A 144,179-nucleotide genomic window follows, 5' to 3' on the forward strand; every position below is an offset into this window, starting at 1 on the left:
GACTGACCAAGAATTCTCAAGCTTGCAAACTCTTGTCAATTTTGGTTAGTCATTATAAAATTTTTCCTTAATCCTTACAGACATCGATTTTAACATTCTTATATTCCATATTTTCTCCCAGTACTTAATTTCTTCCCTCATGTTAATTTGGAGATGGTATTTAACTCCCATGAAATTAAATTTAATAAAAACAAATTACCTTAAGTTGTGTTGAAGATGTCAGAAAATTGGTACCTATTTCCATATGTGGTGGGAATGTGAAAATGTACTGAAATTTAGGCAATGGATTTTTAAGGAAATAAAGGAAATAACTAATCAAAATTTAGAAGTATGCCCTAAAATAGCATTTTTATCAATATTTGATAAGGAGCAATATAATTGGTCAACTAGAGAATGTATTTCAAATTTATTAACAGCAGCAGGATTGATGATAGCTAAGAACTGGAAAATAAAGTATGATTTTTCAATTAAACGAATGGTACAAAGAAGTATGGAATATAGCTGCTAAAGATAAGCTAAGTGTGATATAAAAGTAAAGAAGGGATAGTGAGTGAATATTCTGCACTCCCCAAGGCTGTTTGCAGCCCCCTGGCTGCCCCCCATGTTTAAAAAACACTGTAAAAGAAAGGAAGAAAAAAAGGTACCGTAATTTCCTGATCCCATGGTGGTTACAGTAAAATGCACGTTCATACACATGAAAGTAAGAAAAGCAAAATTATTTTCCAACAGCATGTGATTTTGATTTTTCATCTCTTTGCTCATTTGGGGAAATGCAGCACTCCCTGATGAGTCTCTGGAGTTGCCTATACATGCTTCACACCAAGGAACTATCACAAAGAGGTTCCTTCCATAGTTACCTCCATCTTGTCTGGACTGTAGAGCAAACTGCAAAAATATTAGGTGCCTCCCATCCCAGAAGATATTGCATGCCCCATAAATTCTGTGTGCACGTTATCTCTTCTACACTCAACGTTTACTGACACCAAAATGGCAATCTGGTGTGGTGATGAGAATTCTGTTAGAAATGCATAGCTTCCTCTCACCCACTAGAATAGTGTTTGAAAACCATGCCATGTCTTCTCTGGGTATAATATGAATCAGGCCAACAAGGAAGAGGCCAGTCTCTGGGAACCAGAATGGCTGGCTGTTCTAACTTGGGGTGGGTTAGTAATGGAGATCAGCTGAATAAGGAAAAAGTAATTTTGACCCACTAAATAATACAGTCTCACACAAACACATTCCTTTGTAGGGGGTTCAGAATTAAACCTTTACTGAGGCAGTAGAAAGACAGCTGGGCCAAGTTCGCATTTCTCAAAAGACAGCTGCTTACCAGCTGAAGATGTTTAAGTACGTTGGAATGGGAGCACAAGGGAGATTAGGCACACTGCACTTTTTCCAACTGGCCTCCTGTAGTTTTGCATGCTATGCAGATGGATGCAGTTTGTATGATGCAGGAGCTGGAAGGCTTATTTCAGATATGCAGAAATAAAACGCAAGGGCAAACACTTTTATTTATTGACATTAGGGAGCAGTTCTTCAGTGCTATTACCTTTAACTTTATGAACTGTCAGTTTTACTGAGCAGCTGCAAATCCTGCCCCTGTGTAGCTGGCTACAGAGTATCTGAAGCAGCTTCTTGCAGCTGTTACAAACAGACTACAAAGGTCAGTAATTTCTGTGTCTAATACTGTACTGGAAAACTGCTGTTGGACATTGAATGCATTTCATGAAGACAGCATCAAAAAAAATGCAAAACTACTCCCATAAACTGAAATTCACAGCACTCATCATGATAAAAGGAAAAAGTCCATGAGATAGAAGGCACTTGTATGACTGCTTCAACACAAAGTTGAAGGACTGATTGCTTACGTTCTAAGAATATAAAAGAAGTTGCTGTATACCTAAAGAATTCTGTGATAAATTCAATTTCAGTCCCAACTGGAATTGTTCCACTGATACAATTAGTATTGACTAACAAGTCTCATTAATTTCACTGGGTATATGCCTGTTTCTCCTGAACTTCCCTCCAATCTCCTTAGCCCCCATATTAGGAACTAAAATTAGATAAAGCCCTCTGAATGTTGTAAACACAAGATCCAAAACAAAGTAGGAAGGCAAGTATCTTTGGAAGGCAAGTATCACTATAAGAAAAAAGTGTGTTTATGCTCCTAACAGAGGCCAACACCAATTAACTGAGCTCAGGAAACATCAATTCATGCTGCATGTGTTGAAATTTATTTTCTCCATCATGCACAGTACTGATATTGGAAGAAATAAGCGAAAATCTTCACCACACATGACTTTAAACAAGCTGTAAATACTTGGTTAACTTAATACAAAGACTGAAACACCTGATGATTGAAATACCTACTTAATGCTAGTTGCAAGGTCAAATGTATGACATTTTAAAAATGACTTTGGAGCTTTATAGCCTTTTTTTGGTAGTCCATGATCATTACACTCTGAGGAAACGGCTTACTGTATCATGGCACCAGTGATCACCGAAAGGGCCCTGCTCTACAGATTTTGAAACTTTGGGGCCTGCCTCCTTTGTTCTCTTATTCACCCAACTATGCATAGGACTTTAAACATCCTGGCTTTTATGCCATTACAATTCTACATTTTATTCCGAACAAATGTAACTTAGTTTCCCCAAAGGTCTTGATGGACCAGCTATCATCGCCAGAGAATAGAGATTAATTTGTTATCCCACTAAAAATAACCAAAATACAGAATGCAAGAAAATCTTCCACTCACAAATCCATTGCCTACAGAATAGCAGATATGTTGTTCATTTGCAGAAAGCCACTCACTTGACTACGATAATTATTCTGTTTATTAGGTTATGCAGTTTTTTCCTTATGTAACTAGAAAAATGTGTTATCTTTTTCATCTATAGAAGTTTAGCAGTTCTATCACCTAAATTGATTCCAGCAATTTCCAAAGTTTAAAAGTTTTTGGGTGGCATGCAGCAGAGATCTGCCTATGTATGCTGATCCCACCCTGAAGTCTCAGCTCATGAAACTTCCCTTTGAACCCATGGCCACCATTTCCTTAGTACAGTAGAACCTCTACTTACGAAATTAATCCGTATTGGAACGGTGTTCATAACTAGAAATGTTCGTTAGAAGCACCATTTCCCATAGTAATGAACTGAAAACCGATTAATCCATTCCGGCCGAAGGAAAAAAATCACAAAAAATAATAATAAACAGAGCAAGTCCCACACTGGGACTGCAAATAAATAAATAAATAAATAAATTTTTTAAATCCAAAAACAAACATTGGAGCAAGTCCCACGCTGGGACTGCAAAAAAAAAAAAAAAAAAAAAAAAATCACCAAAAAACAAAACAACACAGAAACATACCCCCCCAGCCCAAGCCTACCCTCCAAAACTCACCCAGAAGAATGTTTTAAATAAAAGGAAAAAGCAGCACCTTACCAGTAAAAAGCCTCTGCGAAGGCTTTCCAGGCTTCCAAAGCCGCCCCGACCGCCACACCGGGTGCCAGCTTCCCGGGCTTCCAAAGCACGACACCTGGCCACTTCTTCCTCCTCCTGCGCCACTGCTGCACGCTCCGTCCATGGCCTTTGGCGGCGCTTACTCACAAGTAGACCCATGCTTCAGTGGTGCTTACTTGTGTGTAGACCCGTGCTTTTGGCAGTGCTTACTCACAAGCAGACCCTTGATTCAACTACCTTTACTCACATGTACAGCCGTGCCCTCGGCAGCTTACTAATGAGTAAGTAAAGGCTGAGCCTCCCTTTTCCTAACCATTGGGGTGAAAGAGCTACAAAGAAGCAGCCTCTTCGCCACCAATGGTTAGCAAATTTTCCCCTGCTTTTTTTCGTTGGTATGTTGAAGCTCCGGCCACAAGTAGAGGCAAAATTTTGCGGCCAGAGCTGTTCGTATCTTGAAATGTTCATACCTAGGGATGTTTGTAAGTAGAGGTTCCACTGTACTACCCACTGTTAAGACAGCTTTCTTGGTGGCTGTTGAATATGCACATAGAGTGGGGCAGGTTGTGTTCTAGAAGCAGGCTTATCTACTTCACTGGTATCCAGAAAAAGTGGTGGTCAGAGCAGTTAATTTTCCTGCCCAAGGCGCTATCTGATTATGTTAGGATAGCATACTTTCTGCCTTTTCTACCCCCATTAACACTTGTGGAAAAAGCTTTCCATAGCCTGGATGTAAGGAGGACATTAGCTTCTCAGTTCCAGGGAACAGTTTCATTCAGGCAGTCCCCTCAACAGTTTTTTTAAAGGTCTAGAAGAGCATACTGAAAAAAGCCTGAGTGAAGGGCAGGGCACTTTTGCTCAGAGATTTCCTAAGTGAATTGTGGATCAATCACATTAGCTTACCAGATGGCCAAGAGACCAACCTCTGTGTAATATCACTAACAGCCATCACACCAGGGCAACAGCTACCTCTAGGGGATTCCTTATCCGAATTGTGATGATGTGCAACCTAATCTCAACAGTCCACTTCTATAGAGCATTATTTTCTTGACACCTGTTCCTGGGCAGTACCCTTCCTCCAAATAATTTTTATTTTTTCTGTGCTACAGTGAGTGTAGCTGCCTACATTTCTGCCTCTACTGTTTAGTTTAAACTTGGTAGTCTACAACCCATTTAAAATTGGTTACTTTTTGTAATGCTTGTTCTTCAGGGGTCAGCAATGCCTCATCATGATCTTTCCTTCCTTCTCTGTCATTAGCTGTCAACCAAATTTTTGCCATTATGTCACCCAGATTAATAAAACTGAGGAGTTATATAGCAAAATATGCACTGTGAATGGGAGGGGATGGGCTATTGCGAAAGCTCTCCCTCACATCTAGATGGTTCTGAAAGGGTGCCTCTGCATACAGTATGTGGTGACCCATTCGTGTGAATATGTAGACAAACACTCAGAGAACAGACATTGCAAAAAGCAATCTAGTTTTTCTACATTTGAGGATGTGCAAGAAGGCCCACAGTTCAGTGTTAGAGGACATAGTTTGCATGCAAAATATGCCTGGTTCAATCAATAGCATTTCCTGGTGAAGTTAAGATTAGAGCAAAGCTTCTGTCTAAGACCATGGAGAGTTGCTGCCATTCACATGTTTCCATGTTGCCTCTCCCTATGGGTAGCAGAATATATTCTGCAGAATGAGCAAAACATGGTTATTTTCCATGGTTTGTTCAAACGACATTTTAATCAAGGAAAATATGGATGTTCAGTTTTACTATCTTGATATGATAATAAGGTCAGATGTGGGGGTTCATGAAGCATAGTTTTGCAAACCCCAATACACACAGCCACAAAATTGCATCTGAATTCAGTGTTTTATTAAATGTGATCACTTAATTTCATTTATTTCCAATATAGCTTCCTGTAGAAATTTGACACCTACATCATAATTTAAAAACAACCTAACATTATACAGTATTTGTGATATTCTTGGCACTTGAAGATAACCTTTTTTTTAGTAAGCCAGAGATTAAAAACAATAAAATGCTCATATGCTTTATTGCTTGTTAAATTAAGCTTCCCTTGAGTGAGGCCCTTAAAACAGTGACCCGAAAATTAATAAATGCAGTCCATACTTTGAAGCTGCCAAATAAATATTGCTGACCACCCCAAATCCTCTACTTACAAGTACATCCTTCCCTCTACATTTCCAGGAAAACCTCTTTTCTAGGAGGGAAGAATACTCTTTTACTAGAAAAGAAACACACACTTCCCCAATTTCATTTGCTTGGCTTTTCCAATGTTTTTTTTAAACATACAGAAAAAAGTGCTGCCTTTGGAATAAATAATCCCCCAAGTGTTTAACAAACATCAGTGATCTAGCACTTGCTTGTACAGTCTAATTTCCCCATGAAGGCAAACAAGTAAACCCGAAGCACCATCTCTGGTCCCGGTTATTCAGTATGCCTGTGCCACAGTTTGTGTCATGACCTATAAAAGCAACCAATCCCAAACTGGCAACTTAGTAAAATCAGCACAATTGAAAACCTTCTGAATGGCCAGATCAATGATTCTTTTGAAATAAGAATGTTCTGTGAAATTGCTCTTCTGAAGGAAGGCCGAGGGCGCCACCTTGTGTTTGTCCATGACAACACCCAGATACACATTTCTATGTGTCTCCAAGGAAAACAGGCTCTTCAGCATAAGAGAAGCGGAGCATATTTTCATCAATTGCAGAGTTCTCTGACATGGTACCATAGCCCTGCTGGTCAAAATGAGCCAGAACTGTCCTCTCAGTAGGACTACGTTGCAGAACGTAAGGGACAAACACCTGGAATGTCAAACACACAAGTAGAATCTTGAATTTTTAAAAACCTTTTAAAATACTGGGCAATGTATTACTATTTCAGAGTCCCAGGGCAGTCCTGCTTTTCCTCCTACCACCTGTTTTGCACAGACAAATCCCTCAAACCATTCCAACCAATTTCCAGATGTGTCAATTTAGGTATATCAGATTAAATTATTTATTTGCCATAGGTCTCTTAAAACAGAAGTAAATGTTTGACTGCTGAAATATTTATGAGGAGTCATATTTATTACATACAGAACAGTTACTATCTCTATAGGTAAGTTTAGAGTTACTATCTCCGTAGGAGAGTTACTCTAAATATGCCTCAGCTAGATTTTGTGTCTGCAGGGAAGATATTTTGACAACAGTTATGTATGTTAGGTCAGCAAGTACGAACTCAACATGTTTTGTCACTATAAAACTCCTGATCATGCAAACTCTATCCTTGCAAGAAATGTGTTTTCCCCTTTAAAACTAAGTAATTTTTCTTGAAAAATACTTACAGAGGATTTGGGTGCTGCTGGTAGATCAGACTCATCTGTGGTTTCACTGGAAACACTGCTTTTTACCTGCAGGTATGATTGGAAGAGAGCCATGTTAATAAAATAAAAAACTTCAAAATATATGCAAAAGGAGAGTCACATTAATAGAACAAACACTTCAAAATGTACAAAGTGTTATACATAAAACTACATATCTACTGTCCACCATGTACTCCAGATTTATTACTTTAGTATCAATAATATATATTTACTTAGAGAACGTCCTCTTTTCATATTAAATATTTAAACAGATCTCTAATAAGGCAGAGGCTATTATTTAGCACCACTCAAAGACAGTTTAGCTTACTTTGTAATTCAAGGGACTCAGGTACTTGAGGCAGCCAAAGCAGGTATAACCCAAGCAAATAACAATTGCTATACCTAAAACCAGAAATGTAAATAAAGTTGTAGGCGCTTTGAAACCTAAAAAAGGAGAGAGAGACAAAATGATCAATACAGAGTAAACCATAAGTTGGATGGTGTGTAGAAGATTCATAATAATTTCACACACAGGAGGAAAAGAAGTCTTATCACACATAGATCTAAATATGCGTCATCCTGAAAGAGTACTCTTTGCCAAGTATATTAAAACACGTGAGGAACTGTGGCCTTCCTGATTGTTTTGACATACAGTGGTCTAATATGTCCAGATAGGCGGGACAGAAATAAAATAAAATAAAATAAAATAAATAAATAAATACATACAACTCCCATAGTCAGCACAGCTCACAATGACATATTATGGGAGTTGCAATCTGAAAATATCTCAAAGGCCCCATGTTTCCCAATCCTCCATTAAAATATCTACTTTTGCTTTGGTGTCAACATAGGATACTGTCACTTCCTAAAGCCACATTTTTGTCCTAATCCTTTCATCTATATACTGCTGAAATTCTGCTCCTTATTTTATTTTTTATTTATTTATTTTATTTATATCCCACCTATCTAGCCAACTCAGGACCACTCTAGGCGGCTTAGTAAGGCACAAATACAACAGGCCCACAACATAAGAGCAGGAATTCATAAAAGCAATGACAAATCTAAGCCCCACTGAATCAATTTGCCTACTCTAGTTTCAGCTTACTACATCAGGATTTCAGATACTGTACAGTGTAATTCAGACATCCATGCCCCACAACAAAGGTCACTCCTTATGTGCTTCACAACACACTGCTATTTTTATAAGGTCACCTGAGTTTACCTAGTCTCAAAAAGGAGAAAAAATACAGCCAAAAGAGGCAGAGAATTGGAGCTGCGAGAGCCTGGTTCACAGCTGCAAAATGGATCTGCTTCTCTAGCTTTGCAGGCAGGAATGCATAGTAGAGATTGTGGCGGTCAACTGTATGCTTCAGCAGCATATAAATTAACCCTGAAAATAGGAAACAAATGCCAAAGTTACTCAAAGAAATGATAATAAAATACATTTCTGCCCTATTTTCTCAAAACATAATCGTAATGATTTCCAGTGTACAATAATATAGGATCATTGTATTCAGACTCTATAAGCAGGGAGGAATTATAACACAAGATGCACAATGGTCTCTCATACAAGGTGTTTGATATTAATTTTGAATAAAAGATGTACACTTATTTTATAAGGCAAGACCAGATGATTTTTTTCTCATTCATGAAATGGTACAACATGGGATGAGGAAACGTGCATGAGCTCTTGCCATTCTTGGTTTAATTGGTCCAGCAGTTAGGTCTGAAATCCCAGCAAAAGTAAGTTTGCTTTTTAAAGTTTATTCTGTGATGCTATAAAGAACATCTTTGCTTAGCTGTGGATATGTATTCCCATAAATATTTTGCTTGAAGATTTCATAGAGGTTCTGATTGTTTAATATTTTTAAATGAACATTTGCACTTTGGGTGATATACAGAGATTGAAAGAGTATCCATTCATCTGAGTTTCTCTTTGGAACAAAAGCCAAGAGTGCTTCCCTGGGATTAGCTGTTTCTGCTGACAATGCCGTGCATGGCCATTAGATAAACACAAGTCAGCAGTCAGAAAGTATTTTCCCCAGTAAAAAAGCATCCCACCACACATTTTGAGACAAACAATACAATTCTTTGCATGTCAACTCAAAAGCAAATGCCACAGATTTCAGTGGCGTTATTTTTAGGTAAGAGCACAGAATTGGAAAGTAAGTTTATACAAAAATGTTAAACATAATACGATTAAGCATATCAATAAGAACTCTTAGCTATTGACAGGAAGCAAGATTTAATGCAAAAAAGCAAGCAGTCTTAACCAAAATCCAGAATCTATTTGCCTATCTGTCTAGAAATTCAGCTAAGAAAACAAAAAGAGGAACCCAGTCAAACTGAAAAATATTAGATAACTTTCTAAATATGGCTACAGCCCACCAGCAGTTTTTGAGGTTTTCTTTTGCTTTCAGTAATCTAAAAAGCATTGGGATCTCTGACATCTTTACAGTGATTTTTTTATTCTACAAAGTTCTTCTGTATTACAGAAGAGTATTACAGAAAAGTGTAATTCCAAACATAAAATTTATACAATGATAACACCAGAGTAAAATCTAAAAATCCAAAAGTAAAATTCGATGAATCATAGAATAATGGAGCTGGAAGGGATCTATGAGGCCATCAAGTCCAACCCCCTGCTCAATGAAGAAGTCCAAAACAAAGTATATTTGACAGATAGTTGTCTAATTTTCTCTTGAATGCCTTGAGTACTGGAGCACTCACCTTGAGTACTGGAGCACCAGGGTTAATTCGTTCCATTGTTGTACTGCTCTAACAAAGTTATTTCCTGATAGTCGACTGAAATCTGGCTTCCTATAACTTGAGCCCATTATTATATGTTTTACACTTCGGGATAACAGAGAACAGATCCTGCTTCTCCTCCGTATGACAGCCTTTCAAGTATTTGAAAAGCGCTATTATATCTCCCCTCAGTCTTCTTCTCTCAAGGTTAAAAATGTCCTGTTTTCTCAGTCTTTCCTCACAGGGCTTGGTTTCCAGTCCCCTAGTCATCCTTGTTGCCCTACTCTGAACTTGCTCCACTTTGTTGGCACTTTTCTTAAAGTGTGGTGTCCAGAGCCACCTAGAGTGGTCTGGTAGTCCAGATAGGCGGGGTATAAATCAAATAAATAAATAAATAAATAAAATAAACTGGACATAATACTCTAGATAAGGCATAACCAGTGTGAAATAGAGGGGAATTAGTACTTCACAGAATTTGGAGACTATGCTTATGTTAATGCAGCCTAAGATAGTGTTTGCCTTTTTTGCAGCTGCATTGCACTGTTCGATCCTATTACTGAGCCAAGTGCCCCACCTCTTTGTAATTGTGCATTTGGTTTCTTTTTCCTAGGTGTAGAATTTTGCATTTATCCCTGTTGAATTATATTCTGTTGTTTTTAGTCCAGTGCTCAAACCTATCAAGATATTTTTGAATTTTATTTTTGTCTTCCAGGTTATTAGCTATTTCACCCAATTTTGGGTCGCATGTAAATACGATAAGCAGCACTTGCCCCAGGACCAAGCCTTTTGATGCCCCACCTGTTACTGCCTCCCAGCTTGAGAAGGAGCCACTGATAATCACTCTCCAAGTATAATTCTGTAACTAACTGTGGATCTACCTGAAATTTGTGCTATCTGGCCCACACATAATTATCTTGCTAAGCAGAATATCATGGGGCACTTTGTCAAATGTTTTGCTAAAGTTAAGATATATTATGTCTACAGCATTCCCACCATCTACTAGGGAGGTCACCCCATGAAAAAAAAGATTAATATGGTAGGATCTGTTCTTGACAAATCCATGTTGGCTTCTGGTTATTATTGCGTTGTTTTCAAGGTGCTTGCAGTGACTGTAATCTGCTCAAGATTATAAAGATTGATGGCAGGTTTAGTGGGCTTAGTGTAGTTTCCAAGTTCCTCCTTTTTGCCCTTTTTGAAGACAGAGACAACATTTGTCCTCCTCCAATGATATGGCACTTCACCTATCCTCCATGATTTCAAGAAAATAATTGACAGTAGTTCTGAGACCTTTTCAGCTGTTCTTTCAATATTCTTGGATGCAGTTCATTGGGCAGTGGAGATCTGAACTCATTCAAAGTAATACAGGTATTCCTTTGATTATTTGTTTATCAGTCTCATGCTGCAATCCTGTCTCTTCTACTTACATTTCACATTTGCCTGGTAGGTCACAGACTGTCTTTTGTGGAAATATATATTTAAATAAAAATTTGAAATCAATAGTGGACTTCTCTCTGTGTCTCAAGATGGTGCTGCCATGCAAGAATAGAAAAGGGACTAGAGAACATTCATATTTTGGTCTTCATCTATATCATACTTACCATTAAATTGGTTGCTACTGTTCTTTGAAAAAAATAATACTTTGGGCAGTATGAACTATATCTGGCACTAAAGATAGCTTTGCTCCTTTAATCTGCAGGTTACTGGCAATATTCATTATTTCTATCATACAGTTTCTGCAGCCTGTAACAGCCTCTGGCCCTCTTGTTTCAGTCCTTCCTGAAGACTGCAAAATTCATAGTCAAGTCTCCTTATTCCCAAGGAGCACTGAATGCAGAAATACTAATGATACACAAGACGAGAACAAGAAGTCTAGAAAGAACTTTTGATAAACTGAATCTAACTTTGTTTTAAAAACATTGTATGTAGACCAACTCCTTTAATTTCTTTACTAAATGCACACATTAAATTCAGCTTAATAATAACACAATGATATAGATTATCACCCTTTCCCCATTTTCCTATGTGACCACATCATCTAGCAGTAAAATGAAGATAATGCAAATATACCTTGACCTCTATATAATTTTCAAGCTCTTCCTTAAAAGGGTTTTTACTTTTCCAATTACCATCTCAACTCACTTGTCAACTTACCAAATGGGACAATAATAGGACAAGTGATGCTGTAAGCCATGATGACTGTAAAAACACACAGTGTCTCTGCATACATCGCTCCAAACTCGAACTGAAATGCTTGTTGCTATAGCAGAATAAAATATTCACATTAACTGCTGTAAACACATACACACAAATTGCTGCATGTTGTCTCAACTACATTGATGTTATTATGAATGATGTGTTATTATGAAAGTGATCCATGCCAAGTTTCCCATATAAGAAGTTGAACTTTGCAGACATGCACCAATAAAGGAGGCAATCAATAGTATACTTAAGAATTTGCTGAGACCTAAGTGACAAGCAAGGGAGGCTCCATTGATTTGCTTAATTCAGAATATAGAGTCAACTACATGGTTAAACAGAAAAACTAGGTAGGTGATTAAATAATCTCACATTTTAAGGGGTGTGAGTGGAAGGATCTAGTTTACTTCATCACACATAATCATAGTTGTGTCTTTGATATGCAGTTTTCAGTACTGAGGATTGTGTTAATTAATCTCATTTCCTAAAATAACCAAACTTTGCATTATGTGAACTGTAGGGTAATGTCTGATCCTAATGAAAACTGCAGTGTACTGTGGTATATAAAGAGTGTTTATAGATCACAAAGGAGTGTTTGGGTATGCAGAACATCAAATACCGTATTTTTCGCTCCATAAGACGCACCTCTCCATAAGACGCACCAAATTTTTAGGAGAAGAAAACAGGAAAAAAAATCTGTTTTCTTCTCCTAAAAATTGGTGAGCCTTATGGAGAGGTCTGTCTTATGGAAGACACCCTAGGACCCTTTGGAGGCTCACCCAGACCCCCTGAAGGCCAGAGGGGGCAAAATCACCACCTTCTGGGGCTCTTTTGAGATTTGGAAAGCTTCAGAAGAGCCCCAGAAGGTGGCAATTTCGCCCCCTCTAGCCTGGTGGGGGGCCAGGGTGAGCCTCCAAAGGGTCCTAGAGTGTGTTCCAGGACCCTTTAGAGACTCACCCTGCCCCCCCGGGGGTCAGAGGGGGCAAAATCGCCACCTTCTGGGCTCTTTTAAGGCTTGGGAAGCTTCAAAAGAGCCCCAGAAGGTGGCAATTTTGCCCCCCCTGGACCCATGGGGTGTGGGGGTAGCGTGGCAAGGGTCCGAGGGGGCCTTCCAGATGCTTGCCACGCTACCCCCCCCCATGGGGCCAGCATGGGTGAAATAGCGACCTTCCAGGACCTTTTGAGAAGCTTTCCAGCCTCTCAAAAGATCCTGGGAGCTGGCGATTTCGCCTGCGCTGGCCCCGTGGGGGGGGTGTAGTGTGGCAAGAGTCTGAGGGGGCCTTCCAGACCCTTGCCATGCTACTCCCACCCCCACCCCCATGGGGCCAGCATGGGCGAAATAGCGACCTTCCAGGACCTTTTGAGAAGCTTTCCAGCCTCTCAAAAGGTCCTGGGAGCTGGCGATTTCGCCAGGGCTGGCCCCGTGGGGAGGTGGGGGCAGCCTGGCAAGGGTCCTGGGAGGCTCCCTTGGACCCTTGCCACCTTCCCCCCACCCCCCATGGGGCCAGGGGGGGTAAAATCACCAGCTTCTGGGAGTGTTTGGAGGCTCCCCAAGCCTCCAAACACTCCCAGAACCTGGCGATTTCGCCAGGGCTGGCCCCGTGGGGAGGTGGGGACAGCCTGGCAAGGGTCCTGGGAGGCTCCCTTGGACCCTTGCCACCTTCCCCCCACCCCCCCACGGGGCCAGGGGGGGTAAAATCACCAGCTTCTGGGAGTGTTTGGAGGCTCCCCAAGCCTCCAAACACTCCCAGAACCTGGCGATTTCGCCAGGGCTGGCCCCGTGGGGAGGTGGGGGCAGCCTGGCAAGGGTCCTGGGAGGCTCCCTTGGACCCTTGCCACGCTACCCCCACCCCCCCACGGGGCCAGGGGGGTAAAATCGCCAGCTTCTGGGAGTGTTTTGAGGCTTGGGAAGCCTCAAAACACTCCCAGAAACTGGCGATTTTGCCGGTGGGAGGAGCGTTGCAAGGGTCTGAGTGAGCTTCCAGGACCCTTGCGACGTTCCCCCCACCTGGAAGCTGGCGATTTCGCCTGCGCTGGCCCCGTGGGGGGGTGGGGGAGCATTGCAAGGGTCCTGGAAGGCTCCCTCGGACCCTTGCCACCTTCCCCCCACCCCCCATAGGGCCGGGGGGGGTAAAATCACCAGCTTCTGGGAGTGTTTGGAGGCTCCCCAAGCCTCCAAACACTCCCAGAACCTGGCGATTTCGCCAGGGCTGGCCCCGTGGGGAGGTGGGGGCAGCCTGGCAAGGCTCCTGGGAGGCTCCCTTGGACCCTTGCCACCTTCCCCCCACCCCCCCACGGGGCCAGGGGGGGTAAAATCACCAGCTTCTGGGAGTGTTTGGAGGCTCCCCCAGCCTCCAAACACTCCCAGAACCTGGCGATTTCGCCAGGGCTGGCCCCGTGGGGAGGTGGGGGCAGCCTGGCAAGGGTCCTGGGAGGCTCCCTTGGACCCTTGCCACGCTACCCCCCCCCCACGGGGCCAGGGGGGTAAAATCGCCAGCTTCTGGGAGTGTTTTGAGGCTTGGGAAGCCTCAAAACACTCCCAGAAACTGGCGATTTTGCCGGTGGGAGGAGCGTTGCAAGGGTCTGAGTGAGCTTCCAGGACCCTTGCGACGTTCCCCCCACCTGGAAGCTGGCGATTTCGCCTGCGCTGGCCCCGTGGGGGGGTGGGGGAGCATTGCAAGGGTCCTGGAAGGCTCCCTCGGACCCTTGCGACGCTCCCCCCCACAGGGCCAGTGGGGGCAAAGTCACCACCTTTGCACCATAAGACGCCCAGACTTTCTACCCCCCTTTTGGAGGGGGGAAAAGTGCGTCTTATGGTGCAAAAAATACGGTATGTTCTATCCAAACAAACAGAGAGAGAATACACAAAGAGGAACAAAAGTAAAATAGAAATAGATAATATATACACTTCTTAAATTGTAGGGAATTTCCTGACCCCAATGAACTCCAGTATCCCTCTCCCTGAAAAACAGTATCAATTTCTCCCAGCCAGTCTACTAAAAACCAGAGTCTACACTTCATTCCATCATGATTTACTGAGAAACATCATTGGAGCATATCTCAAAAACATTACTTTTCACTGTTTTCTTTGGATGGTACAAGAAAGCATCCTAATGGCAAAGATCAAAGCATTTGTTGGGACATTATTTTGTTCCACTCTTTTGTTTCTGAGTGGACATACAATTGTAGCTAGCAAGTTTCTTGAATCTAGGAACTTTACTTAGAACTGTGTAGGCAGCAATACCATAAAATGCATACATTCTATGTGGAATCTGTAGCAAAACATGACTTTGAGGAACCAACATTTTGTATGAGGCTTATAATAAACTACCCATGTTCCATTAAAAACCTACCAATCAAAAAGAGCATAGACTTAAAATATCGTTGCACACTGTTGCCTGTAGTATAAAATGTATAAATGAAACAAAAAGTTTTTATACCTGCTTAATGTTTTTCCTCTCAGCAGCAGATTTCGCCAGAATCATGCGAATAGTGTACAACATAAGACCTGGCAAACGGAGTAATTCCATCCCATTGCCAATAAAGGAGGATGCAATCACATAATTCACAAAGAAAGCTCCCTGATCAGGGAGAAAGACACATCTGAAGGAAGTTTAAAACAAAAACAAATAAACAAGGCAGGCAGGCAACAATCTAAAGACCTTCCACTCATTTTCTCACCAATATTCCACATTATCTTCCCCACTGTTAAGAGCAGCCTTCCTCTGTCCTTCCCCTTTAAAACCGTGTGTCTCAGAAAGCAACATGTCAGAATCCTTAGATTTGCTAGTCAGGTCGTTTTGCAGCTGTAACACACATTGTGAGATTAGAGTGACCCAAAGTTATGCACTGGTTTTGTCTGCCACCTAAATATAGAGACCCGTACATTTTTCAGTGATTTTTAAGAATAACTTTGGAAGCAAAAATTGCATCATCTAGACCAGGTTTTATAGTTGGTCTATGTTGGGGTTATGTGCCTTGCCACTTCTGCAGGCCTGGCTGCAAGGTACACAGCCCCAGAACACCACCTGAAGGAGGAGGGACTTCTTTAACCATTTTCTGAAAACTTTACACCTCAAAAAACCCTGGAAGGTTTGCCACAATTCAGAACTGATTTAATGACAAAAAAGCTAGGTTCATTTTCCAATTTAATTTTTTAAACTTATTAAAGTAACCATACTGGAAGTTTTGTTCTGGAGATTTATTTCTACTAGCGAAGCAAAATGCCACTGGGATGGGGACAAACTGGACAAAAAGAATCTTTAAAATACTTACTCTAATCTAACTCTAGATTCAGATTCTTCATCAAACACCCAACGAAAGAAGAAATCAAGACTGGAAGAAATATTTGCTATTAATCTGTGCAATCCACTAAAGCAGAAAACATGATACACAAAATGCCAATTCTAAAGTGCATCATCAAAAGAGACATGGCTCAGAAAATCTGAGGAAGAAATCTCCAAGGCTTTTACAATTAAAAACAAACACATTTTACTTAAAAAGCAATTAGCAGTGGCTCACATTTTGAATGGAGCAATATTGCTGGAGTAGGCAGTGTTAGAACACTTTTGACCCAATACAATTTTGCATCCCACAGTTGTCCCTTGATGAACCCCAATGACTTATAAAGATAACTGCATCATGTGAGGAGGAGGGGTGGCATGGCGGAGCTGCCCCCATCCCAATGGCCTATAAACAATACAGGCCAGATCTTCGGTACCACCCGTCCTGACTTTATTTACATCCCCACGAATTATGGCCTTACATCCCAGTTAATTCACTGTGAGTTAGGTCTTATCCAGATAGACACCTATTTTCAAAAGGACTTGACTGATCTGTGAAATCCCCAGGTTCCCCCAGATGGAACTGACTAGTAAATTTCCTGGATCTTTTTTCCTTCCCAAACTATTGGGACCTTTTAGCTCCACTTTGTTGTATTTCACTTCCAAATACAACAGTCCCTTTTTTTTCTCTTTTCTTTTTCATTCTAGAAACAACCAAGTGCCTTAAACCTACAGCTATGGCATATCCCTAACTTACATAGAAAGGGTTTTTTTTAAGTAAACATCCAATGCATTAGAGGCAGTGGAACTGAAAGAGATGTCAGAGAAGGTGGCAGTGCAGAGACTCTTTTCTTCCAAATGAAGCTAGGAAGGAATGGTTTAGAATCATGGCAAGGGAGCAGAGACAAGGAGTGACCAATGTCAGCACGTGCTGCAGCAGCAGCAGGAAAGAAAACAGCCAGAAAAAGGAGGTGTTTTAACACTAACTACACTTGATAGGACATGAATCTTAAAAGTTATTCAGATAAATGAAGCAGAGAATACAGGTAATTAGAGGAAGAAACACCTCACTGGCAAGACCTTTTAGTTGCCACTGCAATCTTAAGAAAGCTATACGAAAGCTAAACAGAGTTTAAGCAAGCCATAAATGGGAAGGGGGAAAGTTCTGCAGCTTAGGCATACAGTCATGGAAAGAGTGGTAGCTCATTCTACTCTTCCTACATAAAATCATCACATTTCTTCAGCATTTGTACTGCTATATGTAAAATAAAAGCAGCAACCTATGAAGCAAACACAAGTAATTTACTAATTAATTTCTTATTACACCAGGAACACATTGAGTGACTTATATGGCACTGAACTATATGAAGTTTTAACAATGGTACATATGTATATATTTTTACTCCTCAACTACAGTGAGAAAGTTGGGATTTTAATAAGATCTTTACCTGGTCAAACCCAGTGAAGGCAGAATTAGCACCATGCAGATCATAAATGCATAAACTTTATGCATCATTATTCTGTTTTCACCAGACCTATAAAAAGGAGAAAATTATAGTCACACAAGGTCCTTTTGTGTTCTTTCTACCACATCAGTTCTCCATGGAAAATAAAAATAAAACTGCTTTTGTTTTTGCTACACTTGTTGCTCTCTCAAGTACCATAAAGAAGTTGAGATTCATTCCAATTACTTACTCAATTTGCATTAAACATGGCACCTAGATACTGAGATACATAAACTTAAATCTGATTGCTAGAGCAAGCTCTTGAACCTGTTGTTGGATGAAAAATCAATACTTATGTAATTACTACTGTTTCAATGGGTTTACTATAGTTGGAATTACCTACTGGATTAAAGATATTCAATATGGTATAGTGGATAGAGTAACAGACTAAGACTCTGGAGACCAGGGTTTGAAACTCACTGGGGAGTTGACCCGGTAAAACTGCTGCTTCGATGTCTCACTTACCTTGAACATCCTATTAGGGTCACTATAAGTCAGTTCCAACTTGATGGCACATAACTCACTATCTATTGGGATTAAGGCCACAATGCCATAAGCAATCTATAGTTAATATTTAATCAATCACTTAATCACTTAATTACGTTAACATCAAGTTCACCTTAAAAACATGCTGTTCTTCTGTGCATGCTTCTATCAGTCAAACCACAGACTTATTTAGTATCTTAACCAACCAAAGAAAAACTACATATTAGACTGCTTAAGAACACAGAAATATCCTTACAATATAGGGTGATGATTTATTCAATTAACATGCAATGTCCTAAATAATATAGCTACTGCCTTTTGGGTATATTTAAAGTTAAAACTACTGTCTAGAGAATAAACTGAGGAATAGGAACTGCTATGATTTATAATTCTATTTTCCATAAAAAAAAAATCTCTCTCCCTCCTATCCTCTCTTCACCAAAATAATTTTGAAAAATTTAATGTGAAAGATGAGGAGACATATATTCTTACTTTGTCCAATGTGATTCAAACAGTGTGGAGTAATAGACGATAGTTGGCAGCAAAGCTGAAAAGGACCACAGAAGGACTGTTGGGAAGAACTGGCTAACAACAGGGTTCTGGTGGGGAGGGAAAAACGGGAGAAATGTAACCAAGTTCTATATAGCAACAATGAAGGCAACTGAAGTGAATGCATGTTTAGGTTAGTGTTCTAAAAGGCATAACCCACTAAAATACAATTTGTTTTGTGGGAAGAATCTATAGCAGCTCAGATTTGACAAGAAGTCAAAGTTTACCCAGTAAATAAACACTAAGTCACAGATTTTAGGAAAATAATTTGTCACATACCTATGCTACTTTCAGACCATCTACATTAGAAAATATAAAATTTTAAAAATATAAAATTAAATTTTTAAAAAATATATAAAACTAGAATGAAAATTAATTAATTAAAAATACATAATCCTAAGGATGCAGCTACATATTTGTACAGAGGCATACAGAACAATAGATTATAAAATTCAGATACTCACATTAAGATAATGAATAGGCTTTGTTACATTAAACTTGTCCATTGTTGAGATAATGATCGAAGGAGTTGTCAGGAAAAAGAGCACAACAAAAAGTAGCAAATTGATGCAAAGCCACCTAAACCACCATTTCAGCCCTTGAACTGAAAGATTATTCCTGCCAGACAAGAAAACACAACAAAAAAGTACTCCTATTTTGCAATCTCATAATATTAGTAGATCATCTGCTATGTTTGGAACAAGTAGATACAGCAGTCAAGGACAGCAGCAGAGGCATGTTCAGAGAAGAGAAATAAGAAATCAGTGGTTTGGGGGAAAATGCTTAGACCTTTCCCTGGCTTGACACTTTTCTGCCAGAATCCCTCTTTCCACCACCAAAGCAGCAAATAAGTATTTAGAATCTTGGTTGTGAAGAAATCACAAGACAAAATTTTTGGAGAAATTCTGTTCTGAACAGTAGGCTTATTAAGAAGAGTAAATTTTTATCAAGAAACAGGAGTGTCCCCATCACATTTTGAAGGAGCTGAGAGTAGGACATGCTTTTAAATAAAGTTAGTTTTCTGGAAACTAACTCTGGGACTGCTTTAATCCTGCTTCCCCCATCATATAGAAAGAGGATGGATCGCTTTGATCCAACTTTGATCCTTTCCCTCCTCTTCCTATGCCCATGCAAGAGGAAGGAAGCCTATCAAAGTGATCCCCCAACCATATAAAAAGCAGGATCGCTTTGATCCTTTCCCTTCCTATGCCCCCATGGGGTCGTAGGAGGCAAATGGAAGGGGGACCCAAGCAATCCCCCACCCCCACTGTCTTTGCAGAGGCAAGAGGGATGGGGGATCACTTCTGATAGGCTTCCTTCCTCTTCCTATCCCTGCCCGGGCATAGGAGGAGAAGGAAAGGGAGACCCAAGTGATCTTCCACCCCAACTGTATTTGCAAAGACAGCGGGGATGGGGGACCACTTAGGTCAGGCTACACTCATCTTCCAATCCCTACCGGAGCTTAGGAAGAGGAGTGAAGGGGGACCCAACCGATCCCCCACCCCTCCTGCCTTTGCAAAGACAGCAGAGATGGCAGATTGCTTCTGACAGACTTTCCTTCTCTTCTTATCCCTGCCAGTTCATAGGAAAAGGAGAGAGGGGAACCCAAGTGATTCCCACACCCTTGCTGTGTTTGGAAAGACAGCACGGGTGGGAGACTTTTTGGGTCCCTCTTCACTCCTCTTCTTATGCCCTAGCTTCGTCCCCATCTCTAATAATTACTTTAAGACTATTCCGAGATTTCAAGCTTCCTAATTCTCTCTCTCTCTCTCTCTCTCTCTCTCTCTCTCTCACACACACACACACACACACACACACACACACACACACACACACACACACACAGAGAGAGAGAGAGAGAGAGAGAGAGAGAGAGAGAGAGAGAGAAATCCTGTTGTTTAGTGTAAGCCAAATCACAACTTTCGGTTTGTTCCTTCTCTCTAAACAAAGTGCCTTTCACAGCTGTAGTTTTAGAGGAGGTAGCCATGTTCGTCTGCGATAGTAAATCAGGCCAAAAAGAAAGAAAGAAAAAAAGAAAGAAAGAGAGAGAGAGAGAGAGAGAGAGAGAGAGAGAGAGAAGACAAAATTTTGTGACATCTTAAAGACTAGCTGCTATATTTTAATGTGAGCTTTCCTGAACAAGACCACTTCCCCAGACTTGTCCACAAAAGCTCACATTAAAATATAGCAGTTGGTCTTTCAGGTGCCAGATTTTTGTCTTCTTTATTTAAATTTACTTTCATTTTTGGCCCAATATTCTTGCTATATCCCCATTGTTAATTCTCCAGAGTGCACATACCAAGCTAGCAGGTGTATGGGTCCCTAAGAATTGCAGCTGGGATGCTTTATTTACCGGGGGGGGGGGGGGGGTGGACCAAAAGTTATGATTTGGCTGACGCTAAGCAACAGGCCACTGTATCAAATGTTAGATGTTTGCATAAAAGAAAACAGTGTTGGCAGGGCATAATCTCTTCTCCATGCATCCCAATAACTTACCCTAGAGGGCTGGAAAATCCTCTGAAGCAGTGGTTCTGAACTTTCATGTCTTACCTACCACTTTTTACACTGTCAAAAGTAATGTGAGGGGGGGAGGGCCTTTGACATGCGCAAAAGGGGCAATCTGTCTTCTTTTCCTTTCAGAATAAAGCTCTAGAACATTCCGACGTTCCAGCGCAGGCGCTGAAATTACCCACATGTGTGATTCACAGAGTTCACTGAGAAGAAGTAATGTTGGAAAAATACACCAAACCCAGCATCTCACTTTCACCCTTTTCAAACATGAACTTAAAAAAATATCAGAAAGGTTACCAGCAAATGTCTTCTGGATAGGTAGCATATGCAACATTCCACTTTGAGACACATAGTTCTTTGCTGTAGGTTGATGGCTGGGGTTCTCCTTTACATTTATATCCTTGACACTTACAGGCATTGAAATCTTTAAGAATACTGCAGTAAAATAAAAAAGAGCTTAGCGTTTATGCCTGGAAATGCTCAACAATACGAAAAAAGATACTGAACTAAGACAGCTATACCTGATCAAAGCAATCTCCATGTATTTCAAAGCAATCTTTCAATGTATTTTGGCCAGGCTTTTCAGAGCACACAGAGACAAATGACATACTACAAAAATAACTTTATCATGCTGCACAAAAGATATTTTATTAGGATTTTCTGTTAAATATAATAGATCCATTGCTAGATGAACTCAAGCCAGTTAAAATTAGTTAAACGTGAACAGAAATTGATAGAAAAGCTTCAGATGAATAGAAAATTACTACAGTAGTTGTTTTTCTGGCTACTTGCAGGATTAACAAGTGCTCTGAGGTAAAAATAAGGATGGATTTGTGTTTCATACTGCCTGAAATATTTCTATGTTGTTTCAGATAATGAATTAAAGAACAGACACTTACTGTGTTGCCATGGCTTTCTCTTGGAATGTTACAAAAGCTATTCCCAGTGGCTTATTATAAATATTTTTTTCCTCTTTCATATATTCTTCCATATATTTTTCTGTAACCCCTGTGTAGTAATCTATAGCATCTTCCTGTTGGAGAACAGGCTCGTTAAATATCAGTGCTGAAATCCTCATACAGCTACTTAATGTGCCTTCATACATTTTTGACAGTATCAAGCTGCTAGAGGTATCCAAAAGACCTCTTTTAAAGTTTCAGTTGCAAATAAATAGATTTGAATTCCAAATGACTTCCAAGAGAAACAGAATTTCCTATTGTCACATTCTGAAAATATAGTTTAACAAAAAAACTAGCAGAGTAATTTTTTGTGAGATTACTGTTTTAAGTCTTTTGAGCAAGGAAAGGGATGAGGTAGAAATTAAGCCTTTATAGCACTTTCAAAGTAACAAATTTATTTGAGCAATCTTGAATCAGAGGAAACAGACTATAATTTCATATGCCACAAAACTTGTCAGGTACACGCGGAATCTCATAAAGTTAACAAAGGCAAAACAATTTTTTTTTAAAAAAAATCTATGGTTATAGTATAAATGGAAGGACTTTAATGGCTGCAATCCGGTAATGTAAATTTACATTGTTTGATGATGTAATCAGATGCCGCTGGTTTTTGTTAATTCAAAGTTTCCCCTCTGCCCCCAAAGGGTTCCTTGAATCTTTTAGTATCCCTTTCATGGTAGTACAATGGAGGCAGGATGTCTTAAATGTTTGAAAGTTGCCTCTGCTGATCGTGACAGCTGTGGCAGGACCAGAGGCAGCGATTTTCAGACATTTAAGACTCCTCTGCTATTTCACTGTCTCTAACGGCTTCCCATGGACCAAAGGGATCCTAAGGAAACTTTTCATTTCCAAAATATGGCCACAGCTGATGAGATCATCAGACTTAAAGTATGCTGCTTATATACCACCCAATAGTCCTTAAAGCAGTCTCTGGGCAGTTTACAATGTAATTATGTAGGCTACACATTGCTCCCCTCCAGGGAGCTGAGTGCTCAATTTACTGACCTTTGTAGTTAAGCAGAGACCCCAGAAAGATGGAAGGTTGAGTAAGCTTCAGGCCAGCTACTAGGACTGAATCCTGGTCTTGAGCAGAGACTTGGCTGCAGCACTGTAGTTTAACCACTGCACCATAAGAGTCCACTTTATGTGGCATAACTTTGTGTTACTGGATTCACGGAACTTAAGAATATTTTTCTTTCTTTTGAAAGGATTAAAAAGGGCTCTTTCTTAGATACAATTTACTATTGTTTTACAACAAACAAAACTTTGTAACTGTGTTGTTTTTACATAGAGGAAACTATCCACAAAGGATAAAATCCTACTGAAATTTTACATCAGCACAAGCAAAATTGTTTAAGTCCTGGTGACTAAAGGTAAAGGTAAAGGTTCCCCTTGACATTTTTAGTCCAGTCATGTCCGACTCTAGGGGGCGGTGCTCATCCCGTTTTTCAAGCCATAGAGCCAGCACTTGTCCAAAGACAGTTTCTGTTGTCACGTGGCCAGCATGACTAGGGAGCGCCATTTTACCTTCCCACCGAGGTGGTACCTATTTATCTACTCACATTTACATGCTTTCGAATTGCTAGGTTGGCAAGGAGCTGGGACAAAGTGACGGGAGGTCACTGGTGACTAATTGAAGCTAACTAATGTAGTGCTGGTTATCTGCCTGGTCACGTGCTGGCCAATACAACCAGTAAAGGCAGCTTGTTTAATTATCTTCAGTTACCCACCATTACTTATGCAATTTGGCTTGAACTCATAAAACCCCAATTTTGGCCCTCAACAGAAAATGCTGATGCTCTAAAAACTCTGATGTTCTAAAAAAAATATAATCACTTAAAGACTGAATTTACGGGAACAGCAAATTACTACAGATTTCCTTAACCTAGACAGAAGTGGCCAATGTGCTGTTGCCCAGATGTTATGAGACTGCAACTCCCAACTATATTTTCCCAGCATTCTTCATCCTACACTGATTAGGGCTGTTGGGAGCTACGGTCCAGCAACAACTGGACGACTGCACTTTGCCAAACCTTGACCATTCATTTAAAAAGAAGTAGAATAAACTCTTGATAACATAGTAGTTACATGTCAGTTTTTGAAGTTGTAAAAAAGAGGGAGAGATGCAGCAGACAACTGAATCAACATATGTTGAGACGTGAGCAGAGTAACCAGTGGTTCAGATTTGCTAATTATTTTTTTCAAGCAGCTTTGTTCTGGGGAGTAGTAAGATATCCTCTTTCATGTATGAGACTGCTTCTATTTTAAACAGTTACTGAAACCAACATTTTATAGTTTTACACTGTAATTTTATAACAGTTCAGCCAAGTGATGCAACACAACACCTTACCTTTTCACAACCTCTGACATCACAGCAGCAAAACTGGCCGCATGGTTTTGTGTTTATGAGGCTTCGCTTACCAAGTCTCCGATTCATTTGTGTATAGTATTCTACACTCTTCTCTGCCTTTTTTCTATGCACAAATACAGAGATTATTGTGAAGCAATAATAGATTCATTGCCAAAACTGGATGTGTGTTAAATATATATATTTCCAAGCAGGAGTCACAAAATAGCCTATATATATTCTATCTTAGGTAGAAACACTTCTATGTATATATATATTTCCAAGCGGGAGTCACAAAACAGCCTAAGGTTCTATGTGCTTCACCAGACAGACAATAAGCCTAAATTGTCCCAAATTAGACCAGGACTGATCAGGTTTTGTATTTATCCCGCATGGCAATAACTATGTCTTTGAAAAATGCTTTACTAGGGGGATAATACCTTATGCCCACTCCCTTGTTGCAGATTTGCTTCTGGAACATTTTTTTAAAATTTTAAAATCTAATTTTAAGGCCTAAAGAACATGTACATAAAGGCTTCATTGGGGTCTCTAATATGTAAATGAAATCTCCAAAGGAAGCACCACACCACTAAACTGCCTCTCCATGAATCCCACAACAACAACAAAAAAGCCTCTCAGAAAGAATAAACAAACATGCAAAGGCAGTGAACACCAATCATACTGAAGCAGGCCTAACACCATACGGAGAACAGAAAAAATACTAAAATGACAGTACTGAACTAGCTATTTTCATCAGAACTCTACTCCAACTGGACAAGCCTTAAGACATTCTCATGTTATGTTTGCTGAGTCATGCAGATAAAAATCTATATAAACTTCCCTTCTAAACCCTGTGGCCGATTAATTATTAAACAATATTTTAAAAAACTAATTGGGAAAATCCACAGATGCATAACTTCAAAATGGTTTGGACAGATAACTACTTTTATTATATTTTAAAGAAGACCTTTATCCTAATCCTTTCCCCAGGCTTCACACATTCTATCTTCATTAGTGATAGCAAGATTATATCTGAAAAGCAAGGAGGAAGCTGTCAATATACTTCCTCCCTTGGTGCTTCTCACAACATTTGGCTGTAGCGACAATGCATCTGGAACAAAAATACTCAGGGACCTACTGGCATGACTGTCCTCATTTTTATTTTTTTTTTAAAAAAAACCTTAAAATTCCTCTTGTGCCCTCCCACCAAAATCTACCCGTATCACCTGATCGAGTCAGGAGGAGAGGAACCTGACGCCGAAGGAAGCCCGGAAGGAAAGGACAAGAAACCGGGCCTTCTCAGCGGTAGCTCCTCGCCTCTGGAATAACCTTCCTCCAGAGATTCCTGCAGCCCCTTCGCTGGGAACTTTTAAAAACCAACTGAAAACTTGGATGTTTGTGCAGGCCTTCCCTCCAGCTAATGCCTGATTTATTTTTCTTCTTTTTTTCTTTTTCTTTTATATCTTTTCTTTCTTTCTTTCTTTCATCTTGAATAACTTTTTTATTGATTGTAAAAAATTTGTTGTATTTTTATAAAAGGTTTATGTTGGCAGCCGCCTAGAGTGGTTGTTTGACCAGATAGGCTGGGTGTAAATACAATCAATCAATCAATCAATCAATCAATCAATTCTGTCATGTTCTGACAACCCTCATCAAACTCCCAAATTTTTTTAAACGATTTCACCACAAGAGGATTTTATCAATGAAAACATTATTTTTGTAAGAAGAAAGCTAGGTGTGGGTATTTTGGGAGTAGGCACAGCCCTCCAGGGATGGGCAATTGGCCATCTCTTGATAATATCTAGCCAGTACTGCAACCATTCATATCAAATTTGTCATGAGTCAGATTCGGAACAAAATGGAATTTCCAAGACCTAGTGCAAAATGTGTACTAATTTTTACTTAATAAATCACATATTTTGCTCTAATTAAAAAGTGTAGTAAGTTACCCTGGGAACTCTGAAAAGGGTGAAATAACATGCTCTGGACAAAAATCAGTAATTAAAATAAATGAAATAGGCTAAGAGATAGTGAGTGGATCATCTTGTTAGATTTGTAGTTAAGCAGAGATCCAATGACAGAGATCCACATCTAATTTATCCATTACACCATGTATAGTTTTTTCTACAGGTACACTAAATTGTGACTTACATCAGGAACCAAGAGTCATGGTATGGTCAAAACAGATGAGATGCTCATATGTTTGGGGCATGTAGTATATAATGATGCCATTAATGAAGTTATTCTACTATGAAAATTACTGCAGGCATTCTTTTCCTTACTACAATTTTCTTTATCATAATTATTTTTCCAGATGCAAAATGCATTAGCATCCTATTAGTTATTCTATATGTCTGAAATCATTTTAGACAGTAACATAAATCTGATATTATCTTCTCCTGCATATGAAACATTTTGCTGCTGGCATATGTTCAAACAGAGTTAACATGGTTTCACTATACAGGTACCTCTCTCCAAACAGATAGATAAGGTTGGCTACATCATAACATAACTGGATCTCTTGAACGTGGCAGGTTGGATATGCTGTACTGGAAAGAACAAGATATATACAGTATAAAAGACCATTGCAAGACAGAGGTAACACTGAAGTTCAAAATACAAAGTAAGACATTTCAGCTCTACAAACATTATAAACTGAATTAAATGGCCTCTCTAGTACAGACATAGTTTTAGAATAAACATGGTTGTAGTCAACTTGCTCCTTTAATACCTTACTTGGTTGCAAGAGCAGCATAGATGACCGGCAATTGAACCTTCTACTTTACCTTGAACAACATTGCTTCAAAAAGCTGTCATCTATGACACATCCTCAGAAATGTCATTCCTCTGGCTATTGGTGTCCCTCATAAAAGCTGAGGGATGCCAATACACTTTTTTTGGGCTATTGGCTCCTGCAGTTGCAGAAGTCCATGACATCATGAAGGTCATCTGAATTTTTATGAAAGTGGGAGGGAGAAATTGTGGTTGGTCTCTTTTATGCTCCTGATTAAATTAGCAGGAATAAAATGGAACTGAACTCCAGAATCAACTCAGAATTGCCTATTCTGTGAGGATTTGCTGGAAAGCTTTTTTTGCTCAATGGTTAAACTCAATATCTAATTTAACAGAGCTTGCAATGTATGCTCAGCTCTGCAAACCTACAATCTATTTTTAAAATGTATAATACTCTTTTTAACACACTTAGTTAACATATCTACTTAAGAAAGTTTAAGCACCCAGAATCCTTTATTAAAAAAAAAAATCAAGTTCTACCATTCTTGAAAACTTACTTTAAGTGATTTTGTATGCTTGTTTTCTCAGCACTTTTGGGAAGACCTGTTATGAACAATGTACGTTTTACCTAGAAAGCAAAAATACCACATTTTGAGATGTATTGAAGCCAGACAGAAAAACAGATGTTATGTATTTCTATTTAGTTCCTTTCTCTTCATACACATATATACTCACAATCTATGGATAACATTGTACTTATCTTGATTACTTAACTTTATTATTATGTCTGTAGACACATAAAGTAGCCACAAAACTGAAAACAAACACTGCAGCAAGCAATCACCATGCAAAACAACAGCAGATCAATACCATGGCTATGTTTTTAAAGACATAATTTAAAGTTGACTGGCTTGTGTATATTCTCCTAATCAAGCTCCTTGCAGGCAAAAAGATATAGTGAAGTCAAATCAGTCTGAAGGCAGGAAACTTTTGACAGGGCTTCCCTTTTGACAGGGCTTCTGCTGATACTAAAAGGTAAAGGTAAAGGTTCTCCTTGACAATTAGTCCAGTCGTGTCTGAGTCTAGAGCGCAGTGCTCATCCCCATTTCCAAGCCGTAGAGCCAGTGTTTGTCCGAAGACAGTTTCCGTGGTCACATGGCCAGTTCAACTAGACATGGAACGCCGTTAACTTCCCACCGTGGTGGTACCTATTTATCTACTTGCATTTACATGCTTTCGAACTGTTAAGTTGGCAGGAGCTGAGACAAGTGATGGGGGCTCATTCCATTGCATGGATTCGATCTTACCATTGCTGGTCTTCTGACCTTGCAGCACAGAGGCTTCTGCGGTTTAACCCGCAGCACCACCACGTCCCTCCTGATACTACAAAGTAGAACATCATTCAATCAAATCTACGTACAGGCAATGTTTTCAGCACTTAATCTGAATTCTAGAATTGTTTTTGTTCTATCTGGCAGCCCAAAACAGCAAAACATTGCTTTTCAGAGAAGCACCGTGCCTTTGGTTCAGCCCAACACTGAATATGCAAAATTTTAATTTAAAATACATTTTAATTAAATAAACTTACTATGCTTTCTTCATTGTATCTGATGCTTCTGGCATGTTGTCTCATAAACAAAACTGTTAAAATCAGATAAATAACAGCAAAAATTGTGTGTAGCCAGAGAAGATCATTGCTGTGGAATATTAAAAGTGAATTATTAGACGCTTCACTAGAGTAAAATAATTGAAGCATAGCAGTTGCCTAGATTACTATACAATTTAGATTCATAAAAACAAAAGAGTAGGAAAAGCAAATGGATTTACTATTTTACCTTTTAGATCTTCCAGTCTAATCACAGTGGACCCAGGAATTTTGAGTATGTAAAAGCAACAGTCTTACTCCCATTGAGAATTGTGATTGGGATCAAAATTTTAAAATAATTTACTGTATTTCTAAATTTTGGTAAACATGTACAGTAATTGGACATGTGGTGTACCCACAGATGCTTGTTCAGCAGTGCCTACCAGTGGCCAGAATTTCCCAGTTTATTCACAAGCATAAGGGAAATCACAGTAGCATTCCACCCCCTTGCACTATCAGGCACACAACCATTTGTGCAACCAATCACATGAAGAGAAACAAGCAGGAGGGAAAGAAATCATTCTGGCATTGCCCTTATTAGTGTGGTTTTTCTCCAACTGGATTTTCACCAATATTGCTTTCTTCTATGACTGGGAATTGAAGATCCCCAAATGTTAAAAAGAAGGAATATTAATGTAAGAAACACTATATATACAGTAATATAGTATAACATATTGAAGATTGCTTACCCTGTTTGCAGGTTTGCTATAGTCGTTCTTCCAAAACTGTAAGGGTCTTTATCTGAGACACAGAAGAATATGGTATAGCCATTCTGAATATATTCATTCATAAGAACAAAATGCTTCCATACAAATGAACTATGTTTTCAGATATTTGTGATTTGTGCTTAAATATTAACTCTGATTCAGAGGATGCCATTGGCGGCTAAGATAAGACTAGTTACTCTATCACAGGTTAAGACCACTTCTAACCATGCAGAAAACTAGGAAGTGGGATAGGTCGGGTCCAATTCTCCCATCCTGTCAAGCAATCTGATAGGTAATGCGTGTGTATTACATATCATGAAGCTATGAATTCTGACAGACAACACTGGCATACATATGCTAGATGCCATTGAGAAGATCGTTTGCAGACAGTAACATCCATCTGAACTTCTGTTTTTACGCTCCCCATATGGTTGGAAAAGCTGAGAATATTAAAATATTCTATTATCAGCCTCTGCATCAAATAACTAAGTTTGCATCAGCTAAGTCCTCCTGCACTTTTCCTCTACACATTAAAGGAGGGAATCAGACCATCAAACCTGAAGAGACTAGCAAAACCCATGCCATTTGGAAACTGCAAATCAAATGAACGTGGAGTAGGGAGAGACAGGAGGCTCTTCCTCTGCTTCCCCAAAAGTGAGAGATAATCATAATCATTCACTGATTTTCCAGAAGTACTGTGTGGGGAAGGGAACTCTTGCCTCTGCCTGCTGAATTATCATGTCCCCTTGCTTTAGTTTTAAAATACAGTGGTATTCTGTAAACACTCCAGCCCTGTGACATTGCCATCTCAGTAATCAAACAAATAAGAAAAAAGAATGTGTGTTCCTTTAGAAAAAATGTTTGAATTTAAGATATGTTGCTAACAAAACTGCCTTATTACTTTTACTGATTTCTTACCTATAACCTCCATCATCTTAAGCATTGCATGAAAAGAGAAACAAACTTTTGAGTATACATTCAATGGAACAAAAAGTGGTATTGTAGATTTTAAATAAGGAGTATATAAATAATCTTTCTGTGTACTTAATAACTCTTTAGTTTTCACATCTGCTTTTATAATCAGGGGTTACACACAGATAACTGTGAATTCAAAGTGATGGAGGGAGAGTAGATCAAAATAAAATTGATTTAAATCACAATTTAAATTTTAAAAACCATTTTTATTTAAATTGTCAACAAATCTGATTTTTTAAATTTAGATAATCATTTAAATCAAATCCATCCTGTGGGACTTTGGCTGAAACTCACTTTTTACATAATCCTTATGTTCACCTCATTTCACAGTCATTAGCTTTGAGAAACAAAGACTATATGTTCATATGCTTTCTATTTCCAGCATGGTGGACACATAGTTTAGGACTTAATTCTTCCAAGCAAGGTTACTGGATGAAGAAAACTACCCTGAATTAAGTATTTCAGCAGAATGAATGAGATGCATTATGACAATCTGAGTAAGCAAAGCACATTCTAGTCACAGAACTAGACCTGTATTGTACTGAAGCATACATGTCCCCATGCCCCACTGTATAGTGGACCATCCTGATAAAAAGGCTTTTTTAACCAAAATTAATTAACAGAGGTTTTACTAGCTGTCCAAATGCTTTCAGAAAAGAATGAAAAGAGTATAATTTCTCAGCTGCCAAAGTAAACTAGAGAATAAGTGTTTTGATCCCTAGAGCTATAGCTTCTGCCAGTGAACCCCTTGCCTAAGTACCGAATGAGTTGATAAGCTTTGATCCTCAACAAAGAACACTCTCAACATTACAAGGGTTTCTTACCAAGTAAGTCACCTGATAGATTTACAGGCAGTATGACACACAAAGACAGCATGCTGATAACAATCAACAAGCAGATGAGATGGCGCTGAAAACCGAGATATGTAATGGCATCATTCCCACACTTGGCATGAATCTCTTCATCACTGCACCGCAAGTAAACAAACAGGACAGTCACCAAGCTTTACAGGACTGAATTCTTTACAGAATTTACTGCTTTACAGGACTGAATCAATAGATTGGAAGATGAAGGATTCTAACATATAGAGGTAGACTTTGCCCCATGCTCACTGTACTATTCAAAAGGATGGTTATTACAAACAATTATCTGTAGATAGCAAAATTACCAATTATTATACAGTACTTGTTTTCAGACACAATTCAAAGCAGTACAAGGTCACAAGGTGTGTTAGTCGTAGGATACCTTAGGAACCACATTCTTCCATATGATCCTGCTCTTTCCCCAGGAAGAGGGAACTCTATGTCCCAATTCAAGAGAAATAAGAAAAAACCCTGTTCAAGTGTCTGTACCCAAATCATGGGATGTTCTGCAAAGTGAAACTCAGTTGTACCCCTCCCTGTTTTTCATAGTTAACACTGGAATTGCCTGAACTTGTTTTTTGGCTGGCATCAAGGCTTGCACGGATAGAAAAAAGGAAGTTCTTTTTTATTAATACTGCAGTGACAGTATGATGTTGGCTCTAATCCCTGTTCTGATTTTTGAAAACATCTTAAAGACAGTATTTACAATAATTTTCTTGACAATTTTATACAATGAATTTTATAGTAATCACGTTTATCCCCAAAATTAATTATCTGCAGCCTGGTCATTATATGGTAAAATATCAAAGCAGCTTATAAGCTGGTTTTGTTTACTAAAAGACACCACCAAGTAATAAAAGCATCTAAGCATTTGTCCAACCTTTATTCAAAGTTGTGGGCATAGGCTAATAAACTTTATCTGGAATTATCATATTCAATTTCTTGTTACGTTAATTTATAACATTTATATCCATCTTTAAATTTTATTTATTTATTTATTTATTTGTCTTATTTACTGTATAGGCTGCCTTTCTGTGATAAGGGGACTCAAAGTGGCTCATAATATTAAAAAGAAAAGAATAATAAACATAATTGGTTATACATTAAAAACAATTAACCACAAAACTGATTAAAATGCATTATTAAAAATATGTAGAATGTTAAAAACTGTTTAAACTAAAAAATGGCATTCTGCAGCTCACTCATGATTGTTAAAAGTCTACTTGAAAAGGTGGGTCTTCAGCTAGCAGCAGAAGGATAAAAGGGAGGGTGCAACTTATATTTTATTGTAAATCACTCAGATTAGTGCTTTAATGGGAGTGGTATATAAATTAACTAACTAACTAAGCAAGCAAGCAAAATGTTGGGCAAATTATTCACAAGCAGATGAAAAATTTTCTGCATACTCACTGCATTCGAAAGGCAGATACCATCCAAGAACAGAAACCCTAGAAATAAATTGTAACATTCTGTAAACGAAGGTTGGGATCTAGGGAATCACTAGCTGGGTCCTAGTTGCAAAACACATCCAACCCTGAAAAGCACCACTTTGGTTTAGATCTGTCGTAACAGCATAAGGGGTTCAAAATCTGGTCCTGAGGAGTAGGAGATAGTCCAGGATGTCATGGGATGCTAGATAGAAAACTACAAAATGGTGAGAACTGGCACAAGCCAGAAGCCATTCCACTTCTATAAGGAGAAATGCCTTTTGCTCCTGAAAGGGACAGAATAAGACGATAATTTTAGACTTAGATTAGCAATTTATTCTCCCTGAAAAGTAGCACTTTGGTTTGGATATAAAAGTTCTAATACATTCATAACACCATGTTTCCAAATTCTAAAACAATTTGTCAAGACGTACTAATAAATTCATAACACCATGTTTCCAAATGGTACAACAAGCATTTAGTATACTTTGGATGTAATCTAAAAAAAATAGCCATGACCAGTTTAGAAATATCATTCTCTCTAACATTCTCAGAAAATGTTAAAAGGTGTAGGCAACTTATTTCAAATCCTCTGCTCCAGAGGCAAACAGTACTGTTCATTTGGCGCAATCAGGATCGCTCCAAATAAGCCATTTTTTAAGACTTTGTGATCACCCAGATTGCTCCAATGTGGGGCTGGGATGTGTTCTTTCTAGACTCAGTGGTGACATGTATAAGAAGGTATGGTCTGAGTGTGATCATGGATGGTACCCTCTGCCCTATTTTTAAGAGGAAAAAGCAATTTTAAAAATTAAAAATGTTTCCACTTTTCTGCTTCATCACTTGAGCACTGTAGAAGTATAGGGCTGAAGACAATTATCCTGGCTTTCAAAGGGTCATTGTGAATTTTTCAGTGATAAAACAATGGAGCACTATGCTACTTGCCCCAAATAAAAGCAAGCAAACAAACAACTGAGAAAAGAAGAAACATGGGACCCCCCAACTCCCCCTTCCGTGAAAAAAAGACCAAAAACAAAAAAAAACAGCATAATTGCCCACCTGCAAGCAAAAAGAAGCAGCCCATTTTCCAACAGACTGACAGTGCAAAAGAGAATCCAAAGGTGGGAAGAGAGAAGGGGAAAGGCACAATGGGGCCAAATGGAAATAGAGCCATGTACACCACCAAGAGTTTGAGTAGATTGTGACCACCATGGGCTGAAGAAATTATTCCTGTGTGAATAAGAGGGCTTGATTAGATTGCTCTAATCAAGGCCAGTTGTTCTAAAGCATTCCAAAGTGGCTCAGACTAGCCTGCTCGTTAATACAATGACAGCCTAAGTTGAACAGGTTTTGTGATCTGGTGGAGCAATGTTTTCCAACAGGGATGGGATTCAACCCTCGATCACTCAGAATCACAGCCACAGACCCATCATGCCTGCCTCATTATAAAGTTAACTTCCCAGATAAATTCGTTAGATTGAGAGCCATATGAATTTCAAAGTTTCCCAAACCAAAACGTCTCCTTGAGATAGAAAGTTGGGGAGAGCTAAGGGTGCCCCAGAGACATCACTTTCTTTAAAATAAGTGGATGATACACAGTTCCCATATCAGACCCCGGTTGGGGGCACTCTATACAATCTCCCTTACAAGCCAAGCTATGACAACATGATCACAATTAATCTCATAATTCAGTAAACACACATTCTCTATGTGAAAGTTGTTCTCAAGGAGAACAATGGCTAGCTAAAAACCATCATTCCCTATATTGAACTTTGCTGCATCATATACAACAGAGGTCGTCAACCCCTGGTCCACGGCCCGTTGCTGGTCCATGGCCTGAGCAGGACCAGGCCGCAGAGACAGACCTTCCCTCACGTATACACGCACTCCCCTCCCCACAGCTGCTTTGTACACACATGCATGTGCCAGGACCAGCATGAGCGTTCCCCCACCCCTTCACACATGTGCCTGAGTGCCTGTGTGAAGGGTTGGGCGTGCATGTGGGCAGGCATGCAGGTGCTCTTGCGCATGCATGAAGGGGTGGGGGAGTGCTCATGCTGGCACTGGCACGCGCACGCTCCCCACTGCTTTGTGCATGCGCCCAATATATGCGCCCACGCAATTACGGAGTGCTGCCCCATCTTCCTCAAAGGCTCAGCCAGTCCACGGTCTCAAAAAGGTTGGGGACCGCTTATATAAAACATTCAGTGGAACTAAAGCAGAGACAATATGATGAAGCACTAATCAGAATGTGATTCTTAATGCAGGTTATCTGTAGTCATTCAACAGGTCACTGAAGAGTTCTATTCCATTACTGCAAAAACCTTATCTAAATGATGGCATTTCAGCGATGGAGCATTTCATTATTATAAATTTTGTTTAGTACTTGTAAAGATAAAAGGCATGTATGCTACAGCATGTTCCACAATGAAAAAAATACATTATTTTCTTCACACCCAGTTACAACTGATCAGTCTACGAAGGACTGAAAAACAAAAGCCATTGTAAGCAAAGAATTCTGTATGACTACATATTTGAGAATATATTATTGCTTTAAACCTAGAACCATTTTACATACATGAACTAAAATGTGAATTTAAACCCAATACTACCAACCTCATTAGGGTCCAGTTCATCAGGAATAGAAGAAGTCGATAATCTATAATATTTGGAGTCACTAGAAGATAAAAGGAAGATTCAGATTATAGTCCGATATTATTAAAACTTGGTAATTTCTCAAAGTCTTGTTTGAGAAGCTTTTAAAACATGAAAGTAGACATTTTAAAAAAGGAAACAGATGGAGGGTATGGCCTTCCATGAAGCAGTATAAATAATGTGGCTAATAAAAGCTTTTTTATGACTTAAATGGAAAGGATGTAGCAAGTTAGGATGTGCATACAATATAATAATAGGAAAGCACAAACAACATGTTAAGATAGAAATTCTAAAACAATCTGTCAAGATGTACAATTTTTGCTTATAGAGTGTTAAATTAAGTGGGGTTCAAAAATACAATCTTGAAAACATACATTCTGCTTTTAAAATGGGGTTTGAATAGAAGTTGACTAAAAGTTATTGTGAAATAGCCAACTGTCCAGCCAAGTCTGGAACAGAGGTCAATGTACAATAATATTGCCTTGCAAGACAATTTCTTTCACACTGAACATGTAAACTAAAGATAAGAAATACAAATGATTGAGAAAAAAAACCTTCTAGAGTCTAAAGTGCAGATACAGTAAACTGGTACCTGACCAACTTAGTCCAGCAAATTTATGCCCATGGAATTTTGCATACCTGGTAAAATTAGTATAAAAGTAACTTACTATTCCTGCAAGTGCAGGGAGCCATTTAGCCAAAATAACAGCTATCATCTGCTATAGTGGCAACTTGCCAGCCTTGTAAGTTTAGAGAGTCATATTTTGCAACCCTGGGGAAAAACACTGAAAAAATTCTAAACATTTATAAATATCAGTAGCTTACTACACCTGCTAAATGCAGTCGTTTACAGTTGAAGGGAAATGAAAGTAAAATACAGGAATGCGAAAAGACACCTACACATGACATGACACCCACCCCAGATACCAACAACACTGATACTGGGCACCAGACATCAAAGGACAACAACATGCAGCAACACAACCTGTAGCAGCATCTTGGACAGGAACAACATGATTTTTTCTCCATAGATTCAAACTGGCTTGGCTGGGTGAGCACATATTTTTCATGTGTGTCCAGAACTATGCTTAAAAGCTAAATAAGTTATAAAGCTTTTTACATTTTAATGATGTATTTTAGAGTTGCATTCTCTGCTTTCTAATGTGCCTTTCCTGCCTACAATTTAAGCTGTGTTTTTGAATGTACTTTTGTTTACAGTTTCTCAAAGTTGTAAGAATTTTGAACGGCAATCAGACCAGTAGATTTCAGAACTTCATGGATGGATTCCTTTTTAAGCGTTTGTGCTGACGGTTTTTTCATAGCTATAAGCTATAACAACTTTGAAGATTTTTGTGCAATGCAGAAGCCAGGTGGATAAATAAGGTTTGTAGAAACAGGCAAGCTGATGTTGCCTGGAATCATTGCAACAACAAAGCAATTTTTACCTTGATACTCAGACAAATTTTGATATGGTTGGGAATGGTTATCTGATTTCATTCTGGAGTTAACTGTAAATGGGATAAATACCAGCTGTGATGAAGGCAGGCTTCTGATTTTTTCCTTAGAGGTCTGTAAAGTTCTGTACAGCTCTTAGGGGGATGTTCCAGTGTCTGACTCTCTAAGATGACAAATTCATTTTGAGAATCTAACCATAGAAATTCACAAGGTTCTTTTACATTTTGATTCTAAGAGCCTCAAACAGTTGATTTTCTAAGTTACACAATTCTCCGATTAGAAGAATCCAAGGTTCTTTCTGAATATTATAATGCTTTCCCTACTGCACAAGCAAACATCACACCATTCATACAGAAATACTGTACTATCCAACATGAACTTTTTTGTAAAATAAAGAAAAAAGGGGAATAAGGAAAGGAAAAATTAATGAAAAAGAAACTGAATGGAAGGATAGAAAAATAAAGAAGGGAAGGGAAGAAAAGGAATATTGGGGATATGAAAAAGAAATAAAAAGGGAACAAGGAAAATGATAGTGGTTTGAAAAGAATGGAGAGGCAAATATATATTTTTCCCACTCAAATATTATTTGAGTGTGCAGTTATCTGCCTAACCTACAGCTGGATATTGAGATTCCTGCTTTCCTGAAAAATACACATATACCTGCACACGCACAGACACCTGTACCCATTTGGTTGCCTAGAATTTACTATCAGTGGCAAAAAGGGTTATTTTCCCTGTGAAATATTGTGAAGGAGAGAAGGCCAGTGTGCCGTCCTCTACCGAGCAGAAGGCAGAAGAGAGTCAAGGCTGCATAGAAGGCATATTGGTGGAGATAGACCAGGAGAGTGGGGAATGGAAAGGGTCAATGGAGGTGTGTCTGGCTGAGGAGAAGGGAGAGGAGTTGGACCTAATTGTCTGGGAGGAGGATATAAAAGGAGGAGGGAGCACACGCAAATTCAGAATTGTAACAGGTGTGGAGCCACCGGATAAGAAAGACCGTGCTGTCCAGACTGAGCTGAGCTATGGACCGGGAGAACTGCATGGACTGCTGAAGGACTTTCCTAACCTCCAACTGGGAGCAGGTTTGTTGCTGGATCCTAAGGATTATCACGCGCGAGGAGATTTGGAACCTATAGAATGGACAATGGTGGTGTACCCACGCAATCAGCATGGGGGGAGGAGAGTGACCCATCCCAGTCCCTCTTTACCCCACCAACCGCGCAAGGGGGACTGGGCGAGACACCCCTGTTGTGGGACAGCTTGTGCCGTCAGGAGCACCCCACTGAGGCCAATGACGGATCGAAAGCAGTTTGTCCCTCTATAAGGAGCGACTTGAGAACACCTGAGGTTAAAGCGAAGAGTTACAGAATTTTGCCAGAGTTGAGTTTAATGGATCCATTTGAAAGTGTTGAATTGAATTTGTTTAACAATAAAAGAAAATGTTCAAACTTCCGAGCCGCCTCTGACCATCTTTCCCGCAGAAACTCAGGGGCCGCTCTCAGCAGAAGCTGAGCCCAATCACAAATATGTTTATTTTTAATGTTATAGTATGTGAGATGTTACTAGACATTCTGCACAAAATAGCTGGCCATATACTGTATAACGGCTGCCTATAATAAGTAGGCCTTGTGCCTCTTTTACCTACTTAGTTCAGTCTGTAAAGCTCTGCAATCTGCTTTGCATAGCTAAGGATTTGTCTTCAGGAATGATATTGCCTTCTACCCTAAACCTATATTAAAGTGAACATGCAAAAAATCTAGACATGTGATTTGAATCTTCAAGAATTAGTTATCCAAGATAAATGCAAAAACAAACTAATACTGTCAAATAGCAACAAAGTCAAGGAATCCTGGGAACTGGAGAAAGTCAGAACAAAGCCACTCTCCTATCCTACAGCTGCTCCTAAAACTGAGAGAAGACGGGCTTGAAAAGAAGGATAAGGAAACTGTACCAAGAATTCGGCACAAAGAACTAGGTGCTGACTTGTTGCTCTGTTTAGTGATTGGTCAAGCTACTTGCTAAAATGGCTGGCTGACAGGACTGTTATCCAAGTATCACAAACTCTGCTCAAATGCTAAAAAGGCCTAAGAGGTTACTAAAGGTCTACAGGCTGTCAGACCTGTCTGTACTAAATTGTACCATTGTCTCTCTGGAAAGGAGTTCATTGCTAGCTGCTGCTGCTCCTTGTTGCTGTGTGTTAACCCAACACACTTCCTAATCATGATTGCCTTATGAATTAGTGACCTCCAAAATGTCCTATCATTCACAGCTCTGCTCAGGACTCACAAATCCAAGGTTGTAACTCCCTTTATTGATTCAATCCAACTCATATTCAGTCAACCTTCTTCTCCTGCTGCCTTCTTTTCTTAGCTTTACCAATAAGCCTTAGCCTTTCTTAACATGTTCAAAGTGCAATAGTCTGAGTTTAGTCACTGTAGGTCAGTGATGGCGAACCTATAGCATGAGTGCCACAGCTGGCATGCACAGACCTTTCTGTAGGCACGTAAGCTATAAGTAGCCAGATTGCTACTCCCCCCCCCCACAGCCAAACCTCAGGTGCCGGCTGCAGCTGCAGTATTGGCGTTTCAACAGGCGGCAGGCCACTATCCAGAGCAGCTGGCACTGGTGCCAGATCTGGAGTGGGGTCTTGAGGCACCTCTGTGCCTGGGATTCCCACTTCCGCTGCTACTTCCAGTTTGGCACACCACCCACTGGGTTCCCCCACCACCACGAGTTTGGGCACTCGGGCCGAAAAAGGTTTACCGCCAATGTTGTATGTTCTAGGAAGATGCTGTTATCTATGTCTGTCTATGTTCTGCAAGATCCACTGTGATGCAGGGCATCAACGTAAGAAACTCAAGTTCTAGATATCTTTACCTGTTAGCTTCTGCTACCAGTGCAATGCGACCGTAATCCCAGAATCTTCTTCTTATAATGGAAAATATCAGCATTAACAACTAAAAAAGAGTGTGCAAGAAATACTCATTAAGTTTTGCTATCCTATCCCATCATAACATTTTACTACTTCATATTAAACTGGCTTCAGACTTGACAACATCAAATAGAGACTGAAACCCAATTTATACTTGGCATGAACTTATGGATTTCTGTAGACCACAATTAGGAAGTTGTCCAGATCTCTGATGTGGGCCATGATCTTTCCTTTCCCATAAAGGGCAAAAAATCATTAGATGATATCAGTATTAATTTTTAAAAACAGGGCACAAACAGATACTGATTCTCAAATGAAGCTTTAACTTTAGTTCTGCAGACTCCACAACTGATATTCCCATCTTCATAAGTGTTTAAAAGGGATATTCCATATAATCACTTCATGTCATATTACCAAAGGGCTACAAACATACTTTGTCTATATTCTCCTACAATATGCTCTGGTCACAACATAGTGGGCCTTACATAACAGAATGTCTGCAGGGCATAAAGGGACTGGTGCTGAAGGCTTTCTGCACAAAAGTTTTCTTACAGCACAATAGAAATTGATTAATGCTTGTAAACTGCCATGGGGGAGAGGAAGATTCTTGAAGGGAGGGAAAACTCCCAACAATTAGAATGTCCATAAAATGAGCGTACCAAAAAGCAAGTTACATCAAGCAGCAGAACAGTAGGCACTCCACCGAAGGTCACTCCTTGAAGCACAGTGCTTCCCTGGGCAGTACTGTAGCAGTAGGTCCCATTTGAAGAGTTAGCAGCTCTAGCCCTATCCGACAGGTAACTTAGACGTGAATGTGAAACATCCAGGGATACAAATGGAATCATGTTGTCTCACTTAGAAAAGGAAGTATTACAGGCCAGTTACTGTAGGGGGGGGAAAGTAAGCATATAGAACACACAGGAAATGTCAGCAAAATTACATCAGCAAAAGCAATATTATTTAATCACAACAATTCTCAAAGAAATTTTACAAAAATCCCAAAATATCAAAATAACCCTTTTACCCACTTTTTTCCTGTATTGTTATGTGCCATCCAGTCCCTTTTGTATTAGGAAGTGGACTGATCTTTTTTAGCACTTGGATGTAAACAAGATTAGTTACACATGCATGAAAAACCATCCAGATGAAACTGTCCATGTGTAGGGCAATTACTGTACCTACAGAAAGTTTCTACAGATAAAATGTTACCAGCCACACTAGGAGGTGTAGTCCAACATCCAAGGAATCAAGTTAGGTAAACACTAATTTAAAATATGACATTTTTTCATGTCATGGACTCATGCCAATATGTTAAATGTTTAAACTGAGATTATTTACATCATCTTCACTATTTCAAGAGCATAAACCATAAAGCCGTAATCCATGAAGGAAATTTTACTTTCAGTTATCACTTAACAACTCCACAACACAGAAAACGCAGTATAACAACGACTTTCTCGTTTGCCCTCAAAAGCAATGTCAGGAAATGTATTCTCGAAGGCTTCGGTTTTTCAAGTTGTTTGGCCGACAGCATGAAAAATCTACAACAACCCATGTCAGGAAAGGTTTGGTCCTGCAGAGGGCAGAAGAGAGCCAGATTCCTTTCCTCGATTATGCATGATCTTTGCGGCTATTACCCATCGTTCCTCCAAAAAAAAAAAAAGTACAGTAGTAGTAAAATAAGAAACTGAAAGTTGGCGCAGCTAAAACCACGGTTTTCCTAATGTTCAGACTGGACAAAAGATCGCAGGCCAAAATGAACTATTCTGATGCATTAATAAACTATTTTTCCTGGTGTACCAAGTAGAACAGCAAACAGAAAGGTTCTCTTAAAAAGCAACAGAAATTAAGGGCCTCAGGATTGCGTCCTCAACTCCAAACTCACTGGGTTTCTAACATGCAACAATTAAATTTAGTCAGTTTCCCCATCCCTGCATGTTAGTCCTAACAGGAGAGCGGCTAAATCCCAGGCACTTCGCGCAGCTGTTAAGAACAGTGCCTCTCGCTGGGAGCTCGATGGGAAAGCGGGAAGAGGAACGAGAAGCTTTTTTCAAGGTGGCGAGATAAGGAAAGAGCCAGGCCAGATGACAAGGAATACAGACCAACCAAACGAAGGGACCAAACACGCCACAGAGACGCTTCGCCTTGAACCCTCCTGACGAGAAACAGCACATTCCCCCGAAGGCTATCATAGAAAATGGAGGCAGGCAGACATAAAGGAGGGCTTGCCCGAAGTCAACCGGTCCTGGGGGGGTTTGCGGTGAAGAATTTTCGGAGGAAGCTCAAAAGGCCGCCGGGACGACACCCCCACCCCCACACACCCACACCCGCTTCCCGTCCCTCTCCTCTCTCGGAAAGCAGGAAGTCTCTGGGGACAGATGGTGGGGAGAAGCGCTGTGGGGGGGGGAGGAGGAAGCGCCACCCTTCCTGCGGCGAGCCGTGGGGCCGAGGGTGTGTGTCTCTCCGCCCCTCCCGCTCAGGTGAGACAGAGAGAGAGAGAGAGAGAGAGAGAGCTCCTGTCGGGCTGCTGCTGCTGCTGCTGCTGCTGCTGGCTCGGTCCGGCGGCAGTGACTGAGTGACAGACAGCTCGGGGCGGAGATGTTTTCCGAGCGCCCCACACCCCAGAGAGAAGCCGCCCGGGCTCCGTGGCTTGAGCCGCCGGCCGGTCTTGGTGATCCTTAAAAGCCACCGAGAAAACGAGCGGTCTCTCTTGCGCCTCATATAAAGTCAAAAAACAACAACAGGTGATTGCCGAAGCCGCGCATGCGCTGGCGTGATAGCGTCCAGGCTGAAACCCGTGTCGCTCTCGCTCCCGGAGGTTACCTTATATTCCTGGACCTGCGACCCGGAGGTGGTTCTGTGCCTGTAACTTCCCGAAGGCTACGCGTTACGAGCACATGCCGCCTCACGCTCAGGACGGATGAGACTCCTTTGTTAAATTTTTCGTAGGGATGTAACAGGAGACAAGTTGCAGCTTTCTTGGTATCTCGTGGCTAGGGTACTCTGCCAGTGTAATTTTCAAAACTACGTGCTTTTCCAGTACAGTATTGTGTATGAATATTCGAGGGTGGCGCGCATACATTTCTTGGGACCCCAGTTCTAACATGGCCAGGCTGTGGTGTTCAAACTGGTTGTTCTAATTTCCCTTGCCATTAGGTCAGACGTTGCTACCAAGTGGAGGAACAAAGTCATTCTGCGTAGGCTTCAAGACACAGGCCGAAATCCTGTTGTGTGACCTACACCACGAACTTGGATGATGTCGGCAGCAGCCATGGTGCCACCATTTGGGGTTAATTAAAAGCTTCCTAATCTTCCCTTTGTCCAGGATCCTTAGGAATTCCTTTTGACCTGGGAGGCCTTTAGGAGCCATGGAATGGGGTAGGGAGCCCCCAAATTGCCACTGCTGGACCAAGCAGTGCTGATTTTCCAGCTTTAAATAGTTCTTGATTCTGTTCTGTAGTTAGTGAAGGTTTCCCTGGAAGGAAGGAGATCCATAGAGCACCAAGACCTGAGGGGAAGAAGATGAAAGTTTTTAGGGGGCCCCCAATGGCTGTGATACAAATGCAGCTGATGATGTCATCCAAGTTGTGTTGTGTAGCTCTGTCAATAGGATTTCAGTATATAAATACTGTACTGTTCTGGTATTTGTATATTTTATGACTGGCTTAAATTAAGCTCAGGCAGTAGTTTTCTGTTTTAAATTTAAAAATCAGAACAGTTCGATGTTAATGAGGTAAGGTATTATACAGATTGGGGGAAATGCACCAGCAGGGTTCTGATATATGAAACCCTTTTATTTGTTTGTTTGTTTGTTTGTTTGAAATATTTTACCCCACCTTTCTCCTTAAAAAGGACCCAGGTTAGCTTACATCATTGAAAGATAATATTTAAAACTGAAAAAAGGAAATATAAAAAAGGAGCAACTTAAATTCAATGTTCAGAACGTGAAAGTTGCCTTACTGGTAGTAATTCTGTGATAATACAGTCAGTTAATGAACTTATTTTGACTAAATGGGTCCTTACACTTCCAGGAACAGTAAGTTACTTGGGTACCATTTTACCAGGTGGGCAAAAGTGCTAGTGGACAAATTTGATCAGGTACCAATTTGTTCTGCCCATACTTTAGGACTCTAGGAGTCTTTTTCCTCCTCAACAGTTTTGTATTATAATTTGTTTACATTTTCAGCTCTCAGCCATGAAAGAAATTGGCTTGCAAGGCAATGTTATTGTATGTTGACCTTGGTTCCAGACTTGGCTGAAGAACTGGCTGAGTATTTCACAATGACTTTTAGTAAACTGCTGTTCAAGCCTCATTTCAAAGTACAATATACATTTTCAGGGTTGCATTTTTCTACGTCCCTCTTTATTATTTTAATAAACATAATATCTCACACCTTGGAGATATTTAATTTTTATTTGCCCCTTTTTATCAAGGAGATTTAATTTTTTTTAATATTTATTTATTTATTTATAACTATAACAAAAACAAATCATATACATAAAACATATACACTTACAACACAATAACAGTGTTCCCCACCACCATATACGGGACCTCTTGCCATATTCTTCTTTTTCTTCTTCTTCTCATTCTTCTTCTATTGTCCTCCTCTCCAGAACTGCATAGATTCTTGATTTGGAGCTCTCCCTTTTCCCCTTATTAACACATATTCCAAAAATTTGCCCCATATTACATAAAAATTGTTCTTTTTCAACTCTCCTTTCTTCATCTTTAAATTACAAGTTAATTTATCATTTAATGCTATATTCCATATTTCTTTATACCATTCTTCAATTTGTAATTCAGTCTTTAATTTCCACTGTCTAGCAATAATCAATCTAGCTGCTGTTATTAGATTAGTTATCAATTCTTTAATCATTTTGTCATATTCCACGTTCTCATATATTGATAACAAAGCAATCTCAGCCTTACATTCTATATCTTTTCCACAGATACAACTTAATTCTTTGAAAATTTGTTTCCAAAAACTTTGTACCTTTTCACATTCCCACCACATATGAAAGTATGTACCAACTTCTTTCTCACATTTCCAACAGACATTCGGATGACTGGTGTTAATTTTGTTTAATTTTACCGGTGTTAAATACCATCTTAAACTAAGTTTAAAAATTTTTTCCTTTATTCTTACTGACATCAATCTTAAAATCCTCATTTTCCATATCCTCCTCCATTCTTCTTCATTTATTCTTTTCCCAATATCTTGTTCCCACACCAGTTTCAATCCTTCTTTCTCACTTTCTTCTTCCTCTAAATTAAGAAGTGAATAAATTTTACTCACTGTACCTTTTACTGTGTCAGTCATCTGAATGTCCTCATATGAGAATAGAAATTGCTCAAATTTTGTGTGTTCTCTACCTTTATTATATTTATTTGCCCATTCCTTAGTCCATCTTTCCAGTTGTACATAGTTCAACCATTAAATAGTCTTGTTTTGAAATACTTGTTTCATTTGGTCTATCGATCTCATTTTATACAGCCAATCTTTCAGTCTAATCACTTTTTCTTCTTTAAATAAATCCATATACACCTTCATATTGGTAGGAAAATCTTCTATTTCTGTCACTAATCCAAATGGAGAATATGATGAACATAAATTCTTTTTATACTTATACCATATATTTAACAGTGTCTTTAAAAAAGGATTATTAACTTGACTTATTTTGTCTTTCTTACCTTTAGCAAATAAATATTTTTCTATATTTCCTTGTAATTCTGATGATTCCATTTCCCACCAAATTAACCTTTCCGGATTATATATAATTTCACCAATAAACCTCAGTTGGTTAGCTAAATAATAGTTTCTTATATTTGGTAAACCTATACCACCTTTTTTTGTTGTTTTATACCAATACTTTTTATTTATTCTAGATTTCTTCCCTTCATTACAATATTTGTTAACTATTCCTTGCCAATATTTCAACTCATCCTCTGTTAACTGCATTGGTAACATTCTGAATAGAAAATTAATTTTTGGTAAAATTTTCATTTTTACCAATGCAATCTTTCCAAACCAAGATAATTTGAACTTATCATATTCTTGTAGTTTCTTATTAATTACTTCCTTTAGTTTGTTATAATTATAATCCTTTATCTTTTGAATATTTTTCGCTAAATCTATTCCTAAGTATTTAATTGTTTTACATATTTGAAAATCATGTTTTTCAGTAAACTTTTCTTGTTCTATTCTACTATAATTAAACAACATTAAGTCAGATTTTTAAAGGAGATTTAATTTTTATTTGCCCCTTTTTATCAAGGATGAATGTTGCATTTTTCTTAAGTGAAAAAAAAAGATCCTGATAATTGTAATTGCAGCATTTGAATGTTGAATTTATAAAGGTAATAACACTCTTATATGCTTTCATTTTTGGTACAATTACAAGTATCATGGGCCAAAGTGTTATTTTGAATGTGCTTAACTGGTATAGGTCACAAAACAACTTTTTACAATACTGCAGCCACAATATAGAATCTATGAAAGTATTCTTTAGCTCTCTCTGTGTGTTATATGCCATCAAGTTGATTCAAAGTTATAACACCTCAGTGCAGGGGCTATTTGGCTACTGAGTTTATTTTCTAGACATTGAAAAGCTTTAATTGAAACACATAAATGAATATCGTATTATACAGCAAAATACTGCATGAACTATAAGGTTATATACAGGAGACCATCATTCTTTTAAAAAAATTTGAAACTCAAAAGTTTGGAAGATGTGAGAGTAATCTTACTATTCTAACCTACTATTCCTGTAACAGATGTTATTCAGTAATTTTAGTAGTGTGCTAGATTAGTTTAGATGAGAAGTACCATTACTTGAGAGACAGTGTGGTGTAATAGATAAAGACTAGAACTCAGGAAACCTGGGTTCATATCTCTGCTTGGCTGTGGAAACTCACTGTGTCATGTGTTCTTTCTGTCTTTTTTTTTAATATGGAGGAGGTATCTACAAGATGATTCTTAAATATCTCACATCCCTTTAAATCCCATTACATTCACCATAAATTGAAAGTGATTTGACAGCACATACTGCATGGTATTACTTGCAAATATCAGTAACTCCGCTTCTTTCCACAAATATATAAATACCTTGCTATAATTCCAGCAGTGCATCTGCCTGCCTATTGTGATTCATCTTCACCAGTAAAAAAAAAAAAGCTTGTTATCTGATATTTGTCTGTTCTTTTGGTGGCAAAAGGCCATGTTCAGTAGTTTCAAAACATTGTATTTTTCACTTCTCAGCATAAATGGAAACCCAGTGTCAGGATCTATGATACAGGTCAATAAATCATTGAATATTTCAATTTGCATTTTATTTGTGTATAAAGTAGTTTATCATTCAGTTCTTCTGAGGGTGCATTGGGACTGTGCAGCATGTCCAAGGCTACACAGGCTGGCTCCTCCTGCTTGGAGGCACAATGGAAAATCAGATTCCAAACCTCTGGCTTTGTAGTCAAATACCTAACTCACTGATCTATTGAGACAGCTGACACCTTTATTAACCCACTGAAACCTCTTAAATAGGTCTGAGTCCTGCAAGACTCTGCATCAAACTGAGCATTGTACTACTTATTCATTCTCCTTTTGGGAAGCTCTATAGTAATCAAAGAAATTAAGTGTGCAAGTGTTAACGAGTAACAGAGTGTGAAGTGTGTGTGGGTTCCAAAAAGACCTGAGAAGAAGATGGAGAAATCACAAGGGAAGATGGGATAGTGTGCCTAATAAAGAGCTTCAAAAGAAGATGCAAGTTGCAGGCAGAGACAGTTTTGTTATTAACAAGAGACCGCTGTGTGGGGAAATGTTTGGATTTTTGCAGTTGTTGTGCCCAGACAAGAGGGAAGTGAACTGGAGCAAGAAGTCCAAATACAGTATAACTAAAACTGGAGAAAGCAAGCTTAAGAAAGAGGAAGCCTAGCTGAAGCCAAGTCTGTGGCAGATGGAACAAGCTGTACACGTGAAAGGAAGCATTCCTATATGACAACAGATTGTATCTGCCCAGGAGGTCAGGGTCTCCCCCCCCCCCCCCCGTGTGCTTGTGCCAGCCCAGGTTTAGCCCATTAACACAGCCCACAAGGAAAAGACCTATAAGAAGGATGACCCAGGAAGAGACAGGTGGGCTTCGACAGCGCTGCAACGATTGTTCCCATCCCCCTCTCTGAGGACTGATCCCCCATCAGGGGAGGGCCTTCTGGATGAGTGAGTATCTTGTGTGAATGAGAAGTATGAAAGAGGCCTCTTGGTACCTTTTGTCATATCTATGTCTTATGTCTCATCAATAAATGTTACATGAATAGTGCTTAACCTAAAATTATTGGTGTATGGTCTTCTTGTCTGTAGTCTGATTCTCTCCCCCCCCCCATAGTCCCTCTCCCCAGGATATAAAGAACAAGGACCCAATTGGGGTAACACAAGTGCTATATTTACATAGATTATTCTCTTCATATGTATCTTAGATTACTGAATCCCACTGTACCTAACTCTTGTTAAACCTCAACTTCTCATGTATGCCTACCAGCAGGATTTTCTTTTATGTAACAATCTGCTGAGAGCCTTATATATTCTCAGGATTCTGAACAGCAGGTGGTGTGAGGCATTGCCAGTTACATAATCCCTGCCTGTGGTTACCACATTTCTATTACAGATGCTCTTCTGAGTGGAGAAAGTAAAACAGGGCTCAGATTAGGCTGTTAAATACCTTCCAGTGCAACCTTAATTAATAGATCTAATTCACTTTCTTCACAGTCCTTATTTACTTTCAGATCTTTTTCTTCAGAAGGTCTCTTCACACTTTACACTTTTCAAGTGCAAAGCCGTAGTGTCTATCTGTACACCATCCATTGAACAATAAAGAAATACAATTTATATGTACACCCAATAAAGAGGATAAAACAAATATGTTTGCAGAAACAGATACCACAAAGGTGCAGTCGTCAGAAGGCTAGGAGAAGCTCTGGAACGCTGCTTATTTTGTGCTCAGATACAACAAAATCTCATCTACTATTAAAGCAGGGATGGGCAAAGTACCTCCGGATGTTGCTAGGTTACAGTTTCTAGCATTCTTCATCACTAGCTACGCGAGCTAAGACTGATGAGACCAACAACGTCCAGAGGCTACACTTTTTGTTTGTTCCCTGCTTAAAGGCATAAGGGACTACTGGAAATATTCTGATACCATCTATTCCAAGTTGTTCTTCAGTTTAGTTTTGAAAGCAGAGACACAGATAAAACTAAATAACTTTTGAAAATATCTTGTTCCCTTTTCCACTCTATAGAGTTGGACAAAAATTAAGGGGTCCATTTTGTTAGGACAGTAAAAATCCCAAAACTGACTGAAAGGGACTTGTCAACACAATTGAATTTAATTTACTTTATTGTCATTGTACAACGAAATTAAATGTTATTTCTAGTACACATAATAATCAAACACACTAGATCATAGCATCCATAACATGAAAACAGGACATTACAGATAAACACATCCCTCTCATTCCCATCCTTCACATTCAATTTCCAATCACACAACACATTACTATTGCACTATATACAGTGGAATTCAATATAACTGCAGCTCTGGGATAGAAACTTTTTCAACCTATTTGTCTTTGTTTTAATTATCCTATACCGCCTACCAGATGTTAACAATTGAAAGAGGGAATGGCCCACGTGTGATGGATCTTTGAGAATATTTTGGGCTTTCTTAAGACGTTGGGAATTATAGAAATCTTCCAAAGAGGGAAGAGGGCAGCCAATAATCCTCTCTAGGCCATTGTAATAATCCTCTGGAGCGTTTTCCTATTTACCATTGTAAAGTTAGCAAACCATATACCAGAACAATAGGTTAAAATACTCTATGATGCAGTGGTAGAAGGTTACCAGCAATTTTCCATTCAGTTGTTGTCTCCTGAGAAGTCTCAGGTAATATAGTCTCTGCTGGGCCCTCTTAACCACTGCTGCAATTTGAGTGCCCCAAGACAGGTCCTCCTTGATGATAACACCCAGAAGCCTAATGTTAATAGCAGTTGAGCTTATAGAGAGAGGACGATTTTAAGCAGAAGTCATGCAGAGTGTGTGAGTTTATCAGTCAACTTTGGAAATATTTGCAACACCATGTTTTTGTCAGATGTGGGGAGAGGGAGTAAGTACAGGATTGAGAAAGAGGAAATTGACTTGCTCAAGCCCTTGACAGCTCTTAATAAGTAGAAAGAAAGAAAATTAGGATTGGCAAGATGCCTTTTCCATATCCACTTTACTGTGTAAACTCTGCCTTGTATTACAGAATAATGAAATACTCAGGTTTGAGGCTGGCAGCGTGATAGCACTGGATGATACAGCAGGCAGAGCAGCTTGGGGAATAATTGCCTTTATCGGTTTACCTTCCTTCCTCTTCTTAAAGTCCCCTTCTCTGCGGACCTGTTCCATTTTTAATTAAATGGAACAGGTGGCAGGTTAATAGTTTATGAAAGTGTCTCAGGATATACAGGCTGTGTACTGTATATGTAAGTTGTTTATAACTGGACAAATTAGCTGCAAATGGGGAACCATTTTAATCAGGAAAGCGATTGTAGGTGTACACAGAAAAGGGATGGAATCTGTCTTGCTGGAGAAGCATAGGAAAAGGTGATAAGCCCACTCTTTTCCAACAATACTGATCTTTATCTTCTGTGTGTGGAATTTCTATAGACAGAATGTTAAGTGACAGAAAAATAATTTACAATCTCGTCTCCTTTCTTGCTTAGCCCTGAATATACGACCAAAAGAATCCTGTAAAGTGTAAACTGTATCTGTTGGTCGGGCTTCTTTACAAAGTCCTTTTTAGGACTAATTAGAAATCAAAAGTAAGCCTAACTGCTTACTGACAGAGTCACTTGCAGTCACTCCCAAGTGCATTAGTTTTTAGAATTCTACTAAGAATGCTGTCTCATATCTTCTGAGTGACTCTTGGGCATTTCAGAACCTTCCCTTTTTGGCATCTTAAACACAGAGGCTTAGCAGTACTGCTGGACCCATTCCAAATGCTGGAGATCTGGAGTGAATGTTTAGGAACTGTTCTAGTGGCCTTCCTTCCTAGTAAGTGCAAGATTACAACCTAATCAAGCCTTACTTTACAGAGAACGCCCTCTGTTTGAAGAGCTGTTAGAGAACGGGCCTCTGTTTCAAAGTAACCTCTGTCTGAAGGCTCTCTATTTTAACTCTGGTTTAAATACTGTACAGTATAAGGAATCTGAAGAAGGGCAAGTAGAGGCAGTGATTAAAGACGCTCATCAAGATTTAGAACTTGGAGAGTAGGCACACAGGTCACCTGGTGACAGACGTCCCCAGCAAAGTGAAATGGACACTACAGAATTGCTGTTTAGAATGTTTTGATTATTTCTAAATGTACATCTGTACATATAAATTAAAAAATGCAAATACAGTGCAAATATCTATCCAAATTGTCATCTTTTTGATGTACTGTATTCTTTGTTTTGTGCTGATGTGAAATAGCCACCAGATTTTCGAAAACGATCAAAACAGTTCAGTTTAATTTCACTCTGTGTTGAAGCAATGGGGGGTTAAAACATTTATCTCTAGCTCTTTGCACAGATTAATTTAAAAAAATTGAACAGCAGAGTTTCAATCACTCCATTAATTACAAATTTTTAATGTGTACTAATTCTGCTGTGTCTTTGTTACAAATGCAATTGCAGCATCTACCATTGATTTTGACCAAAATTTAGCAAATAATCACTACCAGTGCCACTTAGTTTATATTCTTCTTCGGCAACTTAAGCAGACCTTGCAGTTGAGATACTACAGATCTTTAGGAAAAGACGCTGTAGTTCTTGGTCTTTAATATGCATTTCTGGCCAAAATATTTGAACAGGTATTTTAAAGGAAATTTAGAAATGTAGATCATTCGTCTTTCTTATTAGCATGCAGTTTGTGGTAGCCATGCCTTTGAAGGCTTTCATTAATGCATCTAAATAACACTTGGTGGAAGATGCTGGTATTTGCAGAATGGCCTTTAAAGTATGTGTACATGGGCGGGGGTGAGTACAACAGGACTTATTTTCCTTTTTGGTTTGTTGGAACAAGAAATAGCCTAAGAAATTAACAGTAAACAGAATTCTAATTGTTGGGAGAACTTTTTAACGCAATGCATAATTAACCTGTGTAAATTGAAGCCAAATAGTAAACCAGGAGCTTATTCAAATTGGTATCATTCAGGAAACCTACTTGTGTCCCAAATAAGATGACAGGTACAATCTGTCGCACAGGGAAACCTACAGCAAACCTCATTGATTGCAGTTTAAAGCATGTAGGCCAAAAAGAATCAGATCATCTTATATTGTATTTGGAAACAGAAAGAAAGTTTCTTAAGGTGTCAAGTAAGTTCCCTTGTTATGAGGCAAGTGACCTGGTTCAACATTAAAGGAATGTGACCTTTAGAAGAAAGTATCAGTCAGAGAACAGTAAATGATTGAGGTTTTTTAAACCTACAATATGGATATAAATTAATTATCTAAACTATTTCATACTTTCCCGGGGAACAACTGAGTTCAGTTCACCATTGAGTCATGGAGCTGCAAAGGTGACCTTGGACCAGTCAGTCTTTTTCCAGATAACCTGCCTTGAAAAGTTGATGGGATGATAATATAGCTCTATGTGGAAGCAACAACATATTCATTGAGAGCTACTGGAAGGAGAAAGGTCCTGAAAAAAGTATGAGAAAATCTGAGCCATTGCTCCCAGGCTTTCGAACTCCCTCCCACAGGAGGCCAGGCGGGCCCCATCTTTATTGTCCGTCTACAAGCAGGCAAAGGCCTTTCTCTTCAGGCAAGCTTTCCTTTAATAACTGGCTGTCTGAGTTGGGTTTTAAATGAGTGGTTGTGCTGTAATCCCTTAAATGTGTTTTTGGTGTTGCTTTTGTTTACCATTTTTAGTGTGATATTTGTATACTTACTGTATTTAGCTTTAATATTATATTTTAATTATGTAAGCCATTGTGGGTCCTTCTTAAGGAAAAAGACGGGGTAAAAACATTTTAATTAATTACATAAAATAAATTGACAATGGGGCTTTCCCTTAAGTATGTGTACATAGGACTGCGGTCTTAAATGAAGGCTAGAATTTAAAGTGGAAAGCATAAACCCAATGTGATGTAAACACATGTCACATAAAGTCTTTCTCTTCTCCCTGCAGCTCTAGGGGCAGACTGAAAAGTAGTTCCAGAAGGTTTCCCAGCCTCTGCAACAGGCTTTTGGAGAATAATGGTAAACAGAGGTTACCCTGATTTAGGATTTTACTGTTGCTTGTGCAGACGTCCAGCATTAGAGACAGCCAACATATATGTATAAGTATATATGATAGATCATCAAGGTATTTGACTTGCCAAGGCATAGGTAGCAAATTCATAAAAATAATTTAGCTTCCATGAAAGTTAGCATTCAAAACTTGTCAATGTCCATAAAAGTAAGATTAGATGAGCCATAAAGATTGGTCCTAATTGATAAGTAGACATTCTCATACAGCATGAGAGTTATGCCAAAAGCATCTCCAAAGCTAATTGCTTCTAGGATAGAGTTCCACAGTTATCCATCCTAGGTAATTTTAAGACCTGCAGAAATCATTAATGGCAAAAAAGGTGACTAGGTATTGAAGTCAAGATTTCTACATCAAGTTTATCAGCTCCTTACACCACCAGCTGATCTTTTTGTGATGAGCAGTGGGGAGAGCAAGAGATTTTGAAAACTTGTCCATTTACAAATATCTTGTGGACCTAATTTTTTTTTTTATCCAAATGTGGATTTTGGAGTTTTCTTATAACCAATTTGGCTGCATTTGATTTTTAAAGTGGAAAGTAGTCCTGCAAAATGCCAGGGTGGGAGAATAAAAAAGGTGGGAGGTGGCCAAAAAAGGCCAGTGTGGCTTCACAAAAAGCTCATGGAGGACCTAAAAAATTCAAAATACATGTACAGGAAGTGAAAAGAAGGCCAGGCCACCAAGGAAGAGTACAGGCAAGTAGCAAGGAAATGCAGGGATGGGATTAGGAGGGCAAAAGCTAAGAATGACCTGATTTTATCTAGGAACACTAAAAGCAATTAAAAGCATTCTTCAGGTATGTGAGTATCAAAAGACAAACTAAAGACATGGTGGCACAGCTCCCCAATGGAGATGGAAAAATGATAACAGAGGACAAAGAAAAGGCGGTCGCGTCATTTAGTCATGTCCGACTTTTCATGACCCCATGGACCAGAGCACGCCAGGCCCTCCTATCTTCCACAGCCTCCCGGAGTTGTGTCAAATTCATGTTGGTTGCTTCGCAGACACTGTCCAGCCATCTCATCCTTTGTCGTCCCCTTCTCTTGCCGTCGCAATTTCCTAACATCAAGGTCTTTTCCACTCTCCATTATTTCCGCTCTCCATTATTTTCTTGTTATCATGGGAAACAGGGGATGTGCCAGAGGATTGGAGGAGGGCTAATGTTGTCCCTATCATCAAAAAGGGTAAAAAAGATGAACTACAGTCCAGTCAGCCTGACATCAATCCTAGGCAAAATTCTGGAACAGATCATAAAGAGGCCATTGTGCAAGCACCTAGAAAACAATGCAATAATAACTGGAAGCCAACATGGATTTGTCAAGAACAAATCCTACCAATCTAATTTGATCCTTTTTTTGATCAGGTCACCTCCCTGATATACAGAAGGAATACCGATTAGCAAGCTAACTAGGTGTGGGCTGGATAGATCAAGTGTCAGGTGCATACACAATTGGCTACAGAATCGTACTCAGAGGGTGATGATTAATGGGTCCTTCTCTAACTGGGAGGAGGTAACAAGTGGGGTACCCCCTAAGGCTCAGTCCTGGGTCCAGTGCTCTTTAATATGTTTATTAATTACTTGGATGAGGGAGTGCAGGGAATGTTTGTCATATTTGCAGATGATATCAAATTGGGCGGAATAGCTAATACCCTAGAAGACAGAAACAACATTCAAATGACCTTGATAGGATGGAGCACTGGGCCAAAAGCAACAGAATAAAATTCAACAGGGATAAGTGCAAAGTACTGCACCTTGAAAAAAGAAAGCAGTTGCATAGTTACAAGATGGGGGATACCTGGCTCAGCAAAACTATGAATGAGAAGGATCTTGGAATTGTCGTAGATCATAAGCTAAATATGAGCCAATGTGATGTGGCTACAAAAAAAGGCAAATGCTATTTTAGGCTGCATTAATAGAAGCATAGTTTCCAAATCATGTGAGGTGCTAGTTCCCCTCTATTCAACACTGGTTAGGCCTCACCTTGAGTATTGTGTCCAGTTCTGAACACCAGACTTCAAGAGGAATGCTAACAAATTGGAACAAGTTCAGAGGAGGTTGACAAGGATGATCAGAGGGCTGGAAAACAAGCCTTACGAGGAAAGGATGAAAGAATTGGGCATGTTTAGCCTTGAGAAAAGAAGGCTGAGGGGTGATATAATAGCACTTTAAAAACATTTATTTATTTATTTATTTATTTATTTATTTATTTATTTATTTATTTATTTATTTATTTATTTATTTATTTATTGGACTTATATACCGCCCCATAGCGCTACAAGCACTCTCGGGGCGGTTTACAATTTTAATTATACAGGCTACACATTGCCCCCCCCAGCAAGCTGGGTACTCATTTTACCGACCTCGGAAGGATGGAAGGCAGAGTCAACCTTGAGCCGGCTACCTGGGATTTGAACCCCAGGTCGTGAGCACAGTTTTAGCTGCAGTACAGCATTTTAACCACTGCGCCATGATGAAAGGCTGTCATACAGAAGAGGGGCAAGATCTGTTCTCAATCATCCCAGAGTGCAGGACACACAACAATGGACCCAAGTTAAAGGAAGCCAAATTTTTGTTGAATATCAGGAAAAAACTTCCTAATTGTTAGAGCAGTACAACAGTGAAAACAATTACCTCAGGAGTTGGTGAGTGCTCCAACACTGGAGGCAGTCAAGAAAAACTTGGATAATCACCTGGCAGATATGCTTTGATTGTATTCCTGCACTGAGCAGGGGGTTGGACTTGATGGCCTTGTAGGCCCCTTCCAACTTCACTTTTCAGTTATTCTATGATTCTATGATTAAGACATATGAAAAACCAAGAAAAACTTAAGGGAAATACATTGAGGCACCAACCATTGTTTACAGATATTCTGCCTACCCCCTATTGCAAATATATCTAGGTGTTCATGCTTATCTAGCAAAATCTTTATGATTAAGTTTAAGTCAATCACACTTCCCTATCAACACACAGGACTGACTGATGAAGAAACATGCTGTTGTTATGCAAATGCACCCCCTCCAGCAAAGCAGATAATCCCAGTTGTATGTCTATACACTAAAATAATAGTCTTACATTTACTGACACGGCCATCATAAACTTTACATCTAGTCTTAGACTGAAATTGAGACCTCCCATATTTCATTCTTTGCAGACACCTTAAATCCCTTGTCTGACATTTTAAATCCACCATGTAGATTCCAATACACATCATCCAGAAAGAGCTTCCATAAAATGCATGCCTTTTCTTGTTTGCATGACAAAAAGTGAATAGTAAATCCTGCAATTGGAAAAGATAATCACCATTGTGTGAAAAAGACTTCAATCCACATTTTTTCCTTCCAAACTGAGCTTCAGCTGTCTCTTTCTCTAATCATTTCATATTACCTGCGGAGCTCATAAATCTGCAATACACATTTTGCATTGAGGAGTTTCAACTCTCCAGGAGTGGACACAAGATATGAAGGAAACCAGGTACTAATCTCTGCAAGTGCACTACCAGAAACATTTCACTTATCTTCAGTTCCAAAAAGAGTTTAACTCATGTTCTTGAAGCGAAATGAATAGGTCATTAAGAACTTCATTTGTGCTCCTGAGTCAAAAAGTTCTGATCTGTGGTTGCTATAGCATATGCTTTTCTCCAGAAGGGAATGAATGTTACACAAGAATTTATCAAATGTGGGGTCCTGTATATACAAATACTGTCAATGTGATTTTAAAGAAGCAGCCTTGCAAATCTGTTTTAGCATGAATAGCAAATAGTAATTATAAGGTAAAATGTAAAGGTTCCCCTTGACATTTAGTCCAGTCATGTCCGAGTCTAGGGTGTGGTGCTCATCCCCATTTCCAAGCCACAAAGCCAGCATTTGTCCGAAGACTGTTTCTGTGGTCACGTGGCCAGCGTGACTAAACACGGAACGCTGTTACCTTCCCACCGAGGTGGTACCTATTTATCTACTTGCATTTTTACATGCTTTCGAACTGCTAGATTGGCGGGAGCTATGGCAGAAACTCCTTGCACATGGATCTGGATTCCCAAATCACACAATGCAGAAAGCAGTAACATGTAATGGTTGCAATACCTGCATAATGTATGAAGGGACCTTTAAGTTCATAATAATTAATAATTGCATGTCCTCAAGTTGATTCTGATTTAGGAGTCCCTTTCCAGGGTTTTCTAGATTCAGAGTGCTCAGGAGTGGTGTACCAATTCCTTCTTGTAGGAATACCCTGGAGTGTGTAGATTGCCTAAGGCCATGTGGTCTGGCTCTTTTCAGGGGAATTGAATTCCCACCCTAAGAGCTATTACAAATAATCAGTCACAATCTTGAACTGTACTTCTGAGTTGATTCAATTGTTAATATGTGACACCGACCCCTGAGACCATGGTTTGGAGAAATGCCAATATTTCCTTAAACCAATATTTTAAGCCAATATAATAATTTAGTGTTGTTGTTTCAGTAAGGCCAGCTTCTGATTTTGTTCCCTTAATCTTCCCTTCTTTCTGTTCTCTTTCTAGATAATAGCTATATATTGGAAATAGAAGTGAGTTTTCTTTTAGGCTTTAATTTGCAGCCCAGACCAAGACTGTCCTACAGGTGACAGCCCATCTAGGTCCAAAGAAATGGAAACTATTTGTGTTTGAGGAGAGATCAATGTTTTTCCCCCCAATCATATGCATCCTATTTCAGAGTTCAGCCTCGAAATAGAGGTGGAATTCCACCACACCCCATATTTGAAAGTCTGCACCAACTTTATCAGGCCAAATGCAGTATTAAGATTTTTTTTTAAAAAAAATTAATGATTTCACTGTTCTTGAGGCAGAACTGTAAAGTGCATATGAGTTGTTCTGCAACAGGAACCAAAAAAAAAACACCATACAAACCAAAGTTAAATGTGACTTTGGTTTAGATGTGAGAGAAAGGGGGTGACCAGATGAGCATAGAGCTCATTATTGTTTTTTCCGGGGTATGTGTGCGTGGTTTGGATTGCCCTATTTCCTGACAACCCCACATGTGTTTTAAGTAATTGTGATCCATCTTGCCTCTTTTACAACATGTTCCTCTCCTTTCTGGCACAGCACTAGAGCTGAAGTCTATTTGCTGCAATTGGGAATGCTCCTGATTATCCCATTCTACATTCTGTGAGATTGCTCAATCTGCTCCCATATAGCCCTGTGAGTGGCACTGTCTTTGGTGACAATCCAGTGATGCATGCAGTGGGTTGTGACAGTAGAAAAGACGGTGGAGAAACCCCTTATCTATTTTCCTCTTTCCACAATTTTTAAAATATTCTCCTAAGTAACACATAACTATTTCAGATATAAAGGAGTTGTGGCATACAGCTCTGCTCTCACCTGTCCGTCACAGCTGGGCAGGGGAACCTCAGCCAATGAGAGGACAGAGGGTAGTGCAGAAGTGGGAGGAGCTGGGTTATATAAGGTGTGTGATGTGTGAGAGGAGAGATCAGTTTGAGAGATGAGTGATTAGAGAGATTGATAGAGAGAGTGAGAAAGAGCCTGTCAGTGAGGGAAAAAGTCTGTGTGAGCTAGTGTCTTATAAATAGTGATTGACAACTTGATTTTATAACAGTGATTCACCCTTTTTATTTTTATGTAATCAATAAACATTTTTATTTGTTTGAAAGAAACACTTGTCCTTTTGATTTTAAGGATAGGTTGGTGGCAGCAGTTTTGGTGAAAGGTAGTGAGCACTCTTAGAGGCCTGGATGGGTAAAGGCTTGAGAGTGGCCTGCTACAGGAGTACTGTATCTATGCTAGCTGCCTTGGGCCTTTTTAAGGAGAAAGATGGGGTATAAACAAAAAAGGAAGGAAGCAAGCAAATAAATACTGTAAATAAATTGCTGTAGTGCTGTACCACTTATTAAATTAAAGACAAAAAGGAATTATTCATGGCTTACAGAATGACAACCATGACAAAAAGTGGAGAAAGGGGTGGGAGTGGGGGCATCAATAATCAAAGGGGGGGAAAATAGGAGAAATCTGAGGTGCTGTCTGTATCCTTTTCATGAGGGAAGAAATGTTGCCTATGTGCATAGAAGGATCGCTCAAGTGTGAGATGAAATAAATGGCACTGATGGTAAGAACTAGATTGCTCCAGATTCACCTGTTTAGCCACATCCAACTTCTGGTAGTCTCCAGACAGAAAACTCCTCATATGGGCAATTAGAAGATGCATCTTTTAATCCTTAACAGATTATCTGCAGTAAAGCAAAAAAAAAAAAAAAAAAAAAAAAAAAAAAAAAGATGTAAGAAACAATGAAAAAATTAAAGGATTACAAATTCAATATAACGCAGTGTCATCTGAAGCACCCAGAATGATGAAAGAATGAAGAAAGTCAATAGCAAAATGACGCAGACACCTTTACAAAACCAAAAAGATTCACAGCATTTTAAATCAGATTTCTATGTTTAGATTTACATTGGTTATGTTTATTATATTTATGATCTACATAAATTCTACTCCAAGCAACAGCCATTCTGCCTATTACACAAAATGTGATAAGAGACTGAAAATGCAATACTTTACCCTTTTATTTGGGACGTGGTAGTGCTATGGGTTAAACCGCAGAAGCCTCTGTGCTGCAGGGTCAGAAGACCAGCAGTCATAAGATCGAATCCACACAACAGAGTGAGCTCCTGTCACCTGTCTCAGCTCCTGCCAACCTAGCAGTTGAAAGCATTGTAAATGCAAGTAGATAAATAGGTAGGAAGGTATTGGCGTTCCGTGTCTAGTTGTGCTGGCCATGTGACCACGGAAACTGTCTTCGGACAAACGCTGGCTCTATGGCTTGGAAACAGGGATGATCACCGTGCCCTAGAGTCAGACACGACTAGACTAAATGTCAAGGGGAACCTTTACCTTTACTCTTTTATTTAGAAGTTGCACTGTTTAGTGGTTCTTACTCCTAATTGTATATATAGAATTGCAACCTTGGTAAAGTCTGGACTGTTTCAGTCAGACTGTATATAGGGATATCATGAAATATCCAAATAATTTTGGTTTGGTTTCTTTGGATTTTACCTAATATGCTTGCACAAACTAACATGACTACCTCTTCTAAACCTGGATATGGAGAGTTAGTTTTTTAAAAACTGATTTATTATCCAAAATTTTCCTTTCTTTTCTTCTTTTATCCCATTGCAGGCAAGCAAAGACAGGCTTTTGGCAACTGACAGGTGCCAAGAAATTTTTTTTATTCTGATAAGTGTCTTTTCTTTTTCACTTTTAAAGAGCTCTAGCATTATTTTATTTTGGTGCTTGCTTTTAACATCATAACTTATTTAATTGGGTGTTGATATTATGACAATTCTCTTTTCAAGTACATCTGATTTTTAATTCTTGGTCTAAACTGCAGGGGAGAAAGGCGGATAAACAAAAAAAAGTAGCACAAAAAGGAAGGAAAGGGAAACTTCTGTATCAGGTAAGATAGAACATGAGAGAGACCCTTTTCAGAGTTTTATCTTCTGTCTATAATGTTAAATTGCACAATCTGAGTAGGTAGTGATGAACATGATTTGCAAAAATTGGAAATATTCCCCTTTTTGTATCATAACATCTTACAGAATTTTCGAGCCAGCCTAGCCATTTGCCACCCTGACTGGGGACTCTGGTACTTGTCCAGAAAAGTAATTTTACAAGCTCTGTCCTTTTGTAATTCTAGTTTGAAAGGGCAGTATAAATTTCAATTTGACAGGTCTGCTATAGTTTGCACAAAATAGGATATAATGAATTGACTTTGGATGTGTGGGAGAGGGGAGAGTTTATAGTCCTAGGCTTATTTGCACTATGCCATAACATAACCCATCATGATCAAATTTTACAAAGAAAAAAGTTTGCAAACTGAAAAATTGTTTTTTCTCTGCTAATACAAAGATTGACAAATGAACAAGAAGAATCCTAAGAATTGTAGTTTTATCATAACTAGGGTTTTAGTTGGAATATAATGGCTTAGATCACTTATATATCTAAAAATATTATAGCCCATCCTTTAGCACAAGATTTGCTTGAAAAAGAAGCTAATAATTAAAAAAAATTAAAATGGTAAAATCAGTGAACAAAAATTGTAACACAGAAGACACAAAATACAACAATGGCTAGTTATGTCAAGCAGTTGCATTTTAGACATAGTACTGCAATGTTCTCCTGGACAGCAAAAAAAAAAAGATGACAGGAAAAAAATGATTCATTTGAAATAAAGTTTTGGAGGAAAGCTCTGCAGATACCCTGGACTGGCAGAAAGTTGAACAAGTGAGTTTGAGATCAAATCAAGCCTGAACTGTCTCTGGAGGCAAAACCAATGAAACTGGGGCTGTCCTACTTTGGGAGCATCATGAGAAAGCATGATTATCTGTGAAAGACAATAATACTAGGAAAAGTTGAAGGCAGTAGGAAAAGAGGAAGACCAAATACAAGATGGATTGACTTCCTAAAGGAACCACACACTTGAGTTTACAAGAGCAGAGCAGGGTTACTGAGGATTGGACACTCATGCATAGGGTCGCCATAAGTCAAAAGCAGCTTGACTACACATAACAATACAACTGTTCAAAGGCTGCCCCATATGCCACATTGCAATACAGTAGTTTTCATATGGAGGTTACTATAAGATGGACACTGTGCCCAGGCTGTCTCTAACTGTGAGGAACCATACTGGCATAGCAGCACAGAGTGCTGCTGTTGTAACAACTTCCTATACATCTATGGGAAATCTATGGCTGCAAACCTATTCCATAGGTTATGCAGTGTAAGTCTGACAACATCATCAGCCTCAATAATTTTCCAAAATAAAACTTTACCAATCCTTCCCAGGGTTCCCATGGAATTCCTTTCATCATTGGGAATTCTTTGGGGGCTGTGAAACAGGAGGATAATCCTGAAAATTGCTGCTGCCACAATGAGTTTACTGGTGGAGTGTTTTGGTAATTGAATATTTCTCCCATGGCCCTGAAAAGCTTCCCAATGACCAAAGGGATTTCATGAGCCTTGAGACTTTTTGAGGGGTGAGCAAAAAAGTTTTTTATTGGGAAAAATGCTGCACTTAATGACATCACCATTAGCCTTAAACAGCATAATTTACCAAGCATAATTTCAGCTCTAGTGATCATCTCTGAAGAACGGGAAAGAGTGAGAAATGATCAGGGGGCTGGGGCAATTCCAACATACAGTGCTGCAACGGGAAAGAGCAGGCTCTCATCATGTCATCATCATATTCCAAAAGGAAGGTCCAGAAGATGCAAACACCTGGATCTGTCTGTATAAACAAATGAGTAGCTGGTCTTTTGTAACTTTAGTGACTTTTAATTGCTCATTCAATACCAAACCATCTTCAAATACTTTGCACTGGAGCAGGAATAACTTACCCAAAGATACTGGGCTTGGGAAAATCCATTCCTCTGCTACATGTTGTGAGGATTGCAGCTAAACTCAGAGAAAACAGGGAAGTTTGAGGAGACCGTGGCTGATGATGTAATAGTCCCTGCAGCTTACAAAATCCTGGGGATTTGTCCCTGTGAAATTTGGCTCTACTACTCCATTACCAAAAGGAGAACTAATTTTAAGCATTTTTATTTTTTTTAAAGCCAGTCAGAAAGAAAGAGCATAATAGAGATTCACAGAAGAAAATTAATAAGAAGATGGATCTACTATAGTTGCAATTTACTGCTGAATTTCAGCCAGTAACACCAAGGAAAAGAGGTATACAGTATTAACGTCAGTTTTGTTTCTCCTCAAAGCCATATTCTGTGCTAATTGGCTGGTATAGTAATGTGATTTTACACACTTTTATGTTTTCCTGGGAAAACCGCAAATTTTATTTCAGACAACAAAAGGGTGTGCGTAATGTAACTTAAATATACCTTACATGCTCTGTTCAAAGTTGTAGGGGGGCATAATTTTTTAAAAGGTGAATGCTATTTCAAAAAATGTTCTGTACATATCATTTTAGACTTCTAAATGTGAAAGAAAATTTCCCTGGTTCCGCAAAATAAACCACTACTGATATAGTTAATGAAAAATATACCTGACATAATTCACAATCTTGGTAAAAGGAAGTATGTGGGATTAGAAAGATGCTTCTGGCAAGCGTTATTTTACTGCATCTGTTGACAGGAGATTGAAATTGTTGTTATAGCCTCTGTTTTTAACATAAAATCTCTGGAATGTCTATGTGAGTTACATAGTGTTCAGCATGTTATTGATTTATACATACACTAGCAGTGTATGTATACATCAATTTGTGGCTTTCCAGATGTATTTGAAATACAGTTATGATCATCTCCAGCCAGCATATCCAGTGGTGAGGCATGATGGGATTTGCAGTCCAGCAATATTTAAAGGGCAGTGATTCGCAAAAGCCTGTTAAGTGGCTTTTAGATCAAGATTTTCTCTGCTAGCAATACACGACTTTAGTGCCAGATTTACTAAAGGATGAACCAGAATCTAATTATAGAGAACAATCAATATTATTTGACAAGATTTAGTAGTTGTTAAATCATCCCCTGACTACATAACCCGTATATATTAACTGCTTGAATACATGTCAGATTACTATGTGTACGTGTTTTCCACTATGGGAATTTTGTAGAGAGAAAAATGTAACTAATGAAACTGATTTGCAATATTAGAACTACTGAGTATTTTAATGAGTGCATAATCTTCTAAATATTCCTGCATTATGTTCGCAGCCTTAGGAGGTGTTGCTCTAACTCGATTATATCAAAGGGATGTGACACTTCCAAGCCTTCTGCCTCACTTCTGCTTGTGGAATTTCTTATGCCAGTGGCATCGGACCTGCTATATAAAGCCATCCTATTAGTTCTCTCTTCCCATTCAGAAAGTTTACAGCCTCACAGAGCTCTCTGTTCTCTGCCCAGAAAGGCTGGTGCTGAGGAGAGAGAATTGTTTTGACAACTGACTGCTAGGTAAAGGATGCCTGTGAGTCTTAGCTGGGTGGTAACCTGTGTCTTCCTCACAGTTAGCCCTACTGATGGATTTATTGAGAAAGGACTCAAACAGAGGATGCTTGAAAAACTAGGGCTTCCTGAAGCCCCTTCCCTTCAAAGGAGAGACTTGGAGAATCTGGTCATTCCAGAGAATATCAGGAATAAATACATGTCCATGCTGAAGCGTCACCGAGTGAAGCGAAGAGCATTGCCTAGTCTAGCTGGGATCCTAAGAGGAATTCCTGGTGATGCAGGTAAATTTCACATTTATTTTTGCATGCATGGGATGTAACCATAAGCAAAGCTTGAACAAGTTTCTTTTTAGGACTTCAGCTGCTTCCAGGCATTGTGGGAGTTGTACTGCAAAACCAGAACGTCCAGGAGCTCTGACAAAAAACAAAACCTGCATCCTAATATGATATTCCAAATGTGCTGGCAAATGTTTATGGAACAAGGCTGTTTAATAATCATAATCAAAAGCACCAATAATCGATAATCCTGGAGCAAAAAAAAAAATACTAGGTCTGCCCCTCAGAGGAGATGATCTGTCTGTCTGTCTGTCTGTTTGTCTGTCTTAAACCAGAAGGTCATGTGCATGCAATTAATTGGTTAGAAATGAATTTTTCTTATCACAGGTTTAGTTTGCACTGCTTTTTGCAGTCCTAAATGTATTTTCTCAGAAGTAACTTTCTTCTAAGTTCAAAACTTGCTTGGGATACTTAAATTAAGATTGTGTTGGACTATATTCTGATAAATCAAGATTATCCTTGGCTACTCATGAGTGAGTCCCACTGAGTTCTGTGGGAATTACTTTCCAAGCTAGCTCAGTTGTATTTTATTTCACCTCCTATTAGCCCCAGACTTCATGGCCAAAATGTTTTTTAAAGTGGGAGGGGGAAACCCTGATGAACCTAAATATTTCCTGTTGTCCCTCCAAATGCATACAGATATTTTAGGAGATGTCCTGTATTCAGACACAACCCGTCAGAGTCTGATGTTTGATATGGAGGGCAGGATTCCAGAAAACAGTGAAGTGACAATGGCTGAGCTGAAACTTTTCAAGAAGCCCCTGGAAATGAAACATCTGCCTAGCAGGCAATCTCAGAGGCCAGTCACAAATGCCCGGGTGAGCGTCTACTGGGTAGAGCTTGGAGACAATGGTACCAACCGGACTTCTTTGATTGATTCCAGGTATGAACAAAGGGCATGGCCTGATGGCTCAGGAAAGGTGCACTTTAAAGGAATTCAATACAAAGATGAGGTTTCAGGGGAACAGAACAATAGTCTCAAAGCTTGGAAATACTACTTTTTAAAAGGCTGCATCTCAAGCGTCCTCTAGCCAGCTTTGCCACTGACCATAATGTGAATCCGGATGTTGTAGTGCAAAAAAGAAGAGTACTGTTTCCAGGCTCTGCAACAGCTCCAACAACATTTAAAATATGCCTCTCAGATATACTCAGTTGAAATGGAGGATAAACTATGAACTGTAAAGGTTCATATATCAAACTGTAAAGGTTTGATGTAGCTAGGACTGGCCCTGCCATTAGGCAGAGAGTGAGGTGGCTGGCTCAGGCAGTAGCTTTCAGGGGACATGAACGCAAATTGTTAGTGATTTCATTTGTGGTCATTTTTAACCACATTCTAACTGCCAGGGAGAGGGGGCGATGCTTGTGGGAACTGGTGCCCTATGTGGAAAAAATGTCTTGGTTGGCTTTAGATTTTGATGTGGGTGGGCAAGAGGCATTATTTGGTGCTCAACATCAAAGTGTCTTGGAGTAGCCCTAGTTATAATTTTTTGCATTTTTATTGTTTCATAATCACTATGCAATTTCTCCTAAGGGTTCACATAATAAGTCTGAAACATGAGCTGGAAGTTGGACAGTCCCTGCTAGCCCTCCTTAAACACTAGATCTGCCAGCTCTGCCCACCTCATTGTTGCCAATTTAGTATATACAGTAATGGCCAACTCATATAATTCTTCCTTGTATCAATCTCTGAAATACCCAGATCTCCTTTAAATATTTAGTATCTGCAATCAAGGAAATATCAGGAAATGCAACATTTTAGCAATAGCAGTTGATTGCTTAAATCCCATCCAGATTTAGTTGGGATTACATCCCACTGAAGTCTATGTGGATTGTAAATACAATACATTTGTGCTATTCATGTCCCTCTTTATTCTCTCTCTCTTCCTCTCTCCTCCCACTGCCTTTCTTATTCAAGTATTTGTAGTCATATTGCAGAATTCTACAGAGAATTTGTTTTGTTCTAGTTTCTGGGCAGATGGGGAGGAAGCAGAGATTTTTTTCTGACAAGCCACAGAAAACTGTTAGTAATTATAGAAAATCTGTGCTGTGTCAAAGTATTGCTTTCTGCATTCCACCCATCCCCTACTTCTTTGTCTCGTATGTGGGGACTATATTGGACTAACTAGCTGCACTGTGCTGTCTTGGGATTGGCATGGGTGTTGGGGATTGGACTGGGGTGTCCCCTCTAAAATTCTACATGTCTTTGTATATGACTCTGGAATGTTTAATAGGAGCATGAAAAAAACTGACAACACCTAGATATTTGCCCCCAAATATACTGCTGGGAAAAAGAGAAAAAGAAAATTTGGATTTTCCATTGAAACAATTTTGGATTAGCAGGTAGAAGGACTTTGAGCTAAATTTAGCTCTGAATCTCAGAACAGATTCCTAGGCTTGAAACATTTTAACTCCAAATTTTTGTCTTGTGCACTGGGCTCTAGTTGGTGGATCTTAGGTCACTAGTAAAAAAAAACAACCCAAACAGAACAACGTTTATTAATCTGGAGTTTCCTGTTTCTATTAAAATTATGAATAATTACTTACTGTGAGTTTAAATTATGATCAGAACTGGGGTTTTTTTTTTGAATGCTGATATCAAACACGGTTGTTTGAGTGGCACAATACAAGTGAAAGATAATTGGTATTGGTGTACAGTATATTTAAATTAATGAGCTCTCCTGCAGTAAACTCAGAAATGGATTCTGTGGCCCCTTTCTGTTTATTATGGGGAAGCTCCATCATTTCAGTCTGCCTATACCTTTTCATAGCTGGGAGCACATCTCTTTTGCCTATATATGAAAAGAATGATTTCATTCTCTCTCAATTTCAAAAGCTACTGTATTTTGTTTCAACATCAAGCTATTTTGGAAAGAAGAAGCTGGAATATAAATTGTGTTATTATTAGATTATTGTATAAATTTGTCAGCTCAAAAGCTCTAGGCTATATCTCCATTGTTAATGTGTTTTATTGTTTAGATTAATTCCAATTATGGAATCTGGCTGGAGGAATTTTGATGTCACCCAAGCTGTGCATTTTTGGCTTAAAGCAAAGAAGGCTGGGCCAATGCTTCTGGAGATCTGGATTGAAGGAGAAAGAATAGGAAACTATGCCTCTGAAATGGCCAAAGTTGTCCGCTTCACTTCTCAAGATCCCTCTGATAAAGCACTGGGCAAACCTGAGTTGGTGCTTTATACCCTGAACCTGGAAGAATATGGGTGAGTGCTGAACTTTAACTAGCTCGTGAAGTTGTGTTTTCTTTTCTGTCCTTTCATACAGAAGAACATTTTGGCAAACCATTAAATAATTGTTAAGCCAAGCCCAAAACCATGTTAACTTGAAAGCGAAGTCTACTGATGTCAAACAAGGATACAGTACTCAGAATTATAGCTATACATAATGATTCTCTTCATGTTTATGTGAAACTAGGTCCCACTATGTACTGTGTCAAGTTTGTTTGCATAGGAAGAAATTTCTGCTCATTTACTTCCAATAAAATGTGTAAAGAATTGGTTTGCATATTATTTAATGTTTTAGTTTATCTTGAGAAAATGATCTGTTTCGTGTTGCTATTAAGATGCAAAGGTTACTGTTAAATATGCATTATAGTTTTGTGCAAGAAATCCAGGCTTTGAGCCAATTTCTTCCCATGATGTTGATTTGAAAAGCACGAGTAGCAAATGAATGTACACATTACCATGAACAAAGAAACAGAGAGAGGCAGACTTTTGTGCATGAGAGGACTCCTTCCATCTGTGGTGGCCTTCTGATCTGGCAGACAAACCCCACTGGTAGAATAAAGGGGACAGTGATACTCATCAGTTGCCTCTCCACAAATTTGCTCCAAAGGGTTGACAGATCCTAACTCTGGGCAGGTGGTGCTGGAGGGGGGGTGGTATAGAAGGGGGAGGGTGAAATCAGTGAATCTTGCCTGTTCTTTCTGCAACAGGAGCATTTTGATTGGAATTTCACTCATGAATGCTCTTATCAGCAGAAAATAAATCAGATCTAACCCTTTGTATGATTTTTTTAAAAAATAATGTCACAAGTTTTATTAGATAGATTGTACTGTGTATTTACCTGGCTTTACCTCATTGATGGACTGGCTAGAAGTTCTTGCTTAGCATAGAATTTGCTAGGTGATTCTTGACTTGTTCTTATAAAACAAGGCATGTGGAAAGACTTATGACAAGGAAGGCCATATAGGTGCTTAGCACATTTAAGAATGAACATGTTTAGACCTCTGTAAACATTAGTAACCTTCCCGTTGTCTGTAGCCCAGTTCCTTTAAATATTACCCTTCCTATTTCCACATCAGGAATATAAAGCTATTGCTTCTGCTTTTTCACAGAGGACCTGGAGACTGTAAAGAAGGAACCTCAACAGACAAAACCACTTGCTGCCGGCAAGAACATTATATCAATTTCCGAGAGCTGACCTGGACTCAGTATTGGATTATAGAGCCGGCTGGCTATCAAGCCTACCACTGTGTGCGCAGCTGCCGGCAGCCCAAGAACTTGCGCCATTTTGGCTATGGAGAGAGAACCTGTGCTGTGGTGGAAAGTTCCCCACTTCCCATGATGTACCTTGTCAAGAAGGGAAACTACACAGAAATTGAGGTGGCAGAATTCCCTAACATGATTGTAGAAAAATGTGGCTGCATCATGGACAATATAGCCGTTGTCTAGCTAGGTATATGCAGAGATCCTTTAGTACTAACAGGGCTGAAGTGCAAGAAATGGTCAGCTCCAGGGCAGTTTTTTCCTACTGAAATAACCTGTGTAAACACTGCCAAGATATGCAGTGGTCCAGACCCTGATGGTAGATTGACTGTTTCTTCATGAATTTGGTTTCTAGTCTTCTGGTTAAATTCAGAGCATAGTTCTCTTCCTCTTTCAGCAAAGGAATTTAGGCTGTAACTACATGGTCAAATATTGCAAGATTTGCTCCACTATAAAATGGATTAATTCAAATTATTATTTACTGGTCACATAACACAAAGGCTAATTCAAATTGATTCAGCCCTTTTTGCTCCCAATGCAGTCCTTTTCCTCTGTCTTTGTGGTCTTCTACTTTTCTCAAGCTAGAACAATTTGAACAGACTTTTTCTTGTGTGATCAGTTGATTCATTTTTGTAAAGATGGGGGGGCATGTCTGTGGGCAGTGATTGGGTGATGTAGGCAGTTGGAGCATGATGTTCAGGACTGCAGAAACACCTGCCACTGTGTTCTTTCTCGACTGTCCTCCAATATTTTTTTTACATATATGAGATTAGTGCTAGATCACCTTATCACTAGGTTCCAATACTAATTTAGTGGTTGATCAGATCCAGATAAAAAAAATGCAAACAAAACAGAAGCAATTCAGATAAAATAAGACATTCCCATGGTGTGTGATATTTCTATACATGTTAGGGAGAATTTTGGAATGCTGCCACCTTTTCTGGAACACCATATAACCCTTTCAAAACTAAGTAGCTTGACAATGAACCATAGAAGTTTTGACAGAAGTGGGACTAGAAAGGAAAGAAGGGAAGGCTAAAATGCGAATCGCATCAAATTGACTGTGAACACTAAACTTCCAGATCAATCCACAGCTCCTTGTTTTTATTGACTAAATTCAAACATAATACAGACTATGAATCAAATCACTCCAATTCAGAGCAATTTGTATACCAGTTAGCTACAGCCTCAGTTATGCTGCTACTTGGGGGAGGGGGGAGCAAGATCCAGTATGGACTTTTCTACCATAATACAGATTGGCACCCTAAGCAAAACGTATATTTACTGAATTGTTGCTGAGATGCTGTTTCCTATGATGCACCAATAGCAAAGAATCTAATACTGTACTAAATTCCACAGTCAGTTGTTAACACTCATCATCAAGGACTCCAATCTCACCTCTGCCATGAACTTGCTGTGTGGCTTTGGGCAAACCCAGAGCTTGGAATTTTTACTTTTTTTCTTTAAAAGGCCACACTAACTGGGGGTTTTGGCGAGATGTAGCCCTAAACATAATGTTTTCGGTTCTGGGCAAACCACTGAGTTTTGATGCCTCATTTGCCATATTTGTGGATAATAATACTTTTCTATCTTGCAGGCTTCTCATAAGGATTTATTGTGAAATGAATCTGAAATGTTGTGTCAGTGCTAAACTCTTTTATTATTTATGGTAGGAGGCTCAGAATTGCTTTCCTCTCAAACAGCAAAGGAACTGTTTGACCTAGAGTTGCTAACTCTGATTTGTAGGAATAGGCTAGTCAACACTGGCTACCCAACAAATCACATTTGTGTGTAGCATTCCTTCTCTCTGCAAATGGTCTACCATCAAGGTTAAAATGTTTGAGTATACAGAGTGTTAAAATAATTAAGAATACTGTTTTAGAAAAGCAAGCTTGAAAATGTACTTTGTGCTCTAGATCTTTCTCTTTAAGAAAAGACTTAGGATGTTTTAAACATTTCAGTCTGTTTTGAATTATCTTTTATGTTTTGATTAATTTTCCTTCTTATCTAAAAAGAATGAACATGGTTTCAGTTTTGCATACTATTATACTTGTTCTGATTTTGTTGTACACTACCTTGTGGAGGCAATGTCCAGAAATTCAATTTTTAAACCCTTTAACAAATAAACTATTGAACAGAATTGGAATGACCATACCACAAACATACAGCATAGACAGCAGAAACAGCACTAACAATAAGTGCATCTCACTATTTCTTTCATCTGTCTTTACCAGACATTCCTTTATATACAATACTGGATCACTGCTAGGATAAAACTACATATTCTTTTCTTGTACTAAAGTGAACTGTGAAAACTCTCTTTTCTTTCAAGCAACTCAAGCCTACAATAAAAGGTTGATGCAAGAGAGAGAAAACTGTCTGTACCTTTTCACCTAATATCTCAGTTTCTGAAACAATCTATAATCACTTTCCCCAATTTTGGATTTTTACTCCAGCTGCATTCATCCTATAGTTTAATGCTTTGTCTGTTTTCACTGTAGAATTTCCTATCATATGAACATGCCCAATTTTGCACACTCATGGGAAAATAGAAATAGTGAAACCTAGTCTTCCACAACTGTAGCTTGTAGTTTAGGTCAGTTTACATTATAAGCACACGCTTTTCTGTTGAAACCAAAGAAGTTTAGAAACTCATGGATTTGTCTAGATCATACCTACAGATTCTTCCACATATTTATGTCCTATTGATTTTATTAGGCCACTTAAATGTATCCTTCACAATTTCCTGCTGGTCTTTAAACTGTTCAATTTTGTCTTGATGGTACCTATAAAGGGATGAGGCTGAGAGATAGAACTGTTGAGCAAATAAGGTGAGCAGGAAAAAACTGATGTAAGAATGACATTTTGTCTCATACACCACATATTTATACTTTATCAGCTGCAAAGATTTTAACAAGCACTTATCTGTAAATAGTCTAGAATTCCTTCATGTGCATCCTCCCCCAAAAGCCTGGCCAGTAAATGGTTTAATCATTGAAAACTGATTCTGAACTTCTGTAATTATTCAGTGTAACTAATGTTAAGGGATTCTTGTTTGGTTATGTTTGCAGGATCAATTTTTTTTCTAATTGTAATATATAGTCATTGTGATTGGTGAATACTCCCTTCTCCAAATTCTGTATATTTTGACGTGCAAGAAAAACAATAAAGTATAAAATGAATGGAGTAACTGATCTGAATCTTTAAATATACTTTAGTTTAGTTTATCTGTATCTACTCCTCAGACCATTACTTTAATGGTATTTGAATACTTTAAGTACATGTGCAAACATTATTAACCACATTGGGTCTTTTTAAGGAGAAAGGCTGGATAAAAATAGTTTAAATAAATTAAAGAAATAAAGTATTTTTATTGTTTACTGGTAAAGTTTGTTTTTATGATGGTATGTTGCATCATATACTTTCTACAGATACATAAAAGAGAGGAATAAAATTTATAGTTCTATAGGAGTTTCCAAAATTGGTGAGCATATAAGGTCTGAAATGCTAAATGTTGTGCTTTTTTAATGCATGGTGGTAAAATGGGGAATCTGGCCATACTGAGTCATATAAAAGTTCATGATGGAACTCTAGACATGCCTACTGAGAAGTAAGTCTTGCTGGATTCAGTGGGACAGAGAGCAGTTCAGTAATTAGCTGGAAGTTGTCCCATTGAACTTGACAGACTAATCATTAGATGTGGGTGGGGCTGCAGGATAAAAAGCCCTGAGACAGATGATAAAGCTAGTGGTGGTGGTGGAGGCGGCAGCAGTGGTGCACCTTTATTTTGAGAACAATATTTCTGTCAAAATAAGTTGTCAAATATTTCTTTAGAAGACTATAATGAACACTAAAAACACTTAGTGCTGTCCTCTGAAGATGCCGGCCACAGAGACTGGTGAAACGTTAGGAAGAACAACCTTCAGAACACGGCCAAAGAGCCTGAAAAACCCACAACAACCATTAGATCTCAGCCGTGAAAGCCTTTGCAAATCCACTCTGGGCAGTTCGCAACAAAATAAGGAACAATAACAGAATGAATAATAGCCACAAAACATAGTCACAATATAGAATCCAAATAAACATATCAATCAATTAACTAAAAAAGCAACATAAAATGATTAATTAATGTAAAATTAAAACATAACAATTGAACATAAGCAAGACTATGGAGTTGGTAATTTAAGGACTGAAAGAACCTCTGCACTCTGTTGGTGCAATATCTGGAAAGGCCAGTCTGAATAACCAATTTTAAGCAGTCCACAGTGAAGGGGCCAGGCAAATCTTGAGCAGTTTATTCCATAGGTGAGGTGCTACTGTGGAGAAGACCCAGTTCCTGGTCTTCTCTTTCTGGGCCTCTCTCAGGGTCATTGATCTCAACTGCTCGGCCTTGGTATGAGAGAGTGGGTCAGGCAGATCTCAGTGGAAGATGGCATTCTGCCAGGTATCAAGGTCCCAAATTGTTTAGGGTCTTATATGTCAGTGTCATCACCTTGAACCTGGCACAGAAATGAACAGGTTGCCCATACAAAGCAGCTAAAGTGGGAGAAATATGATGATATTTATTTACTCCACTCAGTAATCTGTTCACCATATTCTGGACCTGTTGAAGTTTCCATAGCAGTCTCATAGGCAGCCTTAAACAAAGAGCATTACAGTACTCTAATCTTGAAACTATCAACGCATGGACCAGCATGGTAAGGGACCTGGTGTACAGGTAGGGATGGAGCTTGCAATCCATCTCAGGTGGAAAAAGGTGGAATGAGCCACAGATGCTACCTGAGAATCTATTGATAGCACTGGGTCCAAGAATATGCCTAGACTGCACACCCCATCCTTCATAGAGAGAGCAGCCTCCCCAAAAGAGAGGGAGACCTCCCAAGCCACAGACACTAGGGGCATCCACCTGCAGGATGGTCCAAGTTCAGCCTCAATATGTTGTCCCTCATCCATCCCAGCACAGCATTCAGGCAGAGCTCAAAGGATGGGATAGCATCCACTGCATAAGGATGGAAGGAGAGATAGACCTAGGTGTCATCTGCATATTGGTCATACGAAGCTCCAGAACTCCTGATGACCTCTCCCAGCAGTCTCATATAGATATTAAACAGCAATGGGGAGATGATTGACTTCCAAGGGACTCCACGGTTAAAAGTCTAAGGAGTGGACACCATCTCCTGAAGTTGCATTAGGGCAGTCTTCGAAGAACGACCAGAGCCAGAACAAAGCCAGGTCACCAATCCCCAACCCCAAGAGCCTCCCCAGGAGGATATGGTGGCCCACAGTATTGAAGGCTGCTAAGAGATCGAGGAGGACCAGCAGGGACATTTCCCCCTGTAGGTCACCCTCAAAAGGTCATTAGGCAAGGAGATTCATGCCATCTCTGTGCCATAAAGGCATCAAGGGCATCAGTCACCTTGATCAATTTTACTGCTTCCAAAGACGTGGATTGCAAAAGAAGAGGATGCTTAAAAAAGCGTATTTCCCTTAGGGAAAGTCCAAGAATGTGATTTGAAAAAAGATCAATTTCAGAGAGGACCTGAGGTAACATTAGACATGAGCCTAATGGAGGTCAGTTATTGGGGGAAGTGTGGAGGGTGGTATTACCCATTTCATGGGAATAGTGAATCCACTCAAAGCTGTACTGTGAATTTTAAAGGATTTGCCCACAGTTCTAGACCTATTTTGGAAGAGGGTTCAGCACCTTGGAGAGGTCTTCTGTAGTTCAGACTGAAAAATCCCTGTTCCCAGAAAATTAAAGTCATCAGCATACACTGATGGGGTGATAATGCAGAACAGCAATGGCCAGGTTCCAGTGGCACAGGTTGGGAACCTTTGGCCCCTCAAGCAGAGCAGGATGCCTCAGCTTTCTCCGTAACACGATCGTTTCGTGCTTTGCTAACCATTGTGCAAGTTTTCCCATTCTTAAAGGTTGAAACACCTCCCGTGTCTTAGATACAGCAAGAGCTTTAAACTAAAATATAATGGAATTTTGTGATCCAACCTTTGCCCCACTCACACAGGAGTGAGTCCTCCCCTAACTTGCCTGAAAATGACCTTCAAATAGAAAGATGCTTCCTACTATTGCCCTGTGGCAGCCTTGGCAGAAAGGGGCAAGGACAAGCTCCTTCCTTTATTTTCCCTGCTATGATCAGGAATTTTCCCATTTCTTTCTCACTCACCTTAGCAGTGAATGTGGATCATAGAAAACAGAGGCAGCTATCTTATACCAGGAAGAAACCGTTATTTCATCTGTCCTAATATTGCTGACATGGATTGCTAGCTGATCCCTAAGATTTCTCCATAGATTTCCCCTTAATACTATAGAGGGACAATTCATTTATGATTATGCTTTTATTTAATGTCAACATTCTCTGTATTCCAAGAACTGCTGTCTTATCAAACTTCCCTGCCAAAATTGGTATCCTTCAAAACATCCCCCCCCAAGGAATGGCAAACTACTGTACTAAACCAATAGTTTCCCAATCTGCATTTGAAAAATATTTCTTTTTCAGAGCATGAAAAGTCATTCTTCTTGGATGACTGCTGCTTGACTTATTCAGCATCAGGGCCTCCTCGGTTACCAGGGGAAATTCTGGTATGTACTTAACAGGAAAAAGGAACCTCTTTAGCTACTGATTTATTGTACCTGGTTTTTTTTAATGTAAATCAATTTGGGATTTTTAAAATTGGTGTAGAAGTGTGCTATCAATACACAGACATACATTTTTCCAGACTCTGTCTTTCATTTACTACACACAGGCCTTGATGGTACTGTGAACAGTTTTAGGCACTGTGAAGGCCCAGAGGGAAAGCTATTTTTCACATGTTATACATATTATACCATCAAGATGGCAGAAAAACAAAAACATCAGTAGCACAATATTTTTCAAACAATTCCATCAGTATTCTTGACATTAGTCTTTGCCACATCTTTTCTCTATACTTTCCTTTCCTATAATCAGATGGTATTGTTCTCACCAAGTCCTCATACCCGGAGCTGAGGAGCTGGTTCCTCTTTTGCTTCCTGGATTTTATCATTCTTATGACAAAGTCCTAACCTTCCTGCCAGCAGACCTTGACACTCCTCCTTCTTCCCTCCAGCCCCCTTCCCTTGACAAAGGGCTGCAAGCCCTGTCTGGCACCTGCTTTCTAGAATGGCCTCTAATTGGTAGTTTCAGCCTAAAGACAAACGTTCAATCCACATCCCAGAGAAGGTGGGAATTAAGCGGGCTCCATTTGGCTGCTGCCCAAACCAGCTGGAGCTCTGGAAGAAGAGAATGTCAAACAAAGAGAGGTTAGCCTCTATAGGTCCTGTGTCAGGGCCTGGAGTGCAGCAGCATGCTAATAGGATGCATGACGCCTGACATGTGTCTGCCCTTCCTCCCCACATTTTAAAATGAATGTGATCCTCATCCCCCAAATTTAATACAGAAGTAAAGCAATTAACCAATTTCCAAGTAATGCAATGAGTAATGCAATTCTAAAGTTAAAATAAAACTCCTATTGCTTTTCAGAACAAGAACAGGAAAAGCACCGCTATATTGAGCAGAATGCTTGTTTTACATTTTATTAACATTTTTTCCAGATAAAAATCATATAGTGTACTGTAAAAACACATCATAATTTGTCAACAACACAAAAAGGAAAGGGGAAAAATCTGTTTCTCGGATTTATTCTGTTTGTTATGTTTGTGCCCTGCCATCACCTCTGAGGAGTTCAAGGCTGCATACAGGCTTGTACTCTTGTTTTTTATCCACATAACAACCCTATAAATTAGGTTAATCTGAAAGACAGTGACTAGCGCAAGTTCATCTAGTAACTTCCATGGCAAGCAAGGTTCTCTTGAAACTGGTTCTCTTTGTTCTACTAGAACATGGACAGTAGCAGAAGAGGAACGAAACAACGACCTGGTGGTTTGCTGTCCAATCACAAGCCGTTAAAAGAGCATATGTTCAGGATTTCTTTGCAGAAAAGGACATGACAGCTATTAGAATATGCAGGTTTTCTAGTACAGTACTTTTCCCTTTCCAAGAATGCACCTTGATGAAGATAAATATCTGTCTGAATGGAAGCCACCTTTTCTTCACATGGCATATACAGCCTTACGATGTTAGACAATGAAGTTTTCTGGAATTAACATTTAGGGAGATCCCCAGAGATCCACCTTTAAGCAGTTGTGGTAGACCACAGGTAGAGGAAACTGTACACATTTTATACTGTAAATTATTTGAAACATGTAAGAAAAAACACAGTGATAAACTATTAGAAGAGTTTATAAAGGTATGGGGAAGATCAGATATATTTGCTATCCAAAATAAGTTGATCTTTTAATAGTTAATACCACCAAACTTGCTGTGAAGGCAGCTCAGCCTAGACAAGCTGATATGGCTTGCTTTGACTTTTAGTCTCTGTTCCTTTGTATTTATTTTTTGTGTGTTTATATTTTATTTTTCTGCTATGAATTTTTGATTTGTCTAATTCCTGTTTTTAGTTGTTTATTTTCTGGCTACAATCTGTATCAGGTTGCAAAATAAAATAAAATAATCCCACCTATTTAAAACATATGCATAGCTTTGTGATGCTTAGTAAAATATAATCTTGAACAGAACATTTACAGCATTTCAACAATGTGATGCTTTCCAAGTAGAGGGAACAGATAAACAGGTGAAGCGCTTCCCTTTTCAAACACCCCATTTTCATATTGTTCAACAAGGCTGTTCTAGAAGCTTAACAACAACTTTATAAAAGATGATTTAAAACCACAAAAAGCAGAGTGGCAAAACATAAAGAAGATCCCACAAAAATACAAATCATTCCTCACTTCAACACGGAGTGGTAATCCAGAAAGCTTCAGTGAAGTACTCCATTCTAACGGCATTTCAGACCTGAGTACTAACATCACAGATGATAACAGATGCCCCGTTAAGTACAGGATTAACAACAATGAGCAGGCAAGACTTGGATGCCTGCCACAGATTCCATCACAGGGATGGTTCTCTAGGAGAATTAACTGAAACAAGCATTTTAATTGTTTTGCTGCTTGTTTTTGCTAATGCTTTTTATTATATTTTTTGTATGATTTCTGATTTTAGAACTGTGATTTTTCCAGTACAGTATCTTCAAATGAAAGTTTTTAGCCATTTTGGCATCCTGTGAGAAAATGTAATGTACAGTGTAAGTACATAATAAATACATAATGATTCAACCATAGTGATCAAAAATCTTTTCTGAAATATTCCACAAACCGCATTACTTAAGAGAAAACTGAGGGAACTGTGCAGTCTTAAAAGGTGTGAAGTAATTAGTTTGTAAGGGGAAAGTTACCTTCTTTTATACATCTTGATTTGATACTGAACACACTGATTTGTCTCCCTGGTAGTCCGTGAGATCCCTAGACCTCTTCTTGAACTTTGCATTTGGAATGAATTCATTTATTTTTCATGCCAGCTTCTTCCCCGTGCAGTTTTCACATTCGTGCACTGTAATCGGGAATGCTATAATATAGATGACATTAAATTTGAGTGATGAGTATCCATATCCGTTATGGTGTGCAGCCAGGAAGGAAAAGCACCAATCAGGCGTATGTACATCTAGGAACACAATCTATTAATGAGCAGCAATTTGTCCCCACGATTTATGAAAGTTCCTATCCACATGTATAAGCTGGCATTGTGATTCTTCCCCTTTAATGTTAAGATACATGTACAGGTTTTTTAAAAAGGTGGAGATAAAAGATCATAATTAAAATTATGGTTTGGATTACTAAATCTTACAATGTTGGTAAAAATGCCAGAGCATCAAAATCTTTATTTACTGTATTTGTTCAAATTATGCATAATGTCACATCAAGTAAACAAACAACACAGTCAGTGAAGGATAATTTAATTTTGCAAGGGGTGATCCATATCCTTTTCCCATTTCACCAATGTGTCATGGATTATAAGGAAGAACATTTGTGAAAGGATACAAGATGAAAGGTTGCCCCCTTGGGTTTCCATATTAACACCCATCAGCTTTGACTTTCTAGATTCACTGAGGCTACAGCCTTATGCACACCTACCTGTGAGTAACCATTTAACACAAAGGATTACTTCCAAACAAACAAGCATAGGACTGTACTGTAAACTGAAAGGAGATCAATGACCTTTCCAAGTTTTGAAGTGTGATTTCTCAGACTGGATTCAAACAAGCAAATTGTGTGTGTGCATGTGTGTTGACAGCTCCTAGGAGAAATCAGGGATAGACAAAGTGCAGCTATGCAGACATTTGTTTGAACTTTTAATTTAACATCTGCTCCATCATCTGATATGGTGATTAGGGGTGATAGGAACTTCAGCTCCACAACATTAGAAGAACCATACTTGGCCTAGCCTTGGGCTCAACCCAAAGACCAGAATCCAAGTGAATATTTACACCAGTGTAAGTGCAACACAGCAGTTTGGAGCAGTGAGTAGCCACTAATTAATGAGTCACTGATTGAATTCCTGTCACACATCAAGTCAAAGAACTGGTGCTCAGAGCACCAAGTGAAGACATGACAAGTTTAATAGATATATCTCATGTGTGTCTGTATTGAGAACACTGGTTAAAATTTTTTAATCTGTACAACTATTATTTACACAGAAGGCTAATGATTCAGTACACCAAGTACTGTAACTTTTAATTTTGTTCAAGAGTTCAGTCCACCTGTCTACAAAAGCACGCAAATTAGATTATAAACAACAAATGCAAAATTGAAACAGTCCTTAAAAGTGAACTGTAAAACAAATAATAAAAATAGGAATTATAATAGCCGGAATCCTATTAGCTAACACAAATACCACAACACTGGAGTAACACAAGTGTAATGCGTTTTAACGGTAGATTCTTGCAAATTAAGAAGTTGGCACAGCCATTTCCTATCACACATCAATCATCTGATAGGAGATGCCTACTCTGCCTTCTTGTGGCGATTTACTGCTGAAAGTTGCATTATTGTTGTTATACTGGCTGAAATATACAACACCATTCCAGTCAATATATTAATACCAGTAAAATATAACAGATGCCAAGCAAACCTTTTCCCCCTAAAGTTTTTAACTTGAAATGAGGTTCCTGTCCAGAAAGTCAACAAGTGAGCTTTATTGTAGTGCTATCAACCTGAGGGTGAGCACCTAGTCACTTAGTCACCTGGGGCGTCATTGCCTCCCAACCACTCCACCCGGAAGCATGGGAGTAAGGCCCTCTAAGAAAGCCCCTTCAAAAAAAGAGAGAAAATTTAACAAGAAAAAAAGAGAGTGAATTGGGCTGGGAGGTATTGCAGTTTATTTTCCTAACATACATCAGCAGATTCATCTCTAGGTTTTGGTGCTTCTAAATTCTGGTGCCCAGGGGCAAAGCCCCAGTTGCCTTGCCCTAGTTACAGCCCAATATGTCATCCAGATGTTGATGGATGACAACTCTCATCAGGTCCAGTAAGCCTGAGTAATAGGGTAGCTGGAAGCTGCTCTCTACCAACACATGGGGTGCTATAGATTGCCTTCTGTGCTATAAAATCATCATATTGTTGAACAACTACCTTTCTTACTGCTGTTAAATGCCCAGAAGCTGTGCTGGAAAAAGTAGACAGCAATCTTAGTCTCCAAATTGATTAGACTGGAATATTGAGATACTATATCAGTTAATTTACAGACTTCAGCATTTGTTTCGTTTCGTTTAGTCGTTTAGTCGTGTCCGACTCTTCGTGACCCTGGACCAGAGCACGCCAGGCCCTCCTATCTTCCACTGCCTCCCGAAGTTGGGTCAGATTCATGTTGGTTGCTTCGGTGACACTGTCCAACCATCTCATCCTCTGTCGTCCCCTTCTCCTCTTGCCTTCACACTTTCCCAACATTAAGGTCTTTTCCAGGGAGTCCTCTCTTCTCATGAGATGGCCAAAGTATTGGAGCCTCAGCTTCAGGATCTGTCCTTCCAGTGAACACTCAGGGTTGATTTCCTTTAGAATGTATAGGTTTGTTCTCCTTGCAGTCCAGGGGACTCTCAAGAGTCTCCTCCAGCACCACAATTCAAAGGCATCAATTCTTCGGCGGTCAGCTTTCTTTATGGTCCAGCTCTCACTTCCATACATCACTACAGGAAAAACCGTAGCTTTGACTATTCGGACTTTTGTTGGCAAGGTGATGTCCCTGCTTTTTAAGATGTTGCCAAGGTTTGTCATCGCTTTCCTCCCAAGAAGCAGGCGTCTTTTAATTTCGTGGCTGCTGTCTCCATCTGCAGTGATTATGGAGCCCAAGAAAGTAAAATCTGTCACTGACTTCAGCATTAAGATATGTTAAATATTGTTGCTTTCTGTATGGTATACATTATAGTGCTAAGTCTTCAATTTAAAAAAAATGAAGTGATCCCTTCTGCAAGCCTTTGGACCATAAATATGTTTTTTTGTAGTGCCCCCCCCACTCCCAGAAATAGATGCTAACCTGCTGGGAGCAACCATCTGATACTGGTTTCAGCAACATTGCTTTGCAGGTTTTGGTTTTAGCATTTTGGTTATATCACTATGCTACTGTTTTAGATTCTGTATTGTTAGCTCTTCCAAATATAGCTCAGGAACCATGGAATATAATCAGATTTTATGCGTTACATCACAACAGTCTGACACAGAGTCCCAAGCAGGTAGTAAAGCAGATGGAATAAGGTCTCTGCTAGTAGTTGGTGGAGCTGTTTGGAGACCTGGTGTAGTGCAGTGGATAGAGCATTAAATCAGGAGTCAGGAGACGTAGGTTCAAACACTTGCTTGACCGCAGAGAATCACTGGAGAATGGCAATAGTAAAAACACTCCTAAATAGCTCACGTACCTTGAAAACCCTATTCCTGTGGCCATAAGTCAAATCTGCCTTGGTTTTATGCAACAAGGGAGTAGCTTTTTGGAGTTAGACATTCTGAGGCATTTTTTGTATTACTTTTTAAAAATAACATTTCCTTTCAAAAAGACAACATATATCTAGAAAGACCTGTTGGTTCACATTAAACATACAGTAATTTGACCACTGGGAATAATCTTCACACTCACAGCTCAATAATTACACCACGTCTACCAGCTTTGCTGTTTTTAGTTGGTGCATAGCGACTTCTAGTGGCAGAATGCTGCCATCACATCTGAAAGTCAACTAAGATCTATGGATAATGGTGGAGCTGAAAACCAAAGTTGGTTAGTCTTATTTATTGAGAATATAATACTAATTCATGTCAACTGTTTTACAATGAGTTTTGATTTCTGCATTATTCTGCGACACATCATTCTAGTATATAGCTTCATTTTTCCTCTTGTAAAATAGAAGACCACACTTGATAGCACCTTTTGTGTAGCTGGACAGATTAATCACATACAAAAGGATGAACCCTCACTATTTTCTTGCTTGCCAGTGGAACTAAACCTAAAAAAAAAGAAAAAAGAAAAAAAGAAAAAAAGAAAAAAAGAAATCACAGAATAATTAGATTTCCTTCATTTATTAGATTCATTCCCTTCCTTTCCAAAAATGAGATTCGCAGTGGCCATTTTAAAAAGGGAACACAAATTTAAAAACAGAAAACAGTAAAAACAAATTGCAAAGTAGCTGTATTAATCATCTCAAAATGTTGGCAAAATTAAAAAGGAAAGGAAAAAAGGAAAATAGACTTAACAGATTTATTTCAGTGCGAGCTTTTGTGGAAGAAAAACTATCAACTCTAAATACTGTACAGTTAAAACAAACTAACTTTCTTTAAATAAGGGCATCAACCCAACAGATGAAAACCCCCTTTCACAGCAATCCAGTTTAGCTTCCAAAGGCCAGCCACAATAACATGGTGTCTATAGGCAAGAAGGGTAATAGGACTAGGACCAGTTTCCCTTGGAAGAAAGCTTTCAGCCTGGGAGCAGTAACCGAGATTTGTTTCCATCATTAGAAGAAACTTTGCAGTAAGAGCTTTTTGACAAAGGGAGCAATTAACTGGGTTGAGGAGGTGGGAAAAGCTGGGTTCCTTTTTTCCCCTGGACAGTCATCTGTTGAGGATGTTGTGTGTTGATCTCTTCATTATTCTCTTGAATCATCTTTATTATTTATTCAACTTATATACTGTCCAGGGCCACTCTGGACAGTTCACAGCATAAAATAAACCAACAAAACATACTATAAAGACGGTTACCACAAAGGAAGTTAAGGCCCTCCAATTATGGCAGTGAATAGTGGAAGCAACAGTAGGGAGGAAGAGAATACTACTTGAGGCTTATGCATCTAGCAGATCTGAGTAACCGCATGCATAAAAGCAGCAACCATGGAGTGCAGGGACAATGGCCTCCTTATTACAGTGGTGCTTCGCTTGACGAGGATAATTTGTTCCGTTGAAATCGCTGTTAAGCGAAATCCTCATCAAGCGAAACAAAAAAGCCCATTGAAATGCATTGAAAACCAGTTCAATGCATTCCAATGGGCTAAATACCTCAGCGTCCAGCGAAGATCCTCCATAGGGGTGGCCATTTTCAGTGCCTGTAAAGCGAGGAATCCATCTTAAAGCACAGCGGAGCCACCGATCAACTGTTTTAGAATCGTCTAGCGAAAAATCAGTTCCCGAAGCAGGGAACTGATCATCGGGAAGTTAAATTTCCCTATCTAAACATTGTTTTGCGAATGCTATTGCGATCGTAAAAACCTCATCGTAAAGCGGATTCATCGTTTAACTAGGTTAAGCGAGGCACCATTGCATTGGAAACGGGCCTTAGACCTTCTATCCAGAGCTTAGAAAAGTTCCTTTCACATATAGCAACTTCCAGAATCTTTCAGCCCGTCCTGCTGCCACTGGCCTTCATGGCCAAGGAATTCTGGGACCTCTAGTGCCAGAAACGTAAAATATCAGACTTTGCTTCTCTTGGTAAGGAAAGCTCTGAACTAAAAAGAACCACAAAGAAAGCAGCAATGCTGTCACTTTTGTTCAGCCTACCTAGCAAAAGCACTCATCTGTGTAGAGAGGGAAACAAGGCTTTTCCAACATGCTACTTGTATATAACATTAAAGATGCATATTTGATATGGAAGTTATGCACCAAATGTGACTTGCCTGTCCCAGACGTATCTGCACAAGTGATTAATTCAGCAAGACTGTGATGGTTCGATGAGATGATCATGCAATTCTTCCTTTTCCCCAATAACTTCACCCGACAATTTGCAGTGGTAACGATGGAACATTTATTTTCGAACTAGCAAATAAACCATCATCATGAACTGGAACATAGTCTCTTTCACCTTACTCCAACAGGGTGGGAAGGGGCTTCCAATTTTCTAAAATAAAGGGGTTACCAAAACTAGAGTTCCATGGTCCTGGCAGCTCGACTGGTGATCATTCCTACATCATTGTTCCCATTTGTATAGGCAGCAGGGTCGCAGACACATCTCCAAGGAAATCCTCTCACTTGGGACACCCGCCCGGGATTCCAGCACCTCCCAGGCTCTCTCCAATCTCTGGAGACTCTTGCAGAGTGCAGGCAGCATATGTACAAGTCAAAGTCCTCTCTTGTTCTACTTTCCCTTTCTCCTCTTAATTTCTTCCTCCACTCCTAGCTTCTGCTTCTCCCCAGTAAGATTGTCTGGGGGGGAATCACAGCCCTTCTCCTATGGTCAGTCTCCTCCCTAGGTACCTTCGATCGCTCCCACTTCTGGGTCCAAGGATCTTGCAACCAGATCCATTCCCAACCTGGAAGCAATGCCTTTCCCCTTTCCATTACTTCTCTTTCCCCTGCTTCTATCTCCTCCCTCTAGTGGGGCTCATCAGCCTTGGAAGGCAGCCCATCTAGAAGGAAAACTCCGATTTTAAATCTCCACTGGCTTGTGGCTATATCCATTGATGGAAAAGGGTTCAGGAGCAAACCTCGAGGCAAAATCCGGAGCTGGAGTCCCGGAGGCAGCTCGTGTTGTTATGCCAACTCCTGCGACTTTGCTGGAACCAGTTGTATTGGCTCTTGCCTTTCCATTGGACTATTTCAGTGATGTGGAGAGGGGGGATTTGCTGCTTGGGTAATAGCCTATCCTCCATATTATTCTACCCAGGCTTCGTGCTCTGGAGAGGACACTCATACAGAGCACGTCTTTCGTGGTCTTTCGAGACTGAAGGGTGCCTAAGAATTTACTTCCCTTTCCCACTTTTTTAAAGTGCTCTTCCTTTACTCCCATCCCCCTCAAGATCTGAGATAGTTCCTCTTCTGCCCCCTGGAGGGACTCCTCTGGGGCTTTCTCCAGAGTCATCTGGAGTTCATATTCCCCTCCTCTCTCTGCCTCCTTTGTGGGAATGGACAGTGCTCCAGCGAGCGGTGACCCAAACTCACCTTCTGGCTCACAAAGACATACTAAAGATTTCTCAGTGGACATTATTACACTGGCTAATTGAAGGTGAAAGCATTGCAAAATTCTGCAGACTATACCCACTCTAAATGCAGATTTCAACAAATGCTCATTGTAGAGCTAAAGCTGACATCAGGAATGGATACCTGTGTAGATCATACACAGCTGCTAGAGCTAGGGTCTGATCTACAAGTACAACAGAGCAAACTTGCTAAACCAGATCCTTCTTGGGGATGGGAGTGCTGGAAACCACAGCATTGGGGACACCAAGTGAGAGGTCAGAAATTTAGTGTAAAATATAACTCCGAGAATCCCATAGCCAATATAGCCATACGATGGCTGGGAGAAGCTGATTCACGGTCCAACTGTGGGGGTTCATGCTTTACCTTCTCAGTGTTCAACTGAGACTCTGGAGACTTTTCTGTTATAAAATCCTAACTAGTCTTTATTGGAACATTTAACAATATATCTTGTTGTATAACCTTAGCTTCAGCTTTCTCTCTCGTCGCCAAAGGGTCCGGCGAGGGCATCCAAATGTCTTTTAACACAGGGGTTATTAATCAAATCATCCCAAGGTCCCCTCAAAAACGGATTACTGTCCTCCAAATCATGAGCCTCTATCTCTGGGTTCAGAAGCGGGGTGGTCTCATCGTCTGATACCTCCATCCTGTAGACATCTTCCTCTCCTTATAGAGGGGTCCAGGGCCCGTTAGGTACCCCCTCCTCTGGGCTTCCTCTAAACGCCATGCCCGGCATTCTCTTTCTTCCCTGGACACCGCTTCTTTCTCCTCCCTGAGCCATCTGCACCACTCTTGAGCCTCAGACTCTCCCCAAGAGGAAGGATGTTGCGGTAGATCCCTCCTCCGGTAACTGGCTTCCTCTCGAGGAACCTGCACCTTTTCCCATTTACCGGTCCATGGGTCTTCTACCCATACCATCTCCCAACCCCCCGGTCTCAAGTGAACCTGTCCTTTTACAGTCCCCATTCCCGCCTCTACAGCAGACCTCCCTTTCCTCTCTTCTCGCCAATTCACCACCTGTCTGTGTGGCCACTGTCATTTTCAAAAGTTCCCGCTCCCACTCCCGACTGTTTAGTCTTGATGGGTGGCGTAGGCAGATCTGTCTGTGCCTCTTGCTCTCTTTTGAGGGAGGACAACATTCCAGTGAGAGTCCCTACACTCTGTGTCTCACACCAGCACAGTAACATTTCTGCTGAAAATTTATGCAGGAACAGAATTAACTAATAAAGCTACTCAGAGTAGCTGGGAGCCTCCAACACACCACCTTAATTTCAGTACAGTAAAGCAAAGATTGCTAAGTGTAAATTATTTAATAAATTGCATGCCCACATATATTCTAGTAGCATCATCCTGGGTTTAAAAAGTGATGGTAGGAAGAACAGGGCAGAGAAACACAGTTCATTAATACCTGTGCTCAGACATTCCTGCTTGTGTATAGGACTGAACACATCATTCAGCCCACCAATTATTTGTAAAGGGAATAATTTGCACATTTCAATGTAGAAATCACAATGTTTATTTAAAAATTAGGTGTTTCTGAGTCATCAGCAATTGAAACATCAGCTGCAGCTTGTTAAAAAAAAGATTCAAACAAAGGCTTCTGCCAAACTATACCACAGAACCTGCCTGAAGGTCACACTGCCCCAGGCTGATGCCTGGCCCCTCTTGTTTGCTCATCTGTATTTCACACCATAAATCACAATCTGAAAAGATTTAACACAGGATCTACTGCTTGTGTTTGTTTTTAACAAAGATCTATATTAAGACACAGCATTTCTAGTCCATCACAAGGCTCCCTGCCTCAAATCACTCACAGGGCATTTGTACTTTGTAGCATTTAAAGTCTGCTACTTATTTCTAACAAGTCTTGAACATAACACTTCCTCTCTTTTGGCAGTAACCTATTACTGTCTTCTGATCAAACCTCCACAAAAACCCCCAGAAAGGATGACAGGTTTGCTGACAGAAATTTCTGACCCTCACTTTATAATACTCAGAAAAGGTATTCTTGTAAGAACCATAAAGAACACATGGATTCATTTTTGTTTTTAAAGGAAATCGTTAAACAGTAGTACCTCGGTTTGCGAACGCCTCAGTTTATGTAATTTTCAGTTTATGAACCAAAATCTATAATAAGAAATAAAGCTCCGGTTTACGTTGTTTTCTCTTTTTTCGCACCCCAAAAGGGTTTTCCCAGGGTGCATTGTGCCTATAGCGCTGCCTGTTTCGTAGCGCATTTGGCCTTTTGGTTTGCGAAATTTCCATACTACGTAATGTCATGTAGAACAGATCCATTTCACAAACCAAGGTACTACTGTACAAAACAGAAAAATGTGAAGAATTATGAAAATGTATAGATTTAAAAATATGTTGCACCACTGTTTTTTATTTCTTTTTCACTTTTGGGATCTTGGCAAACAAAGCAGGGTCAATCTGAGCTCTAGACAAGCCTCTCACAGAGAAAAGCCGGGCTGCTCTTTCCTGTAATGTTCCCCCACATTTCAGTCCCAAAGCCATCAGTTCACACTTGAGCTCGTCCAGCCCCAGGGCTTCCAATTCAGCAGCAGAACTGAACGACAGAAGATCTACTGTTGAAGTCTTCTGAAAAGAAAGAAACAGGAATTCGTAAAATAGACACCTAGAGTGTTGACTTTTCTAGCAAAAACTGAACTACTTACTTCTTCCTGACACTGCACATTTACTTTATGGATGACGACAGCTGTTTAAATATGAGCAATAACAAGTGTTTTTCAAAATATTCTCCAAATCTTTTTTTTTTCATTTCATTTCTTTAAGTTAAGAAAATCTGTAAGTTAGAACTAGCCAGGACGAGTGAAACTGCAGATGCAATTCAAGATAAAGGCTTGAGCTCAGTGTCAGTAAGGCCACTATAGTTGCATATAGCTGGCAAGACAATCATTTCAACTGCAGTCAGACCTTGGGTCTGAGCTCTGTAGAGACTCTGTACTAGAGATGGGATATTCATACTTGTGTCTGGAAGGATACAAATACAAATATCACCACCAAAGGTGGCCAGGCCCTTTCAGCCCTCATCCTAGAACTAGCCAGTCCACTTACCACTCTCAACATGGAGCGTGGGCCTGTCATCGCCCACGTTGTGCCAATCATTGAAGTAGCCTGGCTGGCACTTCTACACTTCCCCGTGCTGCTGATCACTCTGGTTAGGAGGTCTCCCCGCTCAGCTGCTGAGTGGACTGGAGCACAGGGAGGTGGGGAAGCACTGGTTGGGCACCTTCCACATTGGCACAATGTGGATGAGTAACTGTACCAGACAATTCTTGGGCGGGGGGGGGGTCAAAAAGGCCAGACCACCTGTGGTGGTGGTATTCATATTCCTATCACTTCAGATACAAATACAAATATCTCATCTCTGCTGTGTATACTAGCCAATAGGCAAGTACTCCTCCATGAAACAGGAGACATCCCCTAACACATAGTCCCTCATTTTACTTTTAAGATCAACATGGTATGCACACTATGATAGAAAGACACGTCTTACAGTAAACACTCTCCAGAAATTTTACTCTCCAAGATATTTGATATGAAACCAAGAAAAAAGGAGATGTAATAACACAAAGCGCCCACACTTGTAACTACTTTTCAGAGATAATGGAGACTTTTGAGAATGATAATTAGCTCCCCTTGAAAAAGTTTACCCTTCATATTTTAAGCCTCTCCCTTTAGAAGTAACTATCACTGATGCATCAAACAAGACCCTATTCCACATAAGTAGAATTAAAAAATACAGCAAAAATCAGTTGGATAAACACCCTTCATTCAATAGTGTAACATAAGTTATACAATACAGTGGTGCCTCGCATAGCGATGATAATTGGTGCAGCAAAAATTGCTGCAAAGCAATTTCATCGCTATGCAATATTAAAAAGCCCATAGGAATGCATTGAAACCCCTTCAATGCGTTCCTATGGGCTTCAGACTCACCTTTAAGCGAAAATCCTCCATACGGCGGCCATTTTTGCTGCCCGGTAAGCAAGGAATCCATCCCAGAAAACAGCGGGCAGCCATTTATTTTACCCGGCGGCCATTTTGGAACCACCGATCAGCTGTTAAAAAATCATCGCTTTGCGATGATCGGTAAGTGAAACAGGGTACAGATCATCGCAAATCGAATTTCCCCCATATGGAACATCGCAAAGCGATCGCAAAAAGTTAATCGCTATGCAATTTCATCGTTAAACAGGGCACCCGTTAAGCAAGGCACCACTGTACTAATCTGATGAATATGAATGCAAAGTGGCAGCTGCACATTATACTGTAAATCAAAAGCCACTTAAAGAACAGGATATTGCTGTTTAGTCGTTTAATCGTGTACATGGGAAAAAGATCTACAAAGACAATTAACTTAATGTGTGTGGGTGAGGGAAGGGGTTAATGCTGAAAAAAATCTATCATTCTCTCCACATCCACCGTACAGAGGCTCAGACTGCTTTGACATATGCACCTCAAATGACATCCCCCAAGCATAAGGGAAAGTTGTCAACAGGCTTGGGGAAACCTCAAGGTTTGCAGAAGCACAAAATATTTTTTTAAGGGCAAGGCACCAGAAGACTTCAGGGATGACAGTGAGCTCAATGGTCACTGAAGGTTGTTTGGAGGAGAAACAAATGGAAGTTGAATGGAACTGAATGGTTGGAATTGTGAAAAGCAGCATTCCACACTGCAAAGATTATTCCAGATGCCACTTGTTACTTCATATAGTTTAGCAGCCTGATATAATTTAATAATGCATCACTGAAAAGAAAGTGACCCAATGAACCAGGAATACATTCTTATAAAGATGTACAGTAGGCGCAGGAAGCAAAATGGTCCCTTTTTCCGAGTAAAAAATAATTTGACTTACAGTGCCTGGTAATTGGTTCACAGGTTTCTGAGCACTTGACGAATTTGCCTGCTCTCCTTCCTTCGGAGTATTTGTAGCCTCATGTTTCTCATTAGCTGTAGCTGGATCAAGAGGTCGATCTTCTGCTGGGTCTTTTTTATTATCTTCCATTTGTACTTGTGGCTTCTCAGGGGTACTGAGGACTGAAGTATAGCTCATGGAATCCTCTGAACTGCTGGGACACAGTTCTATTCTGTCACACATTTTGATTTGGCTGCCAGCTGATGTGGTGCAACTTCCTGATGTACTAGCAGATTCATCATCTTCGCTGTCACTACTGCCTTGTGAATTATCCGATTCCTCCAGCCCATCCACACCCAACCTGTCACAATCAATATAAATTCAATTTGAAAAAAATCACGTATTTTCACAAACGATTACATCAAAGCAAAGAAGCCATGAGTAAGAACTTGCCTGCCTCACCAGAGTTCTTTGGATCATGACTGAAATTAAGCTTTGTTTTCAGTGAAAATAGATCAACACCATCTGTATTTTTCCACTGATGGTATTGCAGACAGTTGTAACTACTTCATGGTATGGGGAGCCCTGATTTGTGACAGCACAGCTCAACTGCCCCACTCTCTGCTCCCTATCCAGCACTTGGCACAACATTGCCAAGACCCTGTCTCCACCCAGTTCCAAAGTGCTCTCTATTCAAGAGTGTTTTTTGAACGAAGTACTGCTAATGCTGCAGCTTACCAGCTGAAAAAAACATACACAGAAAATGTTTTAAATAACACAGCTTCTAAGGTAGTATATAACTACACTAAACACACCACATTGAACTGCTGTCGAAAGCTGCCATGAAACACTTACACACTTGAAGCCAATGAAGTCCTTCTGTTTACACATGAGGGAGAAAATCTCTACAGTCACTCCTCATTTAACGACCAAGTTCTGTTCTTAGGTTAAGTTAGGAGCATTAATAGTGTATAAGGAAGTAATAAATCATGTGCAGTTGAGAAGGGGCAGTGAAGACACAAGCACAGTTTATAAGGGTCGTAAAGCATTGTAAATCCAAATGGTAGTTAAACAGGTAGGTTGTTAAGTGAGGAGTGCCTGTATTTGGTGAGGACTGCCTGCAGTTTTTGGGTTCCACATCACTGCATTTAAAATCTCCACAAGACCACTCTTAAAGACACTGATCCTTTTTCTCAACCATGTCATATCATCTATCAAATGCTAATACTTACCAAAAACATCTTTTCTTCTCAGACATTGCTTCCTTTACAGACTCATTTGGACGCTTTCGACTTTCAGTGCTTACTGGTGATACCATTGGACCAGAAGAAGCCTGCATGCCTGAAGAGTAAGGAAAAAAATACACACAAAATACAAATACACTGCAATTTACTATCAACGTTTAAACAAAATTTAGAAATAAATTCATAAACAGCTTGAGTATTAAAGTAAGGCAGAGGCAGGCAACTATATCCTTCTAAGTATTTTGGAGTTGTACCCCCAAACATCCAACACCAGTGGCTAGTGTCAAGATCCTTGCAGAGAACCACAGTCACCTACAGCTCAATCTAAAGTTGCACTTCTGATTCTTATCTCAACTGCAATGCTCTTGCCTATGGTTTGCAGCTCTTCCCATTTTATTCAAGATATTACAGGCAACAACATATTGCAAAATGGCCTCTGATGTGCATTTGACTCCAGACTGAGGGGCAGAGGTGAGACAGCTAGTGCAACAGGATGGAAAATTGCCCACTTTTGCATGGCTAGGGATAAGAAGGTCAGTCTCCCAAGCCCCAGTCCAACCACTACACCATACTGGCTCTCAATTTCAATCAATTGGTGTAACTGCATGCCATATTTAAAGAAGTTTCCTGCAGCAAGTTCCAATGCTAACTGCTAACATTCTGATGTCAGTTACACTCTGCAAATTAATTTTAAAAAATTGGGGGGGGGGGGGAAATGTTCAATTAAAATCTTTCTAAGATGATCCACATCACTAAAGAGACGGGGTACTTAATTACAACTAAATGAAGACCCCAACTAAAATTTCAATTAAAAGATACTTTTCAGTGCTACCTTTTAAGACAGAATCCTCCAGCCTTTCCGCCATCTCATGACATTGCTGTTGATAGTCTGGATTTGTGAAAAAGTGTTTCGGCTCAACAAGTTTGCGCTTCAGTCTTTCCAAACGTCTTTGTTCCTTGTCTGCTTCACGTTCTGCTTGCTGCTTCACCCACTCAGCCATTCTGTAAAAGAGAAGAAATGCACCTACTTCCATATACCTATCATAAAAGCACTACATAAATGCACTGACATTCACCTGACTTTCTTATACGTGAGGTTTAGCAAGGGCGACTCTTGATTTAGACAAAGAAGTGGGAGAACCAGCAAAATAGTTATTACAGGGAAAGTTGGAAGAGACAAAGGTGCAAGCTGACACTTAGAAAACACTCCAATCTCACATGTACCAATTTTATTTTAAACATTTCTTTCACTTTTTTATGTGTCATTTGCTTCCTCCACTTAATGATAATGATTATGACGATGAGCCATCAAGGAAATTCTGACTTATGGTGGCCCTTTTCAGGGTTTTCCAGGTAGAGAATATTCAGAAGTGGTTTACTATTCTCTTCTTGTGGGGTCATCCTAAGACTGTGCAGCCTGCACAAGGCCAAACAGGCTGGGTTTTCCCCTAGGAGGCACAGTGGGGAACTGAACTCCCAACCTCTGGCTCCACAGCCAGATAACTAAACCACTGAGCTATCTAGCCAACTACACATATAATAGGGGCTACTCAAGAGCCAGGTGCTTTAACAATGAGATCAACCAATTCTGGTCTTCCAGAACTTCTTTGCAACAATGACTGCAAAATGTGTGGCAATGTTTTATTTGTGAAATAAACTATTGCCTCACGCTTTTTCGTGGTTAACATCTCGAAGCCTTCTTCCACTGAGATCTCTGCAAGCTTCTCGGTTGGTTGTTTTCTCAATTTGAGCACCAAGTGCTCGCAGCATAGATCCAAAACCTAGGAAGAAACAAAAATACATCAGCAGAAATACAAGATTACCCCAGAGAGTAAAACACTGCAAAGTTTAAGAAAAATGGTAGATTCCATCAGTATCTTTCAGCTAAACAAGAATTTAGGCAACTTTACACATGAGTGCTCAAGCTAAAGAACTCGGCTTTTAAGCCCTTAAGGAGACCTGAAGAGATCTTCTTAAGGGTTAAATAAATTATTGCAAATTTCTTAGTCAGAATCAAACAAATGAATCAAGACAACTGCACAATCAAACCAGTAGGATTTTTCCAGCACTGACAATTACTAAAAATATTTTTAATGCAGACATTAAAAAATAAAGAATCCATTCACTAATTACACTTCAAAAGTCATATGAAATTCAGTCAAAAGAACCATGAAAAAAAGTTCACTAACAGTTGTTAGCTTCTCCCAACAGAATTTGCAGAATGAAGAGAAGGCTACGAACAAAAAACCAGCTAGAGAGACAACGTGAACTGTCAGATTTTTTCCAAAAGATTCAGAAAAAAGCGCTTGTCTTTTAGAAATGATCATTTGTTGTTGAGTCATTAAGTTGTGTCCGACTTTTCATGACCCCATGGACAAGAGCACGCCAGGCCCTCCTGTCTTCCACTGCCTCACGGAGTTTGATCAAATTCATGTTGGTATCTTCAGTGACACTGTCAAACATCTCGTCCTCTGTTGTCCTCTTCTCCTCTTGCCTTCACACTTTCCCAACATCAAGGTCTTTTCCAGGGAGTCTTCTCTTCTCATGAGATGGCCAAAGTACTGGAGCCTCAGCTTCAGGATCTGTCCTTCCACAGACAGAACATTTTAAGGGCAGTTAAATGATCATTTTACTTCCCTTAAAATGTTAATCACATCTTTAGGTACAGCATATTAAAATAGCTTCTGTTTTTGCAGTAATTGGCACAGAAAGTCAGAAAACGAACTTGCATGATTCAACACAATAAAACATTTTGGTTTTTGTAGATGAAATGGCCAACTAGTCTTTTCCAAGGAATCAGTTACTTGGTGATAACTGAATTTACTTGTAATGGATCATTTTCCCTCTCCAAATGTCATTTCAAGGAATAGTACTCTGAAACTTCCACTGATAATGAACAATCTAAATTCTAGCACTCAAACCTATAGTTACAAGTAAACTGCAACAATAAGAAGAATCCTGTCTTTTATGCTTATTTTGAGTCACATTCCATCCTAAGGTATAATTCTAAGACTGAGCAGCAGCAGCAGCACACTAACCTCCCTTTCCACCACACAATCTTGGTTCCAGGCTGTAAATTGCTCCATCCTGTAGCAGATCTTCAGAATTAACAGAACGACCATTGCACTTTATATAAAAATGATCTTCAGGAAGACCCTATAAATGTGGGAAGTTAACAAAGTTAAAAAGACACACTATGGTTAGAAATGCTTTAATATTTTATTCTACAGCATTGCAACTGAATTAGTTTCTAACTGAATTATTCAAATTAATATATTGGCAGACCTCTCAAATGTAAGAGGAATATTATTTAGGGTTTGTTTCAGCATTAGAGACACACATTTCCAGGCATAGGCAAGCAGACTTAGGGAACACAAACTAAGAAAAATTCAACAGAAACATATATTGAAGAGTCACTATTTGATAACAGAATATTTTATGTTAACTTAATACGATAGTAATGGTAGGAAATAGGAATGCTTATATGAAAGTAAGGGACAAACAGCCTCTGGGCCAAGCATTCTATATGAAATCATGGAACAATAAGAGGATCTGTTTCTTCCAATATTGTATTTTGGTAAGTTTTGCTTGTTTGAAATCTAACATCGTTTGGAGTTTTGAGAAGATACTTGCCATCCCCCAAAATCTGTGCAGATGACATTTTTGGGACCAAGTGTTTTGGAAGACTGGCAAGTTTCCAAATCATATGTATAGATATTCTGAAAGAGCTATAAAGCTTCCTGCTTTAGTTTAGCATTCAATAGCCAGGCCTGAAGCAGACCACAAATTGCTTTAAATAACACAGGGCTCTGTTTTATCCTGCATTTTAATTATTTATACTTGTTCAAGTCTTTAAGAAAGGACAAGACAGAAAGCCTACTTAGTGATAAATTATAAGACATATTATTTATTATGAACATCAAAGCCACCATCCCACCCCTTCTTATACCAGGACCAACCTTCTTACAAACTGTTTGTAACCCCTCCTTATTTACTATATAAGCTATCAATACTGTTTTCTTTTAAAAAGCAACAACCATTCCCAAGAAAATCAATCAGCTCACTCTTTTAAGAATCACTAACCACCTCACTCTTCTGAAAATTATTAATTAGATGGGATTTTCTGACTCTCCCATTATAAATTTAAAGGTTTTTAACCTTCATTAGTTATTAAGTTCATGGGACCGAAGGAAAAATAACGATGGATAAACTAACGAAGTGTCCTCTTCGATTTTAGGTTCATGATGTACATAGGCACCTATTAGTAAGTATTATATTTACATAACTAAAAATATCACATTTGCAAATCTACTTTTATAGTGTAAGGGAAAGCATAAAGCCTCATTGGTGCTAATACTAACTAACGTGTTTGTTTTTTTTAAAAAAAGAGGAAGACGACCCAAGAAACAGCCTCCTCGCATCTCTTCCTCCCCTTACCCAGGCGCCAACGGAAAGCCTAGACATTCACATCTTCCACAGGAACACATTTACCTGTGCCTGGCAACGGCCACGGAGCAAGTCACGAACCGTTCGGTCTCCGCCTGGCAGAGGCACCAAATGCACTCCAAAACCCAACGAGTCTCGCACCCATAACGCCATTTTCTCCCTTTCTCGAACGACTGCTCCTCCTCCCTCCACTTTCCGGAAACGGCTCAGAACGCAAGGGGCGGCGCGTACGAGTGACGTAAACAAGGTAAATAGGAAATAGGGCGGTGGAAATAATGCGGGTAGAAGTTTTTTTGCCGTTTCTCCTCGGCCCACGTGACACAAGGTGGGCGCAGGAGGGGAAAGGGATGAGAGTTGCGCGCGCAGAAGGGGCGGGGCTGCGAGAGATTCTGAAGGAGGTAGATAAAGGGGTGGAGGTGGACCTGAGCCTGTAATGGTTGAAGTTGGCAGGCTGACAGGGAGAGGAAGGGTTGCTTGGCGGGATTGACGAGCCTGGAGCTGCTGGCTGTCCTGGTTCGTGGCGGAGCTTCAAGTATTTGCCTCTTTTGGTCTGGGGCGGGCAGGCACGCAGGCAGCCGCCTGTTTCCCCCTCCCTTGGCAACCTCTCAGCGCTTCGGCCTTCTGTCCAGGCTTGGTTGCTTTTTGAAAACCCCACAGCTTTCGTTGCTCTGCAGTGCGTGGACATTTTCTCCGCGCTTCCTTCCCACCATAAAGCGGGGGAGGGGAAAGGGCGGGAAATTCCCCTTCGGTCTTGCTGTGAGCAGTGTGTTGCTTCCTTTGGGGGGAGACTTGGATGAAGCGAAAAAAAATGCAACGAGGGGGGGTCTCCCAGTTGCAATTTGGATTTTGCAATTTGGGGGAGGAAGCCAGCTGCTATATTTATAAGCCCTTAAAGAAGGCTTCTCCTTTCCCCGCCCGCCCGTCGCTTTCTGCCCACGCAGTTCATTGTGTTCATTCGCAAACGCCATGTTTCCTGACAGAACTCCGGGGCAACGATGTGAGCTTCTCGCCCTGTCTTTTCACGAAGTGGCAGCATAGCAAAGGACACACTGTTCATGTCTCTCCACCAGTGGCAGCAACAAGGAGGCTTACAGCCCTTTGACTCCATCCCACCGCTTTAGCTAACATTACTGGCCTTTCTCGGGAGGACTTCTCTTAAATGCTGAGGAAGGCGGAAGGAGCTGAGACCGAGAAGATCAGGGCTCGAATTAACTGTGTTCCAGATACCCTACGACTCCTTCGCTCCATCGGTTTTTTTTTTTCCGAAGACGGAGACCGCCAGTAAATGTTCCAGCAGAATACTCACGGATACTTTTCCATAGCCACTTGGAATGTAAAACAAATCTGAATAGTCTACATGATATTACAGTCCAAACAGCAAGCCCACATAGACCTCCACAAGGGTTGATTAGTTTGAGGTGTGGCTGGATGCCTTATGTATGCCTCACTCTGCAGTTAAAAGCCAACCTCAAAACAATGAGGACTGGCGGTTTTGATATAATATGTCGAAAAAGGTACTGGTTCTCTCCAGAGAGGCAGAATAAAAAAAACCTGTACACAAGTTAATTACCTTACCAGATATACATGAGAGTTGAGTTCTAATGCCAAAATTATCTTGTACAACTGATGCCAACATTAATGGTTCAAAAGGGAAGCAGGAAAGCACCATTTTGTAAACAACTCAGATGCTTGGGAGTAAAGCTTTAGAAAAGAATCCCCTGCACAGCCAGTACGGTGCAGCAACCAGTACTGGAAACTAGCATGGGATGAAGATCTAATTATATGGTTTACAGCAAAGGGTGTAAATCCACATTGGTACTCTTAACCTGAAAGTTTTGAAGTAGCTCATGGTTCAAAAGAATGGCAATGACACTGAAGAGTATCTGGGAGGAAGATGCTGTGAATTGATTGTGGCAATTCCGCCCACTGCAAGTCTCTGTATAAATGTACGCATGACTACAGGTTTGTGTATAAACAGCTTTGGGTGCCTGGGTTGTGGATAGTTTGGGATGGAATGCTGGGGTGATTGGTGGTTGTGTAGCTAAATATTGATTCATTAGCTTGATTGAAATGTTGGGGTGTGGTTTGGGTGTCCGATGAGAATTAAGTTGAAAGTGAAAACTTAAGAGAGCTGAATGGATGGCTGTGCTAGGAGCAGAGAGTAACATAGTGTGGGCCCCTTTGGAAGGGTCAGGGTTGATTAGAATGATTTAATCAGCCTTGACTATATGAAAATAGCTCCTGCCAATATCTTGAAGTAGCTTCCTTATTAAGTCACTTCATGATATGGCAAATTGAAAAAGGAAGGTTTCCTTTGGATCAGTTCCAGCAGTCACACACACTGTAACTGATTCAAACTAGAGAGATCTTACCTGCACATGAAAAGTCGAAGCCCCAGAAGGGTACATGTAGGAATTCACTGGGGGTGGGCTGATGTGGGCTTACAAAGGCTGATCACTGTCTTTAAGAGCATACCAGCCTGCCCCTGCACTGCTTCAAGCAGCAGGCTAAACAGTCAATGTAGTTAGCCTATTTAGTGGTAATTTGTGGTAGAGATTATGCAGAGAAGTCTGTCTATAATGGCTAAAGTCTGCATGTAAGAAAGACTGAGACTCTGTAATGTACAGTGGACCCTCGACTTACAGACTTTTTGAGTTACAGACTTCTCTGGCTGCAAAATGTAGATTCGACTTGCAGCCGGAGAATCGACTTACAGACCAGAAAAAAACCAAAATGGAACAAAAATAGAATAAAAACTGCCAGTTATGGAATTAATCGGTTTTCAATGCATTGTAGGTCAATGGAGATTCGACCTACAGACTTTTCGACTTGCAGTCTCCGCTCCAATACGGATTAATTCCGTAAGTAGAGGGTCCACTGTAATTACAGTATTTTTAACTTTAAATATTGAGGGGGAAAATAGATCATGCTGTTTTAACTTTTATCATTAATATCCATGGACCTACCTTCCCCTTCATACCTATCCCCTATGATCCCTAAATAAAAAAGCCTGTTTGATCGTTTAAACCAGTCTCTCATCATTATTTGTTTTATGTATAATTAAAAACAAGGAATACAGATTATGAAAGAACAAAAATATATCCATGTTACATGAAACACCACAACAGGAACACTAAATTTTATTAAGATTAATAATTATCTAATATACCAGCTTAGTGTGAAGGAGGCTCTGACAGGGACAGTGTGAAAGGACAAACCCCAAAATACATGGAAGAGGATTTGGTGATTGTAGTTTGATGCCTTATCTAGTGGCATTAAGGAGTGGTGGCTAAGACTTTAGGCATTAAAAGGTATCTGAGTGGTGATCACCTGAGGAATGTGACCCAGCTAATGCGAAAATTAGTAGGAAGGCCTGTGCCTCTTTGGGTTGGAATTTTGCAGTTATAAGTTTAGATATCAGAACTAATGTGGCTTTCCAATGTTGCAAAATGCACTGTGTACATGTTTAGGACGGATGCATACTATATTTTTATATATTAGAGTTTCTAGATTTAGACATTACCACAGCCATTTGGTGCAAATATAAAAATCAAAGTTTATTTAATTCTGTAGCTTTGGGCATAAAATCACATGGCATGTATTTTACTGCTGATTTTGCCCCAAAGGCTAAAAAAATAACTACTACATAAACAAACACACACAAATCAACCCAAACAAGCAATACTTGTCTAACCGTTATACCTGTTTAACTATTTCGTGGTGAATAGTGCAATCCATCCGAGAGCATTATGAGATTGTGGCTTGAAAACTGTTTAATATAAACGTTTCTCCTTTTCAGTGTTCAGGTTCCTTTTTTAAAAAAATAAAAATTGACTGAAAACTAGATCTCATCAGACCTCTCTCTTTCATATATATTCCGTGTCATCTAGTGCTTGAGATCCTGGTCTGCTGTTGATTCGATTGCCTCTTTTTTTTCTATATGGGTTATTCTTCATCCTGTTGACACTGACAATTCTTGAATTTCCTCTGAGAGGTATATGTTGTCTATTTTTTATTATGTTACTGTGTGCTTTTCTGGTTTTTATTATGTATATTGCTGTTCGCTTATTTTAAGGATTATACAGCTACCTGTCTTAGTCTTTATACAATAAATCATAATAGATTTATATACATGTATACATAGAATTTTGAGGCCTACAATGGTGTGAAGGAGATCAGCATAGTGTGCCACCCTCCGAGGAGAGTAGACAAGATATGATAGCTGGATGTGCAGTAGGAGAATTGATCAAAATAGAAGAGGAAGAAATGGGGAGGAGTAAATCTGTAGCAGTATTCTTGGCAGAGAGCAGACAGAATAGAAAGTGGGAGGAGCTAGATTTAATGAGATGGGATGAGATAAAAGAGGAAGAAGTAGGGGGAGGAGGAGGAGAACAAGATGACAAGGAAAAGGAAGACAAGGGTACTCGGAGGGAAAAGAATTACAAAAGTACAAACCTATTGAATTGGTACGGGAGTTCCCCAACCTCAGAACAGGAGGAGGACTGTTACCTGATGCCCCAAGTTCAGTAAAGAAAGATAAAGGGAAAACCAGGATGGAGTATGGTAGCGGTACCACATGTGCAGGATATCGGGAAGAAGGTGACCTATATTGGTACCACAAGCTACCTACCTTATCTAGAGGGGAATTACATGAAGCATCCCTGTTGCAGGACGATATGTGAAGCCTTGAGTTTCCCAACACAGAACAAAGCAGGGTCAAATCCGTCTGGGATGAAGAAGGAGTGAAAGAGGAAAAGACTAAGGATTTGAATAAGGTTAAAAGTTTCAGGTTATTGCCTGAACTGAATGGTTTGGATTCGTTTGCCGTTGATGTTCCAGAAGTTAGAAAGAATAAAGAATCCTTGTTTGTTCCATTATCTTCGTCTCCGTCTATTTTCCCCCCTGAAAAGAAGGACCTGCCTACCACAGACAAAGAACCCAATCACAAATGGCAGGAAAAAAATTCCACAGGAAACCAAAAGGTTGGTTTGTGACTTATTAATGAGAAATAATTTTTAAAATATATGCAAAGACCTGCTTAAATTAGTACCAGGTTATCTGAAAAACACTATTTTTTCATGTGACCTCATGTGTTTTTATTTGTCCCACCATCATCAGGGGAAGGGAAGCTTCTAGGTTTTTCTTACTAGACTCAAGAGCCCCTTGTTAAGGGATGCCTGAATAACTCCAGTAATGTTCTGTTACTTTGCAGCTGAAATAGGGATATCTAAAGTAGATTTTACCACATATAACCTGCCAGCAACTAATATGATATGTCCAGACAGGAGATGTTAGAATGGTCTGGTTCACGTTTAAAAGATTCTTATCTTTAATGAAATCTATTTTATCTCTCCCTTGTGCAACTTTCCTGTTCACACTGATTGCATCAACAGTAAAATATAAATAACATATAGATGGATATAGATGGAAATGCCTAATGCTATCCATAGCTTTAATTATCCCCATTCTATAGCCTGTGCAGATTGTTAAGTTTGCACTAAAATAGAGCTGTGGGCAATGTTATCTGCAGTGACAATCTTGTGATGAATTTGGTGGATTGTAGCATTCAAAGGGATGATGGAGATCCCCCTCCTCAGCTTTCAACTAGTTCACCATTTAATTTTTTTAAAATATATTTTCCTATTAATGGAACACTATTCTAAATAAGGGCCATTGGCAGTAGTATGTGTACTATGCTAGGTAGATGCATTGCTGTTTTGCTATGTCACTTATTTTTTTAAAAAAAGGAAAGTTGCTGCAGCCTACTGAATTATGGGTGCTGGGAAGGGAGGTTGAAAGGGGAGGGTCGTTAATCAAAAGAGGGACAAACTGGAATGATCCAAGTGCTTGTCTGGACCTTCTAACAGGATTTGTCAGTCAGTGTGAATGGAAGAACTGTTCAAGTGAGAGATAAAATAGATGGCCCAAAATAAAATAACCTTTTAAGCATGAACCAGATGACTTCAACTGGACACGCCCTAAGTGCCAGATATATGTTGTGTTTTATTGTGTTGATAATAATTGAAGCTCTGCTCAAATTTATTGAATTGTGCTTTAAAAAATCTTAACATGGTGTTATGTGCATCGTGATTAGGCGCAGCATGTACTCTTCGCATCAATCTTCGTATTCTACGTTCTGTCCTAAACCATGGAGACTCTGTATATTCCCACTGCTTTGAATTTGCATCTGTTTTTTTTTAAGTCTTATATTATCACATATACGCTGGTATGCTTCCAATACTAACTTTGTATTAGAGCCTAAAGATCTATGTCTTGATCTTGTATGTATCATCAAATTTTGAAAATCTATTTCATATACTTTAACTTTTTGCCATTTCTGTTTCCTTTCCCCATGTATTTCCAGATTCTGTGCTAACTACTGATCTGAAAAATATGTTTTCTTCATGTTAGATTTAGCAGTTATTTTCAATGTAATGGGCTGATGAACACTATCTTCCTTTAGATATATTGTAATACCATAAAATAAATGGGCTCTTCCTCTGGAAACACAAATGTAAACAGTCACACTGCCTGAGCTTTGAGATAAAGTATTTAATTACAGCTAAACTGGAGGCCAAAAAGACTTTGAGACTGATATATGTAAGAATGATAAATTATTGGTATAGTCTAATACAGTGGCCCCCAAGCTTTTTTTTAAATTGTGGACTGGTGAGTGGGGGGGCACCCCTCCATGCTTGTAGGTGAGGGGTGCATTCACGGATGGGTGGGGTACACTTGCGTGCATGCACAGAGGGGTGGGGTGTGCTCATGGATGAGCAGGGCACCTGTGCATGCGGGTGGCAGGCCGTGCGTGGGAGTGGGGAGTGAGTGGGTGTCTCCACAGCCCAGTCCTGCTATGGTCGTGGACCGGCACTGGGTCGCGGACTGGGGGTTTGGGACCCCAGGCCTTATAGGAGAAGACTAGCTAGGATCTGCTTGAAGAAGCTGAGGTCATCCATGTACTGAAATTTTTGGTTTTCATAACTTGTCCAAAATTTCCCCAAAATTTGGATTCTCTAACCAAGCATGAAACCCTTTGTTGAAAATTACCAGCTATATTTTAAACAAAGTGTATTTGATGTAGGAGCTCAAATTGATGTAACAGCTCTTACATATTCAGAAATAGCAAAATGACTCACTAGCACAAAATGACTGCACTAATACGGGGAATATTTGAGAGTATCTAAGAAAATGCAATATGGAAAGCATACACACATGTAAGATTTGAACAAATGCATACTATGATGAAATGGGGCAGATTTCAGGACATCTCAGTAGAATATAGTTTGTGTAGAGAACTAGCCCTTGAGGATCTGGTACTTGAGTGTCACTAATACAAAGACATAAGAGAAATATATTTAAAACCTCTTGTAAACAAAGTGAAATATAGGAGTGTAATGGAGGAACTGGGCTATTTATTACAAGCAGCCAAACCCATATGTGATAGAAAGGGTTGCATTATTTGCTTTCAAAGCAATTATTTGTAGAGCAAAGTATCTGAATACTGATGGTTGTTGTGGGTTTTTCGGGCTCTTTGGCCATGTTCTGAAGGTTGTTCTTCCTAACGTTTCGCCAATCTCTGTGGCTGGCATCTTCAGAGGACAAGAGTTGGAACTCTGTCTGTGCTCTGGCCATAGCACAGATGAGAGTTCTGACTCCTCTCCTCTGAAGATGCCAGTCACAGAGACTGGCGAAACGTTAGGAAGAACAACCTTCAGAACACGGCCGAAGAGCCTGAAAAACCCACAACAACCATCAGATCCCGGCCATGAAAGCCTTCGAGAATACATATCTGAATATGTACTATTTGTGTGAATTGTTAAAAAAAAAGACATTAATGTAAGACTATTTTTTCTGCCAGAGGTTCCTAAGCCCTATATTATTATTACCTGAGAATTATAGTTTAAATAGAATAAAGATAAGATGTTTTATAGTTTTCTTATTATAAATGTGTATTTTAATATTGTAGTGCAATGATTTGAAGATACATTGGGTATGAAGTGTTATAAAATACAGAGGTATGATGTAAAGAACATTTAAGAACGAGCTAAAAACATGGTTATATGTTCAGGCCTTCCCTCCTGTCAATACTTAATTTCCTTTCTCTTTCTATCTATTTGTTTTATTATATGTGGTGTTGTTTACTTGTAATAATTTTTATGCTTTATTGTATATTTTTTTATGGCAGCCGCTCAGAGTGGTCAATCTGACCACATGAGCGGGATATAAATCAAATTAATAATAATAATAATAATAATAATAATAATAATAATAATAATAATAATAATAATAATAATAATAATAATAATAATAATAATAATAATAATAATAATAATAATAATAATAATAATAATAATAATAAAGGTAAAGTAATAATTTGTGTGAAGGTTTTATATACTGTATATGTTTTGCCATAACAATTTTGTGGATTTTGTTTTTTAATATTGTAGTGCAATGACCTTTGGATTGAGTAATAAACATACTGATACTTTGCTACCAAGCAAATAACTTTCATTTCATTTTTTAGCTAATAAACTGTCTTGTAAATGTGTTACAACTGATTTTAACTTATGATTTTTAAGATGTTTTAGCAGCTTTGATGTTTTTACTTCGCATTTTATTGTAAAATGACTATTACATTTTGTGTATCTGTATTATCATTGATAACCATTTTGAATAGCATTGATAGATAGGTAGAATGCTAATTTAGCAAATGAGGTTTCCAGACAGTATAGTTTTGCTTCTCCAGACAGCTATGTTTTTGCTTTTCAAACATCTTGCCTATTCATCTTAATAAATATTTATCTGGTTTATTTTTAAATAACACACACATCAGTTTTCTGCTCTTGGAAAAAGGATGCATATGTTTGCATGAATGTACATAAATTCATGATTGATACAAAGACTAGCCATTCAGTGTTCTACAGCTTTTTCAGCTGTAAACCAGAAGAACGGGTTTCCCCTAAGCCTGATGTGGAGAAAAACAAGAGTGAATGCCCTCAGTGTTGTGAGTGATTTTCACAGCAGGCTCACGATTACAATATGTACAGCTGTATATACCCAACCATGTAAAAAAACTTTGCCTAATTGTGCAAATGATTCCCAGGTGATATTGCTAATTTTGGTTTTATATGAAAAAAATGTGCCATACAGTTTAGTAAATGTAAGCTTTGCCTTCTTCAAGTTGTTTCCCAATTTTGCTTTAAGATCAGTAAAGAATTCCTCCAATGTCATGGTTGCAGGGTTGCCAACTGTTTCTCTGATTTACTTATGGAAAACTTTAAGAAGGGGAATATACAGCCTTCAGGCCTATCTTAGCTTGTAAACGATCCTATTCATCCCACGTTCAGGGGATGCTCTGCATCTTCCTCTTCAAGTACTCACCATCTGCTAATTCACCTCCCCCCTCATCAAGAACACAGGGTGGTGAAGGAGTTCCCTATTACTTCTACTGGAGATAACAGGGATCAATACCTCCTAATTTGCTTTATTTCCAATGGAGAAAAGCTTCAAATACCCAAACACCAGCTACAGAAATCTTCCTGTAGCCAGTAAATGAATGTGTATACAGTTTTGTTCCCTTCTCACCTTTTTACACAAGGGAAAGGTAACAAAGGAACAAATCTGAAAGTTGGGGATGTCAGCAAGTGTGGTCATGCCCTGTGACATCAAGTGTGCAGCAACAGCCCAGTCTCTTCTAGTTCATACAGATCTGGCCATGGACCCAAAACTGGTAAGACATGTGGCCCCTTGTAAAAATTAACTATGGTAAGTACAGTATTGCACTCTGTAGGGATCTTGTGTCTTCTAATAGAACAATGTAACCACCAACCCATCCTTCCTCAGCCTTTTATGCTGGAGGTTGTCATTCTTTATTGACATACTGTACTAGTAAAATCCCATTGAGCATAGCAGTCCCTTCATCTCATTAAATATGAAGAGGATCACAATATCAAGGATCTTTTCAGAGGGAGACCGATACCTGAACATTCATGCTTCAGGACAGCATTGTCTAATGCCAGCTCCTCCACCCATGAAAGGGGTAGGGTGCCTAGAATATAAATGATTCATAACAGGGAGATAAAGGTTATACATCTAGTGGTATGATTCCTTCGAAGTGTACAGTGCACGGAATTCAATGGAATTTATTTCCATGTAAATATAAAACTGCAGCCTAAATCTCTCACCTCTCTAGGCTGGAGTGGAAACTGTGTGGCCTTCCAGATGTTGTTCGACTGTAGACTCTCGCCAGTGTAGCCAACAGTGAAGGATCAGGCAGTGTAGTGACGAGTACTGGCCTGGGACTTTGGAGATCCAGGTTCAAGTACCAATGGGGCATAAAACACTGGATAATCTTGGTCACTCACTATCTGCCATCTTGGTGTAAGTCTAAAAAGTATGTATGAGGAGAGACATGTAGGTTGCCTTAAGTGCATTAGATGAAAATCGGGAGATATAATTAATAAATAGGATGATATATAAGAAAAACAATGATACAAAACCCTATTATTGACAATGATAGAAAGTACACATGCTGTATAATTTCTGTTCTATACAGTAAATAACTCGTGTTATTATTATTATTATTATTATTATTATTATTATTATTATTATTATTATTAGAAATGACAGGAGTAATAAAGACAATTATATTGACAGGAGAAATAAACACTCCTACTTAAAAGACAGAGTTGGGAAGTAATGTGTTAGAAATAACATGCCTGTTACAAATTCTCCTTGCCTTTTCTTTTTCATAAGGAGGGCATGCTGAAATTACATTTGAAATTAATGTATCAAGTGGGGACAAAGTTACTTTTTGTGTAACATTTTCTTGTTTTTCTCTCTAAATTACTTCCTAAAGGCATTTTAGTATTTTGACAAATTTTTGTATGTTCTCCTATCAGTCTTAATTCCTTCCCCCAGTAACAGAAAAGGAGGGAAAAGACAAACAGTGAATAAGTATTTTATTAAGTGATACAAAACAATGAAGTTAAATCCCAGGGAGACAAATTACTTCAAGAAAATAACTTTCCAATTTATGTTTAGATACACGTAGGCCACACATTTTTTTATTGTTAGGAATTTCTAAACATTAGATTGCTTGGGTCCCAGACAGAAATAATGGAAAATGAGCAACTTCTAAAAGACACAAAATATATCTTTAACTGTAGGACAAACTTCACTAAAATTCAAAACTTCTGCCTCATTTGTTTTTTGTGTGAGCTGATCCAACGTCATTTGACAGTTTTTACACAGGTATACATCAAGCTGTGTATATCACATTTTTAGAAGGGAGTAAATTAATAAACTTGTGTGTGCAAGAGCCAAAAAAAAGTACCTGTGATACCTTTCTGCAGGAAGCTGATGATTACTCAGTTGATTCCCTGTTTAGAAACAGTGCACTTTTAAGAGGAAAAAACGTGTCAGTTTACAGTGGGGTCTTGACTTGAGAACTTAATCCGTATTGGAAGGCGGTTCTCAAGTCAAAAAGTTCTCAAGTCAAATCTGCATTTCCCATAGGAATGTATTGAAAACCATTTGATCCGTATCTGCTCTTTTCCGTCCATAGAAACTAATGGGAAGCTGCTATTCTGCCTTCGACCACTAGAGGGGGATATTTTGTTTCTTTTTTTCTTAGGTCAAGAAAGGTTCAGGGAAGGCAGGGAAAATACAGTCCAGGCAGTACAGTACCAGGCAGTCCAAAGACTGTCTCCCAATCCACTCTCTAAACGCTGGGAGGAGTGAGGAAGCAGACAGGCACCCTTTTCACTGGCCAACAGTTAACTGAAAGTTCACATTTTGCACTTTCCCTGCCTTCCACGTGGGTTTGTTTTAGTTCTTAACTCAAATCTAAGTACTTAAGTCAAGTCAATATTTTCCTATGAGAGCGGTTCTTAAGTCAAAATGTTCTTAACTCAAGTCGTTCTTAAGTCAAGACCCCACTGTATTTAAACATGAGCTTGCCTCCATCTGCACTTGGCAAATTAGCTTGCTTTTGTTTCATAATGGTCATTGGGAGATGGCACCACTTTTTTTGCATGTCTAGTGTTTCAGGCACTTAGCACTGAAGGATTTGAGCTTCCCAGGATAAGGATATGTGCCTTAGCAGTATGATCTGATGTGGATTCATCCTGCTTTTCCTTTGTGCCTTACCTCCTTCCAATATGATACTGAGTGACTGAAATCTTGTTCAAGTTGTGCCTGTGCAAGCGTACCAGGTGCTTTGCCCAGCCAGAGAGTACTGTGCAATTTGATTGCATAGTCAACTGTGTGGTTTACATTACACTTCATTATGTGACATGCCTGCAAAAGTCCTTTATGGATATTACTTCTTCCTTGACACATTTTTTCTATTTCAGTAGTTTCGTGTTGCACAACAAGATTTCAGCCAGTGAAACTATACATGATTGGCTCTATTTTGGACACAATATTCAAATAAGAATTACAATTAGATTTTTGGAGGCTTGAACTTTTCTCACTCCCTGCCTTGCAACCTCCTGAAATAACACTGAATTAAAATTCCCGAACTTATTTTTTTTTTTTAAAAAAAGGTGTTCAGATCAATGTTCAAAAATTCCTATTCTATTAGTGTGGTTATTACTTTTAGCTTCAGCATAAGTTTTGAGTCACCGCTGCATATATCCGAAAATCTCAGGTTGAAATGTTTATTCCACTTTAAATATTACAGGTAGGAGTGCAACAATGTAAATTCTATATGAGGCTAAGAAGACCATTGTGGCTTAGGCACAGCTATCTCTGCATAGTGTTTGCTTGTTAAGGCAACTGTCCTGTGCACACTTATTTGGAAGTATGCCTCACTGAACTAAATAAGTATAAGATCAGAATGCATAATTTCTGCCTGTCAGATACAACACGTTCATGTTTTGTTCAGCTAATTTTGCTCTTTTGTTCAGTTTATTCTGTCTTTCCCCTGTACGTGTGTAACATTGCTTTCAGGCCTGAACAGCTGGAGTTCACCATTTCTGAGGAGACATGCTGTACAAAATAGCGTCGGGGGTGGAGGAGCAAGATGGCTGGCTTTTTCAGGCGAGGGCTGAAAGGGGAAGCTCTTTTTCTCAATAATTAATAACTCAAGGGAATATGTATCCCCCCGCCGCCGCCGCCGCCGCCACCAAAGGAAGAATTCAATCCCAACGCAACAGGAAAGTTCAGGAAATAATTGCCGTCAACAAAACGCAGACTGCCACAAAAAATGAGCTGTTTTTCCATTCCTAATTCGTAGAGACGAATTTGCTGCTGAAACGCTAGTTGAAGTCTTTTGGTAGCTCTTTTCCACCTTCTACAAAGCAAGCTCACGCGTCACCCTTGACTAGAAAACGTTCAGCGCGCCTGTTGGCCCGAGTTTGCTGAAGCGAGAATTTGAAGCGCGAAAACAGCACCTCGAGCAGCGTCTCCCTCGGCGACTCTTCTGAGCCAGCAGCCACGGACTTCCTCTGTCCCTGCTGCGGGAAGGCGTAGCAGCTCTTGTCTGCAGAGCCCGCGCGGCGGAGCAAACAGGACACGGGAAGCCCCGCCCACGCTGATAGCCATATATGGCAACTAGGCCCTCGCGATGACGTCATGGGCTCGCTGCGCTCTAATATGGGGCAGTTTTTTCTCGTGAATGACGGGCTGCCGGTCGGGCAGTCGGGAACGACGCCTCGAGGAGCATTTGACAGCTTCGTCAACGAGGTCAGCCAAGGGGAGGAAACGAGGGGCCTGCAGACTGGAGAGCCGTGGCTCCGGAGGCTCTGGAACAGTGGCACCCCTGTGATAACTGAGACAGGAAAAATAACCATCACAATCACTACCACAACGCCTCACAATAAGAGGAAAGGAGCTCCATTCGCAGGCAGCCTGAGCAGTAATGGGCGGTCCTCCCACAGGAATTCTTCTATTTTTAAACCGCTCTTCTTACTACAGCTTTACTATGAACATTGAAAGAAAAAAAACAGAGCAGGGATGCAGCCAGCAGGCGAGGAACCATTAAGGCTGCAGTCTTAAACACAATCAGATTTCTGTGAAATCAGAGGGGTTTCTAAATGGATCAGGATGTGGAATACATACCTTGCTGCAAAATGCATTTTACTATTACCAGTACAGTATAAATCTTCTAAGGAATATGAATCCAGGAAGGCACAGGAAAACTATTGAGACTCTGCCTGAGACAAATAGATTTAGGATTGCTCCCAAAGAAGGTGTTCAAGAAATTGTGCTCCCTTTTCATTCTTGTACATTTAAATCATTATTAGACGGAGATTTTTTTTATTCACACTGTGCCCTGTGTTCCTCTCCACAGTACATTTTTACCAATTTTCAAAGGAGTAACTAGAAAACTTGGTCCAGAAACCAACCACTTTATTGTAGAATAAACTGTCCTAGATTAGAGGTGGGAAGTTTATGCAAGAATAATACATACATTATAATGCAATCCTGTGCAGTGCTGATCCTGCTGTTAGACAGATAACGATAGTGATCTCAGGTTACAAAGGAATAGCATAGTTTTGCCTGGTGCTCTCTCTACTTCTTTGCTGACTTCAAATGGGATGGAGGATGCTGTTCTATCACTATTGTTGAAAAAAAGACCAGCTAGCTCCTGTATATGGAGTTGGAGGGGACCACATCTTGTTCTCCGCCTTGGGTAGTAAAATGACTTGGACTAGTCCTTATCCTGTTCACATTTACTCAGTTGTATTTCTCCCTATTTTGAATAAGATGTACTACCAAGTGTGTCTAGGATTGAGTCCACTTATCTGTAATTAAATTTCTGTAGAATATAGTACTCAACAGGCTGCTAAAAGATTGCACTTGAAGTACAGTCTTCTACAAATTAAACTGTCCAGCAAGAAAATCGTCAAAGATAACAGTTACTTCAAACATAAGAACAACATAGTACAGTATGCTGCTCCATTGCTGCAGATTGATTAAGGAGACTCTTCTTGGTTTAGATCCTTTCACACATTTTTCCTTAGAGGCAGTTGACCTCCAAACAATAAACTGTTACTGAATATATACTTGGACAGGTAATAATGCTTTGCCTTCAATTTCTCATATGTAAAACTGTATTTCTTATACAGTATTACCTTCATAGTATGTTTGTAAAGATCAAATGCAAGGGTTGGTGATATCTTCATAGACCACTAAAAATCATTATAGAGTCTAAGAACTTTCGTGGACCAGGACCATCCATTTTGTCAAGCATGTCCCAGTGTGAAGAACTTAAAAGTCCAAAGGTACATTGGCAAGATGGATCTTGCAAAGAAAGTTACTCTTAGATGTAAAGTCCAAAAATTCTTGGCAAGATGGATGTTGCCAGGCATAACTTTCTTAGATTTAAGTCAGGACAGATGTAGGCTGCATTACAGCTGTTGTTTTAAAGTTGCAGCTGTGGATTGGCTATCACACCTCAATTCTTCAATAAAGAGGCACAGGTCATGCACACACACCCTGCTCCATTTGACTTTTCTTTGAAATGGACATGTCTCTGCTTGGCTAGGGAGGGGGGCAGGTAACACAGAAAACATCAGTCCTCCATCTGGGATTTGGGGTGATAATTTAGTAAACTCACTAGGTTTAGCTAATTGGGGTCAGATTAAAGTCAAAATAATATTGGTTGTTGTAGGTTTTCTGGGCTGTTTGGATGTGTTCTTAAGGTTTTTCTTCCTAACATTTCACCAGTCTCTGTGGCTGGCATCTCCAGAGGACAGGAGTCAGAACTCTGTCTGTGCTCTGTTGCAGTTTGTTGGATAGTTGAGTATTTATAGCTGTGGGATCAGCTTTTGGCCTTTTCAGGAGATTGGGTGATTATGGTTATCAGCGTGTTTTTGTTGTGGGTATATTGTTGTGATAAGGGGGGGGGGGAGATTATGTGTCACTGTGATTGATGGGTGTTGTTAGCTGGTCTTTTGTGTGCAGTGATCACTAGTCCTTGTGGCTGGGTAGAGTTTGTTGACCTTTTGCAGGCTGTATTTTTCAGTGCTGCAAGCCAGGCTTTGTTGAGTTTTAAGCTTTCTTCTTTTTTGTTGAAGCTCTGCTGGCGTTTGTAGATTTCAATGGCTTACCTGTGCAGTCTAACATAATGATCGCTGGTGTTGTCCAGTACTTCAGTTTTGTGGTTCAAATATATACCTGGCCACAACTGCAAGGTATCCGATATACTCCTGCAGTGGTAAGGGGGTCCCTTTTGTCCTTTGCTGACCATAACATTTGTTGTATTTTTGTGGTGGGCCTGAATACTGTTTGTAGGTTGTGTTTTTTCAAACGTTTCCCCATGCGGTCCATGACCCTCTTGATGTATGGCAGAAATACTTTATTTGTGGGTGGCTGTTTTTCCTCTTCAGTTTGGTGTTGTTTTCTTGGTTTGATGGCTCTTTTGATATCATTCTTGGAATAGCCATTCGCCTGTAGGGCCCAATTCAAATGGTTTTGATTATGCCTTTTTTGTTGTTGTTGTGGGTGGTGGTTGGAGTTTTTGTGTAGGTACCGGTCTGTGTGGGTGGGTTTTCTGTAGACCTTGTGTCCCAATAGGAGATCAGTTTTGCGTATGACCATGACTGAAAGGGAGTTGGCCTTCTATTTCTTTTTCCATAGTGAATTTTATATTTGAGTGGATGCTGTTAAGATGGTTTAGAAATTCTTCCAGTTTTTCTTCACCGTGGTTCCAAATTGCAAAGGTGTCATCCACATATCGGAACCAGACTGTGGGTGTGAAGGGTGCCAGAGCCTGTTTTTCGAAATGTTCCATGTAGAAGTTTGCTATAACTGGGCCGAGGGGGCTGCCCATGGCCACTCCGTCTGTTCATAGAACTTGTTATCCCACTGGTGCCTGAGGGGGAAAATGGCCAGCACTTAGACTGCACTGGTGGAGAGAGGGGTGGCAGCGGGAAGGATGGTGGCTCTCCTTCTCAGGGCTTGGCTTTCCCTGAGCAGCGCCGTTGGGAGGGAAGAAAAAAGCAGGGGAGACACACACAAGGCTGGGCTGAGGGAAGGGAAGGCAAGCTGTGGTTGGCCACCTTGCCCACCCGCCCAGGGGCTTCAGGCCCACCTCAGGATGGGATGCCCGCTGTGACTAAGCAAAGGCCAGGCATGGGCCGAGAAGGGAAGGAGCAAGGGCGCTTAGCCAGCCAACTCCCACCCTCACCCCCCTTGGGCATTTGGATCCCAGGGGTCAGTGTCTCAAGGAGGGAGGTGAGCATCCTGCCATGAGGGACACTTCTCTATCCCCCCAGCCTCTGGATCACCCCACACCGATGCACCCATGAGGAGGGCGAGGCCGTGCCCTTGGTGTGGGCATGGGAGGGCAACAGGTCCTGACTCTCCCCAAAAAGGGAGGCCTTGTCGAAGTCAGCCCTTTGTGGGGCTGGACATTCAGAAGTGGTGGTGGGGTGGGATGGTGGGGCTGGGTTCCCCTTGGTTTCTTCATGGGGAGATCACTATGCGATCTGCCAGATGCTGGGGGTGGGAGCTGGAGCCCCCAAAAAGTACCTTTTCTGATTTCCGCCCACTATCCAATACACAACCAGGCACACAATGGCTCGCCCAAGTCCCAGGCCGGCATCCAACACTGCTTCCCACTTGTGGTCTAGCCCCACCCCGGTGCTCAGGACGCCGCTGAGCGGGTCGAGGTGGAAAAGCGCACCGTGGGCCTGCAAGTGGTCCAGGGCATAGTGGACCTTGGTGTTGAGGGAGCCAGCTTCGTTGGCGTCTGATGTGCTGAGGTTCCAGGTGAGGCTACCTCAGAAATGGCGGCTCGGTAGCTAGGCTGTGCGAACATGGGCGCCTAGTTGTTCAGGTCAGCCATGCGGAGGACCAGAGTGCGCTGTGAGGAAAGGGGCGGCTCGCCTGAGTCAATGGCCACCAATCGGAGCTCGTAGGCTGCGCGGCACTCCTGGTCCAGCGGCCCCTCAATGCACAGTAAAAAGATGCCGCTGTCGCCGCCCAAGGGTCGCAGCAAGATGTCTTCGCCACCCTGGAGGCTCAAAACCACGCTGCCAGCCTTTCTCTCCATCTCCTCCTCGTCCGGGTCCGAGACGTACACATGGGCCACATAGTCCCCCGGCAGCGTGGTGGTGCTCCATCAGCCCCCTTTTGTTCCTTTGCCCCCATGTCGGCCCTTTTGGTTCCATCGCCCCCCTGAAAAATGAAATTGTCGCCTGGGGGGCAATATCGCCCAGGTTAAGAACCACTGCTCTAACAAACATCTGTACTAACAAGAAGACATATGTACTCTTAACACTGTTTAATTTTAAATATATATTTTATAGTTTTTTTAAATAAAATTGCCATTCGTCAGATGGGCAATATAGAAGTTTAAAATAAATTTAAAAAATAAAATGTGTATTGACTACATGGCTCCCTTTTATTTCATTGTAAAGATCAGTAAACTAATGATAGACTATTGCTTTATAAAGCATAGATGTCATAGAAATACTTAGCAACATGACTCACCTAATATACAGTACATTGGGCCATATCATTATAATAATTCAGATTATACCAAACATAGGTATGGAAGGTATGTTTTCCAACTTGGGAACCATAGGAAATGTGATGGCTTCTTAGATGTAAAAGATGGTAAACCTTTGTTCACTTTGCAGAAACCAAAAGCCAGTGTCCTGGTATCTGTAATGACTGGCTTATCTACAAGGTTTATACCACTTGCCAGTGACACAGACTTATGTTGTACACCTCTTATTTATTTATTTATTTATTTATTTATTTATTTATTTATTTATTGATTGATTGATTGATTGGACTTATATACCGCCCCATAGCGCTACAAGCACTCTCCGGGCAGTTTACAATTTTAATTATACAGGCTACACATTGCCCCCCCCCCAGCAAGCTGGGTACTCATTTTACCGACCTCGGAAGGATGGAAGGCTGAGTCAACCTGGAGCCGGCTACCTGGGATTTGAACCCCAGGTCGTGAGCACAGTTTTAGCTGCAGTACAGCGTTTTAACCACTGCGCCACAAGGCTTTTTCCTTCTGCACTAGTTCTGAATCATAGATATTTAGCCTTGTCTCTGTATTCAAACTTTGGTAACAGAAATATGTGTTGTAGACATGGTCTAGAGGGGCGGGGTATAAATTTAATAAATAAATAAATAGAAATATCAAATTGGGGTGGGGATAAATAAAATAAACATGTATTAATTAAATAACCACATAAATACATGGAACAAATTAATGTAAAAGTTAGTATTTTCTAAAGTTAGCACTGTTCCACCAACAAGGTTTCAGTCAGGCTGATTCTTTCCAGAGGTGTTATAGTTTTGGATTCATTTTGGCCAGCAATTGTGCCAAAGGAAGAACAGCTGGTAAACCGAACGCACAGAAGATGTGACAAAAGAAAACATGTGACAAAACAAAGCTCCATCCCTTTTTATTATTACTCTTCCATTACAGAAATTATCTGAAGTTAATAGTAGCTTACAGACTGACACTGTGCTGAATTAATACATCTTGCCCTGAATTCTAATTTGCTTAATAAGCATCTGAGCAGCTGGAAACTTTGCCAACATCTCCAGCCTAAGAATAAATACACAGGCAACATGTCTTTAGGGCACTGCTATGAACTGCCAACCAAGTATGTAAAGATCCAAACATGTACACAACGAGAGAGCAGTCTTCACTTGGCTTTGCAATGTGTCTCCTGGAAGCCTGCTTGACACTGTGTGCAATATTCTAAAATTTACAAAACAGAGCTAATGAAGCTGAAGTAAAGCAAAACAAATGGAGATGCTTTCTTGGTTTGTGAATGGGACGAAGATGAATTTTTAAGTTCCTTCTTTGTAATACCTAAGTTGAATTTCTAGTAGCTGGGAATAATTCCCAGGTTACTGAGACTCACCCACATCCACTTAGTGTTGACTTACCTAGAACATACTTGTATACAACAAATGGGCAATAAAAAAACAGGAGCGCAGGCAATCCCTCTAAGTAGAGAGTGGCTTAAGAGCCAAAACCTGTAAAACTGGAGCCTCCGTTCTCAATGAAAGGCACACCCCTGTCATTTTGGATCATGAAGGGCAGAGGGGAGGTGTTTAAGCTCAACGTGAGAAGATTTAAAAACAGCCCTTCATGGCATTTGAGAGAATGGTACATTTGGCCAAAGACCACCCCAGATCAAAAATCTCAGCTCATTCATGAAGCTCACTCAGTGAGTCTGAGCCAGCAATGTCATCTCTCAGCCTAACATACCTCACCAGCTTGTGAGGATAAAATGGGATTCTTCAAGAGTAAACCAGTAATGGAAGTAAAACAGGAGAGAAATGTGCTTAATGAATAATGAGGTATTTGCAATGCTGTTTATGTAGCAGGAATGGGACATGGTGGCGCTGTGGGCTAAACCGCAGAAGCCTGTGCTGCAGGGTCAGAAGATCCGGCAGTCGTAAGATTGAATCCACGCAACGGAATGAGCACCCGTCGCTTGTCCCAGCTCCCGCCAACCTAGCGGTTCGAAAGCATGCAAAATGCGAGTAGATAAATAGGGACCACCTCGGTGGGAAGGTAAACAGCGTTCCCTGTCTAAATCACACTGGCCATGTGACCACGGAAAGATTGTCTTCGGACAAACGCTGGCTCTATGGCTTGAAGAGCGGGATGAGTGCCGCCCCCTAGAGTCGGACACGACTGGACAAAAATTGTCAAGGGGAACCTTTACCTTTACCTTTATGTAGCAGGAAGGCTCAGAACAGTGACAGAGAGAGAACACTCTCTGACTCCACATTGCACCATCAAGGAAAACACACGAAGAGGGTGTTAACCACAGAACCTATCTTTTGCACTTCATGTGTGTGTGTGTGTGTGTGTGTGTGTGTGTGTGTGTGTGTGTGTGTGTGTGTGTGTGTGTGTGTGTGTGTGTGTGTGTGTGTTTAATTTTTTTTTTTATTTTTTTGCTATGGGCCAGCCAGCAAAGGATTGGGATAGTTTCATGAACAGGAAAAGAAAGGAATGTAAGTTGCCAGGAGCCTGTTTTTTTGCAAGTTGTGTTAAAATGAACTGGGCTTGCCCAAGAGCACGAATAATCATTTATATGGTACCAGGGCTGCCACATGCATTTTAAGGAGAGAGAACAGCAACAATGCCCCACTCTTTTACAGACATTTGGAGCATGATCCAGTGAAGGTTATTTTCTACAAAACACGACTTATTTAAATAGGAGAGTCAGGACATACTGTATACAATTCAAAGTGCTGAATTTTGGCTAACTTGCACGCTTTGGAGCCTTCACAAACCTGGTATCATCCAGATGAGTTGGACTGCAAGTCCTATTATCCTCAGACAATATAGTACTGTATAGTCATTGGCCACAACAACTGTAGTTATAGGAGCTGAAGGACATCAGATGAGAAAGACAGCTATTGTAATATAGTACTCTTGCTAAAATGCTTCTTGGGCATGCCTGATGTTTATACTGATTAGGATTGAAGAACCCCAAATTCTTTAACTAAGGGGCAAAGAACCTTTGACTCTACAGAAGTTTTTGGACAGCAACTCCAACCGTCCTGTATCATTGACCATGCTGTGTGAGACCAATGAGAACTGTAGGCCCGAACAGCTTGAAAATAAAATATTCCATACCTCTGGCCATAATCAGCACAAGTGTGTGTGTGTGTGTGTGTGTGTGTGTGTGTGTGTGTGTGTGTGTGTGTGTAGAGAATCTAGACAGCTGTTTAGACCACTTTAGACACACACACACACAGATTGAGAGAGAGAGAGAGAACCAGAATGACACATGGATGGTGGAAATCTGCTCAGGGCAGAATGAAGGGACACACCCCTCATTTTCCTGATTGGTCAGATAGCCACTCTTTTTCTCTATGCCACGAAACAGACAACCAATTGTTAAAGAAAGGGTAATACAGTAAACAATCTTCATTCATCTCTACTTACAAGTCTTTGGCATGAAAAAAAAAGTTCCTCCTGGAACTTCATGGATGTTACGCTGTGTTAATGTGTATATCAGACTTGTGGATGATCAAAAGACCAGCAATATGTTTCCTTTCTGTACACCAGCCAGATGTTGTAAAGCCTCTTTCTGTTTTCCCCCAAATCTCACCAAGATAAAGGGGAGAAAATGTCTAGTAAAATGGTGCAAAACAACCCACATATCCTAAAGAGTTTCCTATGTCCTTGCATTTTAATCAAAGAGAAAGCACAGATATTCATGTAGCAGAATATGAACCTCTAACATCTAAACAATCCAGTTTTCAACTACTTTCACTGTTTGGTATTCTTCTCTGAAGGAAACCTTGTCATTGTACAAGAAGTTGGGAAGGGCAGGTCTATAACAGAAACTATTCTGCATCCATACAAAATTATACCCCCTCAGTTTCTCTCCCAATTAAACAGGAACAACCAGTTTTGATGGCAATAATTTCATTACTGAGAAAATGCTGCTTCTGGTGATTCTAACAATGACACTCGAGCCCTTTTTTCAAAGATCATAGTCCTGTGTTTTAATACTGGCAAGGGAAAGACATATTAGAGAAGAAACATGTCAGATAAATTCTTACATCCTGATTCTCTCCAATGCCCAGCTGTGGCAATACACCAGCAGTTTACAGCAGCATGGCAATAACAACATCCTGTCTGAAGCAAGTGGTGTGCCCATTCTGCTATGTTGTCTGTCAGTTCCAATCACATTATACTGTAGATCCAGTGCCAGTAATGAAGCTGGCATAACTGGCTCTGATAGCGTAGCTATGTTTACCAGCTCAAAATCTGCTAAACTAATACCACTACTGATCTGTCATTTTGTAAACATACAACAGTGTTACAACAGCAAAATGTAAGATTTCCCATTCATGCTGATTACTTTTTTTAGATTTGGACATTTTATATTCAAATAACATAAGAGAGCCATTTATTTATAGACCTTTGAGAAATATGTACAGGTATTTGTTTTACTTCATTTATATCTGGCCTTCCACTGAAGGGACTCAAGGCACTATACAACAGCTAAAACTATATACATATATTTAAAATCACAATAACTTAGAATATTAACATTAAAATACAATTAAGCCTATGACAATATTAAAAACATCACTAGTTTAAAGCAAATTTTTAAAAACTTAGAACAGATGATAAAAATCTGCTACATCCCCAATTCTACCAGGCATTCACAAAAAGCCACTACCAATAAGAACCTAACTTTATGTGGGAGGGAATTCCATAGACTGGGATCGACCACTGAAAATGCTCTCTTTTGAGTCCTCACCAAACATGCCTGGGATGGCAGTAGAACCAAGAAAAGGCCGTCTCCTGAAGATCTCAGGGATCGAAGAGGATTATATGGTGAGATACAATCCTTCAAAAAGCCTAGACCCAAACTGCATATAGGTCATAATAAGCTCTTTGAACTGGGCCTGGAAATGGAGTGGCAGCCAATGATTTATTTATTTTACTAATTGCATTTCTATCCTGCCCATCTGGTGACCAGGCACTATTCTGGGAGCTAAGAGCAATTTAAAAACACACACAACTATCCACCCCACCCCACAAAGACATAAAGAATGAGACCAAACAATAACAACCAAAAAATAAAATACAGTAAACCTACAGGTAATGGCGAATCAAGATCAATACCTAATTCATGGATTTGCGAGACTGTTAAAAGGGGTAAGCTGTTTCCAAAGGCCTCAGGCCAGAAGGAAGGGAACCTGGCATATATTCATGGGCAACGCAATCCATAGTGTTGCTGCCACAACTGAGAAGGGTTGGTTTCTAGTGGTAGTTTTCCAAGCCTCTCCAGGAGTGGCCACCTACAACTGCGGAACCTGGCTGACCCAGGTAGAGAATCTTAGGTAGAGACTTTCCATCAGGTAACAAGATGCCAAACCATTAATGGCCTTATAGGTTAATACCAGCACTTTGAATTTGGCACAGAAGGAAACAGGAAGTCAATGCAGATGATCCAGGATGGGGCGATGTGATCATATCTCCATACTCCCAATATGAAATTGGCCTTTGCATTTTGCATCTGCTGAAGCTTCCATGTTGTCTTCAAAGACAGCCCTACATAGAGAGAATTGCAGTAGTCGATCCTAGAGATTACCAATGAATTTGTTATAGCAAGAGAATTATATGATCCCAGGAACTGATTCCAGTCAACAGTTTGGCTTCTGCATTGTGAACCAGCTCAAGTTTCTGAACTGTCTTCAAAGGCAGTCCCTTGTACAGTGCGCTACAGTAATCCAAGGTGTATAAGTAACATGTCACTCTAGCCAAGTCATCTTATTTCAGAAATGAGCACTGTTGGTGCACTAGTTTTAACTGTGCAAATGCACTCCTAGCCACTGCTAAAACCTGCGCTTCCAGGCTCAGGAATGGATTCAGGAGTACACTCAGGACATGAACCTGATTTTTCAGGGGAAGTGCAACTCTATTTAACACAGGATGAATCCCTATTTCCTAATCTGCCATATGAATGACCAGGAGCACATCTGTCTTGCCGGATGTAAGCTTCAGTTCTGTCTCATCCAATTAGAGGAATCTGACATTGGTTTAGAGTCAATATAGTTTCATTGGAATTACATGGAAAAGATGAACAGAGTTGGGTATTATTGGCATACTGACTACACTGAACCCCCAAATTCTGGACAATCTCTCCCAGTGGTTTCATATAGATATTATGCAGCATAAAGCAGTGGTCTCCAACCTTGGGCCTCCATATGTTCTTGGACTACAACTCCCAGAAGCTTTCACCACCACCTCTGCTAGCCAGGATTTCTGGGACTTTAAGTCCAAGAACATCCGGAGGCCCAAGGTTGGGGACCACTGGCATAAAGGACAATGTGGAGCCATGAAGGATGCAACAGGCCAAAGGCCAGGGTGTCAAACAGGAGTCACCCAGCACCAACTTGTGAATTTGCCTCTCCAGACTGGAATCACTGCAGAAGTTTCTTCAAGTTCCATCCGAGGGAAATGGTACTATGGTTGATGGTATCAAAAGCTGCCAAGAGGTCTAGTAGAACTAACAGGGACACTGTCCACTATCCAGTTTCAAGCACAGCTTGTCCTCTAAGGTGACCAAAGCTGTCTCAGTCCCATAACAATGCTTAAAACCAGGCTGAAATGGATCTAGATAATCCATCTTTACCAGAAACTCCTGCATCCGAGAGGCCACCAAATACTCCAGCACCCTACCTAAAAATGGAACATTGGAAACTAGCTGATAGTTGTCCATATAGTGGGGTTAAGAGAGGGTCTTTTTCAAAAGAGAACTTATAATTGCATTTTTAGGTAGGATGGAATTGCGTATGTTTTAAGGCAGAGAGGCATTCACCACTCCCCTCAGCCAGTCCTCTCTTTGCTGTTTTTATAAGGCAGGAACCAGCATACATGGCGGGTCTTACCTCTCCAAGAATCTTCCCCCACATCTTCAGGCTGCAGAAACAGGAGCAAATCCATTAACACAGGGCAAACAGGTGCCAAGTTACATCCACAGGAACTGTATCAACTACAGCACCTTAGAGCAAATCTAAACAATTTTGTCTGCAAAGTATTGTACAAATTCTTCACAGCAGGCGGTCAAATAATCCACTTTCTTTTCTTGTGGGCCAAGACATATTAGGCTCTTGTCCACTTGAAATAGCTGTACTGGATGAGTCTGAGCTGACACAACGGTGGCAGAGAAGGATTTCTTCACTGTCACCACTGCCATGGAACAAATTTTTGATGGGCCTATGTTAAGTTGGATTCATTCCAAATTCTCTCCTGTTGTTGCTCTAGTCTCCATCGCACACACTTCATCACTGATTTCTGATAAACTAGGAGGCTAGTTTGCTTCTATTCATGAGAGGGGATATGTAGGGACAATAGTATCAACTGCCCTGGGCCATTTCCTCATTTCAGGGCTTCAGCAGGATCAACTGCCGATGAGACAGGAAACTTCCAAGGACTGCCAGGAAACTATCTGACTCTATCAGTATCCTAGGGGTTTTTATCCTAATAGGTCCCTCACCCCTATATGAATTCCAGCATATCCAAACCCACCAGGCTGTGATCCATCCAAGATATTGGAACACCACCTATAAGTACTTAGATTTTCATATAGATCTTCTATGGAATCTATTACTCTAGAGCCAGTATTCTATTAAGCTTCTACTGGGCAGAACACTTTGTCGTCGTTTAGTCATTCAGTCGTGTCCGACTCTTCGTGACCCCATGGACCAGAACACACCAGGCCCTCCTATCGTCCACTGCCTCCCGGAGTTATGTCAAATTCATATTGGTTGCTCCGATGACACTGTCCAGCCATCTCATCCTCTGTCGTCCCCTTCTCCTCTTGCCTTCACACTTTCCTAATATCAAGGTCTTTTCCAAGGATTCTTCTCTTCTCATGAGATGGCCAAAGTATTGGATGCTCAGCTTCATGATCTGTCCTTCCAGTGAGCACTCAGGGTTGATTTCCTCTAGAATTGATAGGTTTGTTCTCCTTGCAGTCCAGGGGACTCTCAAGATCCCCTCCAACAACACAGTTCAAAAGCATCAATTCTTTGGCGGTCAGCTTTCTTTATGGTCCAGTTCTCACTTCCATACGTCACTACAGGAAAAACCATAGCTTTGACTATGCGGATTTTTGTTGGCAAGGTGATGTCTCTGCTTTTTAAGATGCTGTCAAGGTTTATCATTGCTTTCCTCCCAAGAAGCAGGTGTCTTTTAATTTTGGGGCTGCTGTCTCCATCTGCAGTGATCATGGAGCCCAAGAAAGTAAAATCTGTCACTGCCTCCATATCTTCCCCTTCTATTTGCCAGGAGGTGATGGGACCAGTGGCCATGACCTTAGTTTTTTTTATGTTGAGCTTCAGACCGTTTTTTGCACTCTCCTCTTTCACCCTCATTACAAGGTTCCTTAATTCCTCCTCACTTTCTGCCATCAGAGTGGTATCATCTGCATATCGGAGGTTGTTGATATTTCTTCCGGCAGTCTTAATTCCGGCTTGGGATTCCTCCAGTCCAGCCTTTCGCATGATGTGTTCTGCGTATAAGTTAAATAAGCAGGGAGACAATATACAGCCTTCTCGTCCTCTTTTCCCAATTTTGAACCAATCAGTTGTTCCATATCCAGTTCTAACTGTTGCTTCCTGTCCCACGTATAGGTTTCTCAGGAGATAGATAAGGTGGTGAGGCACTCCCATTTCTTTAAGGACTTGGCATAGTTTGCTGTGGTCCACACAGTCAAAGGCTTTTGCATAGTCAATGAAGCAGAAGTAGATGTTTTTCTGGAACTCTCTGGCTTTCTCTATAATCCAGCGCATGTTAGCAATTTGGTCTCTGGTTCCTCTGCCCCTTCGGAATCCAGCTTGTACTTCTGGGAGTTCTCGGTCCACATACTGCTGAAGCCTACCTTGGAGGATTTTGAGCATAACCTTGCTAGCGTGTGAAATGAGTGCAATTGTATGGTAGTTGGAGCATTCTTTGGCACTGCCCTTCTTAGGGACTGGGATGTAAACTGATCTTTTCCAGTCCTCTGGCCACTGTTGAATTTTCCAAACTTGCTGGCATATTGAATGTAGTACCTTAACAGCGTCATCTTTTAAGATTTTAAATAGTTCAACTGGAATGCCATCACCTCCACTGGCCTTGTTGTTAGCCAAGCTTTCTAAGGCCTACTTGACTTGACTCTCCAGGATGTCTGGCTCAAGGTCAGCAACCACATTATCTGGGTTGTCCGGGATATCCAAATCTTTCTGGTATAATTCCTCTGTGTATTCTTGCCACCTCCTCTTGATGTCTTCTGCCTCTGTTAGGTCCCTACCATTATTGTCCTTTATCATGTCCATCTTTGCACAAAATGTTCCTCTAATATCTCCAATTTTCCTGAAAAGATCTCTGGTTTTTCCTCTATTTTCCTCTATTTCTTTGCATTGTTCATTTAAGAAGGCCTTCAGAACCTTCTAGAGCCTAAAGAGTTAGTCTATACCCTCTCCATGATGCATGCTTCCCATCCTGTGGCTAACTTTTAGTTCCCCATTCTGCTGCTCATATAGAAAAAAACACTTCCATGACAGATTGAGGGACGGATGGCTGGATTGTGTGAATATACAGATGACCACTTGAGGACTAAAGGTAACCTATCTTCCTTCTTCATGGTCTCTGTGAATCACACAAATAGGTGACTTACAAACCTATATACTGGCTGGTGGGATGTCATGCCAATATAGAAGAGATTATGGCTCTGCTGAATGCAGCCTCAAGCTTCACACTGATATCCAGCCTACAATGTTTGATGAACGTCGAAAGCTGTGACCAGATTGCTGCCTTGCAAATGTCTCTCAATTGAATTCCTCTATTAAGCCCTGTAGACACAGCAACTGTTGAATCTCCTTTTAAAGACATGGGCACTGATTTTTTTGCTACTAGGTAAGGTGATAATACTAACTGTTCATTTAGATCAGTCGTTCCCATCCTTGGATAACCCAGACGTTATTGAACTTCAGTTCCCAGAAGCCTTTATCGCCAACTCTGCTGGGCAGGGTTTCTGGGAACTGCAGTCTAAAAACACCTGGGTTACCCAAGATTGCGATTTAGACAATCTTTGCAATATAACATGTTCATTTTTTAAAACCCTTGATAATTCACAAAGAGTCTGGCATATTTTCAGAAGTGTCCTGTTCTTGATGTGTGGTCAGTGCCCTTTGACCATCCAAGATGTGCAGTGATTTTTCCACTTTCAAGGTAGGTGACAGAAAAAACATAGGGAGCACCAAGGGTTGATTTAGGTGAAAGTTGGAGAACACTTCAGGTAGGAAAGAAAGATCAGGAAACATTGTCACTTTGTCCTTATATAACTGTGTTGGAAATGGGTCATTTTGGAGGACACACAGTTTGCTAGCCTTGCGTGCAGAAGTAACCGAAACCAGGAACACACTCTTGTAAGCCAGCAGCCAGAGATCTGAATTGCCATGGGCTTGAATTGTGGTTTCATGAGTTGAGTAAGCACTAAGATCACCATGGCAGTGGGGCTCAGATATCTAAGTAAAACTTTTTCAGGCCCTTCAAAAATGTGGTCCTGAGGACCACATTTCTGAAGCAGCAAGAAGCTGCAGAACCTTGAGATTGGTACACCATGATTGCTGATAGGTATACTTTTCTAGAGGAAATGAATAATCCTTTCGCCTTTAAAATGTGGCAAGAAATGGAGAACCATGTGGAGCTTAGGTAGAAGGTGAGATTGCTGCAGGGACTTTACAAAAACTACAACTTTCCCCATTTATACTTATAATTGTAGATGACTTTCTCAGTTCGAGCATAATTATTTTTTATTCTCCATGCTGTCAGCCTCAGCTGGGTTAAGTCTGGGTGATGAACTGTCCCCTTGGCCTGTGCTATCACGTCTGGAATTAATGATAGGTGATACAAATCTGCTGCCATGTACCTGAGAGTTTCAAACGAAGACTGACACAGCCACCACGGGGCCACTAGTATTGAACTGGCTTAATCCTGGCAGAGTTTTACTACAATTCTGTGCAGTAGAGGTACTGGTGGGAAGAGATAAAAGAGCTTCTGTGCCCAAAAAGCCATAAAGGTGACTCTCAGCAAGTTATTTCTGTGATCTACCCAATACTTTCTGCTTTTCCTCTTGACTCGGGTTGCAAACTCGTCTACCTCTGGGTGATTCCAGTGACTGTAAATATCATTGAACACACTCAGGGATAGCTCTTCAAATATTCTGCATCCAGACTGTATTGGGCAGTTGTGAGAAATATACATTCTGTGCAAGGTTATGGATCTAACCAACCTCTCCATGTTCTTGTCTCCCCTATATCATTTGGCCGGGTCCTCATGGTCAAAGATGTAGAAATGCATCTCTGAAAGCAAGGATTTAAGACAGCACTGACTGGCATACAGATTGTATCTAATAATTAATATGTCTAGATACAAATTCAGTGATAATTGTGATAAAAAATAAACATAGAAATACAACTGCTATTCCCAACTATAGCAGACCCATTAAATCAACTGCTGATATCAATATCTATGTAAATAAAAAAAATGGTTGGTCTGCTGTAGCTGAGACTAACAATTGGACTTAAGAATAATACATCGCACCATAATAGCCGCATCTTTTCAACCAAACGGCTGTCTAAGTGCTAACTGTGGCTGAGCAACTTCAAAAACTCTATCCCTCCGCTTCCTTTTTAAAATCATTAAATCAATAATGGACTTAGAGGACACTTTAAAAAGAAAATCATTCTCTGCACAAAGCGACCCCACTCAGACAGTAGTTGGTCATGGAAATAGGGGGACATTTTCAATGAAACCAACTGAGGATTCTTTCAAGCCCAACAGTAGTGGATGAGGTAGTCTCAATCGTCCCCACAGTAGAGAAATGAGGTTTGTTTATTTATTTAGGAATATTTATACCAAAAAGTTTCAAAACCTTTTGATATAAATAGCAAAAAATACAATAAATGCAATACACAAAATTAGAATATAGTGTATATGTTGCTCATGAGATGGCAAGTTAGACTAAACAGAAAAGCCAACATATAAATTATATACTTATTTAAAATATTTTACCCGGCCTTTCTCCTTACAAAGGACACAAGGTGGCTTACATCAGTAAAAGATAATACAGTGGACCCTCGACTTACAGACGTCTCGACTTACAGACTTTTCAAGTTACAGACTTCTCTGGCCGCAAAATTTAGATTCGACTTGCAGCCGGAGAATCGACTTACAGACCAGAAAAAAACCAAAATGGAACAAAAATAGAATAAAAACTGCCAGTTATGGGATTAATCGGTTTTCAATGCATTGTAGGTCAATGGAGATTCGACCTACAGACTTTTCGACTTGCAGCCACCCGTTCCAATACGGATTAATTCCGTAAGTAGAGGGTCCACTGTAATGAAAAGCTAAACATGGTAAGCAAGCAAGCAAGCATGCATGCATACATACATACTTACATACATACCATATATAAAGAATCAAACAAATACCATGCTAAAACAGTAAACAATCAACAAGAAATGCATATGCAAAGCAACAACACATTAAAAAACTTTCTCAGTCCGTGGTCAAACCAGCAAAATATCCCCCTGTGGTTACGTGACTTTTAATCATGTTCCTGTTGTGCTTTACAATCATGTGGTATTTATTCCTGGATGTGCACCCAATGTGTTTTTGGGTTACCAAGTCATTTCCTTCCAATTTAATAAGTGCCTAGGCCTTCTTGTTGACACTGTTTGAAAGTTAACCAACGCATTGACACAAATGCCACAGAAAAATTTAAAACAGTTTAAAAGGGCATACACAGTGACAATGGTTCCAAAAAGTTGCAACAAGACCATTCTGACACAGTAATGCAACATTTTTTTAAAAAAAGATCTACAACAAAAAAAGTAGAAGCCTCTGGCCAAGTGAGAAATGTTCCACGTTTAGCATGATCGCTGGGTAAATGATTTGCTAATGGCCATGTGTAATGTGACTGCAAATTTATGATACAAACTAAATGGGGGATAGGAAGGCAACATTCGGCTTGTGTGACCAAGACCTCAGACAGACAGTCACTAAAGGAAAGCCTGCCTGAAGAGAAAGGTCTGTCTGCTTGCTGAAGAACAGCAAAGACGGGGCTAGCCTGGCTTCCTGTGGGAGTTCCTGAGTCTGGGACCAGCAACATGGACTCTTGTGTCCCCATCAAATGCACCTGTGAAGGTGATGGGATCCAAAGAAAGGCCTCCCCTGATTATCTTAACTCCTGGTCTTGTCTTGTTCAGTCGTTTAGTCGTGTCCAACTCTTCGTGACCCCATGGACCAGAGCACGCCAGGCCCTCCTATCTTCCCGGAGTTGTGTCAAATTCATGTTGGTTGCTTCGATGACACTGTCCAACCATCTCATCCTCGGTCGTCCCCTTCTCCTCTTGCCTTCACACTTTCCCAATATCAAAGTCTTTTCCAAGGAGTCTTCTCTTCTCATGAGATGGCCAAAGTACTGGAGCCTCAGCTTCAGGATCTGTCCTTCCAATGGTTCCTCTGCCCCTTCGGAATCCCGCTTGTACTTCTGGGAGTTCTCGGTCCACATACTGCTGAAGCCTACCTTGGAGGATTTTGAGCATAACCTTGCTGGCGTGTGAGATGAGTGCAATTGTCCGGTAGTTGGAGCATTCTTTGGCACTGCCCTTCTTTGGTATTGGGATGTAGACTGATCTTTTCCAGTCCTCTGGCCACTGTTGAGTTTTCCAAACTTGTTGGCATATTGAATGTAGCACCTTAACAGCATCATCCTTTAAGATTTTAAATAGTTCAACTGGAATGCCATCACCTCCACTGGCCTTGTTGTTAGCCAGGCTTTCTAAGGTCCACTTGACCTCACTCTCCAGGATGTCTGGCTCAAGGTCAGCAACTATATTGTCTGGGTTGTCCGGGATATCCAAAACTTTCTGATATAATTCCTCTGTGTATTCTTGCCACCTCTTCTTGATGTCTTCTGCTTCTGTGAGGTCCCGTCCATTTTTGTCTTTTATCATGTCCATCTTTGCACAAAATGTTCCTCTAATATCTCCAATTTTCCTGAACAGATCTCTGGTTTTTCCTTTTCTGTTATTTTCCTCTATTTCTTTGCATTGTTCATTTAAGAAGGCCCTCTTGTCTCTCCTTTCTATTCTTTGGAAGTCTGCATTCAGTTTTCTGTAACTTTCCCTATCTCCCCTGCATTTTGTTTCCCTTCTCCTCTCTGCTATTTGTAAGGCCTCGTTGGACAGCCACTTTGCTTTCTTGCATTTCCTTTTCTTTGGGATGGTTTTTGTTGCTGCCTCCTGTACAATGTTACGAGCCTCTATCCAAAGTTCTTCAGGCACTCTGTCCACCAAATCTAGTTCCTTAAATCTGTTCTTCACTTCTACTGTGTATTCGTAAGGGATTTGGTTTAGATTATACCTGAGTGGCCCAGTGGTTTTTCCTACTCTCTTCAGTTTAAGCTTGAATTTTGCTATGAGAAGCTGATGATCAGAACCACAATCAGCTCCAGGTCTTGTTTTTGCTGACTGTATAGAGCTTCTCCATCTTTGGCTGCAGAGAATATAGTCAATCTGATTTCGATGTTGCCCATCTGGTGATTTCCATGTGTAGAGTCGCCTCTTGTGTTGTTGGAAAAGGGTGTTTGTGATGACCAGCTTGTTCTCTTGACAAAACTCTATTAGCCTTTGCCCTGCTTCATTTTGAACTCCAAGGCCAAACTTCCCTGTTGTTCCTTTTATCTCTTGACTCCCTACCTTAGCATTCCAGTCCCCCAGAATGAGAAGAACATCCTTCTTCGGTGTCAGTTCTAGAAGGTGTTGTAAATCTTCATAAAATTGTTCAATTTCAGTCTCCTCAGCAATGGAGGTTGGTGCATAAACTTGGATTATTGTGATGTTGAAAGGTCTGCCTTGGATACGTATTGACATCATTCTATCATTTTTGAGATTATATCCCATTACGGCTTTTCCCACTCTTTTGTTGACTATGAGGGCTACTCCATTCCTTCTACGGGATTCTTGCCCACAATAGTAGACATGATAATCATCTGAGTTGAAATCACCCATTCCCATCCATTTTAGTTCACTGATGCCCAGAATGTCGATTTTTATTCTTGCCATCTCCTGTTTGACCACCTCCAGCTTCCCAATGTTCATAGATCTTACATTCCAGGTTCCTATGCAGTAATTTTCTTTCCAGCATCGGACTTTCCTTTCACTTCCAGGCACGTCCACAGCTGAGCGTCCTTTCGGCTTTGGCCCATCCACTTCATCAGCTCTGGAGCTACTTGTACTTGTCCTCCGCTCTTCCTCAGTAGCATGTTGGACGCCTTTTGACCTGAGGGTCCCATCTTCCAGCGTCATATCTTTTAGCCTTTTGTTTCTGATCATGGGGCATTCTTGGCAAAGATACCGGAGTGGAATTGCCGGTTCCTACCCCAGGTGGATTGCGTTTAGTCAGAACTCTCCACTATGACCTGTCCGTCTTGGGTGGCCCTGCACGGCATAGCCCATAGCTTCTCTGAGTTACTCAAGCCCCCTCGCCACGACAAGGCAGCAATCCATGAAGGGGTTAACACCTGGGCAGGCTCATAAAGGGAGACACAGTCCCTTGAGATAGCTTGCACCCAAGCCATTTAGGGCTTTATAGGTTAAAACCAACACCTTGAACTGTGCCCAGAAAGGGATCCTCCTGTTTTCAATACAGTGGTGCCCGTCATAACGGGTGCCCCGTTTAACGATGAATCCGCATAGCGATGTGTTTTTTGCGATCGTTTTTGCGAGCGCATTGTAATGTTTTAAATGGTAAAACATCGCTTTGTGATGATCGGTAAGCAGTTTCGCTTATCGATTTTCGCATAGCGATGTTTTCCTAACAGCTGATTTGTGGTTCCAAAATGGCCACCGGGTTAAAAAAATGGCCGCCCGCAGTGTTTTCGTGCCCATTCCTCTCTTACCAGGCAGCGAAAATGGCGGCCGTATGGAAGATTTTCGCAGAACGGTGAGTTTTTTGCCCATAGGAACGCATTAAACGTGTTTTAATGCATTCCTATGGGCTTTTTTGTTCCGCATAGTGACAAATCCGTATAGCGATGATTTTTCTGGAATGGATTATCTTCACTATGCGGGGCACCACTGTATATGTCTAGAAATAAATATTTTGGGAACATGTTGCATTTCTGAGGGAAGGGTGTTCCAGATAATGGGTGTCATGTTGTTAAAGGTCCTGCTCTAAACAACTGCTGAATGGACTATGGGAGCATGTGACATAAGAGTCTCACTAGATGACCTCAAGGGAAAAGACAGTTTCTGAGCTAACCTGCTCCTAGGAATTAAAATGTTTTAAAATAATCTTTAGTTGGAGCTTATCAAAGGTGTTTTTAAAAGCTATTGCTTGGAAGTGTATGGAATCTTTCTATGTGTACTGTATTATGTGTATCTCTGCCTTCATATACATGTGCATCAATGTCTGCTATGTGTACATTAGAATGTGTGTTATGTAAATGTGTACTAAATCATGTGTGTGTGTATTAAAATGATTTGTAGTGGTGCCACATGTTTCAGTTTTGATATTGACCATTTTAATTTTGGTCTATCTGTTCTTGTCTTCTTCTTTTTTTAATTTTTATAAGAGCACTATTTAGATTGCCTCCTCCTTGGAATATTATCTAAAAGGGGATACAACCAGGCCACAAATGTTCCTCACCCCTAGCAAAGAGCTTTAAATATATTTAACCATTTGAACTAGCAGTAGAAACACTCCAAGAGTTAATGCAGATTCATTCACAGAATAATGCACTTGGTTTGAAATCCTGTCCCATTAATTGCATTCTGTGAACCTGATGATATCATCAGCAGACTCCACCCCCAAAGATCCCAAGGTTATGGAAACCCTTTCATTATTGGAGAGCCATCAAGGGCCACAGGGGAAACCTTCAGCTATTGAAAATCACCACTGCCAGGATAACTTTACTAGTTTGGGCAGTTTTTGGTAATTAACACTCCTACAGTCCCCAACGGCTTCCACAGGAGTCTTAGGACCTTCAGGGAGGAATCCGAAAAGTTTTATTGCTGAAAAATTACTGTAGCTTATAGCCTCATCAGCCTTATGATCCATAAACTATGGAACAAGATTTCAGCCTTTGATTAACAAGCTTCCTATCAAGAACTTGATAGCAGCATTCCGAACCAGCAGTGGTTCCCAACCTTGGGTCCTCATATATGCTTGGACTTAAACTCCCAGAAATCCTGGCCAGCACTGCTAGTGGTGAAGATTTCTGGAAGTTTTAGTCCAAGAATTTCTGGGGACTGAAGATTGGGAACCACTGAGCTACAGCCTGACTACTCTTCAAAGGCAGCACCATATTCAGTGTGCTGTAGCAGTTCAACATGGATGTCAGAAGAGTATGTGCACTAGTGATAGACCCTGCAAAAAAAAAGTCCCACTGCACAAACTAACCAGAGTATGCAAATACACTTCTGAGCACAGGTAAACCCAGAAGCACCACCCCACTGTCCTGAATGAGGAACAGATAAAGCAAAATGAGAAGGCTTTAACAACAATAGTTTTGTGCCTAGCGCAGTGGTCCCCACCTTTTCTGAATTCAAGGGGGGGTGGGGGCACTTGCTCGCTGTGACAGCCTCCTCACACGTCACAAAGGAGCTGCCACGTCACACTCTCACACACACTTTATTCACGCTGCCACCAACCATTCCCTCAAAAGACTCTTCAGGCAAATGTATGATTTTCAAAATAAAAACTTGTGTTTATTGATTACAACAACAGGAATGGTAAATCACTTTAATAACTCAAATAATAAGGCAATCAATATAATAAAGTATCGCTCACTCACACACTCTCTCACAGACCCTCACTATATAGCACAGTTCTTCACAATAGGAACAAACCCTAACACCCTAACCGGTCCCTAACCAGTCCCTATCTGGTCCCTATCTAAAGCACTCACACTCATTCACTCCCCTTATATACATTGGCTCCACCCCTTATGTCCCACCTTCCGTCACGCTATTGGCAGATGACATGCAGCTACAACAATGACGGACAGGTGGTTTCCAAGCTACCGTAACACTCGCGCATACACGGAGGGGCGGGCTGCGTTCGCATGGGTGAGCAGTGCACCAGTGTGTGGGGGAGTGCGGGGGGAGAGCTGCGGGGGGGAGATCTGTTTCCGTGGCCTGCTCCTGCCAAGTCCACGGACTGGCATTGGGCTGCAGACTAGGGGTTGGGGACCCCTGGCCTAGAGGACATTCAGTTAATACATGTGTGTGTGCTGACCTCGGCTAGGCAATGCTAGCAAGTTCTGTGCCATGTCTATGTTTAGGAGTCTGCTGGCAGCAAAGTTACTCTGACACGTAAATTATACAGAGCAAAGCTTGACCATGATGGAAGCATATCAGAGCACTTACAGCAGATGAGGAATCTGTTTGTGGAGCTTAAGCAGAGGGGAATGGAGTTTACAAAGAGTCACAAGGTGTATGTGATCTTGCGCAGTCTTCCAGAAGACTACAATGCGCGAGTAACAAGCCTTGAATCCATGCTAGAGAGGGTCTTAATCCTGGAGTATTTGAGGAGCAAATTATTGGAAGAAGAGGAAAGATGGAATGAAAGGTCCTAAGCCAGAGTGAGAGATATCATCGCCCAGCAGAGGAGAGCTGCTTCCAAGAGCGATGGAGAGCAGATGGGAAGGACACTTGCTGTGAGACGCTGTTTCAAGTGTGGATCAGAAAGATATCGGCAAAAGAGCTACAGATAAAGAGAAACTGGGCGACGAAGCGGAGACAAGCAGAAAGGGAGGAAGATCTGGGGCCAAATGCAACCTTATGTGATAGAAGAGCATATTAGAGACTATTCTGCAATGCTGGAGAACTCACTTCACCACCACTGCATACATGAAGTGTTGTTAAATAGACCTTAATGATCTATATTCTGGCCATCAAAATAATGTGGCAGATCCCTGGAAGGCCTGCTGCTACAGGTAAAATAGCTTATGGCTATGTCCAAAGTTAATCAGTACCAATTATCACTAAGCTCCCTTCTTGTTAGTTTTCTTGGATATCATAACTTGCTGCAACATCAGAAAGCAGGCAAGAATCTTGGAGAAGTGAGACCCACCACTTGCAGATTTGGTACTTGTTCATCCTAACTTGTTAAATTAGCCAAGAAAAGGACAAAGGTCAGTGTCATATAGGCAATAATTGCCTGCAGTAAGGAATATTTCCCAGTGTTTTACGGAGAGTGGTGAAAAATACACCACTTGTTCTATCTGATTTTTACAACCATTACTCTATTCCTATCTTGACTGTGAGCAAGGAGGCGAGATGAAGACACTTATCGCCGTCTATTCCAGTAGAGGAGGAAAAGAGGGAAAACTCAGGATTGATAGTACCTCTCCCAAAGACTATTTCTTGGTTCTGTCAAGGGGCCCCAAGAAGAAAAGAGCAGTTGAGGGTCTGAGGGGGATGGGAGAGTTGAAGGAGCAGTTGGAAAAGGTGGGAAAAGAAGGTGAATAGAGGGACCAATCAAAGAAGAAAGGAGGGGGGAAAGGACAGGTGAGAGGAAAGCTAACAGCAATAGAGGCGTGAGAAAGCGAGAAGGAAGAAAAGCCTACCACAGGGGTGGGGATGGATTTGGTTGGAAAATCCCTAGACCCATAGGTGGGAGAGACTGATGGTTCCAAGAAGCTGATCACAGGTGAACAGCAGCCATTCCCTTAAAGTCTGTGAGAGAGATCAACCAAGTGTGCTGTCCTCCACAGAGAACAAACAAGAAGTGACAGACGGTTGCGTTGTAGGAGAGCTGATTAAGATAGATGAAGGAGAAATGGGGAGGAGCAAAGCAGTAGAGGTGTTTCTAGCAGAAGGAAGACAGAAGCAGAAGTGGGCGGAGTTGGACTTAATGAGGTGGGACGAGATAAAAGAGGAGGAGAGGAAGGAGAAGGAGGAGGAAGGAGGAAAGGATGACAAGAGCATGCAGACGGACAGAGTGGAGTCACAAAGGTACAAACAGAGCTGGTGAGGGAATTCCCTAATTTAAGAACGGGAGGAGGACTGCTACCTGATTCCCCACATTTGCTTGAAAGAGATAAAACAAGAGGGAAAGGAAGATGGAATACAGCAATGGTGCCACCTGTCCAGGATTCAGGGAAGAAAGAGATCCTTACTGATACCAGCAGTTACCTTCCCTGTCTAGACAGGGATTATGTGAAGCATCCCTGCTGCAGGACGACATGTGCGGTCTTGAGCTATCCAGTGCGGAACCGAGTAGGGGCAAGTCCATTTGGGATGAAGAAATAACGAAAGACACAAGAGCAGTAGACTTTAATAAGATTAAGAGTTACAAATTGTTGCCTGAGTTGAATGACTTAGATCCGTTCTCTGTTGGAGTTCCTGATGTTAAAAAGAATAAAGAGCTGTTATTTGTACCGTTGGCATCATCTCCATCTGTTTTTCCCGCTGAAAGGAAGGGCCCGCCCACCAGTGACAAAGAACCCAATGGCACCATCATATTGGGGGGAGGCAGAAGCCAGAGAGTGGAGGTGGAAACTAAAGGAGGAGAAGGAGCAAGTAGAACAAGAAAGGAGAGAAAGAGTGGGCTGGCAAGCACGAGAGATGAGGAGAAGGTGAGGGCCTTGGAGACCTGGGAGTTCATGGAACCCGGGAAGAGTACCTGGTGGAAAGAATACTTGGGAGATGCATCTGTGACGGTTGCCATACTGACAGGGACGACAGTAAAAGACTGGCCGACAGTAAAAGACTGGCTTGCCAGCAGAACAACCAGGACCTTGGAACCTTAGTTACAGGAACCTGTTTGTTAAAGAAGAATAGAAACCCTTTTCAGCCCCGTTGGAAGAAAAAGAGAAAGATGATGTTCAAATTGATATAAACAGTTTTACTGATATTCCTAATATAAATGGTAAAACATTGCAACTGGATTCTGTGTCTGTATCTGAAGACGCAGGACCTCAACAGGAGGGGAAGCAGCCAGACTCCCAACACGAACCCTCACACTGACCAATATACTTGAGCAACCAAGAATGATCACTAGTTTTCTTGAGTAAAACTCTTGTTCTGGAGCTTCTGTAATCTGGTTTCATCCCATTTCTGGAGCTGGAACTGCTTTAGTCATTCTGATGATTGCCCAGGGTCACAGTAAAATGGAGTATGACAACTTTGCTGTTGGGGGAGCAAGCATTCCCCTGATGTTCTATCCTGACAGAAACACTGATTCTTTGCTATAGATCCTTCCTGAAGCACAGTTCTCACCTTTTAGATAAGCAACGAACAGTTTTGTCTATTTCTTTGGAAGTAAATAGCAGTACTACCAAGTTCATTGGTATTTACTCCCATGAAGTGTACATATGACTGCAGCCAGTGTGCATATGTTGCTTTTGGATTTTTTCATTCCAACATGCCACCCAGTAAACTATTTTGGGAAGAGTTAAGTTTCCTGATTAAGGAAACTGAGATATGACAATAGCTTTAGATTCATAAATGTCCTGATTTTGTTTAAAAATGGTGCCTAAATTGCATTTTAAAATTTCTAATTATATTTTTATTTATTTATTTATTTATTTATTTATTTATTTATTTATTTATTTATTTATTTATTTATTTATTTATTGTATTTATACCCAGCCTATCTAGTCATTTCGACCACTCTAGGCGGCTTACAACATAATGCTTGCAGTTACTGTTATCCACTATCAAGTTGCTTCTGATTTATGACAACTCTATAAATTATAGAAGGTCTTGTCATTAACAGCCCTGCTCAAGTCTTACAACTCAATGCCCTGACTCCCTTTATTCAATCCATCTGATATTAGTTCTTCCTCTTTTCCTGTAATAATCATATGCTTAGATTGCTTTATTTCATTTGAATTTTTCATATTGTCTTTAATGAGGGAAACATATTATGCTTATACCTGAAGATTTGATTGTTTCCACTGCTAGAGAAATAGTCAATCTACATAAGCATTCTGGCCTTCTAAGTTGATAATTGGTTATTTATTTTCCTGTCTCTCCTGTCATCACAAAACACACCTGCGAAGGTGATAGGACGGAAAAAAGGCATGTTCTAAGGATCTTAACACTCAAGTAGACTCATAAAGGAAGATTTGGTCCTTCATACAGCAGAGACACCCTCTGTCCTACTCCCATTGTAGGTAATCCACTAAGACAACCAAAGCGGTCTCTGTCCCATCTAGTCTAGTAGTCTAACCCTCTAGTCTAGTAGGTTCCTCATGAATGTAAAAGGTAAGATCCAGCTGGCTCAATCTCAGTTATCACTGTTTAATAGTTGGGCCACTGAAGTGAGGGCAGAAAGCTGAAGCGTGTAGCAAATAGGATTTGGTGGGTTTACAGGGAAATAGATTTCTAAAAACTGTAAAGCATTCCATCAGTAACTTTCTATCCCCTTTAATGCAAATTTGATACACTGATGTTACATTCTCTTCTTGGGTAATCTGAAAGACGTGGGGACCTGGCAGAAAGGAGGTTGTTTCACAGAACTAGATCTACAACTAGATCAATTTAGGGATTTACATGATAAGCACCTTGAATAGTCTCAGACCACTAAAACATACCCATGTGTGAAGGAGGCCCGAAGGAGAGTGTGCCGTCTCACAAGACAGAGGGCGGAGTGGGAGAAGTGGAACCAGAAAGCGCCAGTTTAAAGTCGGACCCAAAGGAGAACATGACTGAGGAGGGGGAGAGAGTTGAAAGAAAGGGGAAGTTTGAAAGATGCTTGGTAGAGGAAAGCGGGAGTCGGAAGGGGGAGGAGCAAGAACTGTCAGTTTGGGAGGAGGGTATAAGTAACCAAGGGGAGCGGCGGTTCGAGGTAGAATTAGAGCTACGGAAGCGCAAGAGAGAGCTGGAAAGACTACAAGAATATGAGGAGATAAAAACCCAAGAATTATTGAGGGATTTTCCCAACCTAAAGTTAGGGGGATTGCTCCCAGACCCCCTCCCCATTTGAGGACTCAGGTGAAGCAAGCTATGAGACCTTAGAGTGGTCCATGATAGCATTCTCAAAGGGGAAAGGGAGAGGACGACAAGTGATTCATTCGGATTCGAGATACAACACCCCCCACCTGAGGGGAACTGGGCCCGGCACCCATTGCAGCACCATCTGTGCAGTGAGGAGCGCACGCCTCCAGAAACCCTCCGATGTGGAGATGTTTGGCCCAGCACCCTTGTGAGTTCAACAGACTTTGGGCAGGAGTTTGTACTGGACTTTTATGGCTTGTTGCCTGAATTAAGCGTTTTCAATCCAATTATGAACAGTGCCGATCATCATGTAAATAATAAAGATAAAGATGTTAGAATAAAGAAGACGTCTCCTGTGATATTTCGCGCGCAAAATGAGAAGTTGTCAAAATTTGAAACTGAACCCGATCACAGTGGAGCCCAACGTCGGGCAACTCCTAGTGTGGGAAATTGGGATCTTTTGAAATTGCAACCTGTGGGCTAAACCGCAGACGCCTGTGCTGCAGGATCAGAAGACCAAGCAGTCGTAAGATCGAATCCACATGACGGAGTGAGCGCCCGTCACTTGTCCCAGCTCCCGCCAACCTAGCGGTTCGAAAGCATGCAAATGCAAGTAGATAAATAGGGACCACCTCGGTGGGAAGGTAACAGCGTTCCGTGTCTAAGTTGCACTGGCCATGTGACCACGGAAGATTGTCTTCAGACAAAACGCTGGCTCTATGGCTTGGAAACAGGGATGAGCACCGCCCCCTAGAGTCAAACACGACTGGACAAAAATTGTCAAGGGGAACCTTTACCTTTACCTTGAAATTGCAACAGAAGATTGAGAAACAGGAGAAGTTGATCAAAAATTTGATGGAACAGCAAACTCTGTTGACTAGGCAATTGTTGAAAAGGGAAAAGGAGGAAGAGAAAGGGGGTAGGGGCACCGAAGGGGTTAGGAAACCCTGGGTAGCTAGTCCAGCCCCGATAAGGATACAGAAGATGGGGTCGACGGATGATCCCGAAGCTTATTTGCATACCTTTGAGAGAGTGGCTATAGCGGCTGGATGGCTAAAGGAACAGTGGACATTAATCCTGATTCCTTATTTAACTGGTATGTTGCAAGAGGTGATTGATACGCTATCGGCTAGAGAAGCCTCCCAATACAAAACAGTGAAGATAGCCATTTTGAAGACGTTGAATTTGACAGAAGAATTGTATTGTAAGTGATTTCGAGAGCTGCGGCTAAAGGTGGGGGTACATCTGAGGCCATTAACGCAGAGGATAAAAGAGAACTTAATACGCTGGTTGAAGCCCAAAGAAAAAAACAAAGAGGAGATTTTGGAAGTGTTGGTGATGGAACAGTTGGTGACTACTCTGGGGAATAATCTTAAGAGCTGGGTGCAAAGAAATCATCCAATGCGGTTAGAAGATGCGCTTCGGTTAATAGAAGATTAACCGCCTAGAGTGATCGAAATGACTAGATAGGCGGGGTATAAATACAATAAATAAATAAATAAAAATAAATAAAATTTCTGCATGACTGAAGAGGGTGCTCGAGATAACTACATGGTCCGGAAAGAATGTGGCCACGTGAGAAGATGGCAGCAGGAGGCAATGGAGCTGTGCCACGAAGAACTTTCGGCTCACACGATCCCAACAAAGGGTGCCCTTTTGAGCCTATGAGGTCCAAACTGGTGCGTCCTATTACATTTGACCATAGATTGTTCGAGAGTGGCACAGGGCTCAAACTGGGCAAAGACGGCCGGCCGGTTTGCTTTGATTGCAGGCACCCAGGTCATATCAAGAACGATTGCCGCGGAATGGATTGCTCATGGGTAGAATTGGAATATGAGACTGTGCAATTTTGGGGGTCAGAGAGAGATGGATGGGAGGAGATGGCATGGGGAAATGGGGAAAAGAAAAAGACGCTGGTAGACACAGGATGTGGAAAGACATTGGTACGAGACTTGGGGGGGCCACGCAGGGAGAAGAGTTCGCTGTACAGTGTATCCATGGAGATTCAAAGACTTATAAAACAGCTTGGGCGGATGTGCATATTGGGACAGAGAACAGAAGACTCAAAATGAGAGCTGTATCTGGGTTATCTAGAGGAATGTTATTGTGGTGTGATTGAGTGGGGACACATAAGTTTTTGCAGTTTAAAGAAGGGTTACAAGGGGAAGAGACTGAGAGGGAAACTGAAACTAATTTCCTGCAGGAGACATTGGGGAAACAAACCAGGTTGTGGCAGCAGGATGATGCGACTTTACAAGAAGTGTTGCAAGAAGTGGGAGAGGTAGGAAGTGTCAAAATTGGGGAAACTGGTTTAGAACTGGTGGAAGGACTTTTATGTCATGTGGACCAAGAGGGTAACAAACAGTTGGTGGTGCCAATCAAGTGGAGAAGAGAGGTGTTACGGTTGTCTCATGATATCCTGATGGCAGGACATTTAGCTTTGGAAAAGATGAAAGCAAGAATATTACAGAGATTTTGGTGGCCATGTATGGGTAAAGAAATCAAGGACTACTGCAATACACGTACAGTGGTGCCCCGCATAGAGATGTTAATCCGTTCCGGATTAATCGTCGCTATGTGGAAACATCGCTAAACAGAACAGAAAAACCCAAAGGAATGCATTAAACAAATTCCTATGGGGTCCAAACTCACCGTTCAACCAAGTTCCTCCATAGCGCCGCCATTTTCGCGCCCTCGGTAAGCGAGGAAACCGCGTGAAAATGGTTGCGGTGGCCATTTTGGGCATCCGGCGGCCATTTTGGAACCACCAATCAGCTGTTTTAGGAACATCGCAATGCGAAGATCGATAAGCGAAACACTTACCGATCATTGCAATGCGATGTTTTGCCGATTAAAACATCGCAATGCGATCGCATTAGCGATCTAAAAAAATAGATCGCTATGCGGAATCGTCGTTAAACGGTGCACTCGTTATGCGAGGCACCACTGTAAACAGTGTCAAATTACGCAGAGGAATCCGAGACCAGGAGCCCCACTAATTCCAATGCCCCTGGTGGACCATCCCTTTGAAAGAGTAGGTATCGATATAGTGGGACCCCTACTGAAGTCAGCAGGGGGTTACACTTACATTTTAGTGCTAATAGATTATGCAACTAGGTATCCAGAGGCTACCCCATTGAGGTCAACCACATCCAAAGTAATAGCAAAAGAACTGATGCAGGTTTTCATGAAATTAGGATTTCCCCAGGAAGTATTGACTGATCAAGGTACAAATTTTATAAGTCAACCCTTAAAAGAGATGTGGAGATGATTGGAAGTCAAGCCAGTGCATACTGCGGATTATCATCCTCAGACCAATGGCCTAGTTGAGAGGTTCAACAAGACGCTGAAGGGGATGCTACGAAAGTTAGTTATAGACAAGCCTAAGAGATGGCATTTGTTGGTGGCACCTATCATATTTGCCATTTGAGAGGTACCACAGGCGTTTACAGGGTTCTCCCCATTCGAAATGATGTGCGAATGGAATCCAAGGGGGATACTTGATTTGGTAAAGGAAAAATGGGAAAGTGGTAAGGATGAGGCACAAACAGTGGTGAAGCATGTGGTAGAAATGAGAGAACATCTGAATAAGGTGGCGCAGATAGCCAAAATGAATCTAGGGATGGTACAACAGGGACAAAAGAGGAGGTATGACCAAAATGTTAGACCTAGACAATTTCAACCAGGACAAAAGGTCCTTCTCTTATTGCCAGCAGAGAATGCAAAGTTATTTGCCCGATGGCAGGGTCCCTATGAAGTTATAAGGAAAATAGGAGAAGTAGATTTTGAAGTTAGAATGCTGGATAAGAAAAAGAATGGAACTTTCCACGTGAACCTGTTGAAAGAGTGGTGAGAAAGGGAAGCCTTATGGGAAGAGGTAGAGGAGGAAGATTTGGGGCCTGAAGCGCTGGTATATTCTCAGGGGGCATCAGACATCATGTTAGGAGGAGGATTAACAGAGGAACAAATATATTGAGTTAGGGAATTAGAGGCTAAGTATCAAGATGTGTTTTCTGACAGGCTATACAAAGCTAATTGAATATTGAATAAATATCAAGTCAAATGTAGTGGCTAGGTCAGGTGGAAGGAATTGGCCTTATCATCTGAAACTTAACATTCATAGGGAATTGGAAGAGATGTTAGAGATGGGAGTAATAGAACCCTCAAGAAGTCCATGGAGAAGCTACCCAGTGGTGGTGCCTAAGGCAGACGGAAAGATACGGTTATGTATAGACTTCCGAAAGTTAAATGTCTAAATTTGACACCTACTCCGTGCCTAAGGTAGGTGATCTTTTAGAGCAGGGTTCTCAAACACGCGGCCCGTGGGCCATTTGTGGCCTGCCGGATAATAGTTTGTGACCCCTGCCTTGCCTGCCCCCCTGAAGCGCCCACACGTCCTCTGCTGTCAAGAGCCAAAAAAAGCCTCGCGTTGCTCGCCGGCTCTCTCCCAAGACAGTGCCTCTTGCACCCTCCATCCGGAACTGCAGCCAGCCCACCTGTCTGCCAACTGGCAGGCTGCAGTTCCAGATGGAGGGTGCAAGAGGCACTGCCTTGGGGGAGAGCCGGCAAGTGAGGCACACTGCTGACCCTTTCCCCCAAGCCGCCACTGAGTGATGTCTGAGAGCGGAGCTCGCTCCCGGCCCGTCCTCGAAGAGCGCCTCCAAGACGCCAACAACAGCTGCCGCCGCCACCACCTCTTCCAGGGAAGCGACTCCCTGGCTCTCTTTCTCTCTCAGCACCCCCAGCACCAGCCCGGCCAGCAGACGCCTTAACGCCGAGTGCTGCTTCCTCCTCCTCCTCTTTGTCCTGCTTCAGCCACCTGGGCTCTGGAGGCTGCCTGGACTTGCCTCGCAAAGTTTGCTCCTCTGTCGTGGTGGGGATAGCTGCTGCTGCTGAGTGCGCTTTTTGAGGGGGGCTGTGATGGCTCCTCACACGTCACTAAGGAGGTGTCACGTCACTCTTACATACACACACTTTATTCACGCTGCCACCAACCATTTCTTCATCTGAGACTCTTCAGGCAAATAAATGATTTTTAAAATAAAAACTTGTGTTTATTTATAATAACAGAAGAAATGGTAAATCACTGTATCAACGAAATAATAAGGCAATCAATATAAAGTATCACACACACACTCTCTTTCAGACCTTCTCTCAAAATATAGCACAGTACTACACGACAGGTATAAGCCCTAACTCCCTAAGTCCCTAACCAGACCCTAACCAAGTCCCTATCTGACTCACATCTCATTCACTCCCCCCTTAAATACCATGGCTCCACCCTCTGAAGTTCCACCTCCCGTCATGCTATAGGCAGATGAACTCCAGCCACAGCAATGACAGGCGGATGACATCATCGCTACCGTAACAGGGGCCCTCAAAGGAAGGTTGCCAGACCTCCGTGTGTGTGCGTGCGCGCACCTGTGGGGGGCACCCCATTCTGTTTAATTTTGCAGGTACCGGCGGGGGCCTTTCTCCTTTGGCAAGGCAAATTCTGTGAGGGTTTTTAAAAAATTTTATGTTGTGCCCTCTTCCCCCCGGCTAGGCGGACACTTGCGTTCCCTCCCTTCTCCACTTCTTCATCTTGCTGCTGCTGCTGATGGTGGTAGTGAAAGAACTGGAGGGGGTTGTGGCTGGCGACGAGGGCTCATGCGCCCCTCCTCCTCCTCCTCGGAACCCCAGCCGGGCTAAGGAAACTCCCAGGTGGCTTCCTCGGGCTCTTGCTCAGCTTGGCGGAAAATCTGATGCATCCCAGCCTCACCCAGCCTCTGCCTCCAGCGGCCCCCAGGTAAATTGAGCTTGAGACTCCTGTTTTAGAGCCAGTGAGTTAGGCAAAGTACCTGTCCTTGTTGGATCTGACGAAGGGATATTGGCAAACTCCCCTTAAAAAGGAAGATAAGGTGTGGGGGGGGGAAACAACTTTCATGACCCCAAAGAGGTTGTTCCATTTCTCCTGCATGCTATTTGGGCTGCATGGGGCAGCAGTGACATTCCAGAGCTTAATGGACAAAGTGCTAGAACCGGTCCAACACTTTGCAGGTGCTTACATTGACAAAATCTTAATATATAGTAGGAGTTGGGAGGAACATCTATTCTAACCCATTTAGAGGCAGTTTGGAGGGAGTTGAGAAAGTCTGGTCTTAAGATGAACCCCAAAAGTGTAAGGTTGCAAGGAAGGAAGTAACCTTCTTGGGGTACCAGACAGACCAAGGAAAGATCCAGCCCATGCCCAAGAAAGCGGAAAAAATTACAGATTGGAAAGTACCCCGGAACAAAAGAGAAGTACAACAGTTCTTAGGTTTGGCAGGATGCTACAGACAATTTGTCCTGAATTTTGCAGAAATTGCAGCTCACTTGACAGACTTGACTAAGAAATGAGCGTCTAGATTGGTCAGGTGGGGCATCCCAGAACAGAGAGCATTTGATAGATTGAAAGCTGTGTTAAGTGAGTTGCCAAGTAGGTATGCGCCAGATTTCAAAAGACCTTTCGTGATCAGACAGATGCCTCAGATCGCGGGCTAGGGGCAGTATTGGCACAGAAACAAGATGGAAAGGAATACCCAGTGATGTATCTAAGTAAGAAATTGTCTCCTAGAGAGAAGTATTCCACCATAGAGAAAGAAGCTCTAGTGGCCAAGTGGGCAATCCAGACCCTGAGATATTACCTGTTAGGGGCTCCTTTTGTATTGGTCACTGACCATGCTCCCTTACAATAGTAGAATAGAATGAAAGACTGTAATCCTCGAGTTACCAGAGTGGTAGAATATACCAGATGGGTGGGATATAAATCAAATAAATAAATAAATATTTGAGCTTGCAGATGTACACCTTTGAAGTACAATACAAAAAGGGGCTAGCCCACGCTAATGCAG

At 40.5% G+C, this 144,179-nt stretch overlaps 3 protein-coding genes across 4 annotated transcripts; 1 reads left to right on the top strand and 2 right to left on the bottom strand.

The window, feature by feature from the left end:
- Positions 1-5,304: 5,304 nt before the first annotated feature.
- TMEM63A (transmembrane protein 63A) lies at positions 5,305-42,166 on the bottom strand. The gene is made up of 23 exons (XM_020786588.3): positions 41,897-42,166; positions 40,454-40,678; positions 39,740-39,819; positions 35,369-35,429; positions 32,736-32,773; positions 31,287-31,429; positions 29,470-29,521; positions 28,724-28,832; positions 27,693-27,763; positions 26,871-26,951; positions 24,406-24,529; positions 21,996-22,129; positions 21,394-21,531; positions 19,050-19,203; positions 18,529-18,635; positions 17,494-17,580; positions 16,038-16,097; positions 15,203-15,365; positions 11,718-11,823; positions 8,041-8,208; positions 7,147-7,262; positions 6,801-6,866; positions 5,305-6,279 (listed from the first exon to the last, which is right to left on the bottom strand). Exons 2-23 carry the CDS (start codon positions 40,637-40,639, stop codon positions 6,118-6,120), a joined length of 2,406 nt encoding a protein of 801 aa, XP_020642247.3. The 5' UTR covers positions 40,640-40,678; positions 41,897-42,166; the 3' UTR covers positions 5,305-6,117.
- Positions 42,167-62,512: 20,346 nt separating this feature from the next.
- Positions 62,513-69,214, top strand: LOC110075398 (left-right determination factor 2). The gene is made up of 4 exons (XM_020786638.3): positions 62,513-64,331; positions 65,025-65,268; positions 67,362-67,601; positions 68,735-69,214. The coding sequence occupies exons 1-4, from the start codon at positions 64,064-64,066 to the stop codon at positions 69,069-69,071; spliced, it is 1,089 nt and encodes a 362-aa protein (XP_020642297.3). The 5' UTR covers positions 62,513-64,063; the 3' UTR covers positions 69,072-69,214.
- Positions 69,215-86,749: 17,535 nt separating this feature from the next.
- Positions 86,750-96,137, bottom strand: SDE2 (spliceosome associated SDE2). 2 transcript variants are annotated; one of them, XM_020786617.3, is made up of 7 exons: positions 95,875-96,137; positions 94,422-94,539; positions 93,053-93,164; positions 92,216-92,385; positions 91,372-91,480; positions 90,140-90,500; positions 86,750-87,858 (listed from the first exon to the last, which is right to left on the bottom strand). In XM_020786617.3, the coding sequence occupies exons 1-7, from the start codon at positions 95,980-95,982 to the stop codon at positions 87,643-87,645; spliced, it is 1,194 nt and encodes a 397-aa protein (XP_020642276.3). In that variant the 5' UTR covers positions 95,983-96,137; the 3' UTR covers positions 86,750-87,642. The 2 variants fall into 2 exon arrangements, with proteins under 2 accessions (XP_020642276.3, XP_020642277.3); XM_020786618.3 differs by having other exon boundaries at positions 86,750-87,855; positions 95,875-96,103.
- Between the last annotated feature and the right edge of the window lie 48,042 nt (positions 96,138-144,179).

Source organism: Pogona vitticeps, chromosome 1 (genome assembly GCF_051106095.1).
Source record: "Pogona vitticeps strain Pit_001003342236 chromosome 1, PviZW2.1, whole genome shotgun sequence".
Classification (NCBI taxonomy): domain Eukaryota; kingdom Metazoa; phylum Chordata; class Lepidosauria; order Squamata; family Agamidae; genus Pogona; species Pogona vitticeps.

Coding starts and splice junctions, on each gene's coding strand:
- TMEM63A (XM_020786588.3), bottom strand. CDS start 40,639: ATGATTCCATTTGTATCCCTGGATGTTTCACATTCACGTCTAAGTTAC. Junction 27,764..28,723: donor GATACAATGAAGAAAGCATA/GTAAGTTTATTT, acceptor TTTGCTTTCTAG/GTAAAACGTACATTGTTCAT. Junction 6,280..6,800: donor CAGCAGCACCCAAATCCTCT/GTAAGTATTTTT, acceptor TTGACATTCCAG/GTGTTTGTCCCTTACGTTCT.
- SDE2 (XM_020786617.3), bottom strand. CDS start 95,982: ATGGCGTTATGGGTGCGAGACTCGTTGGGTTTTGGAGTGCATTTGGTG. Junction 93,165..94,421: donor ATTGTGTGGTGGAAAGGGAG/GTTAGTGTGCTG, acceptor GTTTCTTCCTAG/GTTTTGGATCTATGCTGCGA. Junction 91,481..92,215: donor GGAGGATTCTGTCTTAAAAG/GTAGCACTGAAA, acceptor CTTACTCTTCAG/GCATGCAGGCTTCTTCTGGT.
- LOC110075398 (XM_020786638.3), top strand. CDS start 64,064: ATGCCTGTGAGTCTTAGCTGGGTGGTAACCTGTGTCTTCCTCACAGTT. Junction 65,269..67,361: donor ACTTCTTTGATTGATTCCAG/GTATGAACAAAG, acceptor TTTATTGTTTAG/ATTAATTCCAATTATGGAAT. Junction 67,602..68,734: donor CTGAACCTGGAAGAATATGG/GTGAGTGCTGAA, acceptor GCTTTTTCACAG/AGGACCTGGAGACTGTAAAG.